The 135000-nt window shown below is 39.2% G+C and overlaps 1 protein-coding gene and 2 long non-coding RNA genes across 3 annotated transcripts; all 3 read left to right on the forward strand.

Annotated features, from left to right (window-relative positions):
• The first annotated feature begins 10398 nt into the window (after positions 1–10398).
• On the forward strand, positions 10399–57321 carry LOC121941134. Its single transcript, XR_006105726.1, has 3 exons — positions 10399–10482; positions 50487–50790; positions 57243–57321. It is a non-coding gene; the product is annotated as an uncharacterized LOC121941134 (long non-coding RNA).
• sox2 (SRY-box transcription factor 2) lies at positions 54724–56898 on the forward strand. The gene has a single exon (XM_042483856.1). It carries the CDS (start codon positions 55109–55111, stop codon positions 56075–56077), a length of 969 nt encoding a protein of 322 aa, XP_042339790.1. The 5' UTR covers positions 54724–55108; the 3' UTR covers positions 56078–56898.
• Positions 57322–103863: 46542 nt separating the features above from the next.
• LOC121941133 lies at positions 103864–109552 on the forward strand. Its single transcript, XR_006105725.1, has 4 exons — positions 103864–103923; positions 104394–104479; positions 106148–106273; positions 107963–109552. It is a non-coding gene; the product is annotated as an uncharacterized LOC121941133 (long non-coding RNA).
• The last annotated feature ends 25448 nt before the right edge of the window (positions 109553–135000 follow it).

Raw genomic sequence — 135000 nt, forward strand, 5'->3', positions numbered from 1 at the left:
GTTAAGAAAATATGTACACCAAGACCCTAAGAGGATGTAATTGCAAAAGGTCACAAGCAAATATTTGAGAGTATTTGAAAATTTTAATATTTTTCTCATGCATTTCACAATCTGAATAGATTAAGCTGAGATAAACAAATTTCACCACTGGTGTATTTGCCTCGTAGCCTATCCTATTTAGACTCTAAGGAGGACAAAGTATTGTGGGAATGTTAATTTATTTGCACTGTTAAAGACTAACCAATCAGTGTCTGCCTCTTTTTACGAAAGAAACTCTGTCATATCTTGTCTTATATGAGAACTAAAATCATAAAAGGCTTTGCAGAAGTGCACTTTTTCATTGTGAAGGTTAATTATTACCTATAGTAGAATATATTTGGGGGAACGATAGTAAACTGACTGACTGGCAAGCTTACGTATTTAAAAAAAGAACAAAAACTTTTTGAAGTATTGACACAATACAAGTTAGTGAAGAATAAAGTTCAATGTTTGTACTTTCAATATAAGGTAATATGTCCTCCTAGAAATGACATCTATATACTACTCTTTTCCAGTGACAAATACTGACAGGAGCATAATACTGCATGGATTACATTTATTTCCCTCTTAACTGCTGAAGCATGATTCAGCTTTTGTTTGGTTAAGTTTGAAATGTAATGATCCTTCACTGACTTTAACCCAAGTGCTTTGTTTTCCTAAATCTAACCACTCATATTCAGGATGTGAATCCTGGTCTGTCATATTCCTGCTCTTTGTACCCCTATAGTCTACCCCGAAGATCTCTTTGTGATGTTGGTGTAAATAAATACAAACGTTGTCACAGAATTTAACTTCAACGGCAGATAAGTACATTTACTCAAAGTGCAAATTCAAGGAACTTGTAGTTCACTTATGTCTTCCCATTTCATGCAGCTTTATACTTACACTATGTGTCAAAGATAATTATTGAAATTTTTACTCCTCTACATTTGTCTGTCAGTTTTAGGTGCTTCTCAGATTACAGTTAGTCATCTCCCTCCAGTCCAGGAATAAAACATGTATCCCCAGATGTGATTATGTTGAATGTTTATGATAAACTGAAGGACAAATTGTTCCTTTGCTGGCTGTAAAAAACACTCCTTAAGATAAATAAACTCTTTAAGTAACCCCACTGGATCAACTGGAAGATGATCACAAAGCTGAAAACAGGGTTTTCAGATGCCATTTTGTGGATCTTATGGTACATCAACACTACAAATATGATGATTTTGATTGACTTTTGATTAAAGTACTTAACAGTATATAATACAATTTTATTACACAGAAATGCAGCAGAAACAACCCAAAAACATAAAAATAGTAGACTGCAGATTGAGTAATTTTGCTTTTGATACTTAAAGTAAATTTTGCTGACAATACAAACATAATTTTACTGATGTAAGAATGCAAGACTTTTACTTAAAGTATTTTTACCTTGAATTTATTGATACTTTTTCTTAAGTAAGGAGTTGAAATACATCCTCCGCCGCTGCATAATTGCAAAGTGTTCTAATAAAACACCAATCACATCAATACATTAATGGATAATCTCAATGGGGAGATGAAAACCTTTACACACCATGTAACTGGGATTCACTTTGAAATGAAACTATTTAAAAACAGCACCTCCTTGTTCATGCACTGAATCATCATATCACTTCATCGCTGATTAGCATTCATTCTCCTCTGGTGAGAATATTATGATCACTGGTCTTCTGGAGACCACTGGTTTGACTGGCACACACACACACACACACACACACACACACAGGGAGAGAGAGAGACCTCTCAGTGGGTGCCAGCAGCAGACCAGGTAATGATGGCTATTTCAGTTTCTCTACTCCTGATGTTCACATTGACTGGCAGCCTCACACTGAGACAGATAATCTCATCTCCTCTCTAGCTCCTGCCTTTTGCCTTGTTTGGGCGAGGGGCAGATAGGAAGTGGGCAGAATACTCTCCTGTTGTGTATCAGTGGCATGCTACTCACACTCGCCCCTGGGCTGCTCACATGTGGATGAGCAAGCACACACACACACACACAAACACACCTGCACAGAGGAAGAGTTGTATGTTGAGCAACAGAGACGGTGAAGGAAAGGAACAAACATGAGTCAGAGAAAATAAAGCAATAGACAATCGTTCATGAAGCCAATAGAGCAAGTGCAAAGAAACGCTTAAAAAACAAAAGATTAACATACATGGCTCAATAAGCCAGTTAATAAATAGTTACAAAATGAAAATATCTAAATAAATACCACAGTTAGGTGCTGCAAATCTCAGCTACAGATGTCCTTGCTTCATTAAAAGAAAAAAGATCCTCATCAAAGGATCAGACTTGGTAATTGAAAAAGTTACAGTGTTACAGAAAGTCATGGCAAGAAAAATGCAAATATTAATTTATTTGGCCCTGCAAATAAAACAAAACTGAAGATGATACTGATATCTTAAAAAAAAGCCACACATATCTTTACTGTAATAAATTTTCCTGTAAATTACAGTAAACTACTGGCAGCTGCAGTTGCCTGCATCCTATTGTTATTTTACAGTGTCACTATGGTGAAATACTTCAACAGTACATAACCTTTAAATCTATTACAGTATTCTGCAGCAGAATTTGGGGTTTAAAGTGTAATATTGGCTCGAAAAAGCATCAAGATTTACAGTGATTTATATTCTAAAAAAACTGTATGTTACTGTTAGATTTTGGCCTTATTTTTTACAGCAGTGTGTTACACTGTACAATTTTGCTGAATGACATGTAGTTGCCAGCATCCTGCCATTACTTTACAATGTCAATGCTGCAAATTACCTCAATATTATATTACCATTACATTTATTACTGTATTGGACGTTCACAATGTGATATTGACTTAAAAAAGCATTAATATTTACATTGATTTACTGTATTTTTTTTTAAAGTGCATTACTGTGCAAAGTTGGCAATATTTTATAGGAATATAAACCCCAAAAAGCATTGATTTATAGTGTTTCCTGTATTTTGGAGACAAAAAAATACATTGCTGTTAGTATTTAGCTGTAATTTTCTGGCAATCTGTTACACTGTTCAGATCTGCTGTGTCTTTCTCAGGCTTCTCTGACTAATAAGATGATGAATAGATAAAAAAAAAAAAACATACAGCAGTTGTGCGCTGATATGAATTGTCATTAATTCCTAAAAGGTAACCTATACTCATGCCATGCTATCAAAGTGGCCAACTCTGAAAGTACAATATTCTGTAGATACAGAGGATGAGAGGAAGGGAAAAGGTGGGATACTGTTTTTTCTTGCTGAACTGCAAAGCGTCTCTGTGTGTAAAAGACACAAGACTAATCACTCTCATTGTGGCCTATTTCCATGGTAACTCTGCACTGAGCATTAATTTAGCCTCGCTAGCTAACAACACAGAGCGAGTCATTATCTTGGCGCCAGGCTAGGGCCTCCTATTTAAAGATTCACACCATGAATGAACAATTACAGAGCAGATTGGCCTGAGGGGGAGAGACAGGAAAAGACAGAGAGAGAGGAGAGACGAGGCCAGTATGTGGTCACCCCTCTGTCCATCCATCCATCCATCCATCCATCCATCCATCCATCCATCCAGGGATGCCCTGTGTATCATTGTTAATGTGTTCACCTCTCAAACAGTTTAAAGGAACATCTGAATTCAAAGATATTCATCATTCTTACTCAGTTTTTGTTCTGAGAAGGAGCAAGACGCATTAAGATTACTTAAGTAAAATTACTAATACCACTCTATAAAAAAAATACTCCTGTTACAAGAAAAAGTCCTGCATTGTAAATGGCACTTACATAAAAGTAAGTAGGTATTGTCATGAAAGTGTACTAAAAGTATTAAAAGTCAAAGAACCCAATGCAGACAAATCTAAAAAAAAAAAAAAAAAATACACACACCTAAAAAAATCACAAATTTAAAAAAAAAAAAAAAAAAAATCCAAAAAAACCTCAAAATTATTTAAATTTTTTTTTTTTTTTTTAAAAAACCTTACCTCAAATATAGTTATAAAAAAAGAAGAAAAAAAACTAAAAAAGGATTTAAAAAAAACACTCCTGAAACTCGAAATTATTTTTTAAAAAAGAAAGAAAAATGCTTACGTTTTTATCGCTATAGTTGGCAAATAATTTTCTGAAAATCAAGCGATGAATTAATCAACTAATCCTTGCAGCTGTTTGGTAATTTAATTTATAATAAAACATTATTTTTTATAAACTGTTTTTATGTTTTTTATGCACTCTAAATGAAATAACTGACGTTGAAAAAGGACAATGTTTCCCTATAAAATGCAGTGGAGTAAAAGTATGAAGTAGCATCACAAGAAAATACTCAAGTACAAGTACCTCGAATTTATACTTAAGTAGAGTACTTGTATATATGTGCTTAGTTACATTCCACCGCTGCTGATAAATAGTAACAATATCTAGGTAGGGTGAATACACTGTACAACCAGTAGAACATTTTAACAGATTGGCTGTAGAATTACATGGTTCATGTTTCAGTGTAATAATGTGAGTTTGAACATATCTCATTGGTCGTTGCTGGTGTGTTGCTGGAAATGTGGATAACTGTGCACAGTCTCGAGTAAGCTTTCTTCAAAAGCACTGATAGTTTTGCAGGTTTCAGATAATCTGACAAGCACTTTGTTGCACACTTTGGAGCACACCGACACTGTAAATCTTGGAAGTATACTATGCAGGAATTGCTGGTTACTATTTTTAAATTGTATTTACAACCATAAACTGACACACTCTGCTGTCTGTCTGTCTATCTCCTCCCGATCTGTTTCAGAACCATGGACAGCGCAGCCCCACATACAAAATACAAAACCTAAAATTGTTGTGGAAAGGGGATTCTCCTATGTGTTAAACTGGCAGAATTTGGCCAAAAGATGGAATGAATGGTTAGGGCATTCAAACTGCAGAGAAAGGTCAGGGGACTGCAGACCTGTCCCCTGACTATGTAAGTCAATTGAGATGATGATCACTGACCTGAGTAGTTAGACCGAAAACAGCCCACAGGCTTTGAATTACGCGCTTTTAAGTGTCTTATGTGACAGCAGCATATATGAGACACAATTTGTAGTTGTAAATGTACAAAGGAAAGTTTGTTCTTGCTTCAACAGCTCGTGTTCTGTCTGTGGTTGTACAGTGACAGAAGTCATGCTGCTGTGATCGGTGTTTTCCTGAGGTGTTCTTTATGTGGATAGCTTGAAATGAAAGATATTGGGAGTGCTGTAATTCATGCGTCATGTTCTGACAGAAAAATGGCTCGTGCACATGGTAAACTGGGTGGTGTTTGATTTTCCTCACATATTTAAATGCCCTGTGACATGTTTGCTCACAAGGCAGTGGCTTTGTCCCCCAACTGAGCCCATTAAGACCCCTTGTGGTGCCAGGCCTGTACCTACTTGCTGTTCTCAGGAACTTCCCATCTCAGCCTGTTGTCATTCCAAACTCATAAAATAGCGCTGCTTTGTCAGTGCTTTTGGCATGAGAACATGATGCCAAAAAGCACCTTTCGTGTGTGCATGGAACGCCGCTGGTGACAATGTCATGTGAACGTGGCTGGACAGAACTGGTCAGGTTGAAACGCTGCCGATAACGACGAATTTGATAGAGTGTGAAGGGCTCTATGTGGTGGGTGAGAGGGGTGGCGGATAGGTCAGACAATCCCAGATTTTGATGCAGGAGTCTGGTGTTCACTTCCTGTCTGAATGTGGTGTTACCATGTTCCCCTTTCCCCTATACCTAACCATCCGTGGCTTTGTCACCTAATCGGAACCATCTGTGCCAACATGTGCATTTGTTGATGTCTCAGCGTTGGTTGCCATGTGCTGTCGTTGCCTGAACAAAATCATGTGCAGTGTAATCCCACTATGTGCATTGGTTGCCATCTCGGTAGCAGCATCCCACAACGTAAAGAGCAGACACGGAGGGATACCTAAAACTTCATATTTAGATGCAGAAGTCCACAGCAAAGCTGCAATATGTGACGACTTCAGATGAGAACCTGTTGCCCAACTTCAGCAAAATAAGACTAAAAGTAGAAAATCCAGTCAGAGGGCAGAGTCTCTGCAGATAAATACTCCATGACACACTTCTAGTGGGATTGAGAGGAAATGCGTTTGTTTAAGTTTATTCTTTGTTTTTTGTGTTGTGTTGTGTTTTTTAGGAAAATTCTATCTTTAAATATAGATAACGGAAAGTGTCCGATATGGAAGGAAATGGCAAATTTCCAGTTTTGTTAAGTTTTGAGGATTTGTTGCCGTAATTAAATTAAGAACATGTGAGGTGCCCTTGGTCTGAAAACCACAATATTCCTTCTATTTACAGTGTGAAGCCCCCGTGTGTCTCCCATTCCTCCCTGATCCCTGTCGCCTCTCCAGAAGACACACACAACCATCCCAAATCAAACCACGGCTACCCTCCCCAAGGTCAGTGTCTTATTCAAATGGTACTCTGAATGTGTGTGTGTGTGTATGTAGGTGTGTGTGTGTGTGTGTCTGTGTGTGTTTCTCTCTCTCTCTCTCCTCTCTCTGTCAGGCCTTTTGTGTGTCTCCTTCTAAAGAAGCTGTCAAGCTGCACTGTTTAAGGGCTCACTGGAGGGACAAAAAGCATACTTTGTTTTGTTTTGTTTGCCTGCCGTGGCGTTCGGCTCAGTGAGTGAGTGGAGGAGAGAGAGAGAGAGAGTGAGGGAGAGAGAGAGGGGAGTCGAGGGGTAACATGTAATTTACTGTTTGCCCCACTCTACTGTACATTGCTTTAGTCATGCTAATGCTGCTCTTTGTCGGGCTGAGGAGATAGCCATCAATCAGCTGTCAATTGGTCAATTGGAAAGAAAAAAGAGAGAGAGAGAGAGAGAAAGAAGGCCCCTCTTCCCTCCCTCCTCGTCCTCCTCTTCTACTTCTTTTCCTCTGCTACCTAGCAGACTTGGGGGTCCTGTGAAAGCCTGGCAGCTGGATCTGGATCTGGAGTCCAGGTGGAGGGCAGTAGGAGGATTTTGATCAAATCAAAGGGAAAACACATGAAAATAATTCTGTTTTTGTGTCCTCGTGATTAGCTGTTTTGTCTTTGTGTCAAAAAGCCCTCACAGCCTTTGTTTTCTTGTTTTTGTTGTCAAAAAGCATTTTAAAATAAGTATCTAATTGTAATATGACACCCTTGGAAACTCTCAGTGCCACTCACAGCTGTCGGCGGCTGTCAGCAGAGGGGACAACCCTTTATTATGCTAGCTAATGTTAGCGCTAAGATAAGCTAACAGGCCCATTAGTGCCAGTTCATTTAGCTCGTTAGCCGAAGCCTCGGGGCTGATGACATTCATTACATATCATTAGTGCACAATTAACATGTCTCACTCAGACAACGTCGCTCCCAATGTTACACGACACTTTTAATCATGTTTTATGAAATGCTTCCGCCGGCATGACATGATTTATGAGTTTTACATGACAGGGCGTTCATTACATTAACCAGCTGTAATCATAAAGGCTGCCGCAGACTGATTCCAGGTCCAAAGTCACAATCCTGCTCTCTCCTCGTGACTGAAACTTGAGAAGTAGTTTATTTAGAAATTGATTTTTTTTTTCTCCCATCAATTTGCTTCTCATTTTATTGCTTCTTCGGCTATTAATCTTCCAGGAATGCAATTTACATTCTGCAGCACATTCCAGTGTGTCAAGGTAAATCCTCCAGAGCTGATTCAGTGCTCACATTTGGAAGATTAGAGCATCTCAAAAAAAAAAAGCTTCAGGTTAGTAATAGTAGAGATGTGTCTGATTTTAACTGCTTTTAAGGAGAGCTTTTTTGTCCATCAATCCGGGTTGTTTTGTGATTTGTTTGACAGGTGACCCAGTTCAGTAAGACATTTTGACACAAACTCTGGAAGCTTAATATAGTGGTGAAAAGTAACTAAGTACATTTATTCAATGCTTAAGTACAATTTTGAGGTATTTATTCTTGAGTGTTCCTGTTTATCAATAATTTATTCCTCATTTAAGAGGAAAATGCACTTTTTACTCTACATTAGTAATGGTTTCTATTTACTTTGCAGATTTACCAGCTACAACACTAAAATGCTTGCTTGTAATGATGTTGGATTTTTTGCCAGTATCTGATGAGCTGAGATATAACGACTCATTTGGCTGATAACCGATAACCGATAACCGATAACCAATAACCAATACCCATAATCGACATCATCATCCACTTTTTTCTCGACCTAATTTTAGTAAGTCTCGTCTGCAGAGGAATTAACATCATATTATGCACATTCTTATCATGATGGCGCACTAGCAGATAGACATAACATACAATGCTTTTTTTCATTTATGAAATATTAATTCATTGTGCAAAACAAGAAAAATACTTACTTAGCATGTTGACCAATACCAATATTTCCTTTTAAAGCCAATATCTGCCAATACAGATGACATGCCGTTATTATTGTGCATCCCGAATTGTAACTGTTTATGAATCAGTAATAGTGTTACTTTCTATACATTCAGTACATTTTGCTGATATTTCTGTTCATTTATTTAAGATTTTGAATGCATGACTTGTACCTGGGGTATTTTTTTTCACAGTTTTGGGGGAACTTTTACTTATGAATCCGAAATAAAAGGGTCCAGGATATTTGAATATTCCACGTTGGTCAAATGTGGATTTTAGATTGTTTTTATGTGTCATTGAGGAAGTTTTTGTTTATTTCTGTAAAAACTGTCCAGCATTTTTGAGTTAGATGTGACGTTTGTGGCTACAATATTTGCTTTAGTACACCTACAAGTCTTTCTTGAAGAAACTTTAATATAAAACCAAAATTTAGATTGGCATCGAGAGATTTGCATTAATTTAATTTAATTTATTATCACAATCCATGTTGTAAGGACAAAATTATAAATGTAAAAATATATTCTCTCAGGACTTGGGGGCTCCAAATAATAAAATGTGAAAAGAATGCAAAGCACATATAAACCAAATAAATAAATGTTTGATACAATGATAAATAGTATTATTGTATGTCAGCTGCATTTATCGTGAAGTATCAGACACCCTTTAATTTAGACAGTCACTTAATCAATAAACAATAATCTGCATTTGATTGTTAATCCTGAAGACTGTTGCATGTTTTGTTAAGCATTTCATAGAGAGCAAAATTTAAAATTTCAAAGTTTTGCAGCTTATTTTTTTTTAATGAGGCTGTCATGATGTTGCTTTTTTATATATATATATATATATATATATACAATATGAATATACAAAAATCTAAGAATACCTATGTATAAAGACAGTCCACACACACACACACACACACACACACACACAAGAGGTACAAACAGAACTATTCTCTTCTTTTTTTGCTATCACGCTCACCCACCCACTGATGCACACACAGACATACAGAAAGAGAGAGCAGTATTGATTTTGCTGTCTCCAGACTGTTGAGAGTGTGTGTACTTGTGTGTGTGTGTGTGTGTGTGTGTGTGTATGTGTGTGTGTGTGTATATGTGTGTGTGCGTGTATAAAAGGGATTAAGGCCCTCGCTCAGCTGAGATACCATCAGCCATCAACCCTGCTAGTCCGCTTCGGGCTTTCCCGGCTGCCGCATTGTCTATTCTGCTCCGCTATGTGAAAAATGTTGAATATCAACAATGGCTTTCAGTGGTGTATTGTTGAGTTTTTGTATGAACTAATCTTGCCTCAGTGAAAGAGACCTAGGGCTTGGACAAAACGTCTAGAGCCACAGCATTCCTAGCTGGCTCTCCCCTTGAACGCTGAGCAGAAGGCTGGGGCTGAGGGAGGCAGAGTAGAGGGGAAGGCAGGCTGGAGGAGAAGCAGGGACAGGGAGAGCCGAGGCCGGGGGTAGCAGCTCCGAGGCTGGGGGTTTAGGGGGATGACGGGCTACGGGAGGCTGGGAGGGTGCAAAGTGTGAAGGTGGGAGGGTGGGGTAGGCCCAAGAAACCAGGCTAAGGTGGGAGCAAGGTGAGGAGAGGCCATGATTAGGGTGCCATAGCTTGGAGAGGAATGCTAGGCGGGTAAAAGACGAGGGATGAGGTGAGGGAAAAGTGTCACGTGGAGGAGGAGGAGGCCAGGTAGGAGAAAAATTTATAGGCAGATTTGGCCAACAGGGGTTAAAATAGACAGAAATATATAAACTTTTTTTAGAAAAGGTGCATGAGTGTTGGAAACAACTATTTTGAAGCTGAAAAAAAATGTCTAAAACCAGTTAAGAACCAGCAGGAAGTGAGACAGGTAGCAAGACGCCCAAAATACAAGCAGACAAACAGGAATTCAGCATTTCATCTTAAGAGCATTAAGAGTTGGGAGTCTTTTTTTTTTCCCCCCGTTTCCTGTCATGGATGTAATGCTGGTTTGGACAGCAGCCGATGTCCAATCAGACAACAGGACCGTAGGCCTTGTCATAACGACAAGCATGACATCACTGCAAGGTAAGCTGACTGAAAGATTGGCTGAATGTTTAACTGACAGAATAGTTTGATTGGCTGTCTGTTTGTTTGTTTTTTTTTCTTTCTCTTTATTCTTCCCTTTTTCCAACTCTTTTTGAAAAAAAAGTTATGAAGTCCAGGTGTGGGTGCAGATGTTGACAGAGTGAGGAATAAGTGTCTCAAAGAGTATCCATGGAAGCTTTCCTGGCTGTGATGCTGGTTTCATGCAGATTTATCTTGGTCGCAAAACGTCAGTGGTGCTGTTCACAGTGCGAGGTGTGTGTGTTAGTGTGTGTGTGTGTGTGTGTGTGTGTGTGTGTGTGTGTGTGTGTGTGTGTGTGTGTGTGTGTGTGTGTGTGTGTGCATGTGCGTGTGAGTGTGAGTGTTGCCTTCTCTGTGGTCTCTCCTTCCTGTCCCGCTGTGTCTGATGAGGCTCCTGCAGACAGAGGCAGAGAGGAAGAGCTGGGATGGAGTCGATAGTGATCTTTTTTTTTTTTTTCTCCCTCTGACAGAATGAGCTTCTGCTCTCAGATACTTCATTGTGCCGTCATGTTAGAGTGGCATAATGTTAAATTAGCAGTTTTAAACACTTTTTATCTTGAGATGCATTATCCACCCACACAAGACACTGGGACAATTTATAAAAACATTGACACAAAGAAGAGTTCAAAGGCTTATTGTAGCAATAATATGTGAAAGCGATCAGTCATTAACCATGTTCCCATTCTAGTAGTGTTTTGCAGTACAGGACATCTTTGTCATTGATTGTCAATCAAACTACGACTTTACAGAATGACTATATATTACACTTGTTAATCTTATATTTATTGTTATTAGACATGAGCTCCCCTGCAGACATGATTTGTGAAACTTTGGGCATGTCTCTAAAATATTGACAATATGCTGTTTGCCATGCATTTCTGGTTTTTTTTTTTCTCTAACTTAATTATCCTGAATCATGTGTAAATTAAGGCTATTATTGGTGTATTATTCATGCATCATGGGTGTTTCATTACTAATTACTTTAATGAAGATACCTGCATGCTGTTCATGCCATCACCATCGGAGTGGTGGCGCAATATCATAAACTTCACTCACTTCAACTCAAAGATTAGAAAAGAAAAAAAAAACTTTGTCATTGTCCCACTCCACCCGTGCACCGAATCTTTTTAATAATTGTTGTTTTGTAGTCAGCATGCGGATACATAAAAAGAAAACAAGGAAGCTTAAAGATTTAATGCTCACAGGTTTGTGTGGTTAAAAGCTGTTTTGCTTTTGAATTATCTGTGTCTTATTTGTGCCTACAGAACTACAGAATATAGTACATCACTCGGCTCTTTTGTACCCATGCGTGAAGGCCTTTACGCTTTGATGCATCCACAAGCAGAGAATTAGCATGCAGTGTGGTTTTGGGATGCAACTATTTCATTTCCTCGCTCAGACTTTTCACAGCTGCTCAAACTGGTGACCCCTGCTCTTATACTCAGACCTCTACACTGTGGCCCATCCTCACCTGCACACTGCAGTTTTGTTTTACTTTGGAAGTGTTAAATATATAAAACCTTTAAGTCTGGTACAATTTTAAAGTTTTTTCTATATTTCTCCCAATACTCCCACAGTTTGCAGTAAATGATTATCTTAAGCGTGGTGTAATATTTATGGATTTTTCAAATTTCCCATTATCTTTCAGAAGAATAAATGTTTACAATGGAGAGGTAGTTTTCTCACAACACAATAACTTCCTGATACTGCTCTCAGTGGCACTGCGGGGTCTGTCGGGGTCAACATAGTGTGTGTGTGTGTGGCAGTTTGGGGTCAGTGCCACGGAAACCTGGAATTGAGAGATGGTTGGCTTAACCCCTCACCCCCAGTACACACAAACGCACACACACACAAACACACACACATACACGCATGGACTTGTGAACATCGGTGCAGTCTAATCGGTGGCCCCTGGTGATTTGTCCTCTCAGCTTGAAGCCCTGTCATTCCTCCCTGCTCTCCTCACAATTACAGCCCTGAACTGAACTAGAAAATCTGCTCCAATCTAGCAATTAGTCCTGAGGCCACTGGCTGGCTGTGTGTGTGTGTGTTGTGTGTGTGTGTGTGTGTGTGTGTGTGTGTGTGTGTGTGTGTGTGTGTGTGTGTGTGTGTGTGTGTGTGTGTGTGTGTGTGTACGCGCTCTTTGTGTTCCAATCTTTATGAGGACCAAACAGGAAGACTGAAGTTGGTGACAGCCAAATAATGATTTTGTTTCTCTCAGACATCAATATGTCATTGTCAAATTAATGTATTTTTTACCTTCTTGTCATTATTGTAAACAAATTATTCCACAGTGGAGATGATTACTAGCCTCACACTAATGTTGTATACTTTCTTGAGCCCCTTTAGAGGATGCTGCAACTTTTTGCACTCCTTCCTCACTCTGATCATTCTTTTGTCTGTCTGGAATCGCTGAAGAGGATGAAAAGATTTATCCAATCATCGGAAACTTTCAATTTAATTCTATTTACACTGAACAGCAACATCTTTCTGTTTTGTGCTGCAAAGCAACACTGAAGATTTTATGAAAAATTAAGACAGAATTGAGAAAGAAAGACTTAAAAATTCAAATATTACAATGCACTTTACCGTTTAACCCCTTGGATGCATTTTTTTTATGTCGTAGTTTTACTTTTCTCATAACAAAGTACTGAGGAACCTGCATATTACCACTCACATGCCAAATGATGGCATTCCTGAGTAACCCAGCTCGTCCTCATTCCAACAGCACTTGGCGGACTCACGCATGTATTGACGATGTCACAAGCCTGTAAATAAAAAGAGGAAAAGACAGCCTCGGGTTCAATAGTGTTAACGTAATCCAATGGAGAGTCCTTACAAGTGTAGCAAATTCAAACCAAAGTGCGAGTGTGTGAGGATGAAGTGGACAGGGGAGGAGAGGAGTGCAGCATGGTCAGGATGGGATGCGGTGTTGTTGGGAGGGGAGGAGGAGGAGGAGGAGGGGAGGTTTTCGTGGCCAGGGGGAAGGCAGGCCTGACTGCGCAGCGACAGAGACGCTTAGTGCCGCCTGGCTTCCTCCTAAAGACTCGGCCTCCTTTCCCCCCGCGCATCTCGCTCCTGTGTCTCCTCTCTCTCCTCCGCCACCACTCTCTCCTTCACTTTCCTCTCTCCTCCTTTTGTCCCTTCCCTCCTTCACCCTCCAGTTCCTCCCGCTCGCTCTCCTTTTTTTCCTCCCTCCATTCCTCCATTTCTCTCACTTCCTTAGTTTTTTTTTTTCTCCCCTTCCTCGTCTGGGCCATTACAGACACTCAGCAGCGGGCTGAGAGGCGGGGGTGGGTGGTTGCGGTGGTGGGATGGGGAGATTGAGGGGGGACAAAAGCCCTGAGATGCAGCGGTCCGACGAGAGTGGCTGGCTTTGAAAAGAAAGCTGGACGGCTTCTTAATGCAGCGAGTGGACGGACAGACTCGGATAGACAGACAGAGCAGACTCAGCCCTTTATCCTCGTCCTTTAGCTGATGCCTGTTTTGGCCAAAAAAGCACATCATCCGCCTTGTGCCCTTCCCTCTGTGCCTGATGTTTTATCAAACACATTAAGATGTGATGGATGGATAGGTGGAGGGACGAGGGAAAGAGGGTAATATAGCTGAAGGCCAGACACTTAAGAGGCTGACGGAGAAAACTTTACCGCTTCCTAAGAGGAGGAGAGGCAAACACATGGATGGCATAGAGAAGTGTGTGCGTGCATTTCTTTCAGAGGTTGCATCTCTTTTATTGCACATTAAGATATTACACATTCGTGTTCCACCTTCCCGGCTGTGCAACTGCTGTTTGGGTTCATGTTGAGGGAGAAAATATGGACAGTGAAGTTGGTTGCCGCACATTAAAAGAGCTGAAAGTGCTGCTTACAGATTTTTACAAGACCGGTTTTGAAGATGCAGCTCAGCTACACTGTAAAATCTGACTGGTTGGTCTTGTTTAAAATCTTGGAAACAGATTGCCTTGAAAAGGGAAAATAATATAACTAATAATCTTAATATATGTTTACTTACATCTAATTGATAAGTTTACTCAAAATTTAGCTGTATTTACTCAATTTTGTGATGATGTTGCAACTTAAAAATGACAAATGAAATGACCTTGTTCCGTCTAAGTGTTAGCAACTTCAGTAAACTAAGTCTGACTTAATTTGATCATCACAAAGAGGATTTGATGAAGTTAGGGGATTTGCGAGTTCTGTATTGTTCACTCATTTAAGAAAATACAAATATGACTGACTAGTTTTCAACCAGCAGACAGCAAATATACAGCACAGTATACTTGGTTTACTGGAGTTGCTATTGATTGATATTGATTTACTTAAACTTGTAATTTTTAAGTTGAAACTGATTTATGTTGAGTTTACTTAAAATTTAGTTATATTTACTTCAATTTGTGAAGTTGTTGGACATACTTAATTAAATCAAACAAAGTTTACTGTGGTATATATCTGTATTCTGCTATTCTGGCTGGCATTTTTGTATTTTCGCCAACATGTTAAAAAAAACAGAACTCGCAAATCTCCTAACTTCATCACTGGTAAAATCCTCTTTGTCATGATCAAATTAAGTCAGACTAACTTGGTTTACTGAAGCTGCCAACACTCAGACAGAACAAGGTATTTTCACTTTCATTTTTAACTAAATCAACTAAACATTGAGTAAACTCGACAATTAGATATAATGTAATCATAAATTAAGACTAATATTAAATTTTTCAAGGCAGTCGGTTTCCTTGAATTTTTTTTTTTTTTTTTTTTTTTTGTAAAATCAACTTGTCAGATTTTAAGAGCATAATATACCCACCACACTAAAACACTCATCATCACACATTTGCAAACATGATCAAACTTGTTACCCTAATGATATTTTTGGTCAGAAACCTAAAGCCTAAAGTTGTTGTTGGTTTTTTTTTTTTTATCTTGCAGTTAAGAGATCAATAAAAAATAAAGCAAAATAATTGTACAAATCCATAACTCTGTGTGACGCTAATCTTTGTGACACACCAACAAGGACAAACAACACTTTTCTTCAAAAGCTTCAATAGTAAACAGATGAGCTGAATGGATTTACTGTCCAACTCCCATCTCTTATCAACCTAATTCTCCCACCAATTATGGCAGTTTGTATTCGACGGTATTATTTTACTCAGATGGGAGGGGTCCTCAAATGATATTTTCTGCCTACGTTTATTTACTTGTGTTGGCTGTCTCTTTGTTGTGGGTGGTGTAAGAGTATTATTATGGATTTGGCTCTGAGAGCTTAGCTGGTCTGCGATTCTGATATCAGCTGGACTTTGATCAAATGCAACAAGCTCTAAATCCACTTTAATCAGCGCAGCGTTAGTTTACCGGCGAGGAGACTTCACAACAAGCGCAGCTCTGGGACGTTTATGAGAAGTCGGGGGAATAAACACAGACTTATTGGCACTTTTGTATTTGCGCTAATAAACTTTTAATCAAGTTTAAGTTGCACTGAGAACAATTTTGGAGATCAATGTAGTAATCTGGATACAAGGGTTTTAAAAATGACAATGGTGTGAGAGCTCTGTGAAGTTCTGTGGATCATTGCTGAATTATAATTAGTCCTACAGTTGTTTAATGGTATAGTACACAAAACTGTAGATTGTGTTAATTGTTTGATCTCTGCGGTGCTTTCATTGTTTTTTGTTTCACTATTCTGAGAGATCAACTGTTCTTTAAGTGCAGCTGATGCAGTTTCATCACAGCATTAATTACATTAATCAGTGACAGAGAGCGCTGATGAATTACCAAAAGGGCCTTCTCAAGCACAGGCCCAGGGGCCCCAAGTGTCAGGGGGGCCCCTGGATTTCACTTGCAAAATGTCACCCTAATTAACACGTAAAGACGAGAAAGAGACTAAAAAACCTAAGAGATGAAAAGGATCTGCAAAGAGACAAAAATTAACTTCAAAAGAAGGAAAAACAACCACAAAGAGACACAGATGAGTGTAAAGAGACACAAAATGACTCCCAAAGACAATAAATTACCTCAGTGAGACACTGAACAACCGCAAAGAGACACAAAATAACAACAAATGAGGCAAAACAACCACAAAGAGGTAATATGACTACACAATATGACTACAAAGACACATAAAATAAACACAAACAAGGCATAAAACAACTACAAAGAGACAGAAAAAGGAATACAAAGAGGCATAAAACAACCACAAGGAGACACAAAATAACCACAAAAAATAGACAAAGCGAAGGCAAAGACACAAAATAACAAAGAAGACAAAACAACCACAAAGAGACACAAAATGACTACAAAGGCAGATAAAATAACTACCAAAAGAGGCAGGACAACCAAAAAAAAAAAGAAACAAAATGACTACACAGACACAAAGTGACCAAAAAAGACACAAAATTACCTCAGAGATCCAAATAACCACATAACAATACACAACCATAAAAAGATGCATGAAAACTACAAAGAAACACAAAACTAGCACAGACTCTCCGTCTTGTTGCTGTGTAGGACAGGTGGTGGGGTCCTCTGTATATCAGTTCTTAGGGACCCATCATCTCATAAACCGTCCATTCTAGAGAGTTATTATAAAAAATCGTAATTGTATTGTAAAATAAGAAATAATGACAGAAAATATAAAATCATCACAAAGTTATGAAGATTTGTCTTTCATTCTTAAACACACACAACACAATGACTTCGTGGACTATCCCCTTTTGCTATAGATCAGAATAACTTAGTATCAGAGTATTTGTGTGCTCAACTTTGGTATGAAAGGTTGAACATTTCATTAATAACCACTGAGTTACTAAAGGGCTATAATCAATATTTCTATATGAAAATTGTTATTGGAGCATTATGCGCAGGTGTGCATTTTTAGACATTTTGTGACTGTTTTTTGAGATAACGTGAAATCATTCGTAATCCAGTGTAATGATTATGCTAGCTGTCTGAGGCTATTGCGAACAAGACAACATTCAAGCTAAATGGTCATTGTCATGGTGGGCTATTTTTACTGTATGTATTTTAGTCTTTTTTGTTATCTATTTGTATTTTGTTGATCTTCCATTGCCGATATTTTGTGTCTTCCTGACGTGAAAGACAATTTGAGAGTTACTCTTTACATCTGTAAATCTAGTTTTGTTTTGCTGATTTTTTTTAATTTAATTAATTTAATTTAATTTAATTTTAAATTTTAATTTGCCATGTTTATAGTTTCACAATTGTTTCTAGTTAAAACTTCAAAGGCCATCTGCTATCTTCAAGTGTTTATAGCTCCTGGCAGAGCTTTGTATCTACACGCATAGTCAGGGCAGAAGATAAACCTCAGAGATGCTTGAGCTTGAATTTAAGTAGCAAGTTTTTGCATTACACTTTCATTTGGAGATTGCATAAAGACAAAGGTATACCACTTCATCTGTTACTTAATTTGGTAAATATACATTGTATTGAAATCTTTGGATTTATGTGTGAAAAAACTTCAGAAATAAAGAGCAGCACAGTTGATACCAATAAAATGTTTGAAATGGTATTGCTATTGTAACATATTAGAAAGACATTCATTTTTTCCCCCTTTTTAGACTTAACGGTCAGTTCCTGCAATTGGGCTAACTGATTTGTGAAATCAGTTCCACAAATTCAAAGTAAAACCAAAATCACGTCAAGGATCTTTTGTTTGTTTGTTTGTTTTTTACCTTCATTTGAAAAAAAATTGAAGCACTGCATTGTTCTGCAGCAAAGTACTGTGGAGTATTAGACCTCAGTGTGTGTGCATATGAGCAGAAGAATGGATAGACTGTCAAACAAAGAGGTTGTAAGAGATGAGAGAGAATGGTTTTATTGCACAACAATAGGTTTATAAGGCTTAAACTGATCTGCAGCATACCTACAACAACCGCCAAACACACACACACACACACACACACACACACACACACACACACACACACACACATACACACATACATGGACCCATGCAGGCATGCCCATGTATGCATACAGCAACCCCAATCAACCTGAGCATGTGCCAACAAGTTACACACACAGTCAGAATGGCCAAATCCGGCTAGCCCTCTCCTAAGTCCGGCCAAGTCCATCTACTGTTGAAACACACACAGCGCAACAGCCAAAACCCAGTGACACTCAGGCCAACTCCCCATTTAACACGGAAACACACACATATGTAAAATGTGACCACACAGCTTAGCCCCCCAGTAAGACCCACAGAGCCGAACATAGCTCTCTCACTGTGTGTGTGTGTGTGTGTGTGTGTGTGTGTGTGTGTGTGTGTGTGTGTGTGTGTGTTTGTGCTCACGGCGGTCAGTACTGAGGCCTTTCCCCTGCGGTTGGGGAGTGCGGATGGAGGGATGGAGAGGCGGAGAGAGAGAGAAAGAGGATTAGAGTGATATGGAGACAAAGAACAACAATAGTTTGTCACATTTTGTCAGAGAGGATTTTATGGAAAAGCTGATTTGGAGTCTGCCACCAACAAACAACGATCGGAAATATGGGATTTATTACTAAATCAGTTTGAGAATTTGCATGAAGTTTAACAAGGCCTAAGTGTGTGTGATACTTTGTAAATGAGTGTGTGTCGATGCAAACTCAATCAGCATGTGAGCAGAAAGAACATTTCAGTGATGTAAAAGTTTTGTTTGAGCACTGTGTTGGTATATCTTTCATGTAAGATACTCTGCTAGTAGTTTGCATGAATTACTGTTGGTGAATGCTTTGTGGGATGTTTGCACATCACATTATTAACATTTCCTGCTGACGTGGCTTTTTGACTAACATCTTCACCTCGTTTTAGAAGTGTATTACGTGTCATGCTTATGCTGGATGTGCTGAAAATAACTTAAAAATGTATTTAACTGAAACCAAATTTGAAGTCCATCAAAAGTGATCCCAGCATACATTATGCACATGCATTTTAAACTGAAGACAGTGCTCTTGGAAAAAAATGTAAAAATTATGTTGAGAATTCCTGAGCAAATGATCTGGATTTATACGTGGACCTTGTTGAAAATCCATACAAAAATGAAGCACTCTTTCCTTGGAACAAAAGTCAACTTTCCACCAAATTTTATTGAAGTTTTTGAGATATTTTGCAGTATAGTACCTCAATAGGAAAAGCAAATAGACATTTGACTACTTCTGTTTTATACAGGAATTTAGTTTCAGGATATTATGTGGGTTAATGTCTCAGCAGAAGAATGTGTCCAAATAGTATTACTTGCTGTTTTTTTTTTTTCTGCTCCCCCCTGTCCTCTAAATGAACCATATAAACATCAGTTAGCTAATCAAATAAAACATATTGTGCATCTTTTTCTTGCTAAACGAAGCGTTCCTGCTGCATCGAAAGCCTCTGAGGTTCGAGCCACTTTCATGCACAGTTTAACGAAAATGTCGGCCGGGCAGCAGGAACTTCCAGACACAGTCGGTGTATACGGGGGGAAACAGCAGGATCGGTTTGCAGCGAATGAAATGATTTAATGTTTCAGAGTCGGCCTCGCCCCTGGGGAATGGAACGATATGGGCTCCTAATTGACACAAGGTCAACTGCTTCCCTCCCTCTCTCTCTCTCTCTCACACACACACTTACACACTGCTTTCTGTTTCACACTGTTTCTGTTTCAGCTGTCTCTCTCTCCGTCTCACTCACACACACATACACACTACAGTCTCGCCAGTAGCTGGACCAGTCCAGTGCTGGCCGGTGCCGGACAAACAAAGGCCTGCGCTGTCTGACTATAATGATGGATGACCAGCAGTCTCATATTTTATAGGGATTTCACAGAAGTCAGTGCGTTCCCAGGCTGAGCTACCAGTCAATAGCCTTCTATGAGGCTTCCCAAAATCTCTACATGTACAAAATCTTGGGGGGAAAAAAAAGGAGAAATATTTTATGATTTTATTAGGCCTGAATCAGCCATTGATAGAGCAGCAGTTAGCGAAAGCTGAATGTGATTAGCTGGGAGAGGAATGTTTTATTAGTGTCAGTATCAGCTGATTGACAGAACCCCAGTGGTCATTATTGTTCACTTTTGGAGGATGTGTGGACTTTACACTCAGCAGTCTTCATGAGAAAGTGTGATTTGTCCTCTAAATAGCACCGTGTTACTGTGGTTGCTTTTTTTTTTTAAATGTATCTCTGCCTTAACAAGTCATTTTGTCTGTTATTGACTCCTGAAATCCTGTTGTTTTTCTTAAGACAAGCCGCTAATGGGGTGGTGTTATTACGTATCATTTCAAATTGACTGATTTCAAGCACTTCAAATGCAATATTCTTGATACAAATGCAGTAATTTGCCTTACTCTGTCTTGTTTTGATGTATTTATAGTCATTACTAGAAAATTACAAACAGTAAAACCCGGATTAGGGTGCTCCAGTGGCCTTGAACCTTTGTTGCACATCATTTTTTTTTACATCTCCTCCGTTCACAATCAAACTTAAGATAGAAACTACTGGTAAAAAGAACCTGCATTGGGAGAATGTTTTATTCTAGTTTTGCTAAATATATACTGTAAGTCTTTAAGGCTAAATGATTTGTGAAGATAGATGTTATTTTGCAGTTTACCAAACCAAGGAAACTACTTAAACCCTTATGTAGGCTATAAAGGTTAAAGGGCTCTGAGTAAAAAGATACAGCTGAATTGTTTTCTTATTTCTAAATCAGGTCTGAAAGGTTTTCATAAATGGAAGGTTATTTTTAAATGTACAGTTTTAAGTAGCTGAAATGTAGGGACACTTCTTTATACTGTCAACTGACTGTGGTCCCACACTAAAGTGTTCATTGCAGAAGCAGTTTCTTTTCAGATTATGGGCCAGGCACCAAAGCAATAACTATAAAAATGACCATAAATATGTTGTTTACAAGTCATCCTAACTCAAGTAGATGGCTAAATGGCAAATTAAATCATTGGCATCATTTTCAGAGTGATTTGATGGAGGATGGAAACGCTGTCAGAAAATCCAATGGACTTTGATTTTACATTGCGTCACAGCTGGAGCTTGTAGTGCATACTTGGAGCCAAGGTTTACCGAATGTAATCATTCATTGGTGTGGAAGCTCACATCAGTATTGTTATAGTTAGTGTTGTTGATGAGGATGGACCTTAACTCTGTACTTTAGAGTCCAAAACTATCTATCATTTCCTTGTACACCACTCCCATGGAGTGTAGAGCAATGTCACGTTCTGTCTCATCTGGCAATCTTCTAATAATAATAAGACAAAGAAGAAGAATATGAAAAAACCAGCCCTGTTGCTCTACAATAATGTTGATATTGGATGATTCCGTAAAACCCTGGATGATGTTAGTGGATCATAATTTCATTGTCTACAGTATTGGCACATGGCTATGGCTATATGTCTGAGGTTAGAGAAAGACTGTGTTTATGGCAAATTGATCTGCATTCCACTGACCTGCATGAAAGTCAGACACACTCATGTCCTTCCAACAACCCTTACCTTTACACTCTACTCACACAACCTCCTGCACTGGCACTTAATGTTGGCTTTGGATGTAAATTTTGTGTTGTGGAATCACCCAATTTGGACACAATTCCTGGGGGATACTGGGCTGATACGAACAGGAATCGACTCTTTCTGACCACCACAGAAGATAGAAATGCAGGTTCTGTCTCTGGCTATGACCCAAAATCCATATAGCCATAGTTGCATAAAGAACTTTTGTTTGGAGTTAAAATTTGAAAAGAAAGACATGGGGAGTGAGCTGTCAAGTGCTGGAGCAGCATTTCTTGCATTTGTAGTTTGCAGTGTTTTTGGCAGGTCTACACCTCTATAACAAGTCTTATACATGTCTGTTGTCTTTGCTACAGTTTCACTGTCATTAGCTGGAGCTTCAAACAGGTCAGGATCACTGTCTCGGCCTTCAGTGAAGGGGGTGGATTTGGGGGTTGAGAACAGGCATACTCACATTTACTTTATTATGCAGAAATAGTCCGGAGCACCAACAGCACCAGGATGTTTGGCTACCCTGAAAAACAACCTGAATGAAGCAGCATCAGCCATTAGCACAAGTTTGAAGCTGTAATTCGGCAGTAAAAAAGCAGCTGCGTGCCTGACTATGGATGGATGAACTTATGCTGCAAGTAAACAGTCTGAACTCAGCCAAGTTTTCTCTGCTTTTCAATGCTGAAAGTCATGTTTTAATTGCTCGCTCTGTCATAGGAGTTTTAACCTCTGGACTCACATGTTCCAGATTTAGAAAGAATTTCTGCTGAAATACAATTATTATACTGCTAAGAGTGAGACTGATGACTTTAGAGAACAGAATTTCATCCTTGAGAATAGAAGCTACTTCCAGTATTTGAAAAAGTACTTGGAAGCCTTTGAATTTTATTTGCCCCTGTCTGTACAAAATTTGTTTACAGGTTTTATTGCTTTTGTAGTATCTGAGAACCATTTGAAACCTGAGTTGGACTTTGTGTCTTAGCTGTGTCAATGGATCTAATACGCCACAGATCTGCAAGCGATCAAGTGCTACATGATGATAATTACAGGAGAAAAATGTGCTCTTTGACCCAAAATGTAGAATGTGAAGTGTTGCTTCTGTTTGACTGCACCAGCTTGTTGATTGGTAGAGCATCGTGCTGCTGCCAGTGTGCATGTTGTCTCTTTATCAGAGTTTGACCACAACTTAGATCAGATCTAATTTGGGGTTGGAGTATCAAGACAGGGTCTTGCGGACCTTGGGTCCCTTTACAGATCTTTGACCTTATAAAAAATTTAATTTATGCACTTTGTATGTGGACACATTTTCCACGGGTCCATTTCTCATTGGGGCCAAAATGTTTGACCTCCTGGTCATACCACATGCAATGAAATCTAAATTATATTTTGCTTCATTTTTGCCACACATTCAAATTGGTAGCTGACCAATGTCTCCAGAAGCTCCACCTGCACTTTGATTCTGAATGCTCCGCTCAAAGACTTTCAGAGAGATTATTGACTCACTTTCATACCTTGTGAATTACTCACACAACTGCACTTTTGATCTCAAACCAACACCTGAGTGACCTTGTAAAAATTTGTGGTCGTAAACCAAAACTCTTCAACCTCATCCTTATCCACTTCCACTATTTTGCATCCCCAAATGAAATTGAAATCTGTCGTAGTTAACAGACCCCGCAGATGGAAGCCGTGCCACAAAGAGAGAGGAGTGCAGGTGTCAGAGGCAACGCCACCAGATGATCAGCTCCCCTCTACGACATTTTCAACCCTCACGATTTCTACCGCGTGCGGCAAGAAAACACGTCTCGCAACATCTGAACGGCACCACGGTGACATCTAATCAGATGCCAGAGGAGACGATGGTGTCACAGCTTAGAGAAAACACACTGATTCCCCACCGGCTGTATTGTCACGAAATGCGCTTCTCTCTATGGACTGTAAATGATTTAATTTGAGCGCCAGATGTGGCGTTTAGATTCGGCTCGGGCTCGTTGAGAGAGACAGAGGGAGGAAGAGAGAGGGAGAGAGAGGGAGGGAGAGAGAATGAGGAAATTACAGGAAGGAGAGAAACGGCTTGGCAGGCCGACAGCCAACAGCAGCCCAGGCACTTGACAGAGCTCTCGAACGCCATGATTGTGTGTGTGTGCGCGCGCGAGTGTTTTCTTTTCCACTTGTGTATCATGACAGCTGAATGAAAATCAATCTGCTTCTACATCTGCCATCTTGAGTGTCGGGGAGCGCAGATGGGCCTTCCCTGTCACACTGAGCTCGCTGGCAGCCGACCAACTCAGGTCTTTCCACCTCTTCTTTCCTCTCTTTTCTAATCTCATCCTCTTCTTCTCCTCCCTCCTTCTTCCTCCTCTCCTCGTCTCTCCTCTCCTCTCTAATCAGATGCCAGGCTCTGAAGAAGAGTTTTTTTTTCCCTGCGTTGACGTCTCCAAGTCACTCTGACAGCAGATGTTTGGGGCCTTTTTCGAAGCCGCAATCTGTGGCTCTAATCACCCTCATTGACGGCTCCGAGGGCCCCTGTTGCAGCTCTGAATGGCAAATTAAAGCGTTTTTAGATAACGTTTGTAATTGGCTAAATCGTTTATAAGCCCGGAGATCACGCTTTTAATCTGCAGCCTAACATGACGGATCATGAAACTGAGACAGATCTCGTGCGCGCGTGTGTTTTGTGGGCGCGTTTCCTCGCCCCTCCAACCCGTTTTTGGTGTCTTTCCTGATGTGTTACAGTAATGTTTGATGCTTAATGATTTGCCCATCAGATTAACAAACGCTAATCGTTCTCTCTGCCGCAGTTTGTCTCAGTGTCAGGCATCCCCGCTCTCCTCTCTCATCTCCCAAGCCCATCTCATCTCTGGCATTAACTCCATTAGCCTGGTAATTGGCTCTCAAAGCAGCGGCCACAGACTCCGAAGGCCACTTAATGTCCATCTCCTTCCCTCCCTTCTCCTCTCGGCTCCCCAGTCGATCATCTACCTTCCTCAGTAAATAGCATTAACTAGTCCCGCATAGAAATCGGAGGCCATATTAGTGTTATCCTCCCCTCTCAGCCTATTGCCCGGCTTATGAGTCCCGATCATAGGTGATGATATGGCTAAGTGGATATTTTTCTTTCTCACATGGCTTCAAAATGGGGCTCCAAATAACCCCCAACTGTCACCGATGAATATGTAAATTCGGCGTATGGAGATCTCCCTCCTTTTTTTAAACTGAGCCAGAGAAACTAAATCTGTATTTAAAAGATGTGGAAATTCAGCTCATCATCACAGCCTGCAACCCCCCCCCCCAACACAACCTTTCCGATTCATTTCTGCTTTGAAGATGAAATAAAATGTGATGGTATTTCTCTCCGGTGTGGAAATTTAGACTTTTGAGACGAAAGCAAATCATTTTCATCTGCATTTTCCCTCTGTCTTTGTTGGTTTAGTGTTCTTTCGTGAGGTTAAATGCACCGGCACTGAGGTGAGAGGTCAATCTGTTTTGGTTATTGTATCATTTAATTTAATTCTACTAGAGTTCTTACTTTGTCCATTTATTTAATGAGTATGCATGCAACAAACAGACCATAATCTACCAGAGTCCAACTGCATTGTGATGGGTTTCTTAACAATTTCTTAACTGTTTTAACTATTTAAAGGTTGGTGGAAGTTAAGGAGGTAAGGAAGGGATTTTGAAACCTTGAGATAATTTTGGTGCAAAATAGTTTGCAGTTCTGCAGTCAGAGTGTCCTAATGTGTAGATTAGGCAGATTGACACTTAAAGGGAACAAAAATCAGCAGCAAACAGTAGAAAAAAAACACTAGGCGCAGAAGTTTGTTTGGTGTTTACTGTTTGTGTAGTTCAGTGTGTTTCCATTCACCTCTTTTTAAGAGCATTTTCAATTTGCATGACTTTGCAGTTTTCTTTTGTCAGTATTCTGAAATTCTGAGTTTGCGTTACATTTGGGTGGAAAGTTAACTAGGGGTTTTCAAGTTTTGGGGTCTCCAGTGGGTCACAATTTAAGTATGAGGTATGATCTCCTGCGAATATTTCTACTATTGTTGTCTGATTTAATTTTTGTGTGTGTGTGTGAAACATGAAAATTCAAGTAATACTGAAACACTATCTTTTGATCTGACAATGGGTGACAAGCAGACACCGATACATTGTAAGTGATCACGAACTAGAAAGATCAGGAGCCACAATTATATATGGCTCAAAAATAAAAATAAACAAATACAAAAATCTCTTATTTTTTCACTTTTATGTTCCATTAGGATGAGAATTTATTCTTGACTCTGAAAACAGTTTTGCTGAAAAAATAAAATAAAATCATTTTTCCATCCTCGGGCTTTTGCAGTATTCAGATTCAGATTCAGAAAACTTTATTGTCCATCATGACAGAAAATCGTCTTGGATGTGGCTAAACATACAATGCAAACCAAATTTGGACAATAAATATACAGCATGTGTTCCTAAAAAAAAATCTGATGAAGTATAACATTACATTATTGTGTTGTGTTTGTTTTCTTGTTTTGCAATTTTTTTTGTTCTTTTTGATGGTCTCTGTTTTGAAAGTTATGCATACCGAAGTACTTGTGTACTGCGTGTGTTTTGTTGTATTTTCTGATCACTACTTCAAGGCAGGTTACTCTTGAAGGGAGAATGAAGTAATGGGAAGTGAAGTGACCTCCTAAAAATATTTTCACAATTTTTGTCCTATTAAGTTATGCAAGTTGCTGCATATCAGCGTAGAGTTTTTGGATCTTGGTCACATGCATTTATGTGGTCATTAACCTTATAATCATTATATAGTTCATGCTTCTATGTTTTCCTTCAAATGTCGAAACCTTGCGAGCGTCCCTAGCTGGTTGTTGTTTAGATTAATGACTTTCCAGCAGCATCAGGACTTGTACACTGAAGAAGCTGACAGCAACATCAGGCCTACAGACAAACATTTCTGTCACTTACTGCATGTTAGACCCCAAGGCTGCCCAGAAGAAACATTTCTCTTGTTGTTTACACTCTCTGATGATCCTCTAATCCTTCAGATCCCTCCGTCTCTCTTCAGTTCTGTGTTTTCGCAAAGCCTCTCTATCTGCTACGTGAAACCTTGGTGTCTCATCTGAGGGATTTCAGAAACAGAGTAATTAGTTAGCGATAGAGGAGCTGTTGGTGTGAAATGATAGCCGCCGCCGCCCTCCACCCCCACCCCAAGAGAGACAAATCAATCAATAACCTGCTGATTTATTTCACGTCCTTATCGTCTAATTTAATTGCTGGGTCTTTTGTATCTGTGGAGTTGTGGGGGAGGCGGTGCTGGTGGTGTTGAGGGGGAGATAAATAAAGGGAGGGCGGAGGGATGTTGCAGAGTTGAAGAAGGAAAGAAATGGCAAGTTTTTTTTTGTGGTTCTTTTTTGTGCCCGTGTTGTTTTTTTCGTCCATGCGTGGCAGCGTTTTTACAGGGAGGCGTTTCGAGACACGGCTCCTTTCGGCAGCCTCCGCCGTGTGCTCACCGCTGCAACACTGCCTCCGTTGGTTCATAGCTCAAGAAGAAGCAAACACACACAAGGGGGTGGGGGGCAGGGGGGGGGGGGCAGGGAAGAGCAATCCTTCCACAAATTATCAGAAAGAAAAAATTTAATTAGCAATATAAATGCCAGGCGGAGTACATTATGTGCAATTGTCTTGCTATCTTTCCAGAAATTAGTCTTTTAAAATGAATTTGCTGTATTAATCATCTGCTGAAATATTTTTTGATCACTGAATTAATAGTTTTGCGTTGGGGGGCTGTGTTTTTTTTAGGTATTCATTGACATAGGTGATTGCCTCTTAATTATGACAGCGTCCTCCTCCTATCCGCGCCTATTAATTCCTGTGTTGTGGCGTCGCGGCAGCCCGCTGCCTGGCCCTGTATCTACTAATTACTTCTCTAATTGAATTTGCTCTCTGTTGCCAGGCTGTTTTTTAAGTGGCTGTTTGTTGCAGGGCCTCATTGTGTCTTTGTGTGACAGCTAGCTACTCGCTGACGGCAACAGGATGCTCCCGCTCTCTCTCTCTCTCTCTCTCTCTCTCTCTCTCTCTCTCTCTCTCTCTCAGTATTCATGTCTCTCCCTCTGTATCATTACCTATACCTCCCAGACCTATGTAGTGTTTCCAGTATAAATGAAGGAGGGAAATCAATTAATGAGAGCCGGTGAAACAATTACACGCCCCTCCCCACCCGCCTGCTGCCCGCCGCCCTGCTGTCATTGGTTCAAGCCTCTGTAGGATTGTTGTGACTAAGAGCCCGCTCTTCAACCACCAATTCAAGATGGCACGTCTTTGGCAGGATGATAAATAGCATACAGGAGAGTTATTTAGCTCCTTTTCCATCAAAACACAACTCGTCAGGCCTCAGCTGGATCCTCTATGTGAAGTCACTTTTGTGCTATTATATATATACTTTAAATGACAACCTGTTTTGAAAGATATGAATCTTTTTGATTTTACAAATATACTTTAAAATCTCAATTTTTCAAACCTGTTTGTGGAACTACTGCGTTCATGTAAACTAAAACTGAATTTGAATAAAGTGGTATTATCTTATCCCAATTTTCCAACTATTTGGGAAAAACAAAATTCAAACCCTGAACTACTCATCATGTTTTCCTCTATGATTTGTCTTAAATATTAATATTTACAGAAACGCTGCTATTCTTTTTCTGTGGATAGACTAATCGATTAATCAACTTATTATTGCAGTTCTATTTAACATACAACACAGCTGATCTAAATTGCTTCACAGCACAAACAGAAATGGGAAGTCAAAGAAAGGAGACAAACAAAAGAAAAACAAAGACATGAAATAGTAAGAGTAATATAATGAAAGATCTTGATTTTTACTAATTCCACTGGAAAAGCTTTACTTCTTAGTGGTCTGGTTGCTGTTTCAGAGACCTTTTTAACCATTATTAATTTCTTGAGAAAAAAAAGAAAAATTGTGTATTAATTGTGTTAACCCTCATCTCATAAGTAAAGACACTGACATGATCTTTTTGAGAGGCTGTGAACTCATTGATTGTGTATTTGGAGTTTCACATATCAAGACAAGTGTAAAACAAGAAGAGACAGCTATACCAATTAACTGAGGATCCTTTCACTTTAACCTTGGTTCAACCACCTCTATTTTAACGCTGTCTCAGGTAAAAGAACTAAAGACAGTGCATGCATGCTTAGGCTTGAGACAGTGAAGGCTGTTTCTCTGTGCTGTCCTTGGAGGACGTCTGGTGAGTTAATGAAGAAATGAGACTTTTACAGAAACATCTCAGTCTGCCACTTCACTCAATCAGGGAGTGAAACCATGGTGTTTTACGTATGTTGTAGCCTGTTTTGGTTTGACCAGTGAGTGATGATCAGTACTGCAAACTCCACCCTAATACTTCACGGGCCATCATGAAGTACTACCACCAGATGAAGTGCTTTTTTGTGGCCATAAACTATGACTAATGACTCATTTGTACACTGGTCGCTGTTTAAAATGTAGGTACAGCTCCTGGACCCATGAAAAAGCTCCTGCAGTGGAAATAGGGTTGTTCAATCTCAGTGCTTGTCTTTGACCAACAAGTGAAACACATTTCTGTAAAATTTGCCCCAATAGGCTCTGAGCCATAGATAAGTACTACCATCAGAGCAGGGACTATTCAGGGGTTACATTTAGGCCCCGGTTCCTCCATTTGATATACAGGCAAATAATATAATACATATAGTGTTATTATTACATAGTCTCCAGCTGAAGTGAAGTAACAAGCAGGCAAGCTCAGACTTGGAGTAACATGAATGTGATGGACTTTACTGTAAGGAAACAGTTAGGGATGTCGGCGTTAATGCGTTAATCACAATGCGATTTTGGTTTGTACATAATGCACTATTTTTTTATTTTAAATCATGTTTATAACTGGCCGACATTCCTGTCCTTAAGAAGCCATGCAGGCAGAGTACAAAAGCTAGAGTGATGATACTCTTATCATCTGAAACTAACCTAAGGAATCCAGTGGTACCAACTATGTCATGTTAGCTTCTCAGGAAGGGGGCTAGATAATGATCAAAAGTTAGGATGAATTTTGGGGATGGAAAAACAGCATTGCTGTGAGTCTACTCTACAGACAATTTATGATAGGTCCATGTAGTTTTTTTTTTTCTTCTTTCATTTGATTCCTAATTAAGATAATCTTATAAGAATTGCTTTTCCCTGTCAACAAGGTTGTCAAAACTGTTTTGAAATGCAAAATAATGGAATTGAACACGTCTTTAAAAATGTGATAGACCGTGATTAACTGTTGAAATTCAGTGATTAATGGTGATTTAAAAAATGTAATCATTTGACACTCCTAGAAATAATTATTTAACAAACAAAGAACAATGTGAAAGCATCTTTCTGTTGTTTCCTTTTTTTGTTGTTTGTGTCACTGAGAGTGAAGTGAAAAAAGATAGCACTTTTCAAAACAGCAGTTCCAAAGTGCTTTACAATCAATAAAAGTGCATAGGGGTGCACAACATAAAATAGCAAGTAAAAATACATTTTTTGAAATGAAAACAGGTTTGCAATAGTAAAAGCAATGTGAAAAGAAAATACAATAAAATACAAATAAAGCCAACAGGAATAACAAACAAAAAAATGCAAATCTATATAAGTGTGTTTTTTTCAGTTGTTTAAAATGTGGCACAGACTCAGATGATCTGACTGTGAGAGAGAGGGAGGAGAAATATACAAAGTGAACAAGATGGGACCAAGGACTGAGCCTTGTGGAATGCCACACAGCACTCCAATGATGAGACAAACCCATTAGTCACTCTAAAAAATCTCCCTGTAAGATGTGATTCAAACCATCTGAGGGCTTTTCCATCAATGTCGACCAAGTCCTTTAGTCTGTCCTGCAAGATGGTATGATCCACAGCATCAAAGGAGGCAAGTCTAACAATACTTGCTGCAATATTTCCGGAATCTGCATTCATTAGAAATACAGCCAATCCTTCATGAAGCCTCCTAATCCTAAAACTTATCAAGCCATCTCAGTCAAACCCTGCTTCTTACCTCCATCCCGACTCACAGCATCTTCTCCTTCATTATCCCCCTTTCCCTCATCCCCTTCATCCTCACCCGACCTCACCCGTTCACTTGTCTTTAAGAAAACTTTCTCTCCTCCTGTCTGTCCTGATATTGATCCCCTCTCTTCATCCATCCATCCACCCCACCCCCCCTCTCTGCTTGCTGCTATCTGGCCTGTCCTTTGTCTTCTTATCGAGGTTTCAGGGTTTATTCTGGCTGCTGTTATTGACAGGCCTCTCGCTCCACGGCCAACTAATGCATCCCTAATCCCACCTTTGTTACTCTGGAATGTTCTCTCTCTTTCTCTCACACAGACACACACACACTCACACACAATCAAACATACACGTTATGCCACCGCATAAGGTAAAAAGAGGCCACAAGGATGTTGATCCCAGCTTTCTATTTGTTGGGAAAGCCATCTATCAATCAAAAAAGGGCCTGCTGTCTGCGTGTTTTTGTATGTGTGTGTGTGTGTGCTTGTGTGAGCGTGCACGTAGGTCTTGAGTGACAGGCCGAATCGTGGCTGAGGACGTTTGATAAGCTTGTATTGTCGGTCGTCGGTCCCCCCCTTCCTCCCAACCTCCCTCCACACCTCCACCTCGATAAGAAATACATTCGACTAGAGCTGATAACGGTGTCAGGAGCAGCAAAGCCCCACTCCAAAGAGACACACATACACACACACACACACACACACACACCATGCCACGAGAGAGGTGTCTTTCTTCAAACACCTTGGCTGTAAATGATACTCTCAACAAACATCGGTGACAACACCACTCAGGAAAAAAAAAGATTCAGATATCGTGTGTGTATGTGTGTGTGTGAGGGAGGGTGCGTTTGTGTGGAGAATGATGTGCGATATGGCTGGAGGATATGCTATAGGCTTATTGAATACGGTGTTAGTGATAGCACCACCGTGTTTGTGCGTGTGTGTGTGTGTATGTTTGTGTGTGTGTTGTGAACAGCAGAGAAAGAATACAGTAATAGGCTTAGAGCGGCTGAGGCAAAGTGTCAGACTTAACAAACAACACACTGCTCTCAAAGACTGACTGACAGTTGTCTGTGTGTCTCTGTGAATATTTGTGTGTGTGTGTGTGTGTGTGTGTGTGTGTGTGTCTGTGTGTGTGTGTATGTGTGTGCCTAAATGTTGCATGTGTTTCAATGCGCAACAAGCTCTTCGGATTCAGAACTAATTTGATTATATGATGTTTTACATCTTTTGTGTGGTATACACCAGGCTTTACAATCAGATTTAGGTTTTGGCTCTTTGAAATGTTACTCACTGATGCATCAGCCAACCAACCAAGTAAAGGAATGTCAGTCCAGTAAGCAGATGCATCATGAGCAAGTTTAGAGTGGTGGGCGGGTTTCCATTAACCCTCAAATTGCTCAAATGTAAGTTGCGAATATAAATATGCCTATAAAATATGTCAACTTAAAAAAAAACCCTCCCTTTATCGCATAAATGTTTTTAGGCTCGGCTGAGGTGGTATGTCAGGCAATTGGAAAAAGCCATATTTTGCAAAACTGTGATGGAAAACACTACTTTGGCTTGTCTAGGTTACATGATGCTATGGCTATGCACTTGTCGGTAGGAAGTGGCTCCTTCTGGCATGATGCAGCAGGTCATACAAGATTAGTTAGTGCATCACATAACTCTTCAAAAGGTTGAGCAGATCATCTGAAAGTTTTGATTCCACAAGTCCTCTATGCAATCATGGACTATCACCTCCCAGAAATCCCTCATATGTGGCCACTCCCACATATAAGGGACTCGCCTTTCCATTATCACTATATAAAACACCAGTATCATCTCAGATTAGAAAAAATGATGGCTTTCGTGGTGGCTACAATAGAAATAAACCTGCTAATGTTTTGAACATCCATCCCCATGCTTCTTGGAAAGTTAATGCATGAGGAGAAGTCTCATAACATCACTCAGTGGAAACGCAGTCATCTCGCAATTGTGTTTTATTGACATTCCGATAAGGAGCAGTGGGTCAAACAAACTCAAAACAACCTCAATATGAACATGCTTAATAACCTACAGATATAACTTATGTTACTTTTCTTTAACCCAGAATGTGAATTAAAAAAGCACTGCAACATGTAGTGAGCAGAAACTTGCATAAAAGGCAACAGATCAAAAATTGTTGCTAAAGGGATTCAACAGCTCACATGACTCCCATTACAAACCTGTAAACCTGATCTGATTATATATATATATATATATATATGTATATGAATTGAGAATTCAGTGTTGCATCACTGTGATTAAAATGTCAACAGTTTTCAATCCTGAGCTTGTCACTTAACCTGAGATTTCAGTTGTTCTGCTTCACAAAATTCCTTTCTGAGTCATTTTGTAGTTTTAGTGCTTTTGTCACTTTAGACTTAAAGTACTTCAGTCTTTTGTCAGTGTCCAGAGTACTTAGAGCAGCAGTGATTACTCTATTAATCGATTTGTTGTTTGGAAGAAATTTCCCTAAGATGCTAAAAAATCTTGAATTTCTTAGGATCTCAAATTTGAGCGACATATTCCGGTCATTTGAATAACACATTGCAAAATGAGTGTATGTCATCAATCATGCAATATTAGCTTCAAATGTTCACATTTATTCAACAGAAACCATCTTGGAAACAATGAGGTCATTTGTCATTTCAACCAAGTGATGAATTAGGGATTAAAAGATTCATAAAAATTCATGTTGAAGCTTAATAAAAGCTCGTACACACCTAAAATAAACAAGATATTGCTTAGAAAATCTAAAAAGTGTTTAGAAATGGGAGCTTGACGACGACATCAATATGTGGGATATTCACCTCAGAAAAAGAAAAGAGGTAGAGAGATGTGGTGGGGGGGGGGGGGGGCACAAACAACATTTGCACAAGTCGTCCATTACCGCAGTGAAAGAACAGTGACCTGTGAAGAGATTTCAGGAATAGGGCCGGAGCACGGAGGAGATAAAGGAGGAAAGAGAGAGAAAGCAAAAAAGATAAAGAAAGAGTGAAATTACCAGAGGGCAGGAGAAAAGAGGGTTATTGTGCATGTGCATTAACGGGGTGTATGATGAAGTTAGTTTCTTTTTTGTGTGTTGTGTGCAGTGACTAGGGGCTAAGGAGTCAGGAAGAGAGCGGGGGGGGAATCAATGGCAAATTACACGTGCTCGGCTGGCCCATTGTACAGTATGGCCGCTATATCCTAAAGAAGGCACTTCCAAGATGATGCAGCCAAATGGTGGATGGACTCCAAGATCATTTTTATTGATTTTGACCGTCAATAGTGGAGGAGGGAGGAGGTGGTGAGTGTGAGTGTATGTGTTGAGATTGGGATGTGTGTCACAGGGCCAATACAATACCCCCAGACCCTGGCTTTTTGTCCCTGTCCACACATTAACAACACACCCCGTCCCACTGCTTTTCATTTACATTAGTGTCTGGATGGGCGAGCGAAGGACACTGACAGAGTGAGAGTGAGAGAGAGCTTTCCATTAAAGAAGTGGTCCGGCAGCAGATGCTGGCTTTGTTTGGGTTCGAGAGCCCAGAAATATTTGGTATTGGGGCTGATGATGTGAACATCAGTGGAGTCATCTACTTTTCCACATCAGAGCTAATAGGTGTGAAGCTGTTATGAAGATTGGATTTTTACGGTCGTCTGTGTGAGGAGGACGAGGGAGCAGAGTGATTTTTAGGTACTTTTGAAAAAGTATTGAAGCTCAAAAGAGTCCAGCTGTGCCTGAAGTCTGAAACCTTTCAATTGTTACAGTGAAGAAAAGTCATCTAAAAAAGCCATTTCACTGTTTGTGGAGCTGTTGTTAACCCTATGAGACCTGATTGAATTGGCTTGATTTCTTTTGATATCACTCAGAGAGTATGACAAGGAACTTAACAGAAAGTGGCCTCCAAAACAAGTGCAAAATTAGTAAAAAGTTACAAAAAAATAACTGAAAATAAGCAGAGCAGAGCAAAAGGTTTTTTTAAAGTAATAATATGATAATAAAGCAAAAAAAGCAAAACAAGAATTGTTTTTTATTTTTCTTTTATCTGTTACATAATTTACATATGTAATTAAAAGAATAATAAATATAGTTTTCTGGACATTTTCCCCATTTTTTTTATTTTTACAATATCTAATAATCTCTGCTTATTTATTTGTAGTTTGAGGGACTTTACTTGCCAAGTTGTTCATTATCTTTTTTCCTGTTTGCAAAAAATGCACACCAATTTTCTTAGGTTTCTGAGGTTTAAATACTAGTAAAAGGCATCTGAATGCAGCATAAGAAAACTGATGTTGATTCAGGTGTTAAAAGGGTTAAGTGGATGTGATCAGAGTCTGAATGAATGTAGTGGTGACACAGAAATGTAGGCGTACAAACACAACTCCCACATAAAACTCATGTAAACAGATACATTATAATGGAAAAACATAATGTTGGCAGTCATTCTTTATAAGTGGCATCAATACTGAGTCATATTTTTAAGATTTGCCAAAGTAGTTTTTTTCACTGTGAATTTAAAGAATGCAAAATATCAACCGGCCTTTAATTTTCCATATTTTAGGACTGTATGTATAGGACAGGTTTCAGTGATGAATAATCCAGCAACTGGTTGGTGCACGGACTGACAGAATAATGTGTGTGTGTGTGTGTGTGTGTGTGTGTGTGTGTGTGTGTGTGTGTTATATGATAAATCATGGCAGCATGTGATTTTAAATCTATTAGACAGTGTGTGTATCACAGAGCAACATGGCAGCACTAAATGCAGCAGATGTTAATCGTAGGAGGATAAAACATGACATCTTGGAGCTCTTTGGTAGGGGGCAAACACACACACACACACAAAAAGCGAGACACACACACACACACTTTCACATGATGATAATCAGAGGAATGCACTCGTGAAATAATACAAGCAAACACGGCAGCAGTTCACAAGGAGGAACATACTTTGGCAATATGTATCCGGCACTGATGATATGCACATGCTCATACACATACACACACTTGTTTAACCTGCGCAGACAGATGTTGCCATCTGTTACACGTGCCGTGAACCATGTCAGCGGTAGAAGAAATGCTCAGAATTATTAGCTTAGGTATCGTGCAAAAAAAATCCCTAGGTGGCCCTCCTCCCCCAGGGTCCTATTGGGAGCAGGGCCCTAGAAAAGCCTGTTTTGGACAGTTAGGACCGCTACTTTTTTTTCTTTTTTTTTTAATAACCCATATAATACGAGAAGCAGCTGCCCACCTCCTATTTTCAGATTGTACAGTCTGCCCCCCATTCAAAAAAAGTTTAGACACCCCTGCAATATATCTTTTCCAGCAGACATTGCAACGTGTCAAAAGGCAGAGATGTTACTTATGACATTAACAATGGCTCCATTATGGTCCCAGTGTGTCCCAGTACATGTAAGTTATGACAGTGACAGTGAGCGTGAGCATGCACAATAACAGGACCCCGAATCGAATCTCAAGCAGCTCGATAGAATTCAGCCATCATTCATTTTATATTATTCATCTGTGTTTTTCCTACTGTGTCAAAATGTGTGCTGTGACAAAAGGCCTTGTAACTGGAATAAATAACAGAAAATTAATTGCTGTTTTGTACCAAAGATGTTGTTTTTCAAATTTGATAAATTAAAATGTGTCCTCCATGTTTTTCAGCCACCTTTTTACCTTTCATTTTAGTGTTTTCTCACTAGTGGAGGCCTTTAATGGAGGGTGGTAGCAACACATTCATTCTGTGTTTACAGTAGCAGAAGTGAAAGCATGTTCTCCAATGTCATTACTTACTGAAAAATAAATCTTTTTAAATCACCTTTAATTGCATCTTCTCTTTATAACCTCCCATCTCCGGCAACCAATACAATTTTTTTTTGTGTGATATTTGGAAAAAATTTCTCCTGAAGGCACACATTTTAAATGCAAACACAAGCAGGTGGATGTAAACATGTTTACAGCCTCCTTCTTCTTACTGATAATACTATGTTATTGGTGTCTCTGCAAAAAAAAGGCTTGCTAACAGCCTTGCCATTTTGCCTTTGAGTGAATATTCTTTTTGGGTCTCTGTAATGCAACACTTTCTTTACCTTTTGCACACACACGCACACACCTTGCACGCACAAACACACACACAAATACACACCGAGTTACGCAAACAGCTTTGATTTATTTTCCCGTGGACCTCAATGCATTTCTGCGTTCTTTATAGGCTGGTTGTGAAATTCAACAAGCGCTGTTTAAATAGGATGGAGACGAGTGTGTGTGTGCGTGTGTGTGTGTGTGTGTGTGTGTGTGTGTGTGTGTGTGTATGTGTGTTAGGGGAGTCACGACTTATTCAGACCACAGACTTTGAGGCCTTCCTGAAACACACACACACATTATCAGTGAGGTGCTAGGTTTCTCAGCCTGAAGATAAACACTGAACTTTTATGACTTTTTCACTTTACAGCTTGTTGACTCTGTGATTCTGACTGTTAGACATTCTGAGGGCCGGCTGGAGACAATATAGGTTGAAATAACTCTGTGTGTGTGTGTGTGCGTGCGTGCACAGCACGGTGTTGCAAAAAAAGCAAACATTCCCACTCAATCAGTAACTTAGCCAATACACCTCACGTTTTTTACCATAACATCATTCCCTTCATTGTTATAAGAAACAGACTAATGGGCTTTGTTGGACCAAGGATATCTTAACTTCAGATATTGCATGTGCAGTCTGAACTCAGGTATCCAACACACTTATGTAAAGGCCTGAGTGAAGGTAAATATTTTAAGATAACGGCCGAATACCTGAACATGACCACTCGTCTTGCTTCAGAACAAAATTAGGGCCAGAAGTAAAAGAGGATAAATATCAAGAAAGAAAATATACAAGCAGAGTAAATGTTGGCATGGTAGTTTTTTTGCAAAACAAAGATAAACTACATTTGTACAATTCAAATGTGAAATGTTTCATATGTAGAGGATATGTTAACACCTTTTTTTAAGTTTAAATCATATTTTGTAATAACACTGCGGTTAATGTGTAGTGAGGTTTAAGCACAAAAAACACTTTGTTAGAATGAAGAAAACATTGTGTCTTGGCTTAAAATACGTGCTTTGGATATCACAAACAGAGCTGGAAATGTGCCTAGAAAAAATACCTGGTTTTGTCACAACAAATATGGCTAAAATGTTGCAATAAAATGTCCCAATGTGTCATTTAAAAAATGCCTTTCCTTGTTTGTTGGTCTCGAACAGTGGTCTGTTGCTGTCTGCTGTTTAGCAGCCATCTGCAACAAACATAGGCAAAAATGTCCTAACAAACTCAGCTGGATATCTCCTGATGTGTCCTTAAAGAAATTCCAGCTTTGTTGCAACAATCGTAGGAGCAAATTTCTCAACTTTCTCAACTTTCGCAAATTTCTGCAAATGTCCCGACATGTCATTAAAAAATACCCAGTTTTGTTGCAATAAACATGGCTGAAAATGTCCCAGTGTGTTCTCAAAAAAATACCCAATTTTGTTGCAACACCCCTGGCTGCACATTTCCCAACATGTGGTTTTGTTGCAGCAAACATGGTTACAATTGTCCTGACGTGTTGTTAAAAAAACAATAATTCCTTCCATGTCAATGGAAAAATAATTGCTTTGTTGCAAGAAACAGCTGAAAATCTCCCAATGTGTCGTCAAAATTCTACCTTTAGTTTTCTGGTCCTAAAGATATTCAGTTTCTCAACATATTTTTGAAGGAATTTCTTCCCCCTGTTTAACTTTTTTAATCGAATAGCCGCTAAATAGACAATGAAAAAGTTAAACAGAGTCCTCAAATATTTACGTGTATGTAAGGAGTGTAAGTTTCTCAAGGGGGTGTCCTGCAGTAAATATGACACCATACTGTGACAGTAAACAAACAGCTGAGGTGGTGTGTTTAGTGCGTATCAGAGGGGTAGGATAGATCTCAAGGTTCAGTTTTTATTTCAGTTTTCTTTTACTTGTCACAGAATATGCAAATTGCTGTTGTTTTTTTTTTTCAATTATTTTTATTGTGTCTAATTTCTATGGCTGCTCAACAATATGATGTGAAGGTGACAGCAGAAAGGTTAGGTGTGTGTGTGTGTGTGTGTGTGGGTGTGTGTGTGTGTGTGTGTGTGTGTGTGTGTGTGTGTGTGTGTGTGTGTGTGTGTGTGTGTGTGTGTGCGCGCGCGCGCGTGCATGCGTGCATGCGTGCATGCGTGTGTGCGTGTAAAAGCCAGGGGAATGTCCTGGTTCATTACCAAAGCACTGCCATTCCCTTGCTGAGCATCCAAGTCCACCACAGAGGCCTGAACCTGCCATGATCATCCCTAGACCTGGATAAACATCAAAATCCTCTCCTCCTCTCAGTCCGTGCTAATCAGATGCCAGGCTCAGTCACTTTGTCAGAAGACAGGCCAACATACTCTCAGTGTGGACCACTGCTATCTGTGTGTGTCTCTGCCAAGCTTAAATCTTCCTGCTTCTCCTGTTGCCTCGGTGCCTCTTCACCCTGGTGACCGTGGCTTATACCCCCCCACACACACACGCATTTTAACCAGTCGACATGAACATCAGTGTGTGTATTTTTACCCAGAGAAACATCACTGTCTCTAGCATACACTTTTTAAAAACTTTTTGCAAGAGTGCTGTTTCACAGTCCGGTTTCTAATAATCAAATTTGGGCATTCATACTGAAAATAACACTACAGTACATTAATGTGGGCATGTTTCTGTTATGACTACTGACTGACTGACAAGTACCCAAACTATTACCAAAGACACATCACAGTTTGTTTGTTATGGTATGAGACAGAATTCTTTGATGATTGCAAGGTAAAAAAAAAGTTACATTTTTTGACTATGTTGTAAAAAACAGCCTTAGTCAAAGCTGGCACTTTTTTGAAGTAAAGATCAATGCATGTGCCTAAAGAGGTCACAAAAACCCACACTTAAGTTTTGCTTTGCTCTAGGGCCACTTTTGCAAGAACATAGCAAGGACTTTAAGATTTTGGGAGATTTCAAGGATTTAAGGAAGTTTCTGATTTTCAGATGTTTCTCAGATTTCAGGACATTTCTAGGATTTTTGAGGACATTTCTCAGATTTTAGGATACTTAAACAATCATAGGATGCTTGTAGAATTTTAGGGTGTTTCTAAGATTTTGAAGCATTTCTAGGAATTTGGGACATACCTAAAATTTCAGGACATTTTTAGTATTTTGGGATGTCAGAGCTTAGCTTGGACCTCTGCAAGGGGTGTGACGGGAATCCTCCACCTGCACTTTAAAAAAAGAAGAAGAAAAGCTCAATTTTGATGCTGTTTTATGCACTCTGGCACCATATGTATACAAAAAATACAAACTCCCACTGTGAATCACTTTGTTTTTATCATGAATAAAAAAATGGTTAGGAGGACACCTGGCACCCTCTCGGGGGCTTAATTTGGCTCGTGGGCCACAAGTTGAGTGTCACTGATTCAAACCATTCACCATGGCATTAGTTTTCAGTTGTGTATGTGTTCACCTGACAAATGTAAGTCCAATAGTCACAGTTATTTTAATTCTGTTTTTGGTCTCCACCAACTGCTAAAGATAATAGTTGGCTCTTAGCTTCAAAAGGGTCTGTGGTGATTAGCCTGTTGCCAACTTGAGCAAGCAAACAGCCAGTTTTTAGAGCTTTTTTAAGAAAAAGATCTGCCTGCTGTGCCAGAAAAACAAATCAAATCATTAAAGATGCTGAGCTGAAAGATGCAGTGATGCTCTGGAAGGCTGAGGGGAGCTGCATAGTCAGGTGGGTTTGTGACATGCAACCCATATCACACACAAGTACTCAAGATATCCATAAAAAGTGATTAGAGTTGCTTTACATTGTAGTGAAGATCCCAAATTTTCCAAAGACTCAGATGGCAGAGAAATGCGATCAAAATTATTCACACATTTTCCATCTGAAGGAATGCTGCTGTGATAAACAATGACATCTTGGATTTGAATTTTTCACTCAACACAACCATAATAGCTTCAATTAAGCATTTAACCAAACACCAAATAGACTATGTCACTGGGATGACATTGCGCAGTCTGCATTATATTTTTTCAAACTTTGAAGCAGCTTAAGGGGAAATTTAAGGGAAACACTTGAGTTCAAGTGGCTCAGTGTGTAACTGTGAGGGATAAGAAGTTCAGAAATGAAAGTCATCAGTCAGTGTCCTCACATGTACAGTAATACAAACATATGTGTGCGTATCTGTGTGTGTGCAGGCGTGTGTGAAGGTATCATCTCGGCTCGGTAGCAGCTAGCTAGCGGCTAAATGACTCTCCACACTTCATTAGCGGCGATGAGGTGAGCTGCTCATCTCCTCATTGTTAGCTAGCGCTAAGCTGCAGTAATCCCAAACAAAGGGCCGGGGCCTCGCAGCAGCCTGCGTGGATTAGAGCGCTTTCTAGAAAAATCCGAGAGAGATTCATTCTCATTCAAATTGGCCTGTAAACAAAACCAGCGGTGGCCGGGAGAGAGATGAGAGAGGAGAGAGATGAGTGTATGATGGAGTGTGAAATATCTTGTATGTATACATGTGTAATGTGGCTGCAGTGTGTGTGTTGAGGTCTGTGTATGTTACAGTGAGTGGGCAGAAGAGCCAGAATCAAAGAGAGTGTGAGAGAGGGGCACAGAAATAGAGGCTGAATTTGAGCCAACGGTGTGTTTAACATTACAAAAAAAGAATATTTTCTCACTTACTTTTGGCTCGCAGCCATGCACATAGTTTAGTTTTGTTTGTCCAGGTTTTGACATCAGACTTCTGTCGCCAGTACAGTGGAAGTTGATGGAATTTCTTGTTTTCGAGTGTTGCCTAATGCGCCAGTGCATAGGAAGACAAAAAAATGTAGATGATAATGTATATATATTGTTTGTATCATTTTGTTTTTGATCATTTATCAATGTGTTATTTGTCTCTCAAGTGTATGCCTCCCCTTGAGATTTGTTATTGCAGCTTGTGGCTCTAGTATAAAGCTGTTGTATTCCCTTTTTTTGATTTTTATACCTATCAGAGGTCTGTGGCCACCAGTAACAGGTTTACAAAAATTATTGTATTTGTATGATATTTTTGCCCTCTGTTTGATGTACAATCACCAATGCCAAAAGTCCCATAATGCATGTTCATTTCTTAACTTTGTGACATTTAGTATTAGTACGGGGAACATCATGCTACGTTCCAATGCTGTGGCGAATTTACTCCTATAGTGGAAAGACACAACACACTGGACAGTGGCCTAGATGTCAAGATGTCAACATCTAACATTTACACTATCTAAATCGCTTCTAACATGCTTGTTTTTTTCTGCAATATTACTTATCTGATAAGGTATCTTATTTGATAAGATATATGTTCCATTAAGGCACACCTTGCAAATTCCTTGTAAGTGAAAACTTGGCAATAGATATTTTTCTGAATCTGATTTTGATTCAGGCACGTACAATAGTAATTAAGAAATGTTTATTGAGTAATTTTTATGATTGCAAATTTTTAGAGTGCAACTTTATAGCACGTTCCATGAAAGCAGCATGCGTTGCAGCCAGCACAGGCAGCTGCAGCAGATGGTGTTTTCTGAAATTACACATTATGTGTATTTGTCCTCTTAGTTATAACTCACATACAATATTTTCCAAAAAATCTGATCATTTTAAGCCGCTGGGATGATAGTTTAACATTTACCATCCTGCAACACTGTCTGTGAAGTGTTGCTATTCTAATGAACTTGCTGACAATGTGTGGGACATCAACTTTTTCGATCACAGAAAAAACATTTAATAAATAGTCAATAACATTTATCTTGAAAAATCCCTTGAAACACAGTGCCAGCAGTGATTATAGGGGCTATAAAGTAAAGTTCAGTAATAAGAGTTTTCAACCAGAACAGTGATTTCCATGCCTTTTTAGACATCCTCCATGTGAAAGTTGGAAATACAAATTTCACAATTTATTCAGAGAACAGACTTAACTTTGAAAATGCAACAAAATTTAAAAAGTCATCAGGTTCAAATATCCTTTTTTTAAAAAAAAAAAAGCTCTGTTGAACTTTAGTTACAGTCTACATTTTTTAACTGATCAACTTTCCAAGTTTGTGCAAAACTATCATTGCTTTTTCAAGTGTCATTTTGCACAATTGTGAGCTCCACACTGTATTCCATTCAGCTCCATTGCACTGGGGTCAAGGCACAAATCTCATCTTAAAATAAAACAAAATAAAGTTATCTGCATTGATTCTTTCAACATTTTATCCTTACCTGTACAAACTCTGTCACTGTATGTTGTGCATTGTGCTTCTGCTTTGGTCGATGCGTCTGCACGTGCTGTCGAGCGACTGTCACTCTGTCAGATCATTTGGTTCTTCTTCTCATGTGACAGATGGCTGTAAACCAGATTTTCATTTTCTGCTCTTTTCATTTTGCCAGATGCAGCCGCTTGTGACTGTGCGGCACGTTTTTAAAAGTCACTCAAATGATGAGAGTTTGCCTTTCAGCCTGTCTGCTAATCTGACTTGATCATTAATCACCATCAATCAGTTCCGTGAATAATTTATTTTTAAAGTAGGCTTCTTCATCTGGCTGATCTTATGACGATCTGATTTCGATTAGATGTTTTTGGCCTAATTCTGCTCTGAAATGGCACCAAATGGCATATTAGCCATCAATCACATTTTCTGTTGCCCCTCAATCTTTCAAGTAATAGGTTATTGTTGGTTTGGATCATTATTGGCTGTCAGTCAGAAGGACTGAGTTGGCTATTATACAAATCATCATTTTAATATGATGTCAGAGGAATATTTAGCTGATCTGATGATCAGGCTTTCTGTGTTTCCATCCAGTATTTTTAACAAATCAGCGATGATCATCGTTATAATTTGTTGGATTATAATGCCAATCACATTGTCAATCAAATAATCTGCCTTTAGTGGGCTAACCATCAATCAATGATGATGGTTTGGTTGCCATAAAATGATCCTTAAATGTTGCAAGTCAGCCTGTAATCAAGAATAACATATTTAAGCATTATAAATACTATCCATCAATACAAAATCTACTAAAATGTCATTTTCATCATCATCTAGATGATCTTGTTACTGTACTCATTTATTCATCCTGCCTAATTTCATATTTAATCTTAAATCTTAATTTCTGTCCTCCAAATGTTTGGATTTGTGATATTTAACTGGTTCTTTAATTGGTGTTTTGGATTTAGTCCTACGGTATATCTGATCTCTGTAAGTAGAAAACGCTGCACACATATCTCCAGAGTGCTGTTTGATTTCATGGTGGAACTTTAACTTGTATTTTCTTGATGAAATGTGCCTATTATATGTAACTGGTTACTGCATGTCGCCTGCCCTCCTGGAGATGATTGATTAATCAGGCTTGTGGTGCTCTGTTACATTTCACTGAAAAAAAAACAAAATAAACATCATCACACTAAAGAATAACAATTTTAAATTAGTATATGGTAGGATTATTGCGATCATCTTTTGTGCTTTTGCTATCAGGTGGCATGCTAATATTCAGCTGCAGCTGTACAGAAACTGGCTGAGAAAAAAAGATGATAATGGTTCAGTTAATCAAATACATCATTCAATAATTTGATGATTAAAGATTCATCTACTATTTGAGAATATCATCCCAAAAGGGGCAAAAGTGGTTGATTTCCAGCTCACCTGGTAGAATATGCGCTAAGTTGCACCAAAGTTACTAAAACATTTCCTAGACGAGACATGAATTAGGGTCCGTATGTTCATAAAAACCCTGGAAAATGTCTTTGCAAAAAGCAATTTCCATGCCTGGACAAGTTTTGGAAAACTAAATATACCCTGAAAGTTTTGGAAAAGCTTTGGAATTTTGCTTCTAAAACAAGAACAGAGCCGTCGGAAATTTGACAAGTCATATCTGTTTCTGTTTTGCCTCAACTTCTTAATCTGTTTAAACAAACACTCAACCCAGAAGTCTCGGCTTGTTGAACACAAAGTCGTGTGATGGTGGCTTTCTGTATGTGCTCTGTTTAAACTGTTGATGCTGCATTCTTCATTAATGAGATGCCAGTGAGGTGTGTGGTTCTGTAAATATCTGACAGCTGTGTCTGCGTGTCTTTGGTTCCTGATCAAACAGCTGCAGGACTGACCAACCACCTCCCTTCTCTGGTGGTCAGCATTTTTACTATCTTTAAAGCTCTAATCCTCAACTTTACAGTGTCTGTCCTGCACTCCTCAGAGTCTGACCATGTCCATACTACAGCAGATAAAGTTGAAAATGTTGTTTACTATATGGAAATTTATGTTCACTCTAGCATTTTTCGAGTCTTTCTTGAAAAGTTGTCCGTCCACGCATCAAAATTTGCAGCAACATCAGAGCTGGGCATTACATCATCTGCTAGAGTAGGACAGTCACAGGGGCAGTTACTTTTTCAATACGGCCAGACTCTAATTTTGTTGTTTGCACTGTAGGTCCAGTAGGTCTTAGTTTAAATTATTTCATCTGTGGAGTAGGATTGTTTTTTTACCAAGACCAATATATAATGATGAATGCATGCAAAATATGGCAGCTTTGTACTTAAAACTATGATAATACACTGCAATTATAACTGAAACAGAAGAAGAAGTCAGGTAACAGTGTAATAAGCAATGAAGTCTGAGTAAGGAGGAGGTCGGGGTGGATGGATAAACTTGCATCACATTGGTGACGTTAAGTTAAGTTACGTACAATCAAACTTCTTTTAACCAAGCTGCAAGCTCCAGGGCTGAAAATGAAGCCAACACAAAATGCCAAAAACTGCAGTTCCTCTAATGGCCACTTGAGGCTGGCTCCAGAAGTGAGTCGATCTCCATAGACCCACATGCTAAATAAAAGTTTAATTCTCTTCAAAACCATGGGTAAAGCCAATGAGTAGATTGCAAGATGTTGGAAAACGGTGACAAGGAAATAAACTAAAAATTAGAGTAAAAAAGAGAGAAAAGTGTTAGAACAGTGTCAAATAGGGAAAAATGTCCAGAAACTACATTTTTGTTTTTGTTTTTGTTTTATGTATTCAAAATGTTACAGAATATTTTTAGCACATTATTTTGTGGTAATTTTATTTATTGTTTTTTTTACTTTTCTTTTTGCTCATTTTCAGGTAATTTGCAAATTTGCTAAGTGTTGATTATTTTATGCTCCTGTGTTATTGCTATTGCCTTCCTCCTATGTTTTTTAAAGAAATTAAGTGGATTTGCTCAGGTTTTGAAGGGTTTATATTTAATATCTGCTGATATCTTGTTTGCAAATCAACTCGGAACATCCCTCAGCAAAATAAATACTGATCGACCTTCAAGATTATACATTTCAGTGCAAGAAGCATGTGTGATGGTGAGGGAAAATGAAAAGCAGACTTCATAAGGGATCAGTATTGCACATACTTAGTGTGATGTTTTGAATCTTACCAGTGACCCAGCATGACCTGGGAAAACAGCCACTCAGCAGTGTTACTATGTAATAATGCTCTACTCAAGGGCAAGTATAGCTGTAATAATAAATGGGTGTGTGTGCGTGCGTGTGCATGTGTGTGATAATGTTTGTGCGTGTGACATGATTGACAGTTGGCTGGCCACATCTTCCTCAATAGGGCGACCCCCTTTTCACTGATTACTGTGTCAATGTGTCTGTATCACACACACACACACACACACACACACACACACACACACACACACGATCACAATACTATGCAGATACACAAAGGGAGCCTGCTGTGGATCTCCCATCAGGCCGAGGTGCGAGAAAACCCACAAAACAGATGCAGCAAATGTGTCCTCTCTCATGCATATGGAAATACTAACACGAGTGTGTGTGTGTGTGTGTGTGTGTGTGTGTGTGTGTATGTATGTGTGTGTGCACATGTCAATAGACAGATTCAATGTAAAATGCATTAGCATTCAGTGATCACGCTGGTGTTTCTAAAGGCTCTCGTGGTGCCGCTGGACTCGTGCTTTCACACTGAGCCTCTGCGGATGGCTTTCTAATTAAAAGTGCTCCAGCTCTCTAATATGAGTGGTATGACTGTGATTTAGACTATATGGCACAGATTGATCAGATAACGAGGCATAGTCATATTTCGTTACTGCTAAGCCTTTTCACACTGAGAGCACTGATCCCCTCTCTCTTTCTCTCTCTCTCTGACATCCTCTCTCTCTCTCTCTCTTTCTCTTTCTCTGCTGCTGTTTGTCCCCGAGTCCTTAAATCTTCCTCTGGCACTAAAACTGCATCTTTTCTTCTCTTTCACTCAACCTGTCTAACTGACTACTATCTGCTCTCTGCTGTGGTGTTTGGGCAATGCACTACCAAACATCACCTGTCAACAACCTGTTTTTCTATTGTTTGATATGGATGCATTTCCCTTATGAGCTCAATGAAGGGTCGCATTAAGAATGTTGTGTATGCAGAGTGTCCGCGGATGTCACTGTCTGTGAAAAATGCTAAATTCTACAAAAGCTAAGTGCATCACTTAGTGTGTGTGCAAGTGGATTTTAGCCCGAAAAATGCTGCGAGGTGATTCCAACCATAAAAGAGATGTCATGAAATGATAAATATTTCGGCAAAGTAGGCATTTCTTTATGAAAGATACAGATTATTTGTTTGTTTTTTTTAGAGCTGTTTTAAAAAACCATCTGTCATTGGTGATGGTGTCAAGAGCTGCATAACTGAAATAACTTTTTCAGTTAAATTGTTTTTGCAACGACATTGAGAAAATCTGATTTAGTTCAAACAGATGTGCTCTTAAATTCATGTTCTATATTACAGGAAAAATGCATTGTTAAAGTAAGCTATTTGTTTTAACTTGAAAATGTCTGTTCAGGCTGCCTCATATTTTTAAGTTGACTGAATTGGAGAGGATGAGTTGAATAGTTACTGAATTAACTTGTATTCTCAAATTCATTCAACCTAGAATTTTAATCCAAAAAGCTTTTTAAACTAGAACACATAGTTTATTTTTTACATTATGACAAAGAGTTGCCGATGATGCTATGACTAAAAATTGAAGTTTTTTGTCACATTTTGCACAAATGATCATTATTTTGGATCTTAAGAGCCTTGTTTTGTCGGTGCACAGGAATTTCTCTTATGAACTGATTTTGTGCCAAATATCAACCACTGATTTTGTGTTTGTGATTTTCGTGTGATGCAGGCAGCTTTATTAGGCCGTGTGTGTGTTAGTGTTGATACCTGTGCACTGTAAAATCTGACAGGTTGATTTCACAAAAAATAAAAAATCTAGGAAATCGATTGCATTGAAAAATGTAAGTAAATACAACTACTTATCTTAAATTGTGTTTAGTTTTTATTTAATTATTAAGTTTATTTTGGATTTAGTTATATTTACTTAATTTTGTGAAGTTGTTGCAGCTTAATTAAATTATTTTTTCTAAATTTTAGCAACTTCAATAAACTAAGTTTGGTGAGCTACATATCTGCATTCTGTCAGTTCCAAACTAGTCAGTCATATTTATAGTCATATTTTTCTTTAAAATGTTCACCCACAGATCTCCAAAATTCATCATTGGCAAAATCCTCTTTGTCATGATCAAGTGATGTCTAACTAACTTGGTGTCGCTAACACTTAGAAGAAGAAGATAAAAGTAATTACTTTCCTAGATTATTTTGTATAAGATCAACTTGTCTGATTTTACAGTGCATGCTCTTTAGGAAATTAACTGGTTCATAATATAGAAAAATAGTAGCAAAGAGCTGCCGATGACTGAAAAATTAAACTTTTTGTCACATTTTGCACGTGCAACAAATGATTATTATTTTTTATCCTGCCAAATATATTTGGCTGATTTTATATTTGGGCTACCCGTGTGATGCCAGCTGTTATAAAATTTGAGGCCTTGTTCTAAATCCTCCGTGCGTGTAAGTGTAGATACATGTGATTGGTATTAGTTTGAGGGATAATGGTTGCAGAGGGATTCTGTGTGTGTTTATTGCTGGTTTGTAGCTCTGTGAACTCTGCCAGGCGAGTTGAAATGGGATTCTTTTGCTCTCTTCTCCTCACCTCTCCTGTCCTCCATTATCCCCCCCTTTATCCCCTCTCTCCTTTCTGCCCTTCTCTCCTTCCCTCCATTCATCTCTCTCTCCCCTCATCTAGTGCCCCTATCTTCTCCTGCTGCACCACCCCCCTCAACTCCTCCACCCTCACCCTCCACCTCTGTGATAGACAGGGTGTCCTCACCTTGTAACGATCAGTGACATCCAATATGTTTGGCTTGGGATCATCCCCTGTGTGTCCATTGTGCTCTCTGTTAAACGCTTTATTGATTAGCCATGAGTTAATTACAAATTACATCAACCATGGGCAAGGTGCACATGGCTGCAGGATCCACCCCGGAGCAGCTAATACATGTTGACTGCTGCACACACCTGCAGGCGTGTATCTCAACCTGAGCAGGTTACATTACCTGATTTCCCTCCCCTATTAACATCCATGCATTTATGACATTTCACAGTGCCTTATCAACGCTTTAAGGGCATGCAATATTTTCTGGGCCATTGTAGTGAAAAGGGTAGAATTAGAAACAGGAGGTTTGTGCAAGACACCAAGGGTATGCGCCCTGAATACTTAATTCTATCAAGCACAACTTGACTCAACCCTATGCAAAATTATGAGACTGTGCCAAATCCACAGCAGACCTTTTGGAGGCTAATGTATTCTGGATTTAAGCTCCATTGTAAAATCCATAACACGCCTGCACCTGACCTGCTCTGCTGCAGCCCCCAAAACAACCCCTCACCTCTGACTTTTGCACAAAGTTAAGAAATGTCAATAACAAATGATAATAATAATAATAGTATAAATCATAATAAAAATAATGATGATTGATGCAAAAATGATTTTTGCAACCTGCAACAGCATGCACTTTTCCGAGCCTCTTTTTTCCCTTTTCATGCCGTGTCAGTTTCTCTTTGACATTGCCGTGTACTTTGTGCAAAAAGGAAAAAGGAACGAAAAAAAAAATCTTTATCAAATCCCCATTCTGAGGCTTTCAATAAGGCAGGCCATTACCTCACTGGCGCTTTTGTTCGGCCTATACAAGAGAGAACAAAATGGTTATTCAGGAGGACGCTTTAGATTTTTATTGTGGGCTCGCTATTCACAAAGAGCACCGTTATTGTATTAAAAAGAACCATCTGTGGCAGAAACAATGGCTTCAAATTATCTGTGAATACCCAGTGAACAAAATATAAAGCTTTTTCCTGCTCATTATGTGGGCTAAGCTAGGGGGTGGAAGATAGGAGAGGAGAGGCATAGACTTTGCTATAACTGACTTTTGTTGTTCTTGCTTGCATTCTTCTCCTTTTTAAATCGGCCCCCTTTTCACATTGTGTGTCGCCATAAACGGCTTTTCTTGTTGCAGGGCGAGCGGAAAGAAGACAGCGGAGCTCCAGACAGTCAGCGGGGCTCCACGGGGGCTGCACGCCGGACAGAGCGAGCCGGCTGCCGGATAGAAACCGCGCGGACTACCGGGGCTGGAGGGTTGGAGGGGGACGCGCTGCTCAGGGCGCCGGTTGGACGTTTCAGCGCGGCTTCGGGAGCTCTGTCGCCGGACAAGTTGATGCTTCCTCGCCGTGGGGGGGAAGATATGGAGGAGGTTGAGCGAAATGGCATCTTGTTTAATTTCTGCCAATCAAGACGAGAGGAAGACAACTCCCAAACTGGAAGTAAGTTGGAGTGCGGTGAGAGGAGAAACCGTGTGTGTTGTGTGTGAGTGTCAGGTGTGTGTGTCGCTGTGTAGGGGATGTTAGTGTGTGTTTGAGTCGGTGTGTGTGTGTGTGTGTGTGTGTGTGTGTGTGTGTGTGTGTGTGTGTGTGTGTGTGAGTGTGAGTGTGAGTGTGTATGTAAAACATGCAGTGTTGTGGAATGACACCGCATGGCATCATGAGCTTGACTGACTGCCTGAGTTGTTGTTGGTCGGTTTGGGGTTTCAACACAGAGATCATCTGTGCGCACAAAATATCATCCGTTTTTACATTTGTTTCATTTAACTTGTGTATTTTTCGCCTTCTATTTATTTAAAATAACGTTAAACAACATACTAAAAATCAAACGGAACGCTCTGTTATATGCATGCGCGCTTTTATCAGTCTATTAGAGGATTTAATATGATTTCACTCTACCGATTATCATGTTTCGATTTTTATACTTACTTCATATTTCACTATTCTTTCTTTATTTTTTTAATTTCTTAAGGCTTAATTTGTGTTTTGACATCCTGTTAATTTTACAGCCTGATAAACGTTTATGTTTTATGATCGCATCTAATTTGATTAAGATTATTGTTGCACAGAATAACGTAAACATATGACCAAATATGTGTAAAATGTAATATTTGTCTATTTAGAGAAGGAAAAAAAGTAACATTATAAATAACCTTGAACCTTGATCTCATTTCTGTCTTTAAACAATTTAGAACATTTTATTCCTCTATTGATTTTGGAAAAAAGGAAAAAAAAGTATTTCCAAGCAGAACGTATTAATATTTTCATAAAGTATTTTCTCGGTTGTGTCTCCAGCCCCTGGTACGGCCCCTAGTGGCAAGAAAAGACAAGTTTATTTCAATTTCATCTGAAATCTGTCTCTCTCAATGACATATACAATTATCATTTTACTCTTCATGATAATTAAGTCTTGTGTGTATTTTTGCATGCGTATTTTTGCATTGCATGTAGATAAATTGCACGTACCAATACGATGGCGATCAGCTCAGACATTTTATTTTTGAAAATTTCACTTTCATAAGAGTTCAAATTCGACGTCTTTCCTACGCGGCTGTTGTTGCAATCATTTTTCTGTTACTCTTTTTGACGCCTTTTTTTTTTTTTTTTTTTTTTTTTTTGCAATAATCCTATCACCTAAAATTTGCTCACCCACAAAAACACTATTTTGGTATCACAGCGTGCCGCTCCCTATATTTGCTGTATCCATCCCAACCTGGTGTCGCAGGGGGCTTACAAGTGGTCCGAGGGAGCCGCCCCGCTAGTTTCTCCTGGTTTTTGTCAAACAACGGCTTTAATTCAGGATGATTGTGGATGCAGGGCCATTCCCGGCTGGATGGGGCCTGCTTTCAGAGAGCTGCTAGGGCCCCGCTGTTCCTTTATTATCATAAGCAGATTAGAGGTAGCGGGGAACACACTCAGATGCAGATAGCAGCCGAGCGGCCCATTTCAACCTTGCATTATAATGGAGCGAGCTGCATGTGTCGCCTCTCGCAGCCTATTAAGCACAAGATGAATCTTATGTAAGGTTGCCGGGGCCGGCATAATGAGAGCACGGGGGCTCCGCTCCTCCATTTATTATCAAATGACTAAAACAAAATAATAAGGCTTGATCTATTCACTTTCAATTATGATTTAATCTAGAGACACGCATTTAAATTAAATTATTTCAGGTGTGTGTACTTGATCTATCTTTAATTATTGGGACTGTGCAGATGCAGACAGGCTGTGTTGTGACTGAATGGCTCTGGTGCTCAGTTATTTTAGGCTATGTGGGCTGATGCATACAGTGCTGTGCAAAAGTCTTAGGACACCTTAAACACTGTGGTTTTAGCAAGGTGAAAATGATCATACATATTTATTTCTCAGTAGTCTCTTTTCTAAAAAAATACAACCAGAACATGCAGGGAATGTGCGTACAGTATTAAAATCGCAAATGTTTGAGAATAAAACAACTTCCGCAGGCTTCAGTTGCAAATATTTGCCTTCGTTTACACTTAGCATGTCTTGAACTGTCTTGAGAGGAAGTTATGAGATTTACAATATTAATATTGTGGTGTGTTTACATCAGGTTGCATTCAAGATATTTCCAAAGCATTTTGATTATTAGAGCTACGATTCCATGTTTCACACTATCTATCACTCTATCTATATATCTAGATATATATATTTCAACTTTGCTGAAACATAAATCCATACTTTTCCATTTTCACTGGGCTCTTCTTGTTTGTTTGTTTTGCATTTTATACCTTTGACCGAACTTTTTAAAAACAGCCATCTTCTATTTCCTCTGTGAGGAAAAACCTGTCTTTGATTGAGCTGCTTGTAGTTCCCTTTGTGTCCAGTAGGCGGCGCTGGTGTCACGCAGCAGGACGCCTTGTCTTTAGATGGAGATTCAGGAAAAAAGAAGCAAAACAAGTGGCACCAACACTTCCAATTCCAGAAAAAAAAAAACTTTTTTAAACATTATATGAGTGGCTGATTCCGCTTTAAATACGATGATTCTGGGTTTTTAATCTCCTAATAATCTCAGTCTGATCGGTTTGATGCAGAATAAAGTGCAGCAGGTGGAGGCCTGCTTTTCATTCCCACTAATTGGCTGACACGCTTGTTCAGGCTCATATGAATGAGCTGCGCCTTTTGTGCAAAACACACTTTATCTTAAAATATTCCTCACCTTTATTTCTCCTCCCCTCGTGTCCCCGGTAGGCCGTGTACCCCCCACACCACCACCACCGCCACCACCTCCCTCCCTGCCCACTACAAAGCCCCCCAACAACAACAGCAGCACTGTGGCAGTGGAAGTGGAGTGGAGTTGCGTCTTTGTCCGGACAGATGTAGCGACAACATCCCAAACAAAAACCCGCTTATTTGTGCTGAGATGAGCCCGTCTGCCTTCTGTGTGTTGGCATTCAACTTCACTAAACAAAAGGACTGGGGGAAACATCTTGGATTACCTTTCCTCTTTTCAACGCTAAAAACCAGCCGTGGCTCCCCCCCCCCCCCCCCCCCTCTTCCTCACACACACACACACACACACACACACACATTCACGCACACCACCGCCATTCAATGCTTTGAGTTAACTAACAAAGTTTATTTAAGTGTTGTTATGTTATTGGGCCCGTAAGTGGGGGCCTTAGTGACTTTTTGCTTTGGAACAACAGCAGTGTCACGGGCTGGGACTTCATGTCAGAACAATGCTGTTCAAGATAAGGCGATGCTGACACCATTAATGTCAACGTTTGATGAATTTATTTAACCTTTTCTGTTTCATTTACTCTAGTTATGCTTCATTAGGCTACATGTGACTTTTCTCATAAAACTGAACTTGTTATATACATTTTTGGTTTACATTTATTTATTTATTTAACTTTTATTATTATTAAATGATTTTTGTTGTTAGAATTGAGGCTACACATTAAAAACTAGAAAATAAAAACAAATAATTCCTTTATTTATTATAAATTGTTAGACTTTAAAAGTATATATATTAAGAAACTTTTTAGTTCTGTTTTTCTGTGAAGTTTGAAATGACACTTAATTTCAAATGTTTGAATTTCGAAACAGCCTGCAAGCTTTTGCAACTTTCTTTCTATAATATTAAAAAATGGTCATAATGTGCCACCATAGATATTTTCCCAGAGAAATATCTCCATTAGCCTGGAAATAGTAAATATGCACTTTATTTTGGCTCCTATGGGCAGCCTGAGTGTGCGTGTGTGCGTGTGTCTCGGGGCAGCGCAGACCCCGCCCATTTATGCTAATTAATGCCTCCCATTGGTGTGTCAGGGGAGCAGGCCGCCTCTGATTGGCCAGGTCGAAGCCATTTATTCGCTGACAGCCCCGTCACATGAATGGTTGTCTATTAACTTGTTCAAAAACTATCTGGAGTTGTCAAGGCTCAGGCGGACAGAGGCGAAAAAGTACAGTTTGTTGATGCTTTTTGCGGAGAAGCGACGGGAGAAGTTTTGTGGACACAACATAGCAGGGACTATTGGGAGCAGGCTCTTTGTCACACACACTCACACACACGCTCTGACACACACTCAGCGCGAGGGAGAGGGAGAGAGAGTGAGAGAGAGAGTGTGTGGAGACGCGGCTTGTTGTTTTTTTGTCCAGAGAAAAAAGTTGCAGAGAAAAATCGACAGGTAACTTTACGCAGCAGCCTCTGCGCTCCTCACTGTCCTGCCTCTGGCTTGTGGAGTTTGCCTCTGTGGCTTTTTTTTCTTCTTCTGCTCGGGAGCTCCAACTTTAATTCCTGATGTATAACATGATGGAGACTGAACTGAAGCCCCCAGCTCCCCAGACCAACACGGGGGGCTCGGGCAACACCAACACGTCCGGCACCGGCCCCAACCAGAAAAACAGTCCGGAGCGGGTCAAGAGACCCATGAACGCGTTCATGGTGTGGTCCAGGGGCCAGAGGAGGAAGATGGCGCAAGAAAATCCCAAAATGCACAACTCGGAGATAAGCAAGAGGCTGGGCGCAGAGTGGAAACTTCTGTCGGAGAGCGAGAAGAGACCTTTCATCGACGAAGCCAAGAGGCTGCGGGCCCTGCACATGAAGGAGCATCCGGATTACAAATACCGGCCCCGGCGGAAAACCAAGACCCTCATGAAGAAGGACAAGTACACCTTGCCCGGCGGGCTGCTGGCTCCGGGAGGAAACGGGATGGGAGCTGGGGTCGGTGTTGGGGTGGGCACCGGGCTGGGCGGTGGGGTGAACCAGCGGATGGACAGCTACGCGGCGCACATGAACGGCTGGACCAACGGTGGCTACGGCATGATGCAGGACCAGCTGAGCTACCAGCACCCGGGTCTGAACGCGCACAACCCGAGCCAGATGCAGTCCATGCACCGCTATGACATGAGCGCGCTGCAGTACAACACCATGACCAGCTCCCAGAGCTACATGAACGGCTCCCCGACTTACTCCATGTCCTACTCCCAGCAAACCACGCCGGGGATGACTGCGCTGGGCTCCATGGGGCCCTCCTCCGTGGTGAAGTCCGAGTCCAGCAGCTCCAGCCCTCCCGTCGTCACCTCGTCGTCCCACCGGGCCGCCCCGGGCTGCCAAAGCGGAGATCTGAGGGACATGATCAGCATGTACCTGCCCGGGGCGGAGGTCAGCGAGCAGAGCGCCCAGACCAGGCTACACATGTCCGGGCACTACCAGAGCACCGTGCCCGGGACGACGATCAACGGCACGCTGCCGTTAACACACATGTAAGAGACACACAGCAGAGAGAGAGAGTGAGAGAGAAAAAAAGAACTTTTATAAGAGAAACTGTGGACTATTAACGTTGGACTATTTTTGTACAGAAAAATTTCGGGGTGGGAAAAAGTTGTATAGAAGTCTCCAGGAAAAAAGGACACACGACTCTTTTTTTCTTTCATTTTATTCTAAGGAAGCTCTAGAGGAACGGTAGGAGATCCCCCTCTTCACTGGTGGATGAAGTTTGGAAGACTAGAAAGTGGGAGTCGCAATCAAATGTTTTATTATTGCAATCACCTTTTGTACAGTATTTATCAAAGAAACATTACAATCAGATAATTGTTTGTTAAACTGCAAGAGGTTGCATTTTTTTTCTTTTCTTTTTTTATATAAAGCAATGCCAGTTCTGCAGAAAATATTAAAAAAATGGCAGAGCTGGAATTATATGGGAGCGATCAGTTATGCTCCTTTATTACTGCAAACTTTGGAAAGAAAAAGGGACATAAAAACGAAGCAGGTAATACTGTTTTCCATTTAAGGTCAATATTACTAAACGTTTTAATTTCTTTAAAACAAAAAGAAAAGACACTTTTTTTTCCTCTCATACAGCTTAAAATATAGGTTGTTAATTTATATTTCCGTCTCCCACTTTTCATCTGTTAGAGGTATGACGCTTGTGCTCTTTATTTTCTAATTGATTTGTACAATTTCTGTATATTTACTGTGATATTTTAAGTTTTTATTTCAAAAAAATTCATTCCCGTAGTTGTATTTTAAAAATTGTGGCCTGTACGCAGAAGCCAACCACTCCATGTATATATATACCGGAACTAATACCATCCTTATAACAGTTACAATTTCAGCTGAGTATATTTTTTTTCAATATGCAGTTTGAAATGAATAAATTTTGGAAATTTGGATACTTGAAATTGTTTGAGTTTTGATTTTTGATTTTTCCTCAGTCATTTTTTTAAATGTGGTTAAATTGTCATGTCTGTGGAGTTTCTCTGTCTCCCGTCTGATGTTAAGTAATGTTAATGTAACACTGTTTTGTTTTTGTTTTTTGTTTTTTGTTTTTTCATTTTTGACATCTTTATGAATATACATATTAGACGTTGCTTCTTTTAAACTTCCACTGATCAAATAATCCAGCTTGTGCGTCGTGGTTTCTATTTTCTAGTGTCTGCGGATGGCCCCAGCAAGCCAAAGTTTGTTGCCATGTTTCCTAAAAAGGGGGACGAATTTTCCACCAAAATGCCCAACATCCCCAGGTATAGACTATTATTTCTCCTTTTTCTATTATCAACAAAAAATAATCACAATCAATAAGCATTGCTGTTAAGGCCCAGTTTAAAAAACTGTTTTCTATTTTTTCATTAATTTAATACTGGATTATTTACCACTTTTATGAGTTTTCTGTGCATTTTCATGGGACAGGAGATTGCGAGTGGAATTATCAGATATCTTGTTTTTAAAAAATCTGATTTATTAACTTCATTCAGTTATTTGTGTAAGCAACAGCAGCATTTCTGTCATTGGTGCATTTGAATTTTCTAATGACACTTGACTGTGACAACGGCATTTCTGGATATTTGAGTAGTTACAGCCACCTAATCCTCTGAGCTCAGGCTTTATGTTTCATGTTGTCTTGGTGTTTGCTTTGACTCATAAGGTGTGATACTTTTTGGAGGCTTTTCTCTGCTTTTTTAAAAAAAATATATAATTCTCTTCTAAATCATAGAGCTGCATCTTATCAGCCTAAAATGCTCATTTAGATCTAAATTGTAGGTGAGCCCTCTTCAAAGGAGCCAGGCGCGCGCGTTGCTTTTTCCTCCCGCGATGGAAAAGGCTCCATATAAAGTCTCTCGAGTGGCCATTTTAATTTAATGTTTAATCAAACGGGCCCTGCTGTTTCACGTTAACCCCGGTTCTCACGGTTCAAGCTCTCCGGTGACACCACCACCCCTTGTGCGTAAAGAAAAAAAACGGAACCGGTTCCAAACTGTTCCCATGCATCTCTGTGCCAGCCATGTCTCTCCCCCTCCTACCAAAATAATCCTTATGATGAGCTAACTGCTCTCTGAATTTAACTAACGGTTTTAAATCTGGGGGGAGTGTGTCTGCGTGTGTGTGTATGTGTGTGTGTACAGCGAGGTAGATTAGGGCCGTTGTGTCTTGCAGGCTGGGTCCCGGGGGAACGGAGCTCACATTAACCGGCAGATGAATATTTGAAGAGGCCCCTCGGTATTTATCCGTCCACTCCCCCCCCACCTACCACAATAATCCTTATGATGAGCTAACTGCTCTCTGAATTCACCTAACGGTTTTAAATCTGGGGGGAGTGTGTCTGCGTGTGTGTGTATGTGTGTGTGTACAGCGAGGTAGATTAGACACCGTGATAAACAAGTTGTTTTTAAAAGGTCGGACGCGTAGACGCATTAAAGTCTCTTTTTTTCCTCTCTATGAACACGGGGCCCCTGCAGGCCCGGAGGCCCTGCGAAATGATTATTTTCCCCGACTGCGCGCTGCACCTTTGATGTGCTGGAAAAGCTTTTTGAATGAGGAGAATAACATGATGTATTTGATGGTTAACTCACATTTTCTGAGGAGTGTCACAAAAAGCTGTATTTGTAACGCCTGTAAAGATGGATGTTGACACAGTCAGGATTTTAAGGCCCAGGCTGCCTTAAAAACTGAAATTGAAATAGAGGCAAAGGATATATTTATTTATTTTATCATTTGATTCAGTTCTCATGTTTTTAATTTGGAGATCTAGTTTTTAAACTGCAGTTGTTTTAAATGTTCACTTGTTTGTATTTTATTGTGAAAACCTGCCGCAGTCTTGAAATAAAATAGTCTCTTCCCATGTGAGCGAGGCCAGTCACAAACTAGGACACGGTAATGTTCACTCTGAAAACACTGATATCGCGCTATCTCGGTAGAAAAATATTAGCCCGCATTTAGCCCCTGCGCTTTCCAAAATGTGATTTAATCTCAGGAGCGCTTTAAACTCAGTGGCGCTCCTGTTCAAACATTAAATAAAGGCGCTGCACAGCACAGTCAGCGCGCACCCGTGATTCAGGGAATCAAATGTCCAAAATGTTACACCTGGTTATAATGCTGAATCCACCGTGACATATTTTCATTTTTTTCTTATAAAAATAAAAGCGATCCAAAGGGCTAAAAAAATGTTTATTATAAAGATAATAAATAAAACCTGTGCTCCTCCTTAAATGTTCATTTGGCGCGCGGGTAACCAGTGTGTTTGTGTGATATAGGTACAGGGCCGGTCAAGGTGTTTCCCTTCTTTCACTCACCCACAATTCATCCATAAACCCACCCGTCCGTTCATCCATCCATCCGTCTCCCCTTCTGTTGCTCGCGTGCAGAGTCTGGCTGTAGCAGCTCGGGGATATTTGGACTGCAAAGGTGGTAAGCGCGCGCCTCTGCTTTTTTTTTTTTTTTTTTTTTTTTTTGCCCCCGCTTTAAAAAAACAAAACAAAACAAGAAAAGCTCCCAGATGTTATCTATGATAACTTGGCACGCGTGTATATCTGGAGCTCGTGCTCATTCTAGTGGCTTTTTATCACAACATCGCCTGTCACATTTGTGTGCTTAAAATATCGCCTTGTTGTAAAGGCAGGAAGAAGTTATAGAAATTGAAATAGCCTACAGTATACAATAGAATTTATTATAGGACTTGACTCAGCAGATTATGAACCACTTCAACTAAGGTAGAGACAAGACCGGAAGCAGGCCTGAAATAAAAAGTGAAAAAAATAAATAATTGAATTTACAAAGTAAAATAAATTTAGTCCACAGTACAAAAGCATAGCCTAGTTTTAGGTGTGTTGATCCGCAGTTTTTATATTGGCCGCCGTCTAAATCCTGTGTTTGTTGTTGAGATTATATGATTTTTAAAATTAGGTCAAATGACCCCCCTGACACACACACACACACACACACACACACACACACACACACACACACACACACAAACAAAACGAGCTTAGTGGCCTGTAATCCCACGAGAGCCACTTTCCTTTTTCACCACGTTGCGGATAATAAGGAGGAGGGGGCATGACGTCACCCACACATGAAGCAGTTCAATGGTCCTAATGTGTGTTTCCGTTGGTGAGTTTACTTTAATATAATTTTTATCATCTATGGCAGCCAAATAGTGTCATCATGGAGACCAATAATAAATTTACAGGCATATTTGAACTGGACTGTGTTTAGCCACTCACTTCTATTATCGGAAAATATTAAAAATTGCGATATATTTTAAAGTTTTTTCATTTATATATTTTCCGTCTCTTTTCCGTCTCAATCAAGCCAGCCACAATTAAAACGCAGGACTATATCGACTAATTGACAGGTCTTTTAATAGAAAAACAACAAATCAATATTTCCTGAGGCAGTTTTTACAACTTGATAACATGTATTTATTAAAGTAGGTCGAAAAACACAATGTTTTAAAAAGAATGATTCAATTTAGTAATTAATCCTTTGCAACCTGAGCAAATTGGCTCGATTTCTTACAAAAAATGTTGCAAGAAAATTATCCAAAATAAGCAAAGAAAGGACCTGAAAAGTGCTAAAATAAAGTAAAAGAAATAACAATTATAAGCATTGGGGTTGTTTCTACAATGTAATTTCAGATATTTAATTAAAAATATATAAATATAGCTCTCATGAGTTTTATGTATAGGGACATATACCAATTTTGCTAATTTCCTTTTTTGCAAAAGGCATCTGACAGCTGTGCAAGAAAACTGATGTTCATCCAGGTTTAAAGGGTTAAAGGCGATGTCTAATTATTACAGTCAAAGAAGTGTAGATTGGGCCTTTTGACTACAGACTTTGACACAAGTTGATATGATGTGTCTGGTGAATGTAAGGCTTTTTTCTCATATGAGGATGGTTCTGCAAGTCAAAGGAATGTCAGTAAAGCTTCCTATAGGAGTAAAGATTAAGAAGTGTTTGTGTTTTACTCTGCAACCCAGAATATGTTTCAAGGCTGCCCAACATTTCTGCCTTCATCACAGAGCAAGACTGTAAGAATGGGTGAAAAGCAAAACTGTCAGAGCAGAGAGCTGTGGTGTGTTTCAGCTGTGTGTGTGGTGTGTGTGTGTGTGTGTGAGTAAGAGAGTGTGAGTGAGTGAGTGAGTGAGTGAGTGAGTGAGTGTGTGTGTGTGTGTGTGTGTGTGTGTGTGTGTGTGTGTGTGTGTGTGTGTGTGTGCGAGTGCGTGCGCGCGCGCGCGGAGGGTAGAGGGACTGAATGGCAGCCAGTAGCCTGCTGATCTAGCGCAGGTGCAGGGAAGGGAAGCGGGCGGTGTGCGTGTGTGTGTATGTGTGTGTGTGTGCGTGTGTGTGTGTGAGAGAGCCCCCTCTATACACACACACACACACACGCACGCACACTTACACACTCACGCACACGCACGCACACAGACACACACTCTCTTCCATTGAATAGGACCACACACTGACACAGACCAGCATGCCATCAGCCTCGCGCTGCTGCTCTCGGCCTGCATTCTCAGAGGCTCGAGGCCTCTGTGACACCCCCTCCTCCTCCTCCTCCTCCTCCTCCTCCTCCCTCCTCCCCTTCCCCTCTTCCTCCCCCACCACGTCACCAGCGGCTCGAGCTCCGTTTATCATTTCTGCTCATTGATGCTGACAGCTTTATAGAGTGCCATCATTAAAGGAATGCACGCTTAAGAGCGGATCAACAACCCTCGACAAAAAAGCAACAGTTTTGTCTCTTGTTGTTTTTAATGTAACTATAACTTATTGTCGGACAGAGGGAAAATATGACAAAGACAATTAACCGACTTAAAAGAATTACTTCAGTCAGTAACACGAATGAATTAAGTTTTCTCAATTTGACCTCCAGGCACATGTGTTGTGTGATTTGAAAAAAAAATAAATTCACTTATGATTCCAATTAAAGTAGGCTATTTATTTTAAGATGGCTAAAAATTCTATAATGGAAAGATTTTCCAGGAAAAAGTAGCACAATAAATAGCCAATAATGGGCCAATAGGCTAGTAAGACTCAGCACCATCTGTAGCAGCTTTACTGTAAAGTCTGACTGAAAAGCTGATTTTCTTGAAAAGATTTATGAAACCGACTGTCTTGAAAGGTGTAGGCCTATGTAAACTAAAGTGTGTATATATGTTTACCTCTTAGTTAAGTTTACTTAATATTTTGAAGTTGTTGCAACTTAAAAATGCAACTAAAAATGACAATCAATCAATCCTTCTAAGTGTTAGCAACTTACAGATCTCCTAACATGACTGTAGACAAAATCATCTTTGTCGCAATCAAGACAAGTCAGACCAACTTGGCTAACTAAAACTGCTAGCACTTAGAAAGGATACGGTTATTTCACTTGCCATTTTAAGTAACTAAATATACACATTTCAACCAAACTTAACACTTAAATATAAAGTAAACCTAAATTAAGCTTTGTAGTTGTATTTACTTAAGTTTTTCAAGACAACCAGTTTCCAAGATTATTTTAGGGAAGATCAGCTTGTTAGATTTCACAGTGTTCAACATTAAAATGCTGGTTGTGTGTTTATGTAAAACTTTTTACCCAGCATTTTCTGTCACTTCCATATTTTCCTTTTTCTTTTCTTTTCTTTTCTTTTCTTTTCTTTTCTTTTCTTTTCTTTTCTTTTCTTTTCTTTTCTTTTCTTTTCCGCTTTACACAGTGACAATGAGCAGCTGCCAATCATGGCTATACTGTCATGTCTGGTAATTATGGCTTTGATTGACTAGATTGTAAAAATGGCAAAGTCACTAATGTTTCACATTCACGATGCAGCTTGGAAGTTTAAAATCTTCCCCATCTTTCTCTTATATTTGTTTACTATTTTGTTCCCACACACTGATTAAAATGGGAATTATTTAAAATTAGCATTCATGTTCTAGTTTAATAATAAAGGAATGAACTGTGTGATGGTGAACATTGTCTTTTAGGTGTAAAAGATGAAGTTATAAAACTTCAGTTTTCACTCCTCTGATAACATATGCCCATTTATGCTCCTTGAAGCGATTAGCCGGGAGAAAGTGCAAGAGAGGGGAGGAAGAGGAGAGACAGAGGGGATTGGTGGGCGATGGAGGGGGGGATTTTTCTCTGAGAAGAGCCGACAAACAACAATATAAGGCTTGTTGTACTGTCGCCTGCCAAGGAGAGCCTTCAGCTCTGCGCTCAAACCGAGCTGAGCTGAGCCATCCAAACAACAGGGTCACTAATAAATCAGATGAGCTCATTACACAAAAGATGCTTATTACTCCACAATTTTTATGATTGCTCCTTTACTAGTGTAGCCTACCACTCATTGAACTATAAAATTCATAACATCATTTTTGGATAATCAATTTCAATCTGATATTCTGAGATAAACCAGGAGATCCAAAATCACAGTTTGTGCTTCTGTTCAAAAATATCTAACTGTAGGCTGTTTAATGAACTTTTTTCTTAATTATTTTTTGTTATTTTTCTGATTTGTGTTTTTTAATTAGGCTATTATTTTATGTATAGTTCGCCATCGAAATGTATTATTAGATTCATAGATTTGCGCACGCTATTATTGTATTATTGTACAAAATGTACAAAATGATTTGACCTATAGTCAAAAAAGTGTAAAATGCAAGTGTCAATATGCACATTGTCTTATAACTAATTCGAGTTAATACAGCCATAATGACAGTATAACGGCACGCTAATTGGCCTTTTTCCTTCACAACAATGCTCCCAGATCAGCATCTCTTTATTATTTAATAACGTCAAACGCTTGGCTGGCTGTGCTGGCTGCTGAGCCCGCTGGCTGCTGTTGGGAAAGAGGACAATGCAGCTCCAATTCAGGAGATCCACTCACAAGCTATATGGTCACTGAGAAAAAAGAAAAAAAAACTACAGAGAGGAGGAGAGGACACGGGGCTTTTCAGGGAAGGAAATTTGAACAGATTGAGTGTGAAAAGGCACGAGGGGGGCTTTTAGGTTCAAACAAACAGTCTCTAAATCAAATTAAAAACAAAGGCAGTTATCAGCAATGCAAACATGTGTTTTTTTTTTAATTGTGTCCTGGATTTTGTCAGTTCTTTAACTCATCAAGGCAGTTTGAAGCAACAGGTGACTGTATGGGACCGGCCCACGGTGCAGCCACAAGTGAAAGTGGCGCACGGTCTGCTGGTCCTTTGTTGTCCGGAAATTTGGAGACTGTGTTTACTGATGTCCCTCCTAGGGCCTGGGTAGGCGGGGGGGCAGGGTGCACTGTAAAATCTGTCAAGTTGAGTTTACTTTTCTTTTTTTTCAATAAATCTAGAAAACCATGAAAAATATAAGTAAATATAACTTTTAATCTAGATTTCTATTTAGTTTATATCTAATTGTTAAGCTTGCTCAAAAAATGTGGTTATATTTATTTAACTTTTTTACTTAAGTTGTTGCAATTTAAAAATGGCATGTTTAACTAAATCAATCTTTCCAAGTTTGAGCGACTTCAGTAAAACAACTGCACTATATGTCTGTATTCTGCTGGTTTCAAACAATCATATTTGTATTTTCTTAAACATGGAAACGAAACAAAACGGGTAGATATCCTAAATTCGTCATTGCCCAAATGCTCTTTGTCCTGATGAAATTAGATCAGATTAACTTGGTTTGCTGAAGTTGCTTAAACTTAGACAAAACAAGGTGATATCACTCCTTGTTTATAAGTTGCAACAACTTCACAAAATTAAGCAAATGCAGCTTAAGTTCAATTATACTTAACACTCAGATATAAACTAAACATAAATTAAGATTAATGGTTATATGTGCTTTCCCCTTTCTAGATTATTTGAAGTAAAATCAACTTCTCAGATTTTACAGTGTATAGTTTGCGCACTCAGTAAGCAAAAAAGAACCAAATCCAACTCATTTATGAATTTTTCAGGAAAATCAATGAAAATGTGCATGGAAATAATTTCTAAGAAAAAAATAAAAATACATTTAAAAAAACAGATATTATGGTAGTGGTTGTCATACCAGAAATCTAAATTATTTGTTAGGAAGAGCCAGTCCATAGCTAAAATATCAGACCATTTCCGTGTTGTTGTCTTTAGACTCTGAAGCAGAACAACAATTTCTCTGCTTCCAGGCAGCACATCGCTCGTCTGGAACAATATCAGCGGGTTTCCAGGCTGACTGCCACCCATGGCCGGCTCGAGGAGCCTGGCAGAGCCGGGAGGGGTAGAGAGGGGAGGGGAGAGGAGGGGAGAAGGGTGGGATGCCTTGTGGAGACACAAAATTGTTGCTGGATTCACACACTCAAACACTGCGGTGAGTGGCTGAAGCGCAGCGCTCGCGTTGCGCAGATTGGGATCCAGTTGGCTGAGGTGCTGCAGCTGTGTTGATCGTCCGGCCCGTGCATGCACAGATTTGATATCCGGTATTCGCACTTGTTGAATCAGGGCGAGAGAAATCTATTTTCGTTACATATTAAACTGCCAACGAAATATAGTCTGCACTCAACCCTTTGTCATCTGAAATGTGGAGGAAAAAACGAGACAATTGGTGTTTTTGTTCCCTCGTCGTGAACTTTATATAATATTTGATACTGAATTTGTTTTTTTTTAAAGGATATAATAATGATCATTTTATTTTTGAGTATTGGAAAATAAAGTAGCTAACTGATCGATTTTATAAGAAAAAAAAATACTCAGAATTCTGATTTTATATCAATTTATTCTCATGTCTTCGCTTATTTATTTACCTCCACATGCATCACGGCTGCAAAAAGCTTTTTTAGAATTACATTTTTACAAGTATTCTTCTTGTGATGGCACCGCTGAGCTTGTTTTATGGGCGTTCAGAGATTCCTAGAGAAGGCTGTTGAGCTGATGGGACTGAATCATCATTAACAAGCCAACAGACACAGGAACCCCCCTCCTCTGGTCTCATTTCCCAGCATAGACACTAACCTCTTTCACTCTGTCATCAGCCTGACTCTCTCCCTCTCTCTCTCTCTCCACCGACTCCAGCACACAACAGCACCGTCCATTGTTCCCGGGCCTCCCCTCCCTCTGCCTGGCCCCCCGACCCAACTGTTGACCAACAACTCCACTCTCGCACATTAAACGGGGGGGGGGGGGGGGGTGTCCTATTTTAGAATATCACACATCCAAAAATGGTTGAGAGAAAAGTGGCTGAAAAGGTGTAGACATATGTTGAAGGGTCTGAGAGAGATTAAATACGCAAATTTTAAGTAAAACACAACTCTCAAAAATAGTTTACTTTCAAATTTAAATTTAAAAAACCTTCATTATTCCAGCGGTACTATATTGCACAAATAGCAGGGTGTACAGTAGCCGCAGTTTTCTCGCCTGTGCTGTTGCTTTTCACAATAAAAGCTTTAGAAATGGTGTGGAGCTGTAGAAAAAAAAGGGGGGTTCCATAGCCCGCGTGCCTTTTTAGCCCTCGGGGACATGCGCGAGCCTTCTGAATGGATGCTGCAGCAAATGAATGCGTGTTTGTGCATATGTTAGTGAGTGTGTTTTTACAATAAGACCATGTGTATTTATCTAATCTGTTCTGAAACACTGGGTGTTTTAATAAGGAATGTATAAGAACAGTATGGATTTTCATATACTGTAACTCTCATTATCAGATGACACTTCTATAAATGGAATTAGCTAAATCTGGATTTGTTTAATTAAGGATAGCAGTAGTGAGGAGAGGAATGGTAATGTTAATAATAATAATAAAAGTAGAAAAAAGGATTGAAGCAGTAACCTTACTTCATGCAACAACCCAAGCTCTTTAGGTTTTGATTAAGTTGACAAAATAGAAAAATAACTATAAAGAAGAAACATTTTAGACTCCTGAAACATGTCAATAATTCAAAAAAACATGTTTATGAGCAATCTTTGTAAAAGGAGATTAAAAAATCATTAAGTTTTGAGGTGATTTTTAATGTTAAGTATGTTTTGTGAGCTGTTAAAGAGAAGTCTCCAGAATCCCAAACTAAATGTTTAGTTGTTCTCTTTGGGAAGTAAGGCACTGTCACCAAAATCAAAATACTCTTACAATACCTCAGAGAAAATAACCAATACCAGTATTTTTTGTCTTCTGCCTTCATTGCATGATTTACTTTACAAACTTGTAAACTGTTGAAAAAAAGGTTGCCCATTATTTAAAGCCTTTAGACCATCACTGCTGATGCCGTGTTTGTTAATTTAACATATTTAGCAGTGTCCTTAAAGTCTGTAGAGTAAAAACAATCAAGCCATCTCTAATTGGTTTGGGATTGAAAGTGTTTTATAGGAGATTACATTTCCATGTGTCATTATTCAACGCTGGTAATGTGTGTGTTAACCCACAGCATGTGGTGTTAATGTGTTTTTAAGGCTAGGCTTATATTACAAAGTGTCACAGAGATACTGGAGTTGTTTAAAGGCTTTGTCGGTGACATCAACATGACAGCACTCTTGGCTTCACACACACACACACACACACACACACACACACACACACACACACTGGCTATCTAGGCCAAGCTCATCCTTCAGACAACACTCCCCACTTGTGTTTTCCCCTCAGTCTGCACTTCTTTCCTACTCTCTTCAGGAATCAGATAAAAGCATCCTCTAAATGTCATTTGCCAAATGTTTTTGTGTGACATGCTGATGAATTTAGACCCTACAGTGCTTCGATACTGGGCTGTTACAGCAAATCATGTTGACACACAGAGCATCACCCCAGATTACATTCCTCAGTGTGGAAATGTCATATCTGTTTCAGTGGTGAATTATTCATCTGACTCGCGGACCTCTGCTGGTTTACTTAGATTATATTCAGTGTGTTGGATGAATGAATCACAGGTGTACATGATGTATTCTTTATGAAAATAGTGTAAATACAACTTTGCAAGCCTTGAATTAAATCCCCCCTAATATATGTTTGTTCATAAGTATGAGTAAACTATAATACAGAAAAATACCAATAAAAAACATTTTCCCTACATAAACTGAGCTGTGAAACACTGATATCTCCTCCACTGCCCACTGAGGGTTGCTGTCAAGAAGGAAATCCCACTTAATTATTAACTATTTAACATCACGGCTCATAAAAGCTGTTACATGATCGATTTACTGGCACCGTTAATCTTTAAGATGATAATAAAGTCATAATAATGTCACAATTGGCGCTGTAATGTAATCATACATCTTGTCATCGTACAGATTATACAGTATCTGGCATCGTAAAGCTCATTAAGACACTAAATGTATGTGCATCAGTTTGTTTTGACTGGTTTAGACTGCTGTGGCTGATATGAGCCAGGCAGTTCTGCTATACATGTGGTGAGCAGTTCATATGCTGTATTTAAGACACTATTATCACCAATAGTGTCTTAAATACAGCATATGAACTGCTGCATCTCTGAAATGCGGTATTTTTGCTAAGAAAAAAAAAAAGAAAGAAAGAAATTGGCAGAACACTGCTTGGACTCCTCCGTCTTCACTTTCCTGCAATTATTCATCTCCTATGCAGAGCAGTTTTTCTTTTATTAAGCGTAAAACCTTGTTCCCAGTCAATCATGTTGACTGTAGTGTAGATTTCGATTGATTGCATCAGTCACTATCGGGCTATTCTGGAGCTGGTGACTCTGAGGTCTCCCTCTCCCTCTCTCCGACTCTCTGACAGAAGCTGTTGTTGAATGGAAGAGTGGCCTCTTTCAGTGTGGGTGTCCCCTCGGGGCCAACTGGGAGAGATAATCAGACAGGACAGTTACAGACAGGCAGGCAGACAGACAGATGCAGTAGACTCGAGTTGTTTCTCTCCGAGTCACACTGAGGCTCATTTTGAAGAATTTTAAATGAGCATTTGTCATTTTCCACAAGTAATGAACTCACTTTTTTTTGGTACCATATGAAGTTTTAATGACTGAAAATGTGCTGTTTTCTGAAATTGTTCTCTTCTTCCTCCACCCTTAAAGGAACAGTTAATCCACAGACATTGCAGAGAGAAATTTCATGTAGGAACTATTTTCTTTCTAGCAAACTGCATCCGGCAACCATATCACCTCACAGAAGGAAGTGTGCATCTACTCAATCATCTCCTTGTCGGCTGAGCTGTAACGTTAGTTAGCTCAGAGGTGTTAGATGAGCAAGCAGTGGATGCACTCAGCACGTCTGAGTAACGGTACATGTTAACTCCTGAAAAGAGACATTAATGTTGAGTTTTTCAATTTATTCATTTATTTATTTGGCGTTTTGTGCACCACAGCCTGAGTGCCATCTCGTTCCATTATATTCGAGAGAGCAGAGTTTATACAGCCGGTATCTTCAGCTCACACCAAAACAATTTAGACTATTAAAAAGCACTACAGGAAAGAGGAAAATATGTATCTTTGATTTTAGGGTGAAATGTCCCCTTTAAAGTCAACAATGAATGTTTTAGATCCTGCTTGTCTTTTATTCTGTGTAGTGGAGTGAGTAATTCATGGAAAAATCTTCTCAGTCATCTCGAGCAATTAAGCATTAAAACACAGATGAGATGAGATTAAATTGGATTAGATGAGATTAGATTAGAAGAAGTCTCACAGGCTGGTGCTTCCTGTATTAGAAAGTCGCTGCACAATACCTTGAATAGAAGCAAAGTATAATGCTTAAATAAAGAATATAAAAGTTTTACATCACTGAGCACCTTGGATCTTAAATTGAAAGATATAGCCAGTAAAATCTTTATTTTGCCCAGCCTGCATCAACATTTTGCATGAAATTGAAATAAGAAAAAACTTAATAAAAACTGCCACGAAAAAGGTTGCCCTCCAGAAACACAGCCATCATTTTCCATAAGCATTTATTTAAAAAATCATCAGAAATTCAGGAAATTTTGTTAATTTTTTTTAATGCAGCCCTTAAAAATTATAAAATGAACAATGATGTGGACTTAATCTACAACCTCTTATAAATCATATAAGAAACCAAGTCTTCTCTCCAAAGGGAAACCACCAAACATGTCATTTTCTATTTCTACCAGTAGCATACCAACTCTGCACGTAGAGTGCTGTGATTGTTAGTCATATTCTGCTCCATATAAGGCTTTACACTAGTTGTTCTTCACGACTGCATATGGTAGTCCCTGAAATCCTTTATTTTAAAGCATAATTTTTCTTGTCACTCTGCTCTAACAATTCACCTTTTCCTCAGTTTACTTAAAACAAGCTGCCTTGGATGCCATAAGCATTGCTTCCTGTGTACCTAATACTTGACAATATGACGTTAAAGCTTTTAACGCTTTAACGTCTTAAAGCTTTGATTAAATGGGTTTGATGCTATGTGATATCAAATGTCGATAAAGAGTTGCGATACACACATTTATGAATGTGAACAGAGTCAGCTTGACCTTTGCTTGAGCTCATATTTCAAAAGATTGCGTGATCATAACCGGCCTCATCTGTGGAAGTTTCCATCACGGTGTTTCTGAGTACACCTGTATGTGTGCGTGGGTGTGTGTGTGTATGTGTGTGTGTGTGTGTGTGTGTGTGTGAGGGATGGAGAGAGACATAGAAAATATAGGGCAGAGTGAGAGAGAGAGAGAGAGTAAGAGTGAGACAGAGATAGAGACAGGTCTGGCCGGGGCTGGGTTGGGCAGGTCAGTGCAGCAGCATTTGATTGTAAATAAGAGAGGAGTCAGTTCACACGCCGATCAAGTGACTGCAGGGAACAAGCGAGCCATTTGAATCAGGTGGCTATCTCCCTATCTGAGAGATCAGAGCCCTGTCACCCCCCCAACTGCCTCCTCCCACTGCTCTCGTCATTGTGTGTTGCGGCAGTAAGGGACACACACACACACACGCACACACATGCACACAAGTGAAATGACATGTCCCTCCCTGCTGGCTATAAGGGCAGGCAGAGTGGCTGGATGAGATTTCACTGTCTCACGTTAGGAGAGGAGAGGAGAGGAGAGGGATACCTCCTGCAGTATTAGAACATCCTGAGACCCCTCCTATCATTGGCTCTGTTTTCCGTCCGAGTTATTGCAAGAAAACAATGTATCACATACACATATCAGATATGCATGTCTTGCGCGCTGCCACTCAAAGCCATATTTTATTTACTCCACTGTTTTTGTTGAAGTTTTAAAATTGTGCTTAACATACAGGAGCTCCAATTTATCTTACACTTTTAATTTGTTCTTTAACCCTTTGAAACCTGAGCAAAGTGGCTTGATTTCTGTCCAAAACATGGCAAGAAGGCCCAAAAATTAGTGAGAAATTGGTTAAAAAAAAACCCAAAACAAAGTGACAAGAAAATTACCTGAAAACAAGTAAAAAAAAAAAAAAAAAAAAAAAAAAGAGACAACAAAATGACGTTAAGAAAGTGCAATGAAATCAATAAAATGAATAGATTTTGTTTTTGTAACATCGTTTTAAATATATACTTATAAGAATTATAAATATAGGTTTTGGAAATTTTTCCTTTTTTCTTTTTTTGGGATAATATCTAATAATCCTCCCAATGCTAATTTTCAAGTCATTTTTGTCACCTTTCTCTTTTTTTGCAGGGTTTTATTTTTTTTATTCTTAATTTTTTTTTTGTTTTTTGCAGTTTTGCAGATAGACATAAAGCAAATTTTCTCTGGTTCAAAAGGTTTAAAAACTTGCAAAAAGTGTCTGCAGCAAAGGAAAACCAATGTGTGTCCCAACCAATCAATGGGAACGTGAACTCTTTGATTCATATATCAGTTATGTTTCTGCTTAATTAAGTCATCTATAAAATGTCAAATGTCTATACAATTCTCAAAATAGTACAAAATGTCTTTAAATTTCTTGTATAAGAAAAGGCCATAAATCTAACATCTGACATATGTCTATATATATGTATATAATTTATTGCCCAACTGAAAATTGTATCAACATCTATTTTATCTTATACTTGTAAGATAAAGTTTTCACTGCGTTCATCTCAATTCAGTCATTTTCATTGCAGCAAATTGTATCTCGAGGACTTAAAAAGCATTTGATTTTATTATTCTAGCAGTGTGTTTTATTAATACGTTATTTAATTTTAAAAAATTGATACTTGTCGTCAATGTAGCGATACGATATCGGCATGCAGAAATATCATGATACTGTTTTGTCGATTTTTTTCCCCCCTAACCCTATCAGTTTTTTGGCTTGTTTGCTTCATAAGTAACTTAATTATTGATTGTGTATCAAAAAAAGAACTTGCAACTAATTTTTCATTGATTGACTAATTGATTAATCAATGAATCATTTCAGCTTTAAAAGTGCTTCTTTTAATATACATCTTATGGTCGCCTGTGCTTTGAGCATGACACTATGAGTGAAACCAGAGTGTTCGTTTAGTCTGGCTGTCACAATAAAGGCCTGTAAAAAATGGATCAAATAAAGCACACACACACACTCCCACATTCACACACACGTTTTTTTTATGTTGCGTCTTGACAATGACCCCCGAGGGAGACGATGATGTGTGACAGCTGCTGCCTGTTCATATTGATTAAATGACAGCCAGGATCATTTACCGATTTACCGACTGACGGAGCTCAAACGTGAGACGTAGCCCCGAGGGACAGCTCAGGGACTGTTAGCCTGGGCAGCCTGCAGTTTATGATCAGAGCATCATTTCTGTCCCACTGTGACCACACAGCTCACACAAGAGATTACACTTTTCATATGTGATGTTAAGACAATCAATACAAAGAACTTAGATACAAGTGCCAAATACAGATTAAATGACCACAACACAAGTAGGAATAAAAAAAAAAAATTAGGATAAAGATTAGACTTAAAGGAGGTATTAGTACTTAGTGCTTATATTTTTAAAAAATAAAATAAAACTTATCAGTGCAAAATAAAAACAACATGCTTATCAGTCCAGTAAATACCCATCAAAATGTGAAAGAACTCCAAAGGTAGCTGGAGGACAGAAAATGGGCTGGAAATAGCTGAGAAAATATGCAAAATCAAGTCCGGTGTGTTAATGATATCTACTTATTGAAAGAATTGTATCCAAGAAATTCCACTAAGAAATTTTCGTTACAAAGAAGATGCTGTTAGAGTTTGGGAAGCTCCACATATTAAAAGCTGCACTCCTAGCAAATCTTTGGAATGAGGAGACGATAAGGTTAATGAGGAAGAAGTTTGATTTTGAGCTTTTTAGCGGCTTGTAGGGTCTCAACTTCCTTTAAAAGGTTTTTTTTAGAAAAGATTTTGTAAACATCCTTCATCTTGAAAGCAAAACTAGTTTTTCGGTTGCAATTAGATTTTGATAAGATTAGTGTTTATACATTGCCTTCGCTAATATATACCATATAGGAACATGAATATACATAGAGATGAGGACAGGACATGAAAGGGATGGTTATGATAGAACAGGACAAGATTAAACTTGACAGAAAGGACATGGCAAGAAAAGAACAAGCATTATGTTATAGGTCAATTTGGCACATTACAGGACAGTGGACGCTGGTTATAATAGGACAGGGTTGAAAGGACAGAACAAGACAGAGCAGGGCAGGACAGGAACCGAGGTGACGTGCAAAGAAGAAGCAGAATAGCACAGAGTATGAAAAAACAAAAAAATGATAAGATATAAGGCAAGATAGGAAAGAAAAGGACTGGATGCTGTTGTGTAAGACAAAACAGGACACTTTAGGATCGGAAAAGACAGGACAAAATTGGTTTATAGGACAGGACTGGACACAAACAACAGAACAGTTTTAAAGAGGAAAAAACGGATGGGACAAGAAAAGACTTTTCAGGTCTGAAAAGGACAGGACACATTGCTGTCTTTTAGTATTATGTCTCTTCGCCTGTGGCGGGTCAACAGCACTGGCAGTACTGGGAGAGATGGGACATTTACTGCTGCCAACTGTCCCGGCACTGAGAGTTTAGCTTTGCTGTGTGCATGTCGAGTGTGTGGCCTTGGGAACCAGCCAGGTGAGGCTGTTGAGCACAGATTAAAGCAGAGATGGATCAATCACTTCAGTCTCCGGGCCAATGACTGACAGATAGCCCAGGGACACAAACATGGACACTATTGATTTTGAGTCTCCTTCCATCAGATCTAGCTGAATTGCTCTTCTCAAGGCTCACGCACACAGTCAAACATTTACAATTGCATAAATACACACACAGACACAGCGAGGATAGACCTTGTGTCTTTAACTCTTTGCATCTCTTTAGTCTTCATAGGCCTCTTGCTGTGTGTGAATCTCAGTAAGCCCTCTGGACGTGTTTTTCTGACGGGCCTGCAGGATATTTAACAGCATGGAGGGAGGTCTCTATGGCACTTGAAGGAAGCTCTTAGCAATAAAATGTCATATGCTAAGTGGTTTACAGCGTGTGAAGAATTGTAGCCTGAAAACAAGAAATCATCACGAGTTGTAAATGATCTAACAAGGGTCTTCTCTATCAATGACAATGTGCACTCAAGGAAAACAAACATGACTGGATCTTTTGACAAGTGTTTTTTATGAAAATATGTCTGTAAATTCCCCGTTTCAAAGTTTTTCATTTTAATGGTATTCTCATTGTTCCTCAACATAGAAACGCCAGTGTATGATGGTAGTACAGTAACTTCATGCTGTGGCCATCACTTGTAAATATTTCAACTATGTTTCTGAGAAATATTTTTTTCCCATTAGTTTGCAGCCTAATAGTTCAAAATACAACAATACCTATTAGCCTTAGAGATGGTTGCTATGGACAGGAAGCCAGAAACTGTCCTGTGTGAATTGAAAAACTGCACTACAGAGGCTAAATTAGTCCAAAATGAGACTATTGTCTCAAGGAAAATGACAGCATCAGTTGTTTCAGTAAATGGTAATAGCAACATTTTTTCCATTGAAGTGGAAAGGACCTATTATGGCTCTCAGGAATTATGATGGTTGTGCAAAGGCACAAAATGAGACAATGTTATGAATCAGCCCAGTTGCCACAATAAAATGTTGGCATTGACGTTTCTTCAAACTATGGATATTTGGCATTTGTAGGTTTCAGATACCCTTTTTCCACAGAAATAAGGGGAGGGGAGAGTTTATGGGGAAAACCTGATGAAAAGAGACTATAAACTCCTTTATCATTACCAGTAGACTCAAGCAGTGTACACAGCTATGCAGCAGATGAGCATGCCTTTCCATTTTTTTCTGGTATATCACATTTGGCATCACAGACAGGCTGGACAGGCCAGTAAACAATAGAAAGCAGCATGGAGGCCAGTGGAAATGTAATGATGGTTACTTCTTATTATATATATTTCTTACTTATTCTGTGGTGGTGCATCAGTGCATGTCAACTGTGAAGGAGCCAATCAGAGCTGGAGCAGATTAATACCTGAGTCTACCTTAGGGCCTTACATACAAAAGCTACATGTTAGTGGGTGTTGGTGGATTTTTTTGTGCAGTGGCAAGAGGCTCTATTGTCATATTAACATTTCCAAAGTGGCATAGCTCTGTTTACATGTATATGAGATAAGTTTCTTATCAGGAGGATGTGGGAATGGTGGATGTTGTGACACAAGGGTGAGACGGCTGCCAAGCCGCAGACTGCTGTTAGACAGCGAATGCTGTTAACCATGACCACGATCTCTCCCGAACCTTAACCAAGTAGCTATTTTAAGTCAACATCAATACATCTGAAACCATAACCATTTTGTTTTTGAACCTAAATCAAACCTTAACCATAGTGGTACAGCACCTGTAGTAAACAGCAGAAAACGTGTTTTGTATGTGTTGTTCTGGAGCAATTACTAGCAAAACACTATCATTTGGGAGGTCTCGGTGTCCAAAACTGATCTAGAATATAAGAGTAAAATAATTTAAATAGTGCAGTATTAAGTTTCAGCTTGATATTTGCAGAATTTTGCATTCTGGGATTGGTCTCTTCTCACTGAAATGCTTTTTTGGAGTCGTAGTGGACTTAATTTCATTTTTAATGCAGTCAGGGTTGACTATTAATCAGAGAAACAGATACTTTCTAAAACAGTTGCTCATCTTTTGTAGTTATGATACTGGATAAGTTTGATTGTGTTCATATCAAGCTTTGGAAGTGCTCCAGCTGCCAGTCACCTAACATTGTCTACACAGAAAATGAGCAGGAATTTTACTTCTGGATGCCCCAAATAACTCTTCCCACTTTGCAGCTCTATTGTAAGTCAATAACAGAGAGGACGCATTGTGTGTTGGATAAAAGTTTTATATGCAGAGAAGGAAAATGTAAAAAAAAATAAATACATTTTTAAAAAATCTAGAAACAAACAAACAATACAGCCTCAGTGTGGCCAGTGGATGATGGGAGGGGACGTCTGTATTGGGAGCAGTGGCCTAATAAGGCTAAATACCAGACTGTGAATAATCTCCCAGTAAACTGTCTACTCATGAAAAACACAGAGATGCAACAGCAGCAAGTCTCGCTTTCTGCCAGCCCCCCCCCCCTCTCTTTTTACCGGTGTGTGTGTCTGTCTCTCTCTCTCTCTGTCCACACCGTTCTCGGTCTTTTTCCTCTTTCTTTACTTTCTCGCTCCTGCTCTCCTCCTCCTCCTCCTCTTCACTCCTCGTCTCGTCTCAGTAAGTAGGATAAGGCTTGGAGAGCTCTGTCGTCGTGGTAACTGCCAGAAGTATTCAGTTTGAAGTTTGAGGAGGTCAGTTTGCGGGTCACACACACACGCACACACACACACACACACACACAGGACCTGAGAGAGAGAGAGTGGGCCCAGGCCCCCATATGGGCCCTGGCCCTTATACATGAGGGGATGAGGAGGGGGAATAGATGTTTTTGGGGGCAGGGGCCACTGCAGAGCTCTGCATCTAAAACACTTGCGATACCAGAACTTTTTCAATCTCTGGGACTGAAATTAAGCTGATTATGAGTGTTTGAATGTCTGACTCTGAATGAATCTTTGTTGTAACTGGATTTTTTGCAGTTCGGTTACCCTGATGTTCATTTCCATTTCTTTGGTAAGATGATGCTTTATGCTCATATTCACATTTACACTTAATGCGTGTTTCAAAGTATTCAGCCCGTCTTAGGAAAATGGGAGAAAATTAAATAAATCAATACCACTATGTAATACGCTACCAATTATAAAAGGTACTTTCAAGAATCTGTCTTTACTTTCAACTGGATGTAAAGGGGAACATCACCTAAATTAAGAATTCCAGTATATTATTTCCATGGCAGAGGAAAGTTCAGTCAATATTTATGAACATGAGTTACTCTCTTTCAAAGCCAGAGACCAGAGAAGTAAGTCTCAAACTTGTAATGTCATAAAGTCTGGGGCTCGTTCATAGATAATGAATGGGAGACTGATTTTTAGGACTCACATAATGTTTGTTTTCATTTTGAGCTTTGTTTTATTAAGTGTTCTCAGTTCTGAAATAGAAAATATGCCCATATACTAAGAACATTCCCCTTGGTGATTTCAGTGTCATCTTTAACATATTTTCCCAATTCATTGTCAATCAAGTAGCCACAGACTTTACACCCTATTAGACATTTGAATGTTAGCATTCCAGATTTGGGAGAGAGTTGTTGATGTTTACCAATGTTTTTTTGGACTGTCTTAGTCAATAACAGTATGTTTTATTTCCCTAAAAAGCAGTGGTTGAAGAAGTTTTTAGAAGTACCAATAACACACTGTAAAAGTTAAAATAAAGGCAAAATGTACTTGAGCAAAAGTACAGAGGTATTATTAACACAATTTACTTTAGCATCAATTAATTATTTCAGAGTTTTGGATTATTCTTAATCATGTATCTACTTAAAAGCAAAATTTGATATTGTTGCCGGTTAAGATAAAACTAATTTATACTTTTCAACCACTTTGGTATTGTATCCTGATGATGTTTTTATGTAAAAGGTAATCTACAAAGTAGATAGTGCAGTCTAAAATGGAAAAATTCCATTACAACTACATGAAATTTGCTCGTAAACAAAATAAATGAGTACGGACATGCAAAAAAGTTCAAGCTTTTTCCCCCCTATCCTTCCTGGCTGTGAGTGAACACTTCAGACCATCCAAAGTGAGTTGTCATGTTTTCAGAAATGATATGACACACATGCCGGTACAGGCCCGGCGCTGCACAGACAACTCCAAAAAACAAAAACATTAATTCTGGCCGAGCCAACGTCCAACGGTCACCAAAGTTTTTGTGCTGTTGTCAATGAAACTTTGTTGGTGCCTTGAATGTTGGCCAAACCCGCTCCATGCACATGCACAGCTCCGGCTGTGTTTAGACTCACATGGACACCTTGGACACTCTGGGCACCGGGAAGTAGTTTTACCCCATGAAACACCAAAGTCCTCCACTGCCACCACACTGCCACTGCAGGTGGAGTCCCCTCACTCTCACACTGTGTCCCTGTGAAGCCACCAGAACTTTCCTCTGTGCTACAGAAACAGTCAAAATTTGGAGAGATTTCTGGTGTGTTCTGTGGGGTGGATGATGTGGACTGTAGATCATACATGACGTTTCTATTCTTCTGGCACCATATCTTCAATTAGTGGAGTTTAAAAGCCAGTATGGCTGCATCAATGCTATTTCAACAGCCAACAGGAAAGGGAAACGGATGTTGTCAGAGCAGTTTACTGCCCATGATTCTTGTTTCCATGAAAATATTTAGCAAAAAAAACTTTCTTTCTTTCTTTCTTTCCTTAACTTTTTTTCTCTCAGTCCCTCTCTGTCTCTATCCTGGGTGGTTTCTGATGTAAATGTTTTCAGTCAGTTGGCGGCTGAGTCTCAGCAGGTGGTCCACCAAATCCACCGTCACCCCCGGCAACCCCTGTCCAGCCAATCCAAACGCTGCCCTGCCCGCCACTCCGCTTAGTTAGCCCTGACAGGACCCTCTGTGTGTGTGTGTGTGTGTGTGTGTGTGTGTGTGTGAGTGTGAGAGAGAGCGGCACTCAGATGATGGGGTGTGTTCTTGGAGTGGTCATTAAAAGTTTATTAAAAAGTCTTCAGCCGTTGGGAAAATGTGTTTGAGTATCAGTGAGCATGCAGGCAACTGTGTATATTGTGTTTGTGTGTGTGTGTGTGTGTGTGACTGAGCTTACTGCTGCAGCTGCGTCCTTCTACCACAGAAACAGAATGACTTTCTCACATCTGCTGTGGAAAACTTCCATCCGTTTACAATTTTCTGAAAAACATACTCTCTATATGTTATCAGTATGGCCTACTACTTCGTCTAACAATTTTAGCCGATTGTTTGCAAGTTTTGAGAGGCATTCTGGGAAATGTAGTGAGGTAGTGGACAAAGTACTTTGAGAGGAAGCAGATGCACCAAAACAGTCTATCATGCTTACAGAATAACTCTTCAATAACATAGCTATTGACAAAAGATTATACATTTTTTGAAGGGATACATATTTTAATTAGGTCTGTATTAAAACAATGTGGGCAGTATGTGTGAATAAACTGTGATAAACCTTTCTCCATCTAACTGCCTAGATATCCCTCCTACCCCTCCGGCAAATCTCTGCCAGATGTCGCAAGTTTTGGTGACTCTCAGCTGATGCTTAAACTACACGCTGTACTTCCACATTTTTGTATTGCCGCCTGTGTCAACACCGCAGACACAAAGAGAATAAAAGCAGATCAAGACACAAACCCATCCCCACCTCTCTCTGTCCCTCAAAATCAGACCAAGATGTGATCAACTGCTGATGGAATATAAATCAAGATGCATTGCCTATTTCTCGCCTAAAGCTATTTTAGAAACACATTTTAGTGCCATGTTTAGCTGTAATAGCGAGAGTTTGCGAACGGGAAGTGGGCACCATACTGCTTCCTGCACAGTGAAAATGGAAGCAGAAAAAATGGGTATTAAGCAGTAAAACTAAGCAGTACTGATCAAATATAAACTAAAATTATGTCACTGTGTGGCCTATTTCTCACTTCAGATGTTTTCAGAAAGTTGTTTGAGCTTAACTTGAGATCATAACTTGCTGGCCAGCGGCCATTATGGGAGCATTTTTTGGTCTGGTGCGGTGCATTGCATCCTGGTAGTTGTGGGTTTCTACCTCTTGAGCAAAAACTCCTTTTTTTCTCAGTCTTCTCTGGTCATGTAGCACCAATTTTAAAATTATTTGCATCTTTCTACATCCTAGATATCCTAGTTTTATTGAAAGGCTGTCTTTTCATCAGTGAAATGCTTCTTAGATGAGCATCATGTATGTCGACTATTTTGCATCTTCGCTAGTCTACCCAGTTGCACAGATATTACTTTATTTTTCTTTCCATCCTTTTCGATGTTTGTCATGAAAATATCACCATCAAAAACATTACTGTGATTACTTTTTGATTGAACTCATAGTTCAACATTGACTTAGACACACCTAGCTTCTTAAAAACATGAAGCACCATAATCTACCATGTCATCTGATACACATTATGATTTATAATGAACTAATCTTTTCTAACTTGTAAACACAGACCTTGAATCACCAGACTTCTCCATTAGACCTTAAAAATACAATTTTTTCTTCAAAATCACAAAGTGAAATTACTTAGAGAAACAAAACGGCTCTTCGAGTTAAGGAGCGTGGTAATTAGAGTCAAGTTGATTAATTACACTCATGTATAATATCGCTTACTTAACCTGTTCTTCTTTGTGCTGCAGAGTAATTTAGAGCATGGTGTCAGATGAAATACCTAAAGTGAAGAAAGCAGTTCAGTGCTAAAAGTAATTGAGAAACCAAATATTTGTTGATGTTTTTGGACTTGATACTATACAAATTAAGCACAACTGTTTGGCTACATTAAAAAAAAAGAATACTGCTATACATCTTAATCTTGTGTCTGTGTATGTATGGCAGACAATGGCAAACGCGCTATAATGGCCCATAACATGTCCATTAAGAGGAACTTGCTGCATCTTCAGAAACTATATAAAATGACAATCTAAAACAAATACAACTAGGAAACATGCTACAAATACAGAAACAATGCAAAGTCAAAAACACATATACCCCGAAAACAAATGCAAAAGCTGCATATCCAGTCAACACAGCAGAAGTTCTCCAGGCCTCTAGGGGCAGCACTAAGAGAAACAACTTGATTTTCAACCCACAAGAGAGCGGTAGTGCTAGCCACATAAATCTGTTGATCTTCTATGAAATTTTTAAAACTTTAGCCAAATGTAAAAAAGAAAACATACTTTTTATGTCAACTGTTTACTCTACTTTCTGCTTCTCAGGTCTCTCTCAGGTCGAAAATCGAGCTGTTCCGCTTAAAGCGGCCTCTAAAGGGCTGGAGAACTTATTCTATGTTGACTATGCAGCATTTTTTTGTTGCATGTGTTTTTGGGGTTTGTGTGTTTTTGACTTTGCATTGTTTCTGGATTTGCAGTGTTTTTGCTGTTAATATGTTTGTGTTGACTTTCTGCAGCACTTTTTTTCATTTGCAGCATGTTTCCTTTGCATTTGTTCAGGGGTTTTCATATGTGAAGCTGCAGGACATTTCTGGTAATGGAAATGTTTTTAGCTGTTGTAGTGTATTTACCCTTGTCAGCCACCACAGTGTGTGGGCTGTCATGTATAACAAAATAAATATAGTACCTTTTGTGAGTCTTAATGTGTTCTTACAAAATAGTGAGAATCAACACTATAATTTCACCAAGAAAAGATTAAAATACAACTGATCAGCCATGACAACACTGACAAATTTTCCTGTAAAATTGCAGCTATGTTGCCAGCGTCACACCATTGTTTTACAATGTCGCTACCACAATTTACTTCTACAGTATATTGTTAGATTGTTATATTGTAGAATACTATATTCTACAGTAGAATGTGAGGTTTTCAGTGTTATACTGTAGCCAGCCTGTAGGTAAAATGATGATTGATGATGGCTGCATGTGGCCTCTACAGCTCGGTTAGGTCAACTTTGGCAAAATGAAAAATGCTACATTATGCCATAAAATATACAGCATCCTCCTGTAAATGTTTATTGTTGTGTTTGGCTCCAAAAAGTGTCTAGATTTGTTGTGTTTTATTGTAGTTTGGAGAAAGGGTAGCCTACATTACTTTAAGAATTTGGCCAAATTTTTACAGCAATTAGTTACAATGAAGTTCCTATCATATATGGATTAAAAACTGATTTAAAGCTATTTGGGCATACATTTTCACCAATATAAGAAAAAAACATGAAAAGGGCATGCTTGTTTGTGTTGATTTTAAACTTGGCATCCTCTTGAACATTGGAAAAAAAGAGCAGAGAGAAGCATTTCTGATGCAATGTTTATATTTTGATTATGAATCAACATTTTCTAGATAATATTTTTAATCTGAAAGCCATCATCTTATTACAATAGGTATATGTTTTTGTTTTGTTTTTTTTGGGTTTTTTTGCTGCATTCTTCTTTAGCCTCATCCTTACTTCAAACACAGACCTTCACCTGCAGAGCTCAGTGCATTTCTTTTACCATCCATTTTTGTCTTCTCCTTGTGTGAGTGATGTGGTAACGATGATGGCGATCACCGGAAGACTTTTTTTCCCCTCTGTGTGCATGTGTGTACGAGACAGTGAGAGAGGCAGTGGATGGATGGTGTAACTGTCTGAGCTATCATCAGCTTTGATTGGCTTTGAGTGGCTCTGAGTGCTGGGTCCATCCCAACCGCTTCCCTGGGTCCGTAGGAGCAGTGGGTTGTGTGTTTGTGTATGTGTGTGCATGTTGCCATGCCTCTCGTGTGTATCTCTGTTTCTTTGCGCGTGTGTGTGTGTGTGTCTTAGGGTTTCTGTGTGTGTATGACCATATTAAGTCCCTCTGTGCCCTACAAATTGCAAAACTATACCAAGGCATCAGGGAGGCTGAGTGGCTTTAGAGACCGCAGTTCATCTAATGGATGCAAGGTGAAACTGAGTCACTAAGCAATTGCCCTGCTGAAGTGTCCTTAAGCAAGACACTGAGACCTTGTATCAAAAAAATGCAATTTCCACACAAAGATCACTGCGATGTTGTGACTACAATTCATTAATATTTTGACCTTATATGCAGTATGTGCATAGAAACAGTTAAATGGTTGAAAAGGATGGCCAAGACCTTCATACTCTGCCCATAATAAACAAACAGAGCCAATAAACAACTCAATAATAAAGAAAAAATGGCCCATTTCCTCTAGGCTTAAGAGGAAGTGTCATCAACCCGATTACCCGACTCCTCCCACCCTCTCTGAGCTCCATACATACCAAAGACAGCACTGGAGGGAAGAGAAAGGCTCCCAGTTAATGTTTAACCAGACTATGTAAAGACAGAGTCAGATAGCTGAGCTTATGAGCAAACAGACGTGTGTGTGGGACAACAACCAGTTTAATGGCTGACATGTAATACCAAAGATGCAGTGAAATGCTTGCAAAACAAAAACATGTAACTATAATTCAACTTAATAGGTCGGACCGTTCTATGTTAATCGTGTAGATGTTACCATGTTGACAGTAATTTTGAAGCACTGGATATACTCTATTATCACAATTCAACATCAGAACTATACTGACAGGAAGAGGATTTTCTCCATTAATCTCAAAACTGCTATAAAATTTAGTGATTAATGGAGCGATTAGGTGTTGATTTTGATAAGACAAGGCGTTATAAAACTGAGACAATGTTGAATGTGTTTTTAAAAGAGCACATTTGTCAGTTGGAGTTTCTGCAGGAAGCCAAATATAGCTACAAATATGATGATCACACTGTACCCCGTGTTAGGTGTGTGTGAGCGTAGTGCGTCAATATATGCATACATGGATGTCTGCATGTGTGTTAAAAGAGAAAGAGCTTTTTTTTGGCCAAGTTGGCATTACTTGCACCGTGTGTATGTGTGTGTGTGTGTGCGTGCATGCGTGTGTGCGCTTGTGTGTGTGTGTGTGTTGGTGTTTTGTATAGAAAGTGCTGTGTGCAGTAGAACGGGGGATTTGGTGCCATCAGCACAGTGATGTCAGCACACAGGGACAAACAAAGCCAGAATCCAAACCCTCTCCCAACTACCCACAATCCCCCTGGACACTGTGGGGGGCCCTGCCTGGGGGCCCGCTGCCGTTAACACACAGACACGCACACACCCATATTAACACAAGCTCACACGTAAGCTACACAGAAATTAACAAATGCAGCTGCGTTCAAATGGTCAGTAAACACATGAATGCATTGATACATATATACATACTGACATATATATATGAGATACCTCTAAGTCATAGAGGTGGAGTAAACTCAAGCACACGTATACTGTGGATATATGCATGTGCTCAACTATGCATACATGCCCACTCAAAAGCATAAAAGTATCAGTTCATTCATCCATATACACACTAATGTGTGTGTATATATACATATATATATATATATATATATATATGCATGAGAAGAGAGGTAGAATTACATAGTACAACTATGTGATCAACAGTCCTTCCTCACGTGCATTTAGACTGGAAATAAATCTGAGTTTCTATAAATAATATTTCATTAACGAACATAAAACAACTGTGATGTACTTTCGACAATAACAAACTAACTGTGAATGGCATTTAGAGAAGTAAAACCAAACACTTTTCATTATCCGAAAGGAACTGGTAATTATATTTCGGAAAATAAAACCAACAATGTACTTTTGTACTTTATTGTTGGTTTTATAACAATAGAGAACATTGAGGGAACTAAACCTTAAGTGTATTTTAGAAAGTAAGCCAACTATTAAGTTTTTTTCGGGAACTAAGTCTTATGTGTATCGTATATTCAGGAAAATAAACCAACCATAAAGTACTTTTGTCTAATTAAAACTAATTGTATATTTAGTAAGTATAAGTATATTTAGGAGAGTGAAACCAACTATAACGTCCTTTTTGGTAACTAAAGCGAATTGGTTATATATTTAGCAAAGTAAAACCAACTATAACATACTTTTAGGGAACTTAAACTAGCTGTATGGTACATTTTGGACAGCAAATCCAATTATAAAATACTTTAAAGTACATTTAGGACAATAAACCAACAATAGGGAACATTGAGGGAACTGAAACTTAAGTGTATTTAAGAAAGTAAACCAACTATTATGTTTTTTTAGAGAACTAAGTGTGTAGTACATTTAGAAAAATAAATCAACTATAAAGCACTTTCAGGTAACCACAACTAACTAAAGTACATTAAGGAGCGTTAAATCAACCATAAAGTACAGTTGTAAATTAACAAATGAATGAATTAATAACACATAAACCACCAGTAAAGAGAAGCAAAGTAAAACCCACTCAAAATATGTTTTGGAAAGTTAAACAGACTGCAAAGTGAGATATGTTTTGGGAAGTAAAATGAACATTAAATCGCTCTGAAAAAAGCAAAAAGCCACTGTTAAATGTCAAGTGTTCACACTGTTTTAGAAAAGTAAAACTGGCACAAATTTTGGTTCTATAGTTGAAAAGACATTCGGTCAGTTTGCGCAGGCTTTATACTGACAACCATTGCTCTGACGCTGCACTGTGTCTCTGTATTAACTCTGTAACAGCAGTGAGTGAGCAGTCAAATCAGAAACACACCTCTGTTTGCTTTGGGCTGGCCCTCTGCCACTCTGCACCAGCCTCAGCCGCATGTCTTGCAAATGGGGAATGACATTACTGTTATTGTATTCGCGGTGGAGTTCATATGAATATACTGTGACTGCACTGAGGCAGACATTAATATAGATATGATAACGTGCTTAGATAACATAGCTCACGTTGTTGGATGGAAATGCTTATCTGAACGACACAGGAAGTCAGGTCAAACTGATATGGTGGATTACTTAGAGTGCTGAAAATGTATTAATTTGAGATACTTTCTAGTCCACACAGATCATGTTCTGGTCTGCTGCCATTTCTAGTATCTTCAGTTTAGCGGAAGCTTGAGTGTCATGTGATTTGCATGCTTCATGTACGTTATAATTTATTCGCAAAGTGTCATTCCATTATGCCTTAGCTTTTATTGAAGTGTCAAATGTTTCGCAAGCCTAAAAACTTTTTTGCGACAGTTTGACCTTCCTTTCAAATTTCTGCTTTTCCAACTTCACTTCTTTATGTGCAAATTGAAAATGCTAAAGTAGATGGAAATGTACTTGTTGAACACTCAAAAATTTCAGTCTGAATGCAACATCTGCGGTTTTGTAGAATCATCCAAGGTCAAGGTTCTGTCGAGTCAGGGTGTTATTTTAATGTTTTAATACCCTGCAGTAGGTATCTTAATTGTTATGTACTAGACGTCAGTGGAGTTAATTAAAAAAGAGTCTGTCTCATGAGTAGATTTATTTAAAAAAAAACTCGATACTTGAATGACTTTTGGGTTTCTTGGTCGCATTGCAAGTGTTGTTGTGTGAATGCAACAGGAGAGTTGGCACTCTTATAAATTGTCTTAAGAACTTTCCTTGAAACAGCGCGATGTCAGATCGTACTATATCAGCTAGATGGTGGGGCCACGTAAAAGAACTGTAAGACTTCTGTTTTAATGCTGCTATCTCCTCGTCAAACTGTTACACAACAATTAGCGACTGTTGCTGTTTGTCTCTGCTCTTTAAATGCCCTTCTGTCCAAAACTGTAGGAGACAGACTGAGGCTGATAGTGTGTGTGTGTGTCTGTGTGTCTGTGTGTTTGTGTTGCTTTTTTTGGGCAGTGGGACTGGGGTAACTGGGCATACTGGACCGAAACAGGTCTTCATTGTGCTGCAGGAGGAAGAGCCGAGTCGTGCTGCACCCTATTCAGTCAAGTTTGGAGTGATTGTGTGTGTGTGTGTGTGTGCGCGCGCGCGTGCGCGTGCGTGCATGCATGTGTGTCTGTGTGTGTGTGTGTGCGTGCATGCATGTGTGCATTTTCGACCCATATAATGAGGCAGCTCTTCATATTCAGATGGCTGTCAGTAGATTTGGTGCTAGTTTTAGCCAAACCTTCACTTCAGTTTAACACCAGAGTCAGCTTTAATTTTCTGCAACTAAACTTTACTGCAGTGCAGTAAGGGAAGAAATTCAGCGAGTTACTTGCATGAACGGTACTTGTTGCCTGGTAACACAACTTTGTATCAGGAAGCAGTGCGAGCTGTTGTTGGTGTGCAAGGATTCACTGTGAACTTTCAGTCTCTGCAGCCTTCCACCAAGGCTGAGAGAAATCTGCCTCTCATGAACTCACTCACATTCGTTCTATGATATACACTGAAACATTTTTTTTGGTGTATCCATGCAGCACCGATCACCTGTCAAAGTCTGCTTTTCAAGCGCCTGTCTTCATTTTCATGCTGCTTCTACCCTGATCTTCACCTAAATACTGCAAATAATATGATATATTTCTCTCATGTCACCCTGTAACACTCTGCTGTACTACACTGTGCAAACATGTCACTGATCATTACTTCATTTAAACAAACCCCAAACTTAATTATTTTTTTCATTGTGTTTTCTTTCTCCAGTGACATAACGGAAGAGTGAAGACACGATCAAGAGACCGGGACAATGCATGAACCGGATGGCAACTGGGAACTGGTAGGTTTACACACACACACACACACACACACACACACACAGTGAGTCCCATAGAGAGACACGGCAATGCCCTGGAGGGTGCCAGTCATGCCCAGCTTCCGCTGCGCTCCAAATTGAGCGTGGCACAGAGTGTATGAAGTCAGCCGTCTGGAAGAGAGCCAAGCATTGTTCCTCGGAGCAGCTGGATGGTAATTACTAGAAAGAAAGAGAGCGAGGGAAAGAGAGAGAGGGGGGAGCCCTGCCACCTCACTACTGTTGCTTCTGCGTCTTCCCCTGGTTCACATATATATAGAACACACTTGTATGCAGCGATCAATGGTGTAGTAGTATATTCAAAAGAGATAAATCTATGGCTTCAGTCAGTATAGTACATTAACTTTTTTTTTTGAAAGTTAGTGAAACTTAAAACCATTTAACGTCAGAAACAAAATATATCAAGTAATATTGTAGGAAAGGGAAGAAAAAGCCTGAGGCTGTTTTATTTGTTACCTCTAGATACATAAAAAGCTACAGCAATCAACAAGAAAAATCTTTATTCGCTGTATATAACACATTTAATATCAGTGGAGATATAATGCTTATATAGTGCTTCATTTGTAAATCTTAACTGACGTTCTACACTAAACAGAGAGCTGTTGTTTAAAGACACAGAGCTGTCTATTTCTACATGAACTAACGACCAAGGTAGTTAATCACACATTCATTCCGTTTGGCGTTCTGCTGCTCCGTCTCCTCAGATTGAGCACCCAGAGTGCGCTCCGCCACTCCGAGAGTGTGGTGTTCTGTCACCAAACGGTACATTCAAATGGCGCTTCAAATGTATGAACGGTCCAGAGTGCGCTCCAGCACTCTGACACAAGGTATTTCCAAATGCACCCATCAAAATAAAAAAAGGATACACATGCATATGCACAGGTGTCATGGAGATACATTGTAGCCCAGTTCAAATCATATTACCCATGTTTGTAAGTAGTTTGAGCTAAATAACCAAACTTTCCTTGTGAAAACAAAACAAACTCTGCTAAAGGAAACTGTGACATGTGGTTGAAAGATCCATAAAAAGCTGGTGCCTGAACCTTAAAGTCATAGTGCAGAATTTTTTTCAAGTGGGGCTGTTTTCAGATACTTATGTAAAGTCAGTATATTAAATACAGTAGCTGGTGATCAGTGCGCTCCTGGTTTGCAGAAACAGATGGGGCGTGCATCCTAAAAAATGCAATATCCGTCTAAGTGGACATTGCATTGAGAGTGTTTTCAACTTGAAGTGTTCTGTAAATCGGGTTGCATAACAGCTGCTAACAGCACTTTCTGACCCAAACAGCTGACCAATGGAGGATGAGAAAAGCAGTGCCAAATGAAAAGGCTGTTTGATGGTGAAGTAAAGCGGTGAAAATACTCTAAATATAGTGTCCAATTAGTCTGATGTTGATTTTTTAGGTTGGCCATTTTTAAAGTGGCAAAAATACGTTGTGATATCAACCACTATGGGGTGCGTTTCTGCAAACCAGGGGTGCGTCGACCCCCAGCTACTGTATGTAATACATTGACTATACATCAGTGTCTCATACAGCCCCACTTCAAAAATCCCAAACTATCCCTTTAACGATTTGTTTTTACCCTTTATTGTAAAGGTTTCTAAAGTCTAGACTGTAATTTAAACTGTATCAGAGTGTAAAAAAAAAATCAAACAAATTGCACGTGCAGAGAAAAATGAATATTTTCATTTTGCCTTTAATGGAAGAGCACCTTTAATGCATTATTTTAAATTATTTTAGAAGTCAAGACTAAACAAAACTAATAAAAGCAGCATCTAGCAGCAGAGATACTTCGATTTAGAGGCAGGAAGTAATCATTTGCAATTCTATCCTGAAACTATCCAGAAGTCAATGCAGAGATGTGAGATCAGGTGTGATGTGATCAAATCTATTGTGTCTATTGTGAGGACTAAGGATGTTTTGAATTATCTGTATTGAACTGACTGAATTTCTTATTAAGTTGTGAACAGTCAACAACATGTCATCCTCTATTACAGACTATAATATATTACGTATTTAAAGAAGCCTTAATATGTATTTTGCTTAAAGAGCTTCATCCTAAATTACAGTGCATTTACCGAAAACATACCCACAACAACTGAATCCTCAAAAGTTAGTGTCTTCTGCAGTTCTGAGCATGTGTTGTGTACATTTATCTGATTTAAAATATAAAAAGATAGATTTAAAGTGGGATGAATGATGTTGGAGGAATATAGAGGAAGAGAAAGGGAGGGTGAAGAGAGCTTTGCAACCATCCAGGCCTGAGGAATGTGTCAACTCGCTGTCAACTATGCGCTGCTTTGTCATGAGACCGCAGAGCACTAGAAACACGTAAAGTTTCCTTTTTCACACCTTCGAATCCTCCCGCCCTCCTTCCTCCACCACCTCCCTCCCCTCCTCCTCCTCCTCCTCCTCACACTCACTCACACAGTGGCAGCAGTAGCCAGGCCAGCGCTGGTGCAGCTGTGACCAGAACAATAGCATTCCTCAGGTTTTAAACGCCTGGCACTTAGATTCCTAACAGTCAAATTCCTGGCGGGGAGAAGCTGGGGGTTGCTATAGGACGCCTTGTGAGGAGACGTACAGCTGTAAAGCGCCGTGTGATTTGTGTTTTTTATGAGAAGGATGGATGGGTTCATGGGGATGGAGGGGGAAGCTTCGTTGTTCCACCTCATGTCCTCTTTTCCTCGGATGTGACATTTTCAACACTCCAATTTTAGCAGTTTAGGTCGAGAGGCATCCCGCTGCTTTGTTGGGGTCTCGCGTGTCGATGGAGGCACCTGTTAAGTCAACATGTGTGCCTTGTAATGCGTTTTTGTCACATGGGGTGCCGAAAACCACACAGATGTGTTGAAAATGACGCATTAGTTTTAAGAGTGTTTAATTAGGTGTTAGCGAAGGAAACAAACAGTGATGTGCATGTATGACAGGCTGATTACACTTTCCATAAGATGCAGAAAATGTACACTGTAAAATCTCACAGGTTGAGTATTCTTAAGATAATCTTGGAAGCTGATTGCTTTGAAAAATGAAAGTAAATATAGCTATTAATCATTATTTTTTTTACTTTATATCTAATTGTTAAGTTCACTCTTTGACAAGCTGTTGCTACTTTAAAAAAGGCAAGTGTAAGTACCTTGTTCTTTTTTAAGTGTTAGCAAGTAAACCAAGTGAGTCTGACTTAAATTAACTTAAAATAAACTTCTCAGGTTTGACTGTGAACTTACCAGTAAAAAAATATATATTTTTCAACCTAGATAAAGAAACAAATGTATAATACATTAAACGGGTCAGACCAAAGCAGTCATTTGTTCTTTTTTTGCTAATTTAGTGTGACCCTAATTATCTTACCTACAGTCAATCCATCTTTTTCCACCAAGAATGCTTTTATTTTGAAATCCCGTGAAAAAATGGTTTTACTGTAAGTCAGAGAAAATGAAAAGCCCAAATGCTGCCACTTCTCACATCATGTGTGCCTCCTCTGGTGGCTTCACTTCACACAGCACTGAGCTGCCCAACTATCAGCCCATCTGAAATAACCCCAAAAATAATGATTCTCTCATTAACCACGCCTGTTTCACAATTTAAATATAAATGAATCTAATTTAGAAAACCTCGGCCACGATGAAGGAGACTCATTTAGAGCCAATCTAAAATTAATGAGGGCATCTGGAGAGAGAGAGAGAGAGTGGAGAGGGGCCCAGCATGGCTTAACAGATACCAGAGTTAACAAGCTACTGTACTTTAAACACTGGAAAATCCCCATTAATTTTAAAGTTAACGCACTACTGTACTCCGAATGCTGGTGAAAGAGCTTTAATGCTAGTTCAAACACATTACAGCGACATCTTCAGACTGACTCTTGGCCTCTGGCTGTCAAACCTTCTTTATGTTGGCGTAAGCCCACACTTATCAGACTCTGCCTGGTCATACAGAATTATAATTTTTTGGACAAAATTTAACACAATGGCACATGAATATGTTTGTGCATGTGTGCAGGATTTAACACTGTGACGTTACTGTCAGATTTACCGTCACAGTTAAAAATCAATGTCCTGTGTAGAATTACTGACATAGGTAGCAATAGTAGGAGTTTCCTGTGATATATTCTTCTTCAGTAAAACTTTAAAATAATTGGCAATGCATCCAGCATGCAAATAATTTGGGCTTTTGACATTTACATGTGGCAAAAACAGCAACATGAACCGTCAAATCATGCACAAACTTCCCCATGTTCAGACTTTTCAAGGCTCAAATTTTTCAAGAAAATGTATACATTTCTAAAAATGATGATAATAAAATGTCTCCAATGCTGCAGGTTTGCATATAAATCTGATTAATGAACATGACATTTTCAGCAACGTGCAACTTGCAGCGTCCTTTCCCTCGGCAGCCATTCGAGCGGCTGCAGCAGATGCCAGCCAGCTCCCACAGTGACTGTTTGGTTTTGCAGGTTTAATTCCCGATGGGTTTGGGTCCAGAGTGATTAGGCTGAGCCCTAAAGGCCAGCGGGCTTGTCAGGTGTCTCCACACATTAACGTTGTTCTGCTCACACCCCGAGCCGACAGCACAGTGAGACAGAGGGGGGAAGAGAAACACTGATCTGGCATGGTGGGAGGCACAGAGGGATGAAGAGAAATTGTATTGTTCACACACACACACACACACACACACACACACACACACACACACACACACACACACACATATACATGTATGACTGGTGATACATTTTGACTTGAAAACTGCATTTTCTGTGTATTTTGCTTCCACAGTTTGAAGTACAATAGGGCATAAAAGTTAGGATGCACTGTAACATAACTACAAATCTTTATTTATGTTCACCATATATCTAAGTGTTAAGTTTACTTGAGATTTAGCTGCTTTTACATAATTTTGTAAAGTTGTTGCAACGACAAGTGAAATTACCTTGTTCTTAGGTGTTGGCAACTTCAGAAAACCAAGTTAGACTGACTTAACTTCATCACAACAAAGAGGATTTTGCTAATGATGAAGTTTGTTAGCATGTTTATGAAATACAAAGATGACTGACTAGTTGGCATTCAGCAGAATACAGATATATAGCACAGTAAACTTGCTTTACTGCAAGTGCTGTACTGTTGCTAAAACTTAGAGATTAGTTTCATCAAACTCATCATTTTTAAGTTGCAACAACTTTACAGTTAATATAACTAATTTTTAAGTAAACTTAGATAAATTAAGATTAATCGTTACATTTACTTAAATTTTTAACTCATCATCAACTTGTCAGATTTTACAGTGTTCTAAATAAGCAAAAATCTATGAGTCAAACCTTTCTCTCAGGAAGGGAAATTAATTTTTGATGCTGTACATTTTAAAAAGTCAGTGGTGACATTATTGATTTCAGTTGTTACTGACCCTTAAAATTCAACAAACCTGCAGAAATGAAAAGAAATATGCCTTTAGATAAAATGCAAGAGAAAAAAAACTTTTTTAACCTAGTTGTCGGGTGCATATGGGTGAAAGTTTAAATATGTGCATTTTGCGAGGCTTCCTGATCTTTTCTGCCAGTAAAAGCAACACACTGATGGATGCTACCTCAACATTTTCTTTAGCCTTTAACCCTAAAAGCAGCTGAGTGACAACACAGCCGACTTCACCCTGCTGGATTCAAATAAACTTGCATTGTGTCTGTGCACAAACAACTTCCTGCATGCAGACATGCAGCTTGTTAACGGGGGCGGGCGAGCAAAGAAAAAAACTCTTCCTGCTTCTGACCTCCAACCCCATCCTAACCCACCCACACCCACCGCTTACACAGCATGGTGCAGTTATAGGGGGGAGGAGGTGGTGGAGAGATGGTGCTAGGCTTCAGTGTGTGTGTATGTGTTGGCTGAGGAGGTGAGTAGGTTTATGCGAGTTGGGGGGGGGACTTATGCCCTGGTCTGAGGGAGTTGAGGAATAAAGTTGTGGTGAAGAAAGGAGGGGAGATGAGGAGACCTGCTGAGAGGGCAGCCTATATACTCTCCTCCTCCTTCCTGCTATACCTCTCCCTCCATCCCTCGCCTCCTTTCACCACCACCCCCCCACCACCCCTCCATCCGTGGGGGTAAAGTACATTACATGCTTGCTAATCAAACCTCCATTACAAGTTAGGAGGGAATGAAGCAAGAATCTCGAGTCTTTTCTTTTTTTTCTTCTCTCTGCTCACTTCAGTGTGTCTCCTTCACCTTCCTCCTGCTCCTCCATCTTCACCAAAACTCACTTGAACAGTGCGTAACATGAGAAAGTGTTACTCCAAGCACAACAACCTGGAGATTTACTGATGGCTTGTAATACCATAATAATCACTTAAAAACAAAGTAACACTAATATCCTGAATAGTTGTAACAACACAAAAAGTCAGAATTAGATGATTGCACTTTGATCACAACTCATATAAAACACTAAAGAGAAACTTGATTCAAGAATTATGGCTTTTAAGCTCTTTTTTGAAAAACTTTTTTTTATTGTCATCATATCATTCCACATATGTTACTCATTTCATGGCTCATGTATTGATGACATTTCCTCTTTACATGAAAAATTATGTGAATAGCTGCGTCACCTGTGACCCAGTGACACATCAGAATATGAGTAATCTTTAAGAAAGGAAAAAATAATGACAATAATCACAGTACAGATTTAAATCTTGTGTTTATTGGAATTTTGAAATTGTAGAAAATTTGATCTGATCCCATTTTGTTTTTAAAATTCAGCCTGCTATTTCATAATTCAATTTTTTTCTTTTTGCGATTATAATTTCAACCTCTCGTTGTAGTAACACACAGGCTATAACCCTGTAATACACACATATACACACATATATATGTATATGTGTGAATACATTTATGTATAGTTATTATTAATTGCAGAGGCTTTTGCAATGGCCCCTATGATGTCACTTTGCAGCAACAGGTCCGACAGTTACATGAATTCATTTTTCTGAGAAGTCTGAACAACTTGACAGGTTCATGAAAACTGTTGCAGCAATAAAATATGTTAGATTGGCCCTCAAAGTCAGTTTATTCCAAGCAGGAATCCTGTTATTTCTGTTTGAAGTGTCTCTTCCAAATTTTTTGAAATGCAACAAATGCTTTCATGTCAGACAGCTACTTTTGTCAGCTTCTTTTTAATGTTTAGTACCTGACATGGCTAAAAGCAGATACCTAAGTGCTGGCCTTCCTGTGGTTAAAAAATAAATAATTAGTCTGAATGCTGGCAGTGCAGTGAAGGTAACAATGTCATTAAAATCCAAAGAACTTGCCCCAATGGGCACCAAAAGAGTAAATAACCTACATATTACTTTCTTGCTTTTTAGCAGTCAAAATGTCCATGTGAAATACTGAGAGAATAGGCAGAAAGAAAGCATTAGCAGTATATTTCTAGGTGTGCATATTTCATTTATGGAGGCAGATCATTTTATGACAAACTGCAAATAGAATATAGAATAGAATATGATGCATGATAATATCGTCATGTCATCCATATCGTTAGATTTTGGCTTTAAAATGAAATATCAGAATCACCCAACATGCTGATTTCTGCTGATATCACAAACATACCTTAAATTGACTGAAAGTTCACACGTCTCCAGGCGAAAGTCCTGTGTTTTTTGTTCCATCCACCAACCTTCGTCCTAACTAGACTGCTCTGGACTGCTTTCTTCTTCACTCCAGTTAGTGTATTTGTCACTTGATCACAGCCCTCCAAAATATATGGGTTATGCACAAATTATTGGCTCATCATTACATAGGATATGCAGAAATTTTGGTTTATTACTTTAAACGTATAGGTATTAGAACAGCCTGAGTTTGGCATGGTCACTAAATCATTAGGATCAACTTGCTCTCATCAGTGGCGGCAAAATCACATATCTGCTGAGTCATTAGTCAAACACGGGCATGGACTGACTACCTTTGATTCTCCTCTTGTCTAGTTTCATACCAGATCTTCACTTTGAAGCCACTATAAGCTAAACTAATAGAAGCCCACATAGAAATTTGATTTGAATAAGCTGTAAAAGCCCCTTCAGAGCTCTGTGGTCTGCTAACCATACAGGGGATCAGAGGCTGTGGTACACAATACCACAGTGACACATACTGGATCTACTGTACACAATATCTGGACTTACATAATGAAACCGATACACGTACGAATACAAAAGACATAGCAGAGACTGTCTTACAGGGGTAATTAGCCATGAACTGAACCAAAGCTCAATTACCATCTCTAAGAGCAATCCTGGCATAAAAATGCAGCTTTTGAAATGTAATGTTGTGATTTTTGTTGTGCTCTGTAAACATATCAGAATCAGAATGCTCTTTATTGTCATTATACAGTGTATAACGAGATTGGAGAGCTTCTCCATTCCTTCAGTGCAAAGTACAAAAGCTTTTTACAGAATTAAGTACGAGATAGAAATAAAAAATAAAAAATAGACTTATATACAGCTATATACATGGGTGTGGAGGTATAAGTTAAATAATAAATATGAGTAGAGCGACTCGGTGTATTGCATGACATATTGCACAGTATGTGAAGTATATTGCACAGATAGAAATATATTGCACAGGAAATATATTGCACATGGAAGATAATTAGGGTGTGCACCGGGTGGATTGAGGTAGGGATGTGATGTATAATGTCTATTGTCTGTTGTGATGTCCGGGGTGGTTATTTGTGAGAGTTCACGGTGGTGATGGCTCTCGGAAAGAAACTGTTTCTCAGTCTGTTTGTCCTTGCCTTGATGCACCTGTAGCGCCTGCCTGAGGGCATCAGGTCAAACAGCTGAGCGCCAGGGTGTGAGCTGTCCTTGATCATGTTATGTGCTCTGCTGAGGCACCGGGTGGTGTATATGTCCTCCAGGGAGGGGAGAGGGCAGCCAATGATCTTCTGGGCTGTTCTGACTGTCCTCCGTAGCCTCTCCCTGTCTGCCTCAGTGCAGCTCCCGTGCCAGGTGGTGATGCAGTAGGTCAGCAGGCTCTCGATGGACGAGCGGTAGAACGCCAGCAGCAGCTTCCTGTCCAGGTTGTTCTTCCTGAGGATTCTCAGGAAGTGTAGTCGCTGCTGAGCCTTCTTGATGACCGCTGTGGTGTTGTCGGTCCAGGAGAGGTCGTCGGAGATCTGAGAGCAGCAAGCTATATATGCTAATACCTAAGCTGCCTGTTGGTTGTGTTTTCCTCTATAAAACACCTACAGAGCAGTCTTTAATGTAAAAAGTAAACAAACTCCAACTCTAATTGATGTGTAGATGTACTGCAAATATATATGCCATTTTCTTTGTTAATGGAAAATGACACCTCATGCGCACTAAAGGCAGTAATAGACAACTGTATATTTACTAACCGAATAAGGAAAAAAGATGAGGTTTAACTGTTATTTGATGTTTTTATTACAATAATTCATAATCCCCTTTTCTTCCTCCTCTGTTGGTAATTGGTTTTAGTGAGCACCTGTATGAGTGTAGATTGTTCAGGGGATTACGGTCAGGGAAGCCTTGAGTCACCACTAATTATCATCTTTTTCTGCACACACAGAGCTCCCATATTGGCCTCCCTGCACCAAACTCAAGAGGTTTAATGGATGTTTTAAGATCGCAGCATTTTTGTCACCTTTATCCAGTGGAAATCCTTCACAGCAGTAAGTAAGTAGCTATTATTATTACTTTCTCTCGGCTCCATGTTGGGTTTCCAATGCAGATATTCACGTTAAAGCTATTTGCATTTTTTAGCATTTGGCTTAAGTTTGTTTTTCTTTGAGAAACTTAAATTTTGCTCTTGTCATTCACTTTGTTTATATGATGTTAGAAATAGTCTTGTTATTGTGTTGGTTCAACTAAAATTGAACTATTAAAATGCATGTAAACGTGTTAGAAATCGTACTAAATCAAATTTCTCAAAGTTAAACTAACACATCAAGATAATGCGATTTGGAATCACATCGCTCTTTCATCTACACACCTCAACCAGATTTGAACTGGCCTACGTGCTTTGCGCATGCTCCATAGTCCCTGCGCGGGGCTTTGACCCAGAAGTTGAACAGCAATGATCGTAGATGAAAGCCAGGAAAAACAGGGGTAGAGTATGTGCAAAATGTACAGTGCCAAAAAGTTATCCATATTTTCACCTCTTCACATGCAACCTGTTTGCCGCTTGCTAACTTTTTTGGTATGCAACATAATAGGTCAACCGGAAGAAGGTCCAATAGCAACTAGCTGAAAGGGGGCATATCGCCACCTACCATGGCGACATACTTCCATCAATAAGTCGATTTTCCCCGGTGCTCGTATACTGGGACAAGGAAAGCTTGACTTAAATGTGCATGTAAACATACTAACTGCTGCAGTTTCTTGACAGTCTTCTTGGTAAAGCTAATGCAAGGGGCTGGAAAGGAGACTTTGGTGAGTTGTCAAAACTCTTAAAATGAGCAGTGCAGATTAAATCAATTTTGCTTCTTTGTAGAGGAACTACATGTACTTCCTACTTCCTCTTGTTGTCACACAGTTATCCTTAGTTCCTCAAAAGGTTCTTAGTCCCCTGGAAAAGTCCCCGTAGCAATTTTGCCCTTGTTGTCTACATTTGCTTTTGGGTCTTGGAGAAGGCATCAGATCATGTTCACTGGGGTGTCTGCTTAAGCATTAAGAAATATATCCCTGAGGAGTCATTCAAACCTCTCATAGGCAAAAAAAAAAATGTTTTAGGTGGGTATTGGGCTTTGCCAAATCTATTATTTAATTGTGTCTCTAGTTTTGTAGATGATGTAGTTCTGTTGGCATTGTGTGTGAACCAATTGAGATGGGAGTCTGAAGCCACAATTCCCTGCTTAAAAAAAATGTTTTTCTCCCCCTTTAGAATTGGGAGCAAGTTGCTGGCAAGTGTAGGAGCTCAAGAATCTCTGGGTCTTGTTAATGACTGAGGGAAAGATTGAGTTTGAGAGGTGGATTAGTGCAGTATACACAGGAGTTGCAATGGACTGTTATGTTGAAGAGTGAACTGTGCCTGAAGGAGAAGCTCTTGATTTATTGGTTGATCTGTGTAACAGCGCTGCTGAATTTGGGTAAGTGGCCAAAACTATGAGATCACAGATTCAAGTGGTTGAAATTAGTTTGATTTGCAGAGTGTGTGGGCTGAACAAAGGCATTTTTTGACATCTGCAGCGCCATTTGGACAGATGATGGTTTGGTGCCTTGAACCAAGGCACTTCAATAGTAAATCTTACAGCAGGAATGTTATGTACTTCCACTTGCACCATCCTAATGTCCTAACAGGACTAGTAATTTGACAAGGAATGGCATGTGACTTGACATATTTTGCTACAGTGTGATACACGAGGGACAGTTGACGGAAAGAAAAAGCTATCGCTCTCTCTTTCTTTCTCCCTTTGTGAAAATGGTGATAAACTAACAGCCTCATTATGCGCCATAACACAAATATGGGTCATGACGGACCTGTGTGATAATTCATGTGAAGGAAATAATGAGGGAGGGGTGACTGACAAAGGGAGAGCAAGAGAAGTTTTTGGTCCCACACTGAAATTTGAGATAGGAGTGTAGCTGTTGACTGGAGAGAGAGCAAGAGAGAAAGAGAGAGAGGACCAGGGTGTGTGTGTGTGTGTGTGTGTGTGTGTGTTTAGATGAGCGATGAACAGACAACGCTTGTCCTCAAGTCAAAGAGCTCCAGTGGCTAAAACCCCATCGGGCACCAAGACACACACACACACACACACACACACACACACACATACGGACAGGTGATACATCATGGATGTGAGAAGGAGGAGGGGAAAATGGAGAGAAAGAGTGAAAAGAAGGGATGGACAGATGAGAAGGAGGTGAAGTGCAGGAGGAGGGGACCAGGAGGGTGAGGGGGTACCCAGCTGGTGACAGAGGGGAGCAATAAAGAGCAACGGACAGTTCACTTAGTGCAGCTTATTCATGCATTTCAGTAACAATGAAACTGATTAAATTATCAGAGATAATCCCTCAATTCGTCCTTAACTTTCCATTATTGTACCATGAGCTCTGGTTACTGTAGAATCGCCAATCAAACAAGCAGTGTGTTGTGTACAGTGAACCTGTGTTCCTTTGAATTTCTGTCCATAATAAGACTATATTTCAAATGTAGTGTCCACAAAGCAGGAAGTTTGTCCTTCAGACAGGTGAAACGTAGAACGCACTTCATTGACAGCGTACTATCGTCATCATATGGAAAACTACACATCATCAGCTGACTCATCCAAAGCATGTAAAAGCTTTGTTGCCGGAGAGACTAAATACTTTTTCTCAGCTTATTAGACCCAGTCTTTGGTAAGCTCTCTCCAGAGGGGAGAGACTGAAACTAAGTATACTTAACTATACTTACTGAGTTCCATACTAATTTATTCTATAGCCACAGATTACTTTACTTGTTTGCTTCAACTAAAAAGTCATACACCCAAAATATTATACATACTGTCATATCCTAGGAATCAATATAACCTTTTAAATTGCAATGTAATGTTTTGGTGAATGTTAGATCAACTGTAAAAACCTGTCATAACAATCAACCCTTAAAACATACAAAAAAGTAGAGTTTGAAGGTTCAGTTTTGATCTTGGAAAAGGTAGTTTGACTTATGATATCAGAAAGTCCGTGGCAATGTTCCAGAGCTTCCAGCCTCATTTACTGGCCTTCATTAACAGATAAAATCTGCCCAGTTTGCTTTCGGTGTTTATAGACTGTTATGCACTGTTTAAAATAATGTATAGAGTATATGGAGATACAGCAATACAAGGTGTTTTGCTTGTTTTGAGGGTTTGTCACAGATGAAGGCTAAAAAACATAAAAAGCCTCCTTGAAACTTTACTTAAAATATTTTGCATGTACAGTGTATAATCATTCCATGTCCACTGTAATATTTCAAACAAGGTAATTCACTAATAAGTAAAGTAAAAGTGAACTTATTGAGGTGTATTTCGTTTTAAAAGATCTGTTTGGTGCCATGAGAAAAAAAAATTAATCGAGACCACGTATTACTAAATCGAGCGAACAAGAACCTATTGCATGGCCTCAAGATACATTTCATTGATAATAATCCCTTTGTTTTTCTTAATTTGCGTGCTCACAATTTTGGCCTCGCTTGCACAGCCTCGCTTGCACAGCCTCGCTTGCACAGCCTCGCTTGCACAGCCTCGCTTGCACAGCCTCCCTTGCACAGCCGCGCTCCCAGCTGTTTTTCTAGATGCGCTTCCAAGGTGTTTTTGGAGTGGTCATGACTGGCGTGATGCATCTCGGTGTCATCGCCCCCTAAAGTTGCATAATGTTAATAACAGACCAGCCATTCTCCCTGAAACCTGAAATACAATGCACCTGTTTTAAGTAAACAATGCTGAAGTTGGCTTCCAAATACACAGCTTTCAGTTTAAAAGTTAAAAGCGTAAAGGAAAAGGTCATTTGCAATGCTTAACAACGGATTCTTGACTTTTGCACCTCCTACTGTGATGAAAGCATGTTACGCATTTTAAGAGAAGCCTCAAAGTTGTCTGAAACCCACTTTAAAATCTCTGAAAAATGTATTTTATCTATTAAAATGCAAAAAAATGGGAGATTACATTGTTTAACATGAAAACCACACTGAACCAGGTCCTGATCAAAAACCTTTTTTTCTCTCCATGGCACCTCCCAGGCTCCGCAGTTTGTTTCATTTAAAAAAGTTAGCGTCTGCGCTGCCTTCAATTTTTAAGTTAACTGCATTTGAAATGACAAGTTGCATTGTTACATAATCACCTCAACTTGCCTCCTCAAATTTAGTCAACTTAAAATTTGAAGGTAGCTCGCACATTCGGACAAACATTTTCTTTTAAAAGTGTGGAATACTCTTTTTGAACTATGTATCAATGTGCAAGAGAAATGTTAAGTATTTCAACCATTTAAACACAAAAATAACAGATTTTAATTTGAGCAAATAGCTAAGAGGAGAAGATTTATTATGGAAAAGGGATGCAGGATTTAGGCCCAAACAGGTGTTGGCCAGTGTAGCTTTAAGTCTTAGGGTGGCGAGATGAGATGGGGGAAGGAAGCGAGTGATGGACAGCTATGGGAGGGAAAGAGAGAAGGGGGGATGGAGGGATGGAGGGAGGTGTATAGTGCAGCAGAAACTTCCCATGCTGGCCTCCCAGTGTGGCTACGTAATGAGGGCAAGGGACACAGACACACACGCACACACACACACTCGCAGACACACACTCTGGGCTGAGCATGGCCCCACGGCTGATTAGCGGCACACAAAGGCCCCAAACAGAAGTAGCAGAGGACACACAATGGGAGCAGGGCCTCAAGGCGTGGTTTACTTCTGCCCTGAGGGAGGGGGCGAGAGAGGTAGAGAGACGGCGAGGGAGTGAGAGAGAGAGAGAGAGAGAGAGAGAGAGAGAGAGAGAGAGAGAGAGGGTCCCACTGAGTGGATGAGCGTGTGCCGCTAATCAGCCGTGGGGCCATGCTCAGCCCAGAGTGTGTGTCTGCGAGTGGAGAGGGTTCGATGGGGTTAGAAAAGTGACAGAAGCGGAGAAGGGTTTTGTTTTTGTCCTGATAAAGACGTGCTGGAAACCAGATCAGTGGCTCAGTGTCACAGCTGCTTGTTCACTGTCCCATCCAGGCTTCCATACACCTGTTTAGAAACACATTAAGAAACATATACATACAAGACAGTTGGGTGCAGTTTAATTTATAAAAAACAGCTTTTTCTTAGAGACTTAAGCGTATTGCTCCCTGACATTATTACATTACCTCAGCAACCCCCCAGACACACACACACATTAAAAAAACAAAAAAAAAAAAGCAGAATGGTGTGAAGACACAAATGAAATTCCAGGAAATAATAATAATAATAATAATAAATGCCAGAGGCTGCCACCATTTACCAGGGTTACTGGTGTTTCTTTTAATTATGTAATCTTGTTTTGCACACTTATTTTCTTAAAATTGGCAGAACATTTAGATGAAAACAGAGCCTTTGATTCATAATGTATCAGTGTGTTCATTTAAATACTGACCCAATCTGCTTTGAGTCAAAGAATAGGACAGACAGCGACAGCAGGAATAATTTTTATTCCACAGTCATTTTTCTATCGTATACGGACACAAACCTAATAATAGAATGAATTGTAGTGAAAAGAATATAATAGAATATGTAGAAAGCTTTGCAAGACACTGACATCAACCTTTTTATACCCAGTGTGTCGGCACCATTACTATCAAAGCCATTTTTTTTGCCACTTAGTGTATATCAGAATATTGAAACAGATACTTAGCAATAATTCTGTATGAAATAAGTGAATTCATACAATAATGCTGAGACATCTTCTGAGCAAGAGATGTGCTCATAACTTACTTTTTTAAAATCTTTTTGGGGGAATCTAACCCAGTATATTTACTTATACAGTAATACTATACTTAAGTACAATTTTCATATTCTTGTACTATACTTGAGCATCTTAATTTTTTGCAGCTTTACACTCCACTACATTTATTTGACAACATCAGCTGCTTGTTACTTTGCAGATTTTGGTTATTACAATAAAAATATAAATCAACTTATAAATTTTGATGTACATGAATTAAGCTACCCAGCTGTATATAAAGTAATAACAGTTAACTATACAATTCCCAGCTGCAGTATTAAAGTGATGTATGTATTAATGCATCACCAATTATAATTCAATAATATATATTATTCTTAAAAGGTCAGTTCTCCATAATAAGTATTTGCTTTTGGTATTTTAAGTATTAACTTTATGTAGTGCTTATCAAGTAAAATTTTAAATGCAGGACTTGTAACAGAGTATTTTTACATAGTAGTAATGCTGCTTTTAGAGAATATACCCTTTTCCCACTTGTTTGTAATGGGAAAGGTTACAATTGGCATTCACACCCAAGTCAAATGAGGCATTCATTGGCTCTAGTTCCGATCGGAATTGATCGAAACATGACATCGTGCAAATTTTAGCACGGCAAGATGCAATAATGTGCCACCACAAAAAAAAAAAACATCTGTCTCCCCCCAAGCAGCACTCAAATGTCGTTCCAAGTTAGCCTGCACCAAGTTTAAACGAAAGACTGATTAAGTAAGAGATATGACAAAGAATTTATGTTACATTTTCACTGGCCTCCATGCTGCTTTCTTCTGTTTACTAACCTGTTCTGCAGCCTGCCTGTGACGTCAAACACCAAGAAAAAAACAACGAAAAACAAACACGCACAAAGGCATACTCTTCTGCCACAGAGCTGTGTACACAGTCTACTTGAAATGGGAAAGGTATTGCCATGTTTAAAAAACCTTGCATCCATATGGTTATTTTAGTGGAAAAAGGTGTAACAGAGTATTTTTGCACTGTGATATACTTTAAATGGGTGTAAGTGCCTCTTTCACCACTGACCCTGGGACCAGAGAAGCTGTTATTTGAACTTCATCTGAAGCTCTTTTCACTCAGGAATCCTTCAACATTACTGAGGCTCTGCCATAGTTGTGCTAATAATCACTGAGTTAAACTTTTCAGTAAATGCATTTTCAAGCAGGAAAGTAAAGATATAATGAACATGGGCAGGGTTGCAGCCCAAGACCTGTAATTTTTCTGACGATGATTGTTTGAGTTATTGCGACCGCAGAACATGTTGAGAGCTTTAAAATCATCCCAGCGGCTCTTTGCACAGATTACTATCTACATATTTCTACAGAGAATGAATATTATATAGCGAGGACTAATGAACACGGCTTTCTTTTCACAGAGGAGCAGCGGCTGCTGTAATCTCCACTGTTCAATTAGCTGAACTGACCGGGACGCCACCTACACTTTATTAACAGGGAGGGGAAGGTATGGAATTAACCTCTGTCTCTGTTTCCTTCTCTTTTTCCATATCTATCTGTCTGTTTCCTCTTTCCTAGACAAATGTCTTAGCAGCAGAAAAATGAAATTGTTCCAAATTAGTATCTCTGTATAAGTTAAACGTCTTTAATCATCTAAAATTTATTTTATTTTACCTTTAAAATAGAATCTTCTGGAATATTTAGTAAGAGCAACAGTGAGAAGAAAAAAGTGGGGTGGGGGTATAAATCCACAAAGACAATTTAGCTTTTCCAGCCTCTTTTTGTGTTTTTCCAATTACTTAATGCTATTTAAATACACCAGAGCTGACACACACACACACACACACACACACACACACACACACACACACACACACTAATGGTCCTCAGCAATGGAGAGGCTCCTGAAATAAGTCACGCAGTAATTGTATTTGATAAATCATAAAGGGAGCCCATCAGTGGAAAGCTAGCTGTAATAAAATGATAAAATAGACAATTATGAAAAAAAAAAATCCCTGGCCTTTAATTTCCTAAACACACTCTGGAGAGCGGCCGTTTAAAGCCAGAGCGATTTGACGAGATGCTCAACATGTTATTTCGCTCCTCTCTGACAGTCTGAATCACACCACAGGCCTCTCAGATGGCTGTAGCATTAGCAGAACACCACAGATCCCCCACTCACTGCTGCTTCATATCTGCTCATTTAGTTTCATATAATGTTTGTCCAGCAGTGAACTCCTCCTTTGTAGCAATAACACACTGTGTTTTTGGTAGATAGAATTGAGGGTAGACAAATTAATTAAATCATTTAATGGAAAAAAACACATTGCTGTAAAATATGCCCTATGTGCTTTGTATCCATGTTGATTGCTTTTTTTAATTCATGACTTTGGTGTCTTTGCAGAAGAACTGTTCCACTTGGCATATTTAATCATTTTGACCAAAACTCTGCAACTTTGGATGCAAATAATTTGGCTTCTTTGTGGCTCTTTTAGTCTCAAGTTGCTTTGAAAGCTCAATGTAAAAAGCTTTATGACACTTATGTCCAACTATGTCAGTGTCAGTAGTCACTGGTGTCAGACAGTGACACAAAGAGACACCATTCAAGGGTGGTGTGATATGTGCCGGGCAAAACTGGCAGTACAAAGAGGGAAAAAGTTTGTAAAGGGTGTGTGATGAGTGAAGGTGGATGGGTCCAACAAACTCTAGACTTTCATCCAAGAGGCCTCTGTTCGTTGCCTGCATGAAACCAAACGTCAATGCAGTGATTTTTAATAACAATGTAGTGTGCTAGTATGTGTAGCAAGCTAGTGATATGTCACATGACATTTGTCACCCGATGTTACAGTAGCAAGCAAACTTATTTTAAGCCAAACCATGATTATTTTTTTAACCAAACCATGTGCTAATGCTGCCTAAAGTCAAGGACACAAAAAAGGTTTTTTACGTACATTGTTAGTTTATTTTGAAAAAGACTGCATGTAACAAGCAGAAACTGTATATTTCCTTTGGAAGTGTATTTTGAAAATACACAACACCTGTAACAAGAGGGTACCTGGCATAGGATATTTTGATATGTAGGTGTTTGAAGATGGGATGAGGACAAGTTGGGGGGGGCATATACATTTCTCTTTAAAGATTATTATTTTTTGTCTTTTTTGGCTTTATTGGACAGGGCAGGTTAAGCGTTACAGGGTGCAGAGAAGAGATGACACGCAGCAAAGGGCCACAGGTTGGAATTGAACTCCTGGCTGCTGCAGCAAGGTCACAGCCTCAGTACATGGGCTGCCTGCTCTACCAGGTAAGCTAATGGGTGGCCCTCTGCTGATTTTTTTTTTTTTAATGTACCAAGTTGTGGTGGAAATGTCTTTATTTTATGTAAAAGTAAACACAAAGTTAAGGGAGCAGGTGACAATTGAAAATATAAAAATATAAAGGAATATCATGGTGAGTACCACAATGTGCTTATAAAGTTCATCTCCACTTTACAGAACTCTGTAGCTTTATTGGAACAGAGTGGCTTTTGGGAAGATAAATAATGCATATGTTACTTTATAATATATAAGTTAGAAGAAATGATCACAGTTACACTTGCAGTTCTTGTATATCAATATAACTGATGGTACACCCAATAAAATGATGCAAAAGTTTTAGATTTTTGTGTTTTTGTTTAAACCCTCAAAACCTGATTTGACATTAGTTTTCTTGTGCTTCATTAGATGCCTTTCAAAAACATTTAAACCTCTGAAGCCTAAACAAACTGGATGGATTTTCCTAAAAATATGGTAAAATGGCAATAAACAAGTTAGCGAGAAATAGAACACAAAATAAATAAGAAAAAAAAAAGAAATAAATGTCGAGTACAAAATATATCTTTAAAATATGTTACAGAAAATGAATGCATTTATTATCTGATTTAATTTTTTTTGCATTTCTTGTCAGGCATCTTTCTTTTAAAATATACATATGGTTTGTACCTTTCTTTTATGCTTAATTTTAGTTGACTTTTTTTGGATTTACTTATTTCTTTATCCTTAAATCTCTTTTTGGTTTTTTTTTTCAAATAATTTATTTGTCAACTTTTTACTGATATGTTGCTAATTTTGGGGCCATTTCTTAAATTACTGCCTTGTTTTTGGGGGAAAAATGCCATTTTGCTAAGGTTTCAACGGGTTAAAAGCTCTTTTTTCTATATCGGTTATATATACATATATATATATATATACACAAAATGCTGGCAGTCAAGTGCAGCGTTGTGATGAATCAAACTTTACTAGGAAAGCTCACAGCACCAAACTCACTATTGTCACAAGATCAAATTAGCTCTTTCAGGCACAGATTTTTTTTCACGCTTGTATAAAAATCACTTTCCTCACTGACTCTTCTGGCTGAGATAGCCATGACGGTGTGAGATCTGCACCACAAAGGGTTAAAAAAAAAAAAATCAGATCTCTTGGTTCCTGGTGTAAATGCAGCCCGACCCTGTGTGTGTGTGTGCGTGTGTGTAGTGTAGGTGCTGCTGAGTAAAATAACATGGAAAAGGTGATTTTCCACTATAGTGGGGCTTCCACACTGTGTTCCCCCCCGAGGCAGCAGCAGAGACATGATTGAATTTTGTGTGTGTGTGTGTGTGTGTGTGTGTGTGTGTGTGTGTGCGTGCGTGCGTGTGTGTGAGGACATTGATTTGACAGACACCTCATCCTATTGCTGTATCTACATCATTTTTAAGAACGTTTTTCTGTCATTGTCATTGTGTTCCCGTGCAATAAACAAAACACATTATTTTCCACAAATGCATGCTTATATCGCAGAGTTTCTTTTCAAATTAAACACCACCTTTTTCCCACCTATTCCTGAAAGTAGACTTCCTGGAGATTTTCATATTACAGCAGTGTGATTACACCAGAGGTATTACATTTACACACCTGAATCTTGTACGTCTTCTTCTCAACAACACACACACTAACGCTGCCTCTCTGTCTCCCTGTAGGTGGAACATCAAGCCAGTCGGAGCACAAGAGATGGAGAGTAAATGAGAGCCTGCTGTCAGCGGTCTGAGCCATTTCCAGGTGAAGCAAACTGAATTAAATTGAATCAAGCTGAACTGATCTGAACTGGAATGACCTGACCTGAACTGAGGCGAATTCTTCAGCTGGACAGGACACACTGAAGCTCACTGAGGTTTTGGAAAAAATATTCGGGCACAGAAAAACCTTGAAATAATACAGATGAAAAATGTTTTTGCATGTTGTTTCTGAGGTGTTTTCTTGCTATATTCCTTATAGTTCACATTTGCACAATAATGTATGACTTAAATTCATTCACATGACATATGAATTAAACTCACATGGATTTTGACACTGTGCAATGTCAGCTTTCATGTGGGTTTCTACTGTCTATTTCTGTCTATTTCTCTTTGGGTGGTGGTGGAGGTGGTGGTGGTGGTGGCAGTGATGGGTTGGTGGTTATATGTAGCAACAGGTATGTCCCTTTAACTTCTTGAGGAATTGTCGTGGAATAAAATTCTTAAATCTTTTATATGCTCCATCCATACTAAAACGTTTTTGTTTTAAAACTTACAACTTTTGCTAAGTTAACATTAAGCATCCATCCACGCCACGGTCTTTCCAAACCCCCAAAACTGAGACTTTTAAAAAATGTTGCTGTTTTAGTTTGAAAATTACAGCATTGTGTTTTAGAGTTGATGAGCAGGAACTGACACAGACGTTAATTCCCTGATCTGGTCCTACCAAGCAAAAACATTATAGTGTCAGACCTCATGTGATTTTATTCCTCTTGTGTGGGTCCTCTTTTCCCGTGGCCATGGCCTTCTCCACTAATTGATGATGCTCCTGGTACCACTCTGATATGTCTTCACATTTGTTTTGCAACCAGTCTGTTTTCTGAATAATACTCGTGTGTTACTTTCTGTAGCAGTTCCACATCTTCATTGGTCCAGTGAGATTATTCCTGAAACAGTGCTAAAATGCTCATGTGTAGGGAGAATATTTGAATTTTAAAATGCTGTTTTAAAATGAAAATTGTATTAGTGTGGATGTAGCCTGAAGCCACTGGAACCCTGAGGTGGAGCTAAACTTAAAGAACCGTCGCACTAAGAACCAAAGTCCCTCAAACTCGTGGCCAGGAGAACACGGTTTTAAGGTTTGCTCCACTTCAACAGAAGTTTTGGAAAGTCAAGCATTATCTTCTAAATAGAACTTTTTTGTGTGTTACGATGGCCAATTTCATGTTGCCAGCATAGCATTTCTGTTGGTAAAGAACAAAAGTAGGCAGTCTACAAGTTGAAGGAATGGTTTCAACTGTTTTCCTTTAGAACAAACCTTTATTTATCTTAACATTGCATCTTTTTTTTTAAATCATAGATCATTTAGACGATATTGTGATATTTATATTTGAATGTAAATTTAGTTAAGATTAAATGCCTGCAGTTTAAGCCCTATGGGAGTTCTAATAACGTGTGTCTCTGCAATGTGAAAAAATAAAAAAATAAAAGTTTCAGTTTGGGTTCATGTTCAGCCATATGCTAACACACTCGAACAACAGACAAAATCTCTGTGAACTCACACACACACACACACACACACACACACAACACAGAGAACAGTAGCCCCTGGCGATCTGCTGCAGTGAGTGTAAATGATCACATAGCTGTGGTCATAACTCACAGCCATACAGGCTACTGATGGAAGGTGACACCTAATGTTTCTGTGTGTGTGTGTGTGTGTGTGTGTGTGTGAGAGAGAGAGCGAGAGAGTCATTTTAGACTCTTCATGTCGCTTCCCTTCTGTCTCTGCTTGTCTTCTCCTCCTCATCCTCGATGCCTCGGGTGATGAAACTGACTCTGTTACATCAGAGTCACACCCCCCAGCCTGTCTTTTTCCTCTACCCATACACACACACACACACACACACTTGTTTGCCCACACTCTAGAACAGCATTAGTGTGTTTAACCTTATTGATTAGGTCTTGTCTATTGAAACAAATCAGGGTGATCCGTCACTTGTATCTGTGTTTGCAGGGCGGAGATGAGCTGATATTGATGGATGGACAGATTAATCAGTAAGCATGGTGGTGAGGTGAAGAGCACACAAACACATAGAGTGACAATGGATCTGCTTTTTACTGTGAGCAAAAACAAAAAAAGAGGCTGAGACTTTTGTTGCAGAATCTTTTTTTTCTTTCAAATTTAAGAACATTACTGTTTTAACATATGAAATGAACTGTTTAAAAGAATGAGGTGTGATATGAATTACAGGGATTGCCTGTATTTTTTCATTAACATTAACATATTCAAACAACATTGACATGACAAATCACAAATTTGTAAAAAAAAAAAAAAAAAAAAAAAAAAAAGATCTGTAATAAAGCATGACAGGAAATGGGGGAAAAAGTTGGAACATATTCAGGTTTATACTATTATCATTATTTCAGTCATATTTTTGTCCAAAAGTCTTCATTGACCCACATCTCTTCTACTGATAGTCATTCATTTTTTAAGCACTGATTAATTCAAATACACTAATCATATTTTTTAAATTCCACATGCACCACTTGTCGTTGAAATAGTTACTAATAACTGTGAAATGTTGTGATTAAATTATTACACGCATATATACTTTTATTTAATTTTATGATGATAATAAACGCCTCATTCAGGACTGTAAGTATTCCTCCAAATGAATATTTTACAGTCCTGTGTATGTTCTGTGTTATAATTTTGTTGACTTGCACAATTAAATGTAATGTTTTAATATTAAATTAAAATACACACATGGAGATTTTTGATATATCGACACTGTAATCGCACTGACTCATGTATACTGTGCACACATGGAAGATGATTAATAAAGATAACATAAAGAGGAGAGGTATCAGGATGTACTGAGGTGACAGTAATGTGTTCAACAGACAGTTAATGGATTTTCTCAGTTAAACTATCTGTGGATAGCTGCATACACAGATGCAGTGTTAAGTCTGCTAAATAAACAAGCAGAAGAAGAAAAAGAGACCATGTGAGAAGACAAACCAAAGCAAAAGGTATGCGTCTAATCAATAACTCCAATGTTTTGCTTTTATTTCATGTCAATATGTCAATTACATTTAAAACTTGCTTAAATTATTCATTAATTAAGCAAATGTCCTAGCTTTCACTTACATTTTGAATTGAATTAGTTTGGATGCTCTGCGTAGGCTAACCACCTCTTCAGAGCGCCGCCATCTTTGCTGCAATCCAGTGAAGAAGAGAGAAAAGGGATAATGATTCAGAGTGTGGCAACAGGTAGGTGTTTTAAATACACTCCAGAGGAAAAATGGAAACATTTTTGGGATGTACTTTTATTTCCTGCTGAGAGTTAGATGAGAAGGATCCCACTATAGCTTACTCCTGCTTTCAGTTTTTATGCTAGGCTAAGCTAAACGACTCCTGACTCCATAGTAGCTTCATTGTTAATGCTGTAGCATCGATTATTTCATCCAACTCACTAATGTTTCCCAAAATGCCTATTAAACAATTACTTTAAAATTCAAAACATTCAAATGATTTTCTGATCCTCATAGAAGCCCAGATACCTCCCTGGCTAACAGAGAGAGGAATGGATGCAGCGCTAACAAAGGCTGGACACGTCAGGTAAGCTCATCTGTGACCACACACACACACACACACACAGACACACACACACACACACACACACTTGGGATAAATTTTTTCAGAGACACAAGAACCCATATTTTTCCTTTTTTGCTTTATATTGAGATATCTGTTATTAGCAGGGGGCTTACACACCACTGCTTAGAGCAAATAAGAAAAACACAGGCAGAGGGCAGGGTCTTTACAGATAAATACATGTTTTATGTATTTATATATGTTGGCTGCTGGTGGGATACAAGAAGAAAACACCTATTTCTCATGTCACAGTCAAACACTTAATATCCATCCACCAACCACCTCCGCTCCTCTCTAGAGCTCAGCGGCACTCTGACATCATGACGAGACAATGTCATAATAGATACAGACACAGGAGAAATATAAGCACAAATCATTTTATGAATTGATCAAACTAATGCTGCTGTTTTTCTGTTTAACACAGTCTGAGTAAAGTATCGGAATTTCAGACATAGTATCTGACCTGATGACTGAATGTGTTGAAAAAATGATGCGTACAGAGAGGTTTCTTAGTCATCTCTTGTATTTACTGTAATCACACTGATGTCTCAACATACTCATGTTCAGGTTGCATCGAAAGACAAAACAAACTGTGTAGCATATTATCCTGTCAGTTATGTCAAAAGTGAATGTTACTGCATGCATGGCAGCTACTTTAGTGGCAGGGAGGTGGAGGTGGCATGTGAACACACATGCACACACACACACACACACACACACACACACACACACACAGTAATTGAAAACCTACCCCTTTAACATTGTGAAATGCCCTTAAGCCCTCTGGAATACTCTCTTCATCTCACCTCTCTCCATCTCTCTCTCTCTCTCTCTCTTACACACACACACACACACACACACAGACACATACACACATACAGCTGAACAGGAAAGAGAAATGGTTTAACATTATTACAGTTCAGCTACAAGGTCAGTGAGGAGGCATCTGTCTTTCTCACTCCTCACTCCTCTCTGTCTAGCTGCCAAAGCATAAAACCAAAAATTTGATTTCACCCTTGAAGGAGGCTTCTGCTAATTATCTGTTAGATTTGTGGGAGGAAAGAGGCAGACAGACAGACAGACAGACAGGTTTAGAATTAAAACATAGTTTTGCTTGGAATAAGTTCAGCTTTTATTAATGTAATGTCACGTCAAGCGACAAAGGTCACGTGACATAGGCCACTAACATAGCATGCTACACATACACATTTCATTATTATTAAAAAAAACATCTATCAAAAAAAAAAAACAACAGGCTCTTGGGTGAGTCCAGGGTTTGTTTGACCCAGCCACCTCCCTGTGCACCCAATACAGACTGTCTCACCCTTTATACTATTGTAGTTGCATGCAGCATCACAAACTGCTGCAGCCCAGTGCAAATCATAAAATCATACTGCGAAAGTTGCCCCATGTGTGTCAGTTTCTCATGTCAACATCTATGATGAAGTGCCGAGATATTTGTGTGTGTGTGTGTGAGTGAATGTATATATGCCATATTTTACTTCACTACATGTATTCCTTTACCTCTAGTTATTGTGCAGATTAAGATTTTACATTCAAAACCTGTAATGAGAGAATAACATATAGTAGCCAGTGCACAGAACAATGGAAATGAGCTCCACTCCCACAAGCTACAAAAGTAAAAATGCTACTTACATATGAATTCATCAGTAATAATAATCCAACAAATAATAATACATAATAATATGTAACAGTGCTCACAGGAGCTAATGTTTTGCTCTATGAGTACTTTTAGTTTTTATAATTTTATAATTTTTTGCTAAAGATTTACTTATTATTACATTTTCAATCCAGGACCTCTAGTCAAGTTTTTTCATTGTGTGGTATTGCTTCTTTTATATACATTTCCAAGTATGAGATTTAAATATTTGAATTGAAAACCACAGTCAATAAAACATAATGAATTTTAAAAAAAGACCCTATCAAGATTTTATTTTGACATTCTCAGGGGATCCTAGGTTTGACTTTATAATAAGACACTAATAATTCTACCAGGTCATGTGGATTGGATTGTTGTGTAAATGCAGTTGATATTTGCTGCTAGGCTTTGCTGTAACTCCATAACTTCAAACATGATGTGTCATGGCAAGTACAAGTAATGGCTTTACTTTTTCACTACGCTGCTTCAGTAAAATATAAATAATCCTCACATTTCCTCTATAGGCTTCCCCCGGCTCTCCCTCTGTCTCACACACATACACGCACACATAAAGACAGACAAATGTGCCTACTCACTTGGCTGATAAATGTGTGAGAGTGTGTGTAAGTCATCAGTTTCTCCTTTGAAAGAGTCTGAATAGCCCAACAGCCAGAGTGAATTGGTGCCACACACTCAGCCTGCGGTTCTCCAAATCACACGACTGTGCCTGCAGACAATGATGTCACACATCCTTCTTTTTTTAAACTCTTAGCGTACAAACACGCACACAAGTTGTGAAACGTTATTGTCTCGCAAGCATTTGTCAAGCCTGTGATATTTCTATTTAAAATCACGCAGGAAAGAAAAACACATTTTAAAGCGATGGAAAGTCCAAGAGTAAAATGCAAATTAAACATCAAATTCCACATTCTGTGCAGTGAAAGACTGTGCTGTAAACAACAGTGTTTATTGTTAGAAATATGGCATAGTTATGTTTTAAATATTACGTGTGTGTTGTATCATCTTCTCCCTTGGACTTCATTCCTTACCTCCCATCTGATTTATTCTCATCTCTTAATCTCCTTCCATCTCATCCTATCTCGACCCATTTCATTCCTTTTCATCATCATCTCTTCCCATCACCTCTGAATAATCTCACATCACTCCTTCTCTTACCATCTTATTATAAAATGTAAAATAAGGCAATTCCTCAAACTGTGTCATGTCACATCGTCTTCATGTAGGACAGAGTCCTAATGAAGTGCAGGCGGTGACTGGAGTTAATGGCGTCGATTGTCAGAAACACAAAAACACAATGCAGTCTCAGTGTGAGAGACAGCAGCTGACAAGACTCTTTCCTCCTCATCACAACAGACACGATTTATCATTAAATCTGCAGAGCACAAATACCATTTGCAATGCTGACACTTTTATTTTAACAGATTTTTATACTTTCTTTAACGGTAATGATAATGCTTTGACCCCATTTTTGCTTCCTTCTTTTGAAAGGCCTAGTGTGTAGGATTTTGGTAGGATATACTCGCAGAAATGAAATATAATATATGTTTTCTTTAGTGTAGAATCACCTGGAAATAAGAATAATTTTGTTTTAGTTATCTTAGAATGAGCCGTTCGCCAGTCATTGTTTATGGAGATCAACATGTTCACTGCAGAGTTTCTATAGCACCAATGGACAAACCAAACCCCGGCTCTATATAGGGCCATTCACATTTTCATGTAGATAGAAGCCCAACTGCAACAAGCAACATCAGAAAGAGACCTCTGCAGATAATTTGGCACTTGGTAAAAACCTCCTGCACGTGAGCACACATTAGCAGATGCTGGGCTAGCTGCCCGTTTCCGACACGCCAAACAGTGTCGGAGAAACACTGCTCTGGAAAGTGAATCTGCTTTATTTAGTGTTTTTACTGGTTTTAAATCAACTTTTGGAAGGGAAGAGACCTCTGCAGTTAATACAGCTCCTGGTAAAAAAAACATTCTGAACAATTAACACTAAAGGAATTCTAACCAGTAAACTTTTCAGGTGATTGCAATCTGAATTTCTCACAACTAGATGCCACTAAATCCCCCTAAATCTTACACACTGATCCTTTGAGCATTCGATGAACAGCAAGCACCAAATATACTGTCAACTGACATAAAGTCTGGGTGAAATCAGTTTTTTTTGTTGCATTTTTCTATGAAAAAGTGCAAAGTCTTTATAAATCAAAAGAATGAAAAGAAGTGAAAAAGGAGAAAGGCAAAACAGAAACACACTCAGAGATCAAATGTGGAATGCACCCTAAAAAACGAAATTTAACTTTAAAAAATCATCTAGATTAGATTCGATGCAAATGTTTTAAAAATTCTTACTTCTTACACAATCAAAAACTGTAGTGACTACACGCTTGCGTAAAAATAATATGATGAAGGACCTGTACTGCTGATAAAAGCTATGTTTCTCCCTGCGTTTCATCGGGTATATGAAAACATGCGACAGGTCATAAATAATGGGAAACAGTTTGCAGGTAAGTGAGTACATATTACAATGTGGCACAAGCATAGTAAACAGCAACTTAAAATTGTATTTTTTTTTACTTGTATACAGTGATTTAACAACTTGCTGCAGTGATTCTCAGTATAGGTGTTCTCCAAAACCCAGAAGGTGAAACAAGACCTAAACTTTTAACCATAGAGGTCAGTGAAACACTCAGCCTGACGTTACTCTTAAAAGCAAAGCAGAGAGAGATCACAGTTAGGGTGGTATAAGAAGGCAAACATGAGTTGCAGGTCTGTGACGGGATGAAAACTCTCATCTCATGCATAAAAGTCTGATGCACTACACGTCCATCCAGTACCTTGACCCCCGAGCTCTTACTTTCAGCCTTGCTGCTTGAAGCGCAGACTACTTCCTGCCATGGCACAAATGTGGGTACTGGGTAAAAAACGTGAGGTGCAGAGTGGACAAGTTTTTAAGGGGTTCTGGGCTTAGGATATACCATTAAATCACACCATATCTTGAAAGGGGAATAAAATTCCTTTAGCAAAAACATAATGAAATAGAAACGTAATCAACCCTTTAAAACCTGGATCGACAGCAGTCTTCTTGCGTTGCCTTCAGATGCCTTTTCTCAAGCATTTCAGACCTTTAAAACTTGGGGAAAAGGGATTGAGTAACGTGGCAAGAAATGTCCTGCAAAAAAATTGGGGGGAAAAAGTGACAAGGAAAAGAAGTTTAGAGAGAAAAAGAGAGACAGAGAGAGATTTTTGAGTTCCTAAACACTAATTTATTCAAATAAAATAGTTTGACTACAGTAATTTACAAAAAAGACAATCACAGACCAAGAAATAATTCAGCTCATGAAAGCAACACACCTGCAAAGGTAATTTCCAAGTCTTTTGAAGAGAAGAGCAAGCCTTCCCATACATCTCGAAAAAGGTCCAAGTCCCTCATTTTGACGTAATATTTATATTCTGGTATAGTACTCATGCTCTAACTAGACTCTTGAACATTAGTGGAGCATCACACCTTCAGCCCTATCCAGTTTTCCAAAAAGTTCAGCAGTTTACCTTCTTTTTCCTTCTTTTTTTACCATAAAAAAACAAATATTAACATCTGTTTAGTGAGCTTCTCTCAGAAAGGATATCAATAAAGAGAGAGAGACTAAATAAAGATGTGAAAGAGAAAATGTGCAGAAAATATTTTATTTTTTAGCACATAGAAGTTTCCATTTCTCTGTTTGTTTGTTTTTGGGTTTTTTTTTACCATTTTCAGGTACTTTTCTTGTAACTTTTAACCAATTTTCTGCTCGGTTTTAGGTTGTATCTTGTTAAATTGCTCATTGCCATCTTGTTATGTTTTCCAAAGAAATGAAACCAATTTGCTCAGGTTTCAAAGGTTTAAATTGCAGATTGCCATGCATCTCTCTACCACTGTCCAGCTCTCAAATCATCTGACCTCTGCCTGTGTAACCCATGCTCCCTATCAGGCAAGCCCATATTGGGAGCATGGCCAAGTGCTTGAGTGTTATTACACAAAAAAGTAGATTTTCACAAATTTGTCTTGAATTTTTGCCAGCCAAGAGGAATTTACTGTAATTTAAAAGCACATTTGTCCATTGAAAAGCACATTAGCTGAAGTGTGACAACGCTGTAATGGTCATAATACCTGAGTGGAGTGCTGGTATCACATGACTCCCCATCACAGCGAGGTGTGTGTTATGGTCTCACATCTCAGCAGGGGTGCCCGTATGAAAAATCAAACCGCTTCCCTGCAAATATTTGTGTACCTGTTTAGGCTTTATTTTGTCAAAATGGATGTTAGGCACTGCCAAAAATCTAAAACAGAATTTTGGTGGGTGCTGTGTTACCTCGGCAACAGACACCACATTAACCACTTAGAAACGGGCCGAAAGGCATTTCACAGGAGGACGCCGTTTACCTTGGCAGCACTCAGAGCTAAGTGTTGTTGGCCCTAACAGCATCCTCCGTATCATCACCAAGGTGAGACGGCCGCATCCGAAACATCCGCTGGCACGGACGCTCTGGTTGGCAGTTTGTCTTGGGTTCAAAGGATGCCACTGAAAAAAGCCAAACATTATTTTATATATATGGCCCCAAAGCAGCCTAATAAAGAACTCTCCTCTGCTCTTGGAAAACACTGCTTATAACCAAAAAGAAAACACACAGTGGCTCAGATGCAGATGGAAGCTAAACTTGCAGTTTCCTGAAGATGTTGTATTTTGTAGAAAGCACATATGCAGTGATATTAAAATACATAGTTATAGGTTAGCATCTTGACTTAAAGGGTAAACAGCAGCTACTAACATATTACAGTCAGTCCCAGTTGGCGTAGTGTCAAAGTTTTCCGGATTACTTCTTTGTTGTCTCGGAGAGAAGACTTAATCACCTTGAACGGGATCTCCTTTACCATTGACCACTGAGCAGCTCAGGACTGTGTTTGAGTGTGTAGGTGTGTGTGTGTGTGTGTGTGAGAGAGAGTGTGTTGCCAGATCATTTGGAGCATGAAGAACAGAAAGAGTTTGCAGATTAAGGGAAGCTCAGGGGATTATGGTCATTTCCTGTGTGTAAGCTGTAAATTAGCCCTGCAGTACCACAGGGGAAAACAGGGCCAACACCACGGTCCTTCCTCAACTCAACGTACAGAACTATCTGGTCAACTGTACTGTCAGACCCAAATATGCCCCTCAATGCCAATAGCTCAAACATTTTATAAAACTTTCAACATTGCCTTTTTTTTTTAGCAATGTACACAACTGGGGTTTATACCACTGTTCAAAATGAGCTTAATATGTAGACGTGGGAGTCCACTGCAGAGAAGCTATGTGACGTCTTTGAATGAGAACGTGTTGCTCTCCCAGTGGCGTATTTTGACACCCTTGGATCAGTATTTGAGGGTTTTTCGTACACTAACACACACATCCAAATATATGGAAAAAGTTGTGTTTCAGTACAGATGACATTTATTCTGCCTCTTCACGACTCTTTCAGCTCCAACAATCTTTATTCATTTATCGTCTCTCTCTTTCTCTTGTCCTTCATCTATAGCATTTGGCCACCGTTCCTCTCTTCTCTCACTCTCTTTTCCTCTCTCCTCCACAAAAGCTCATCTTTGTTAGTTGATTAGTGGCCTCTTTCTCTTGCTCCATGCACACATACACACACATACACACATAAACACACAGACTAGACAGAGGAGGTTGTTTGCTTGGAGTATTTTTAGCAATCCACAGACTGGCAACATTGTATTGAGTGGGTTTTGACAACAGTAGTGTTATTTAGAGTGTGCGTGTGTGTGTGTGTGTGTGTGTGTGTGTGTGTGTGTGTGTGTGTCCGTCCGAGAGAGAGAGAGAGAGAGGGGGGAGAGAGGGATATCCACCACATGTGCATGTTTGTGTGGCTTCGTTTCTGACTATGCGTGTTGAGGGTCTTCATTGACCGGCGCTTGCCAAAATCCTAATAGTGAGCACTGTATTTCAGTGAACAGACTTTCTTTCTGTGGCCTGTAGTGACTATCACCACCACTCTGTAACCTCCCCATGGTCCGCTGATATTCCCACAGTGCTGACACCCAAACACGGTGCTACTAAAACAAGTCAGCTTTCTATATCTCGTTAATGTGAGCGACTGCATAATGACTTTGAGGTGACATTTAATTACAGTAACATTTTGATGGCTCAGATATTAGACGCATCCCAGAAAGCACCTGCTCATCATCTGGTAACCATGCTTTCAAAATTGCTCTCTTGACTTCTCCCAGGTGTGTCACATCAGTGGCTAATGAGTCAGACCCTCCAGCTTCCTGCTATGCTTTACACACCGTTGCTGCTGTCAAATGGGATTGTGTTTTCAGCATGTACAAGAAGAGCTCTTATGAACGCTCCCATTTGGTATTCTAGACCTTGGAAGTGGAGTTGTTACGTGTTTGTTGCCTTTTTTTTTTAGAAATAGCAGAGGCCATTGAAGTTATTCATGGATTTTTTTTGGTGGATGGTAGGTTAGAAGTTCACATATTGTTATTTTGGTCATATGGAGTTATTCTTTGTCATTTTATGTAATGTAAATGTTTCTATTCTCAATGGCATCACATTTTTCTCTGTTGTTATGCCTTTGGACTTGACGTTATCTGCTTACTAGCTTGCTAAATTGTTAGCCCTGTTGGCTTTAAGACCTAGCTAGGGTGTTTTCATGACTTAACCACATATATGCCAAGCATCTTGCATCACTTTCCATGTCTTAACCCACTTTCGCAAGTTCAATTTGAAGGCAACAGACTAAAAACCTTGTCACAGCTCTAACACATATTGGATTTTGTGTGGATAAAGATTGAGTTCCTGTATAAAGTGTTTGACTGTTCGGATATGGAGATGCTTTTCAGTGTGTATCTTCCATCAAGTTGCTGTTGCTGAGATAATGTTGCTGTGTTTCAGCTATGACCTACTAGATAATGAATAAATAAACAAGATTAATAAATATACCCTGTGAACTCCACATTCATGTGTCTGCATAGAAGAAATGCCTTAGTTTACATTACCAATATGAGAAAAATGAACATCTGGGTAATGTATTTTTTGTATTTTGTGCCTTTATTAGACGAAAACAACAGACTACAATGAAGAACAGAGGTGTGTCGTCCTCGAACCCTTGGGACTTGCTGGATGTCTGCTGCAGTTTGACAGGTACACACTCTTTTTTTTACTCTCTCTTTTATCTCATTCTCCCTCACAAAAAAAAACATGAATGACAATGCAGTAACTCTGCAGTGCACCGCCTGTGCATCTGAATGGCTTGCATCTTTTCTTTGCGAGGATAACAACTCGACTCAACATGCGTCATTTTTCTGTTGAATATCTCGTCGGGGGGGTTTGTGTGTTTTTAAGTTTACGTGTTTTCTGCATTTACAATGCATTGGCTGTTAATGCATTGGTGTTCTGTCTTAAGCTGCAGTATTCAAATGTTTTCGGGCTGTATAAGCGCATTAACCTCAGCTGGCCCCTGCAGAAATCACTTGTGTAAAACAAACCCCCATTTTAACCTTGTTATCTTTTTTTTGTGCCCAGCTAGTTGTTTGACCCCAACACACCTGGATTGGGCACCATTAGCATGTAACGTGTTAGCAAAACTGAATACTTGCTGTTGCTTCACGCTGCTTTATTTGGAAAGGAAAGTTAAAAGAAAACAGTATAGAGAGCCTCACCAGATGTTTCTTCAGATACTCTGTCACCAGCTGCTAATGGTGCTATGATAACAAGAAACACCAGGTTTTAATTACTGCTAATGCTTGTTATATTTGATTTATGAGTTTTCATTTGTCAGATATTTCTTTAATGGAGCACATGTAATTGCAATTAATACTCCTTATGTATTGTCATGTTTTCTTTTGGCAACAAAGTACTGTTGTGCTCCAGTGCCAGTGAAGCTAATTTAAGTTGCTAATGTGAGAACTGACTGTTGTAAAAGCTTTCATTTTAATTTCATGATAACTAGGCTACTTCACAGTGTACCCCAGTTAAAACCACCACCCTGCTGGTTTTGCTGGTCATGTTGTGCTTTGTGGTATTTTAATACTTCACTATCAGCTTCAATGAAAGAGGCGATGTTGGATTTGACTTATTTTATGTCACTCTGGATAAGAGCATTGGCTAAATGCCTGAAATGGAAAGTGTGGATATAAGAGCATCAAGCATGGCGCTGCTATGCTAACAGTAAAGCCTGTGACCTCTCTGTGCCACCCATCCACACACACACACACACACACACACACACACACACATATACATTTGTACACACACAAGTGTTTTCAGTGTCCCTCTGTGCACCATAGTCGTCTTTCTGTTCTTGCGGTGGAACTCGGAGCTGTGCTGTTGGTTTAATTAAGACAAAAGTGGCCCGAAAATCCTCCAAATGCGAGAGCCCCAAACCCCCTGTGGAGCAGAGAGGAGCTCGAATGACGGAAAGATAGAAGAAGAGAGGGAGAGCGATAACGAATCGCCAAATCCTGGATTTAAAAAGAGATGGACCCGTCAAAGTGGGACTTAAAGAGGGTGGGAGTGGATGAATTAACCTCTCAATGACTCCTGTGTCTGTGGGTATATACTGTATGTGCATGCATGTGTTTAGGATATAATGCTACCACAGGATAACTGAGAGTAGGACTAGTTAAACAGGCCTGCAACAAAATTATATCACAAAACCAATGGGAATGGATAAAGTTATCCATTATATGTAACTATACAACTATCAAAGTGAGAAAACAAGATGCAGAAGTTGGACTAAGTCATTTTTGTGCAAGTATATAGGGTTGATATTCAAATCTTAAGCCCTTCCAAGTAAAGTTTTTAATTTCGGAAGTCCCGAAAAGCACAATGTGCAATTTTCAACAAAGTTAAAGCCATTTCAAAAACATATACTCGTTAAAAACTACGAGTAACACATATACACAAATTCCCTTGTTCAGAAACAATGCTGTGTTGATGATATTCATTTTTTCATCACATTAGGTAAGAGTGGTTTACTTTAAGTTTACTTTTTATTGTTGGTTTCTTTTAAGTGAAGTTAGTTGTAGCTATTATGAGATGATGGACCCTCCGGCACAGATATGCAAAGACACACAGACTTTGTGATAGTTTTTGCTACTCTTTATGGTCATTTTGTGTCTCCTTGTGGTTGTTTTGTTTCTCTCTGAGGTATTTTTGTGGGGTTTTTTTGGTTATTCAGTTTCTTGTTGTAGTAATTGTTATGGGTTTTTTTTTTTTTTGTGGCTTAATGGGTCTTCTTAAGGTAATGTTGAGCCCCTGGCCTGTTTCTGATAGGTTTGTTCAGTAATCCTTCCATCGTTTGAAGAGTCTCTTCTAGTTACATTTATTTGTTAAAAATGTGGTGTAGTAATGAAAAAATGGCTGACTACAGATAAAGATAGTCTCTTTTTTTCTGGCTCCTGGCGTGAAAACTTTGGACACCCCTGCCCTGTAAGATTTAATGTTAAGGTGAGGTTAAAATGTTAGTTCCCTAACAATGGATGCACTCATAACACATAATAGAGAAATATTAAACTCACTTCATTGGAGGCAAAAATACCACGAATCAACAAGGCGTAATGGTGTCGTTTTACAACTACACACAGAAAACAGTTCAACATTTTATACCAATATTTTACCAAAATGTAAAATGAAAACACCAATAAAGTCACTTTAAACACACAAAAGAGTACATCTCTCAATACACACACACAAATCAACGTGCACATAGTAGTTGAAGCAGAGCAGGCAGACACACCTGAGAACCTGCATGCTCTGTTTGAGGAGGGAGACCTGTTGTTACCTGCCTTTAGGCTCGGTTCACACACACATACACGCAAATACACACACGCTCTGTGGCTAAACAAACCAACAACCCCAGGTGTGTGTGACTGTGCGAGAGTGCGTGTGTGTGTGTGTCCTTGTGGGCAGGCGGACCCTCCATCAGCATCCTGTCACACACAAGATGTTTATCCAATTTGTCAAGATAATCTTTCCTCAAACTGGCTGCCAAGGAGGGTGCCTCTCTCTCTTAGTCTCTCTCTCTCTCTCTCACACACACACACACACACACACACACACACACACACACACACACACACACACACACCTGGGGGAAGGTTCACCGATACCCACTGCTTGGCCTGAAATGGAGGCCCACTCCTCCATCTTGCTGGCAGGTAGCTTGTGTTTCTGAGTGTGTGTTGTACCACACCAAACCTCTGTAAACTTAGCTTAGTTTTAGTTCTACATCTGAATATTTCATGTTCACAATAATGAGAAGCACAGGGTCACAGTGACTTTTGACCTTCGTCCACAAAAATCTAAGGTAATGTGTTAAAGAAAATGGGATGAACAGACAGCCAGCCCTGCAGGCAAAATAAAAGCACTCTGATATTCTCACAAACACAATATTTGTCAACAAGCCGCCCATTAGGAAGATTTTAAAACAGATAATGATAAAATATGTTTTTTCAAAGACTGAATCGTTGCTTGACCTTGAAGCTGGGCCATTAAATGTTAACCAGGTAACGATTCTTGTTGCCAATCTGCTAAATGGACCAGAAACAATGTCTTATATTTTCTACTCAGGATTAGACCTAATGTTGTCAGTTATACCTAAACAAAAATGGCACAGTGATTTGCATAAATAAGCAGTACACACCCAGGCAATGCACGCAAGCACACACACACACACATACAAACACATGGAAATGGATGCATAATGCAGCAACACTACATAAAACTCACTAATATGCACAGGCTCCCTCACTTGTATGCTCACATGCAAATACACACGCACGCATAAAGTCAAAAATCCTGGAATGTTGCAAAGCTGATGATTTTCTAATGAATGGTTTCATTGGCCATGGTGAGGATTAGTGTAAAGGGATTGGAGGGGAATATTTACATGGTTTTAATGATTCCACAACTTTATATTTAGAGGTTCGTCTTATCAGCTCCAATCATCTCCCAGCTCGGAAAACAAACCGCCGAGTCGAGCGACGGCACAATTACACGCCTCTGCCACGCACACGTTGGTCTGTCGCCTCCGACACCATCTGTAGAGTTAATGTGTAACATATTAAAATGTCTCCGGGAGGGAGAGATGAAAGACTCGGAGGAAAAAAAAAAGTTAAACACTTTAAAGTCGTGAGCCCATCCCTCATCAAACATTTTAACACTCTCACTTATAAGTTTAGCTTTTTTTTAATGAAAAGAACAGAAGGCTTCATGCGGATATATAAAATCCCACTCACACTTCACTAAATGTTATTCCTTAGCTGGAGACGCTCTGCCAACATATGAAAGTGTTGTAGATGTGCTTGTGATTGTTTGGAAGCTACACTTTTATTAGTGTTAAGGCCATGACATGCTGGGCAACGTTTTAAAGAAATGATGACAGGTTAGGTCGTCCATGCACTGGCTTCCAACATAGCTACAGGAGCTGAGAGAGACAGAACTCAATTTTTGGGATTATATTTATGATTCTTCTTCTCTTAGTTAGTCTGAAAAGTAAAACTTTGTCACAAATCCTGGGATGTGTCAGGGGTAATTTATTTACTTAATATGGCCAATTTGGCAATGGGAACCAAAATAAGGTAAAAAAAAAATGTCAAAACAAGTAGTGTGTCAAAAATTACCCATGACCCAATGACTTTTTTCAATGACTCAAATGAACATTTTTTGATCGGCCACCTCTGTGGTTAAAAGAATACCTCACCTACAAAATGATCACTTGTGTATCAATTACTCATCCCGTATTACATTGAATTCATTAGGAAAGCTTTGTTTTTTCTCACGTCTTTATGGTATACGAAGAATGCCAAAACTGGAAAAATGCTTGATTTATGAAATTAATGGGGGCCAAAATGATATCAAAATGTCTGTTTGCAAACTCAACAACAACAACCGCTGTAGTATAATTAGGGTCAGAGATCAGAGTCATCTTGTCATATACTCAGTACTTTTTAAACACATGCAAAACACTTTAGCTTCGTTTGTTTAAACTCTGCTCTTGCAATACACGATTACAGTTCAAACCCACATGCTTGCCATGATGTTCTTCTCTTTCATGCATGAGACTGTTCATGTGGAAGTGTATTTTAAATAGTTAGGTTTTTGTGAAAATGCAACATGTTTGGGAGCGCTGAGTGGATGAATGAGACTTGTATCATACTGCGTGAGTCGTGAGAATTTGTAAACCGATGTTCTGATAAAGTTTTGCTGTTGTTATACACGGCCCCCATTTACTTCAATTTATCAAGAACTTTACATGTTTTTCAATTCTTGGTTCACCACGGAGACGTGACAATAAAAAAGTTTTTTCATGCAATCAACATAACACGGGAACAGTTATTGATATATAGATTATCATATTGTGGGTGAACTATTCCTTTAACTACAGAGGCGGCAGATGAACAGATGCTCATAGTAGTCATATTGAAAAAAATCTACCTGGGTCGTTTTTTTGGCAAACAATCTATTTTGACATTTTGTTGCCTTATTTTGGTTCCCGTTGCCAGGATGCTTTGCCCCCCTCATAATGGAGCTCAGGCTGTGGCGGCCTTTAATGTGTGTTATCAGACTTGAGGGGAAAACGAGATGCCTTGAAAGCTAAAAACCACGTACACACAAACACTGCTGAGGCTTTCCTTATCTGGCCTCCGAGAGAGCTCCAATCAAAGACAGATATTTGACTTGGTGGCAGCATGTGGCTTTAAAACTAGTCATAGCCTGCTCTTTGTCTCTATGTCCTGTCCTGTGTCTTTCCCAAACACACACACACACACACACACAAAGAAACCCCACTCTCTCTTCTAAGAGGAACACACACTCAAAAACAGACATGTCATACAAAAACATAACAGCCTTATCTCAATCTGTGTTTTGCTGGTTTGATGACTGTTCGGATGTTTTTTCTACAGCACCCAGTGAAGTAAAAAGCCCACACACACACACACACACACACACACACACACACACACACACACACACACACACACACACACACACACTGACATAGCAGAGGGAGTATTGGACAGGTTAGGCAGGTTTTTTTCCACTAGACTGGGACTAAACATGAGCTGCTTGCTTAGGAGCAGCTTGCACCATCACCACCCAGTTCACACAGACCTGCTGGCTGGAAATCCCAGCATCTCAACGACAGCAATTCTCACAGCTCACCTTTGTGTCCCCTTATCGGTTTCTCAACAGGGCAGTGTTGTTCAAGGATACGTAGGTATGTGGATGTTGTAAGTAAAGTAGTGGAAAATGTTAGAGTTAGGAGTGGCAGAGTTCAGGAACCATAGTTTTTTATTTTTAGCTGCAGTAAATACAAATTTAAGGCCATTAGATGATGCTGGAATGTCTGTGTCTCTGAGCTGTTTTTAAAATCTTTTTTGTAATCATCTTATTTGGGCTTCATCCAGTTCTTCATAGGCTAATTGTAAGCCAGTATAAATGATAGACTGGTTGCTTGGTAAATGCACTTAGCCAAGGAATAGTCCAGCACATGATCCACTGTTAATGGAAAATGAGATGTAAGGTGTTTCTTTGTGAGCTTTGCAGGTGCTAGTAGGTAGATTTTTGTTGCTGTTGGACAGAGCCGGCTGGCCTTTTTCCCGGCCACATCTTATTCCGAACTTGTCAAATATCACTGCTTGGTCAGTGATGCCAGAGTCAGACACTGATGTCAAAAGCCACCTTTTGCAGCCGTATGATAAGTGCAGGAGGATGCCTAGTGCATCATATGTAGGCTAGAACAGCACTGACCACGCAGCAGTATTTGACAAGTTGGGATGAGAATGTGTTGGTTTCCTCCTGTTACCAGTCTTTATGCTAAGCTAAGATATCTGTAGAGGTATGAAGCATGCTTGCTGCAATGTTTTGAAGAAATGTTATTTGGTTTCCAGAGCTCCATGCAACTAAATCATGCATGCTCACTTGGGGAGATTTTCCCATTTACAGCAGCTTTATGCATTGTTTTTCAAGCTATATGGTAAAATACAATATCTAAAAATTTCCACATAATTTGGGAAAAGCATAATAGCTGCCAAGGCAAAAATACATACCTACCTACATGCTATTTTGTATCTAATTGTTCACTAACTGTCTTTGTCATTATGAAAACATAAGACAAGAAATGCTGAGGATGAATAATTTTCATTGCCGCTATCTAAAAAGAGGTAAAACCAAGAAAAAAAGGCTGATTTTGCTATCTTTAAAGGAATATTGTATAAGATTTAGGGAATTTAGCTGTGATGATTGCATCAGCTAAAACATTTCCTGGTTGGAATTCCTTAATTGCTTGGAAAGTTTTTTTCATCTTGAGTCGGATTATCCATAGATGTCTCTTCCTCTCCAAAACAAATAGACCAGGTGATTTAAACTGGTAGCACTGAATGAAGCAGTTTCATGCACTAAATGAGTGTTTCTCCTGTGCTGTCTGGCATGTCGAAGATGGGCCACTTGCCCAGCACCTACAAATGTGTACTTACTCATTATCTCTGATAACTTCTTCTGTGTTCACCATATTTCTGATTCATATGTTCTGGAGGATTTTATCATGATCAGCAGAGATCTCCTCCTTTCCAAAACAAACATATCCGGCGATTTAAATAGGTCAAAGCACTGAACAAAGCACTTTCATGTTAGAAATGACTGTTTTTCTTATGCTGTTTGGCACGTCATACATGGGCCACTTGCTCAGCACCTGCTAATGTGTGCTCTGATCCAGATGTTTAGAGTGGTTTTTACTGTGAGCTTAATTTTACACACACTTAAGGAATAGCATAAATTCAGGGCTTTCGAGGAAACATTCAGGGTTGGAGCCCCAGAGGCCACCCCCCTGCTCCGCCCCTGGTCATTCAACCAATCGATCATATCTTGACTCGACAAGACAGGATGAAAGATAAAGACTACCTCCCTGTCTTTCCCCCTACACACACACACACACACACACACACACACACCTGCTGTCCAGACCAACTGTGTGGTGTGCTCCATCATCACGTCTCTCTCTGCAGCGTGAGCAGACATTAAGTCAGCCAGCCTGTTGGTGTGATGAATAGGCTGTGGACAGCTGAGAGCACCTTCTGTCAGGGAAATAGTAGTCTGTATGTAGATGGTGGAAAGTTGCCTTAGAATAGAAAGGACAAACCCATTACAACCTTTTCAAATCAAAATTCTTCAGTAGTCATTTTCAAGGTGCTCGGCCAAATGTTACGTCAGAAAAGAAGCCCCAAAATCCTGGTTGGTATTCTGATTTGGCCTTCAGTGCAGTCTCATGTTTTGGTGCAAAAAGAACACATTACTGGCACAGGAGGCTGGTGTGTTTTTGGCTAGTTTCTATCCCAGAGAAACAGCTACCATGATACAAAGAAAGTTAGCTAGATGGTGTAATAGGTTGAACAGGTAAAAGTTGAGGTTGAGGTGAAGAATGTGGCCATGAAAGTGCAATTTGTGTCTGTCTGATGTGGATTGGGCAACTGACCGAGCGTCAGCATTTAACATGTTGGGAGTAAAACCTGGTTGTATTTTTTTCTATATCGTCTACCTCTGTTCCCCATCAAAGCTACAGACCAAAATCATTTACAGTGTTGTAAGATAAGTCAAGAAAACAACCTTTGCTACAGTTGCTTGCGTTAATGAGACACATTGATGAAAAGATGCTGAAACATTATGTTTTTGAAAAGAGTCACATCTTCAGATCAGTGATATAAAAGAGTACTGTGAGTGTTTACACCCAACATCTTGCATTTTAACACCCTTATGACCCATTCTGTCATCTTTAAATTAAGGTACACTTCAAATACAGTATGTGCATGTGTGCATGTGCGCGTGTGTGTGTGCGCATGTGTGGTCAGGCATAACCTGTAAGTGTTCAGATGAGTGTAAAATGGGGCTGTTAAGTGGACTAAAAAAAAAGTTTTCAGTGTGCCTCACTCCGGTTTTAGTTCTGTCCCAGAGCACAATGTAATGGAGCATGACAGCTCCCTGGTTCCCTGACGACCTTTGACCCCAATCACAGTGGTGTGGGACCCTACCCTACCTTACCCCACTCACACACACTCACACACACACACCTCAGCACATTGTTTCTACAGATTAGAGGAGATTGCCGGAAAACTCTGTCAGACGTGCAGCTTGTGTGCACAGCAGAAAGAGTTAGAGACGAGTGGGAAGAAAAGACCCAACTTCCTTTCCGTCTGTGTGTCTGTCCCTGTCTCTCACTCTCTCTTACTTTCTCACTGACAGCTATCACATGTTGAAATGTAATTTGAAAGGAGCTGCGATAAAAAGATAAATGTCAATTTTATGTTATTTTTTTAAAATCACCAATTGATATTGGTTTGTTTAGAAAAGATAGGAAGAACTGAGTTCATAGCATAAGAAGCAACCCGTTAAAGGTGCTTTTATTGTTATAGAAATTAATTAATTAAAAACTAATTAAAAGTCTAACCGCATTACCATTGCTTATAAAGACACAGCATTTATAGTCAAACTGGGCTCCTGACATCGGAAAGTAAATCTTAAAGCTTTCGTATTTGCTTGTGAAAACAAATTAGGGTATGCAGAGTCAAATAAACAGAATCAAATGTCCTCCCTCCATGATTGCTGAGCCGCCACCAAATATTAGACATCTCTTAATTCCTTCTACTTAAACCATGACAAAACAGAAATTATTTGAATTGGTCCTGCTATCTCTGGCCACGTATAGACGAAACCGGCCCTACAAAAAAATGGAAAAGTCTTTAAGTTTTTAAAAAAAAATGTATTCATATGATGACATTGTGAAAGCGATCCTCATGTACACAGATCCGCAAAAACAGCCCAAAACGCTGTAGTACTCATGCCAGGTGAGAGTGTAACTTTGGCATGATATACCCTAGAAGAACACCACATGCATGCCAGAGGTGCAGCCGTGACATCACCATTCTCATAGGGTGCTTTCGCAAAAGATAACACTCTGGAACCCAGTTTCAAAAATTTGCATTTTCAGGCCCCCAAAATGCCATTTTTGTGGAAACAAAAGGCCAAACCACAACAAAAATTGAACATTTCATGCAAAATCCATTGAAAAATGACCCCTTTCTCACTATAGTTGATCAGTTTATTGGCCCATTTAACTAAAATATCAAACCTAATGCAAAAAATCATCATCTGTATAACTTTTGACCATTATGTTACTAAGCTCATCCAGTTCTGTTTTCCGCAGCTCAGAAATGTCACAAAAAATTAGATGTACCCTGTCTTCTGCTGATCTTGAACTATTAATTAATACTTTCATTTTCTCCCGTCTGTATGATATCCTATGAATTAGTGTCCCACGAACTACCTAATGTCCTTAAAGTTACATAATTAATGTAAAGTTATGGAAGATAGGTTGAGGAAAAGAACCAAGGTGAGAATGGATCTTAAAATGACTAAAAGTTCTGAACATTGGTCTGCTGGGGAAGTCCTGTGTTTTGTGTCCCTTGATCACTTGATCGTAGCCTTCCAAAATTTGAGGTTTTGGTGCATTACTTTTGTAGGAAAACATACAAAGAGTGGATGAGAACAGCCTGTATAGGTCCTTCTACATGTACCTCAGTCAAGCTTCTCTAAATTGTTAATAGCTGGCTCAAAATGCAGCTGCCTGACTCTTAACTAGAATTAGCTGTTGATCACATTTTACCCATTTCTTGCATCCCTACATTGGTTTCCTGTAGTCAGAATAAACTACAAGATCCTGTTGATGACATTAAAGGCACTGCATGACCTTGCCCTCACACTTACATTTCTGATTTGTCGTTCCATGTCATGGACTGTTTGAAGCGACTTCTAAAAGGCCTCCTTTATAGATGAGTGGGTTTTTTTTAGATCTCCATCGTCTTATGTTTTAATTTGTTTTAGTTCTGTCTGTCTCTCAGTGTCCTGTTTTTATATTGTAAATTTTATATGATTCTTGTTTCATTCATTCACATTTGTCGTCTGTGTGTGCGCGCGCATGTGTGAGGCACTTTCTGTGTTTTAAGAAGTGCTATATGCATGAAGCTTTACTTTCTTGCTTACTACCACCACTTTAACTTAGCAAATACACTAAATCACAGTAATTACTGTTATTGTTATTATTATTCTTGCTACATGGCAAGAGCAGAAGGAAAGCAATATCATCTTTCATGTTCTCTACTTTTTACTGTAATCATTTTTTCCATATTCCAAATTTCTTTGTATTTGTATGTAAGTTTGTATGTGAGTTCTCATTTGCAATATTGTGTCCTTTATTGTTGCTATTAATTTAAATATAATAGTTTTAGTAAACTGTATTTCAGAATGTTAATACCAACAATTTTTACACTTATGCGCATGTTTGCATGCATGTGTAGGCTTGCAAGGGGTCATGGGCAGTGATTTCGGCGGCACTGTAGTAACACGACTCTTTCTCTCATCATTAACATCAGCAACACACACACACACACACTTACATCTGTCTGTCCGTCTCCTGTGGTTAGTGTCAGTGATTGTCAGTGTGTGTGGCTGCGAGACACTTCGAATACTTGTGACAGAATCCCAACCAAGCAGAAAAGAGGCCACCACACTCGTACGTACACGCACAGGCACATAAACTTGTGTGTGTGCGTGTGTGTGATGCAGATGTCCAGTGACAGCTCGCCGCTGGGGGTCATCTGGAAGCAGCTGCCTCGGGGACAGAGGGCAGCACACACACACACACATAAGTACGTCATCACGTATAGTTTGATGTGTTGTCACTAAAATTTCAGTTCACACGTTCGCAGCAAATTTTCAGTGACAGGCAACATATTTAGCCACAATAACAAGGCAACAAAGGTCCGCTGTTCGACATTTTTCAGTTTTCAATACGAACAATAAATCGGACGTGAATTTTAGAAATGCAAAAAAAGGACAACTTCTGCAAGCCACTGTTGGTGCATTAGTGTAGCGTGTCCACCATTGATATCAGAAAGTGTTTTCTGCAGACAATCATTGCAAATAACAAAACAAGCAAACAAACTGGTATGCTACGTTCCCTGATTTTACTATATAAAGATCCAAACTTTCCCATTTTGTATTCGTTATGTATGTTTAAGTGTTTTTATGATAATGCCACACTGTGATTGAATTTTAGGAGAAAGGTTTTTGCCATCAGAGCCCCTCGGCTTTGAAATGACCCGCCCGAGGAGATAAGACTGGCAGAATCACTGACCTCTTTTAAATAACTTCCTAAAATCCATTTTAGTAAACTTGCTTTTATGTGATGGCATCTATTTCAATCCGTCTATTTTTCTTTGTCTTTTTATCTATCTTTTAATTAATCTTTTATTCTGTCTTTATTGTGTTAAATTCTATTATTTGTACTATTATTTCTGTGTTTACTGATTTTTTTTCTTTGAATTATATTTACTGCGATTAGTATGGGTTGTTATTTTTGTGTGTCTCTTGTTCAATTCTACTTTAAGTGTCAAAGCACTTTGTAAACCATGTTTAAAAGTTCTATATAAATAAAGTTATTAGTCGTAGTAGTAGTATTAATCATACAAAATTACCTCAACTTGTCTTCTCAAATTCAGTTGACTCAAAATTTTTAAGGCAGCTGGGCGCCGACTTTTTTTTTCACAGTTAAAACAAGTACTGTATTTTTATACACAACAGTCACTGCAGTTTGTTTCTTCCCCCTGCTTCTCTTTTCATCCACTCATCCATCCTGATCTCTGTCTTTTCTATCTCTTGCCACCTTCCTGTCACTTTATTTCCCCCTCGCTGTGCACCTTTCCACTTCTCCCACAAACCCCCACCACCTCCCCCACCCACACCTCCCCTCCTGCAGCTGCACCCAAAAGAGGGGAGGAGGAGGTGAAAAGGGGGATGAGGTAAGTGGAGAGGGAGGGGTGGAAATGGGGTGAGAAGTGGGGAGCAGGAGAAACCACCAACCCCCGTGGAGAGCACTGCTCCATTCCCACACCACAGGTGACTGCCCTCCATCCCTCCTGCCCTGCCTCCCTCCTCTGTCCTCCGGTCTTCCCTGTTTCTCTCCTCTTAAAGGAACAGTTAAGTCCAAAATGTTGCCAGTATTCTCTTGTTAGTTTACAATACTTCCAAAGCTACAGCAAAGTGTCGCTTTACATATCAGATTGTATTAAGACCAATTTTCTCCCACAGTACGGCTGAAGTGGGTAAAAAACTGCCACCTAATCAATACCATAGAACAATCTGCAAACCTGTGAATAGTCAATGCCAGTTTAAAAAACAATATCCAGTATATATACAATACCTGTGCTGGTACAATCATGGTCAAAGTTCAAGATTAGGGGCACAGAAGGATAGATTGTGTAAAAAAATAAAATAAAATAAAACCATCCGTTTTTGTTGCTGAATTCTGAATTATTTGCATACTTAGCCACAAATCACTATTATTAAGGTGCACTGACTAATATTACTTTCTTTACACATTACTGGGACTTGGGGCACTGAATCTAGAAGTTAAGGAGACACAGTCTGGTTTTTCCAGGCCACCAAACTAATTGGAACAAATAATAACCCCCCCCCCCCCCCCCCCCCCCCCCTGTCACTTCCCCAGCGTCCACCTGTTTACAGCCTGAGGTCGGAGGGCGAGGGTTGGAGGAGGAACCTTAGGGGCTGTGGGGAGCTCACAGGGGTCATGGCGTGTCAGTGTGTGTACTTGTTAGCATTATGTAAGATAAACGTGATTTGGCTTTGTTCTGTGTTGTACCAGATGCTTTTCTTTCAGGAGAAATTCATAGTTTTAGCTTTGTTTCATGAGGCAGCTTTGTTTTACACCACAGAGTGGAAGAGTTCGATTTTTTTTGAAAACCCACAGATAAAGGACTAACATTTGAACTCCAACTGTAGTGCATGACAGTGAATTATCATCACTTTTTTGCAAAGTCTGATGATCAGAACTATATCCTTCCTCTCAGTTGCTATTTTTCCTTGTCTGTTTGAAGGCCCTGCACAGTTGCACAGGTGTTTCCAGCTCTTCTGGTTGTTAAGCCCTTATTTACTCAGGCTTCTGTGGGCCTAACTATGCAAGGTTTTACTATACTCAATGTACTGATAAGAATGATGATGGTAAAAGTTGTCCCGCCTTAACAGGTGCAACAGGAGTGACAGGAAAAAGACAGAAGATGGAGATGTTAAATATCTTAAGAAGACATCCAGTTAGGCAAAATAAGTGACGGTTTTAATGGCTTTGACTTTATGTCACTTTTGCCTGTCAGTTTTTTTTTTATTTTTGTGTGGGATTCTTGCCTGAATCTGAAGCCAGAGGTTTTTGTTCACTAGGGTTATTTCTGACATGTCGAGTTAGGCTACTTTTACAACCGTTACCCTCATCAACAAAAAGTATAATAGGTCCACTTTAAAGATAAAAGTTAAACAATTTGAGTGTTTAAAATAGCTAATAATCAACATCAACGTTAACCTCATTTACTTCAAAGTATGGCTGGACATTAATGACCAAAGTTATCTTCCAAGGTGGCTTGTGCTAGTTTTTGTATTCAGTCAATGAGAGATTTCTCACTCCCTCTTTGATAATTAAAATCGTTAACTGGGCAGTTTGATTACAACAATTTGGGTTTGTCACAGCCATTTTTTATCATGGAAGGGGAAAAAAATTATTTTCATC

This window comes from Plectropomus leopardus, chromosome 3, assembly GCF_008729295.1.
Source record: "Plectropomus leopardus isolate mb chromosome 3, YSFRI_Pleo_2.0, whole genome shotgun sequence".
NCBI classification, from domain to species: Eukaryota; Metazoa; Chordata; class Actinopteri; order Perciformes; family Serranidae; genus Plectropomus; species Plectropomus leopardus.

What these genes read in the sequence shown, in the direction of transcription:
- sox2 (XM_042483856.1), top strand. Translation starts at nt 55,109, where the DNA reads ATGTATAACATGATGGAGACTGAACTGAAGCCCCCAGCTCCCCAGACC.